Source organism: Platichthys flesus, chromosome 4, assembly GCF_949316205.1.
Source record: "Platichthys flesus chromosome 4, fPlaFle2.1, whole genome shotgun sequence".
NCBI classification, from domain to species: domain Eukaryota; kingdom Metazoa; phylum Chordata; class Actinopteri; order Pleuronectiformes; family Pleuronectidae; genus Platichthys; species Platichthys flesus.
In genome coordinates, this window is record NC_084948.1 from 21,750,752 (window position 1) to 21,874,795 (window position 124,044).

At 41.4% G+C, this 124,044-nt stretch overlaps 9 protein-coding genes across 10 annotated transcripts; 5 read left to right on the plus strand and 4 right to left on the minus strand.

Annotated features, from left to right (window-relative positions):
• Positions 1–12,511: 12,511 nt before the first annotated feature.
• On the minus strand, positions 12,512–46,665 carry traf4a (tnf receptor-associated factor 4a). The gene is made up of 7 exons (XM_062386200.1): positions 46,158–46,665; positions 21,309–21,360; positions 18,941–19,045; positions 18,596–18,757; positions 17,438–17,599; positions 16,363–16,518; positions 12,512–15,650 (listed from the first exon to the last, which is right to left on the minus strand). Exons 1-7 carry the CDS (start codon positions 46,298–46,300, stop codon positions 15,018–15,020), a joined length of 1,413 nt encoding a protein of 470 aa, XP_062242184.1. The 5' UTR covers positions 46,301–46,665; the 3' UTR covers positions 12,512–15,017.
• A 459-nt stretch (positions 46,666–47,124) lies between these two features.
• On the minus strand, positions 47,125–58,769 carry nek8 (NIMA-related kinase 8). The gene is made up of 15 exons (XM_062385194.1): positions 58,688–58,769; positions 57,011–57,216; positions 56,327–56,559; positions 56,102–56,233; positions 55,447–55,655; positions 55,285–55,364; positions 55,006–55,190; positions 54,115–54,262; positions 53,631–53,707; positions 53,295–53,412; positions 53,010–53,160; positions 52,311–52,474; positions 51,905–52,057; positions 50,292–50,450; positions 47,125–49,135 (listed from the first exon to the last, which is right to left on the minus strand). The coding sequence occupies exons 1-15, from the start codon at positions 58,732–58,734 to the stop codon at positions 49,107–49,109; spliced, it is 2,091 nt and encodes a 696-aa protein (XP_062241178.1). The 5' UTR covers positions 58,735–58,769; the 3' UTR covers positions 47,125–49,106.
• A 10,013-nt stretch (positions 58,770–68,782) lies between these two features.
• Positions 68,783–75,946, plus strand: tlcd1 (TLC domain containing 1). Its single transcript, XM_062386438.1, has 4 exons — positions 68,783–69,406; positions 70,391–70,473; positions 71,992–72,074; positions 73,174–75,946. The coding sequence occupies exons 1-4, from the start codon at positions 69,201–69,203 to the stop codon at positions 73,576–73,578; spliced, it is 777 nt and encodes a 258-aa protein (XP_062242422.1). The 5' UTR covers positions 68,783–69,200; the 3' UTR covers positions 73,579–75,946.
• Positions 75,947–76,973: 1,027 nt separating this feature from the next.
• On the plus strand, positions 76,974–82,018 carry rab34a (RAB34, member RAS oncogene family a). Of its 2 annotated transcripts, none has more exons than XM_062386439.1 (11): positions 76,974–77,256; positions 78,606–78,717; positions 78,796–78,887; positions 78,976–79,044; positions 79,636–79,737; positions 79,833–79,897; positions 79,995–80,046; positions 80,145–80,226; positions 80,667–80,757; positions 80,967–81,074; positions 81,160–82,018. In XM_062386439.1, the coding sequence occupies exons 2-11, from the start codon at positions 78,643–78,645 to the stop codon at positions 81,225–81,227; spliced, it is 804 nt and encodes a 267-aa protein (XP_062242423.1). In that variant the 5' UTR covers positions 76,974–77,256; positions 78,606–78,642; the 3' UTR covers positions 81,228–82,018. The 2 variants fall into 2 exon arrangements, with proteins under 2 accessions (XP_062242423.1, XP_062242424.1); XM_062386440.1 differs by having other exon boundaries at positions 76,979–77,256; positions 78,979–79,044.
• Positions 82,019–82,067: 49 nt separating this feature from the next.
• zgc:174895 (uncharacterized protein LOC100126024 homolog) lies at positions 82,068–84,188 on the minus strand. Its single transcript, XM_062386441.1, has 5 exons — positions 83,972–84,188; positions 83,700–83,793; positions 83,311–83,457; positions 82,381–82,476; positions 82,068–82,288 (listed from the first exon to the last, which is right to left on the minus strand). Exons 1-5 carry the CDS (start codon positions 84,092–84,094, stop codon positions 82,122–82,124), a joined length of 627 nt encoding a protein of 208 aa, XP_062242425.1. The 5' UTR covers positions 84,095–84,188; the 3' UTR covers positions 82,068–82,121.
• Positions 84,189–89,077: 4,889 nt separating this feature from the next.
• proca1 (protein interacting with cyclin A1) lies at positions 89,078–92,690 on the plus strand. The gene is made up of 4 exons (XM_062385292.1): positions 89,078–89,674; positions 89,772–89,904; positions 90,411–90,545; positions 90,675–92,690. The coding sequence occupies exons 1-4, from the start codon at positions 89,164–89,166 to the stop codon at positions 92,368–92,370; spliced, it is 2,475 nt and encodes an 824-aa protein (XP_062241276.1). The 5' UTR covers positions 89,078–89,163; the 3' UTR covers positions 92,371–92,690.
• Positions 92,691–97,015: 4,325 nt separating this feature from the next.
• Positions 97,016–100,903, plus strand: ca4b (carbonic anhydrase IV b). The gene is made up of 8 exons (XM_062386551.1): positions 97,016–97,076; positions 97,277–97,321; positions 97,421–97,585; positions 97,927–98,072; positions 98,167–98,259; positions 99,069–99,135; positions 99,377–99,540; positions 100,624–100,903. The coding sequence occupies exons 1-8, from the start codon at positions 97,016–97,018 to the stop codon at positions 100,807–100,809; spliced, it is 927 nt and encodes a 308-aa protein (XP_062242535.1). The 3' UTR covers positions 100,810–100,903.
• Positions 100,904–104,315: 3,412 nt separating this feature from the next.
• si:ch211-105f12.2 (RIMS-binding protein 2-like) lies at positions 104,316–107,436 on the minus strand. The gene is made up of 5 exons (XM_062386277.1): positions 106,690–107,436; positions 106,174–106,330; positions 105,206–105,327; positions 105,041–105,112; positions 104,316–104,948 (listed from the first exon to the last, which is right to left on the minus strand). Exons 1-5 carry the CDS (start codon positions 106,909–106,911, stop codon positions 104,883–104,885), a joined length of 639 nt encoding a protein of 212 aa, XP_062242261.1. The 5' UTR covers positions 106,912–107,436; the 3' UTR covers positions 104,316–104,882.
• Positions 107,437–109,952: 2,516 nt separating this feature from the next.
• On the plus strand, positions 109,953–116,775 carry ywhag2 (3-monooxygenase/tryptophan 5-monooxygenase activation protein, gamma polypeptide 2). Its single transcript, XM_062386276.1, has 2 exons — positions 109,953–110,209; positions 113,413–116,775. Exons 1-2 carry the CDS (start codon positions 110,123–110,125, stop codon positions 114,067–114,069), a joined length of 744 nt encoding a protein of 247 aa, XP_062242260.1. The 5' UTR covers positions 109,953–110,122; the 3' UTR covers positions 114,070–116,775.
• Positions 116,776–124,044: the final 7,269 nt, after the last annotated feature.

The following is a 124,044-nucleotide window of genomic DNA, read 5'->3' on the forward strand; positions in this document are numbered from 1 at the left end:
TTAAGCTTTGACAGATAATAAAATAAAGATGTGGAAAAATGTTTACTGAATGAAAAATTTTGAAGTAAATATACTATGAGCTCTCACATATTTGGTTTATCTCAACAGTGGGAGTGCTAAACGCTTGGCGCTAGCATGATAGTCCAAGTGGGACACACAACGTAGCCAGCATTCCTGCTAACGTGCCATCCAAGCTGTTCACCTGTACTTGAATTCATGTGATTTGATTTCCCCTGAAGCCTCCAATTTGTGAGTGCTCTGTAATAACTTCTTAACATCTTCCATGAAATTCACTGTAAGATTACAAAATTAAATTCAGTATAAATACCATTACTATCAATAACTTTTCATTTACTTTGACATTAGGGCTCAGGTCTCTCACAACAGTAGGATTGAGGCTATTAATCACTTTATGTACATGTTAGCTCTGCACAGCCAAGTAGTTAGCTTCTATCAAAACAGGACTCCAAGTAAACTTCACTTATTCAAAGTTCCTTTATTCGTGTGCAGTTACAGATGGTCAGCTAGCTGCTGCTAAAACTCTGTCCCCAATGAATCACCGTTCTATACAGATGAACTGCAAGAGCAAATACGTTTTGTAGTATTGAATGAATGAAGGGCTACATTTCTTAATGGCGGCAGAATTCACAGCCAGTCTAATAAAAGCACTTTGGTTAAGCTTCGGGAAAGACTGTGGTTTTGGTTAAAACGTAAACATGTTGTGTATGAAGTCACTGTGAACTTTTCTCCGTCGTAAACCAAACCACAATCTTCCCCTTCAACCTAAACCAAATGCAGTGTGTGCCAAATGTTTAATAATGGTGTAGTCACTACAAATGCATATGTACTGGGAAATGTGAAAATTTGACAGAAAAGAAGTGTGTTGTTTGCCAAATTCTTTACATTATAACATAACCTAAACAAAGTACTTTATAAGAAGGCGCTATCGAAATTAAATTATGTTTCCACTGAATTTTTTTTTCTTTTCCATGCATTTTTATTACACAATGAACATTGTGTAGGTTTTTTTCCTGTTTTGTCAAAATAAAATAAACAATTAGTAGAGTTACTTAAAAAAAAATGTACACAACAATGATAAAAAAAATGAGGGCAAAACAATAAATGACACTGGCGGATAAAAAAATCCTGGTTCCATATTTCCAAGTAGAGGTGTGGTTGTTGAGCATTTGGAGGTCAAGACACCTTTTACAGAGCTGAGCGACTATTAAACTATAGTAAATAATGATATTAATTTTGGACAGTCTCAAAATCACGTGTGCAATCCCCAGATCAAGTGGAACAGATCAGTACTGTTTCCTGCTTCGGGCTGTAAGTCAACCCCAGTGAACGAATTCCTTCATCACATTAACTCTCCCCTCATGTTAAGGGGCCAAATATCTCTGATTTACATATGCAATTAGCAGTGCCGAAGGGGCACATTTCAGACTGACAATAGTTGTCATGGTCCAAAAGAGTAATCCAATTAGATCCAATTGTTTAAGCTCGTCCGTCCAATCCAATTACTCATGTGCAGCTGACAATAACTGTCTGGCTGTTTTAGATGCTCGGCTAATGAGTGACATTGGTAATGTTGCTACCTTGCGTTAGAGCATGAATTTCCACATATACAAAGAAATAAATGAAGAAACTGATTTGTTTTAAGCGACAGGGAAAGATATGTTTTAATAATGATGTAGATGAGAAGACCCACATTTTCAAGGTCAGTTGTAATTTGCCATCTTTAAGAGTTTCAGCAAATTAGGATAGAAGCAAAACAGCTTTAATGTTTGCACCCAGAGCACATTTATCACTTTTTGAAATTTTTTCTTCACAGTTTTACTCTGCAAGAACAACATAATACGTTTTGCAGGATAACTTTTCACGCACACGCCCAACTTATAAAGGAGAACATAAAAAAAAAACACACTCGGAAGAAACGGAAACCTCCACAGAGAATACTGAGCTCATTGTTTTTCATCTTTTGCAGAGTTCAGCAAGTTTATGTCCCGCTGATTCAAACCAAACAGACTGAAAGTGGAACATTATTTTATTAAAAACAGACAGGATTTGTTTGTATGAACCGCTTAGGTTTAATAAAGTGTATAAATAATTCCTCATCTTACATATTGCCAACCAGAAATGTAGAGAATGCAGTTTTGTTTGACATATTCAGCTGAATTCAACAGTAATATTTCATTAAAATATTGAAGGTGCGAGGGCAGTATTTTACTCAGCCTGCAAAAATATACACTTTATATTTACACATGGTGCTTATCTCTAGGACTTTGATGCGACACATGATCTGTATGCAAGAAATCCATTAGCCGGTGGTCATGGGTAATAAATAGTCAGGTTAGCTTGGTTCATTAGTATATTACCGGTATATACTGGACACAACATATTATCTACTGCAGTTTACTATACTGGGTTTTTGCAGTTATAGGTTAATATTAATAATTCCTATCATTTCCTTCCTGCAATTGCATAAAGCCTTGAGGATACTGATGCTATAGATCAGGCTGGAGCCTTGATACAGTTTTTATTTATAGACTTTTTTGATTTTAAAAAGCAATAGAAGGTTTTCTGTAAGAGAGGCTGTATGTTTGTTTGTCAAATAAATTGTACCGAGCTTTTCTTTTTTCTTTAAACAACCAGAAACACAAGTCTCAAAACCAATATCAATGTGTTGTGTATATTAGGTTGTAAGAACATTTGGTTCTTTGCTGAAGTTCTTTGAGCCTATTTTTATTCTCCACCAGTCTCTTTGAGGCTGAATTACTGGAATACTTAACTGAAGTGGAATTAATACCACAGTGTGCAAAGCAGAAATCCTGCATTCAAACTCCTAGTAGAGTAAAACATTTGAAAAATGTACTTGAAGCAGGGAAAGTAAAAGTACCCCTTATGCAGGATGATTGCCTATTTTAGTGACAATTTAAACATATTATGTTAGACTATTATTACTGATGCTTAAGCAGCAGTATAATGTAACTGATTGAGGCGGAACTACTTTATATAGTTAAATTGCTTATTCAAATATATATTATACTGTACGTTTCATATTCAAATGAAGGGTAGCATAAAAGGGTGTTTTATATAAGTCAGCTGTGTTATTCATTACATTTGTGCTATTCAGTACATTTGCTGCTCAAACAGCCCAGAACAGGCACAGATGTTACTGGGTCATGTAGCTGTGGGGATAAAACTTTAGCTTTTAGGATTAACAGTCCAGTCATCTTCATAATATGCTAATGCTAGTAATAAAGCAATATCATGTTTAATAATAGAACAACGTTTTCCTGATAATAATCATATTTCTGATCTGATTAAATCCTGACTGAATTTGACATGTACTAGATTATTTGTAGGAGGTGATATTTATATTCTTATATAAAAGATCAGTATAAATTGATATGAAATAGTTATGGACGGATCACTGAGACACTCTACCAGGCACGGCCCATGGGGATTGGGGCCCCCTCATCTTCTTCTGCAAATTATCCAGTGGAGAAATACAAGACGACCGCAAAAAGACATGAAACTACTACAAGGAGAGAAATGACCACGAAGATGTATGAAATAAACAGGAGGAGACAAAACAACCACAAGCTCCATGGTTGTTTTGTGTGTGTTTTATGGTGGGGGGGTTTTGCTCCTATGTAGGAGGCCTTAACTTGACTTTGTCTGAGGGCTGACTGTGTCCTAACGCATCCATGTGGACAGTCTGTTACTTTATTTAAGAAGAAAAGAACGAGCCTGTTTAAACAGCAGCATAAATGATGTGAGACCTATATTGTGTGTCACCTTTTCAAACCTGAGGAGCCACCCTGTTGCCACTAAATGTCAGCTTTGTGTCAGGACAGCTTGGCCCGGCAACAAAACAACAATTGTTTCCAATTGGCAGAATTTCCTTCCCTCAGCCGCGGCCTCGGCCAATCAGGGGCCGGCTCGCTGGAAACTGAGCGCATTCACCGTGGCAACCACTCCGCTCTACCTCCGCTCACTGACATACTGTCCTCTATGTCTCCGTCTGATGGACAAAATAATACCCACTGGTGAAGGGAGACTGGCCTTTCCTGCAGATCAGGGAGAGTTAACCCCACATGGGGCAGAAGAGGAGGTTTCTGTGTCTTATATATGATGTTGTGGAAGAATTTTCCTTGTGCCTTTTTCTTTTCTTTCTCTTTAAACAAAGGCTTGAGTCAAAACACAATTTGACATATGAGGATGTTTGTTTGTACATTTAGATCAACGTTAGATTGTTTATTTGTCACAATAAAGCTGAGAGCCACAATAAATGTATGTGAATAAAAATAATGATGATGATAATAATAATAGTAATAACTATAATAATAATATATTTCACATGACACATATGTGTGTATATATATATTTGATATATATATGTAGCGCTTTCTTGGCCTCAATCACCATGAGATCCTAAGCACTGAATTCTTTTGTTTCTATAGCTTAATATTAACAGTACCTATCATTTCCTTCCTGCTAGTGCATAAAGCCTTAAGGATACTGGACCTCAATTAGAGCCTTGATACAGTTTTTATTTACAGACTATTTTACTTTGCAAAGCAATAGAAGGTTTTTGTGAGAGAGGCTGAATGTTTGTTTGTCAAAGGTTCAAGATGTAAAATGTAAAAAAAATTAAAACGCCTTTCCTTTCTTTTAAACAACCAGAAACAATGGAAAAAGTCTTAAAAACCAATAACCATGTGTTATGTATATTAGGCAGAAGTTGAAAGAACATGTTGTTCTGTGCAGAAGTTCAGAAACATTATCCACAGACATTATTTTACTATTGTGGGCCCACGTAGAAAATAACCCCCCAAAAACGGCAATAAAACGGCAATAAAACCCGGTTACAGGCCTGAGTGTAGCTTGAGAGCCACGTGTGAGGTGAGTGCACTTACAGTATGAATAGAGTCCTCACTCCTGGAGGCCATGACACGGTCACTTCCTCCTCCAACTCCTCAGCTACACTCCCATCGGCCATGAAGACGGCTAAAAACCTCCCCCGGGGGGATAGGAATTACCTAAAATGACAGAAACAATCCATTGAAAACATTTATTTATCAAATATTTAGACTATTGGTCTAAATATTGTTACTACTCGCTATTTAGTTTGGTCCCATCTGCTACCATAGAGGAGGCAATGTTTATGACTCCTACTACAGCCAGCCATCAGGTGGGTGAGCAGATGTTTTGGCTTCACTTGCTGACTTGTCATCTATCTTTATATACAGTCTTTACACTAGATAAACAGCCTATGTATTTGTAGTTGTTTTCTGTCAGAGAAAACTTTTAATGAACACAAAGAAAAACCATTGTGATGCTGACGATGATGATGATCATGATGCTGATGATGATGATGATGATGATGATGATGATCTGAAGATGCTCAATGCTCAGTCATGGTCTAACATCCCAAGCCAAGTCCTGAATGACAAGTAACATCCGTGGGAATTTCATCATCTCTTGAATATTTCCATCAGCTCCTCCTGCCAGAAAACCTGCTGCAGGTCACAGTGGTCTCTCTGTAACCAGTCTGACACAATAAAGTCTCACAGTCAGATAAACAGGACAGGGGTCAAGGGTCAAATAGATAATGGCTAAAAAAATGCTCTGAGGGATTCCCCCTGCACCTCTATTATTCAAAAATGCTTGAGCAGTAAATAAAACTGTTGTACCGCAGAGGGTTAAGTGTAAAGTGGGTGTGACTTGTGATGCATGTTTTGATGTCGGAGGTGATGACTCCACATGAGCAGGCATTGAGGCTATGTGAGAGCAGAGGCTTGTGCAAAGCAGCGTCCTCTGCCAACAGCAGCTGCTTGTGGGGGGGGGGGAGCAGTGATATCTGAGCCGCAGCACAGATGTGGGAATACAGCTCAATACAAGTGTGGGTGGTGCTGAGCGTTTCAATGCAGTTGGGTCAAAAGACAAACCACGCTTATTTGAATAACCCTTCCCTGACCGCGCAACAGCAAACACACATCTGTAGCCAGGAACAAACACACACGCACACACACAGACTGATACTAAACACGCAGACCCCCAGTGGAGACATCTGCTTGACACTGAACTGAATGTGTTTACTCCCCCGCTTCTTTGAGACAACAGTGTTGCCATTAGGGGCTCAGAGAGACTGGGAAGCCATGTTTGGAGGATAATCTTGGGCAGACCATCTGGTCAAGATTTTCTCTCTTTTCTCTGGATTTCTGATTTCCTCTTTTTCACATGAGAGGCATGAAGAAAATAATATTATTTCGCGGCCTTGAAATACATCTGAGGCGTCTCAGGGATTTAATTCACTTCCTCAAATGATTAACTGAACCGCGTTTGTTGCAGACAGGGCAGCGAGTGCAGCAGACCCCAGCCAGCGGTGAACTTTATAATCTATACTTACACTATTACTGATCACTTGCAGTCGCTGACGCCCATCTGGACATTCAGCAATCCCATTCCCCTCCCAGTATAATCGCTGGTGACACAGGAATTTAATCTAGATATCTTGGTGATGATGAAAGTGGTTGTAATAGGATTACTGGGCCTGACATGAGTGTGACATGGCTACGACAACATTGAATCATACCACGGGTAGGATGAAACGCTTTTACCCAGGACTGTGTTTCCAATGGAAGAACATGATATATAAGGTATTTCCCACAAGTAAACATCAGCAGTTTATAATACTGAATGATTGTATGGAGGTTTTAGCTGCTTAACCACAAATCATTTAGATGAAATTTGGGATTTTATTTTACTTATTTTATTAACGTTTCAGGTTACAATTTATTTCCATTCACATCTGAGCTTTTTTTAATAATAAGCCAGCATTCTTTAAGCTTGATTATGTTCTAGGATCCAGATCAGTGATTTCAAGTTTGCAGATTGCATATCTTTTTACATTATTTCATGATAATACATATTTAAGACGAAAGAAAATAAGGAGAGCTTCTTTAAATTCAAAAATATCCCTTTGACGTCAATCTTAGCTCACCCGTACATGCTATTTATTTATCCTACAAAAACAGCAAATGGGAGTTAAAAATAGACCAAAGGGTCTATTTATGTCTGGATTCGAAGATCTTAAAGTCTTCTTCTTCTCATGTATCTGCCATGTGGCCTTTTACCATAGGACCATATTATGGGTTGCATGTTGGAGCCACAGAAAGCCATTACTTAGGAGCTGAAGGTTGGAGTTAAGATTATATGTAGACATTTGTATCCACAGGCTCAACACAACACTGTGTTTAACACTGAGAGGATTCTCGGGGCAACGGTTAAATCCAAGATTAGGCTAATTCTGGTCTGTGAGCATTTTTGTGAATTTCTGGTGAAATCTTACAATGCTCCCATTTCCAATGGTAGATGAGATAAGTGTAATAAGTGCTTGATGAAGAGCACTGGCAAAATAAATCAAAGCTGTAGATGATTAATAACAATAATATATATCTGGAATTAGCTAATTTTATGGCAAACTAGAGGCTGTGGAATCAAGTTATGAACACTGACATATTATCAACTCTTAATTAAATAAGAGTTATGTGTGTGGATACCTGGCAAATTTAGCCTACATTTCACTCTGTTTTGGTCTCCACCATCTAGGGGGGTAAATATATAACAGTATAACCCGGATCACGAATGTTAACCAAGGGTGACAAGGCCCTTACTGTTAGAACCTCGAAATAATGAAATCCATTGATAAATATCTATTGATTTAATTTCATCTTTTCTTTCTTTCAGTTAAGAATTTGTTAAAAAACATGCTACATAAGTAAATTATTGTTTATTTGTATTATACACATTTTATGACACAACAGTGTATTATGCACAAACTGTATTTGTGAGAAAAATAAAGGAAAGCGGTCTGACAGTTGTTCACTGTACTGTCAAAAATTCAGAGCCACCTGTGGCATTGATTTTCTTCCGTACACAATGTGTGAGTTTCGTTTGAAGCCATTCAGGTCTGTGAAATTCTGAGAACAGACCTCGCTCTCAGTGTATGGCATTTTAATGAGCGTCCTTTTCAAGATAAAACAGCAGATGTTTAACTTTCACGGTCAGGGGCAAAGCGTGTGCAGAGATTTTGCGGCTTGAGTCGGTGAACCTGAAAAAAGGCCCCGGCACTGACCGATGCTTACTTGAGTCAGCATTCATCATGACAAATCATCCCGGCAGCATGTGAACCTCTGGAGGTTTTCTGGTCACTCGCAACAAAGTCGCTGTGAAAGTCACTGTGACTGAACTATGTGTCCTTGTCCCTCTATTATTTTTTTTTATTTTCTATTTTTTTCTATACTACTCAGATTTAATTCATATCCATATTTATATCTAAACCTTTTTTAGCAATGTACTAATGATCTTTTTGTTGGTTTATGTATTACTCTAACATTGACAATGTCCATTTTTTGAGTGGACATTGTCCACTCGTAAATAAACCATTTACAAAGGATTATAATGTTGTAATAATTTGATATATACAGGGTTTATTGATTAACTCTTTATGTCAATTTGGAAATGCTTACCCATAAACGCTGTTTCCTGTTTAAAGTTTAAAGTTTGGTTCAGTTGTAAAGTTAATCCATTTAAACTCAAATAGTGGAAATAGGAAGCATTACAGCTTCCCTGCTCATCTACATGTCGCAGACACAGTGTTCAGACAAGCCAACAGGCTCTCACACCTTTCTGGATGTCATATCAGAGTATCAGAGAATCAGAGAATCCTCAGAGAGGTGCCAAACACCGGCTGTTTTTATCTTACGTCTCGTAAAAATACCCTCAGTGCATCAAGGCTGAGTAAAGACGAGTCTGAAGGAAATGAAGGTTTGCGTTTTGAGATAGAGAGAGAATAACCCAGATATACACAATTTATGAAAAATATGTGAGGACATACACTTTCTGAGATTCAACCCATTTATAGATCATATATTAATTACGTAGCATCATAATCCTTCATATGGAGCCATGTTTTTGCCACTTGATGATTTTAGAGCTATTATTCTCTTTTTTTTCTTCTTTCATCAACCAGGTAATCTCAGGATAAAAATCCCTTTTTAAATAGATACCATGGACAAAAAGACGGCTTGAATGTCATCAAACAAGACAACTGTCACACAACAAAAATAAAAACAATATCCAGCAGATAAAAGTATTCAAATATCTATTTAAGATTAAATTAAAGGGAAAAGACAAAACCCAAAGTAAATATTGGCACACAATTTTCCTGAAGTGTGTAATTGGGAAAATGTTAAAATCCCATCGTTTGGACAATATTGATATCAGTGATGTGTTGGACAAACAAAACGTGTTGTTTGAATTCTCTGTTTGCCAGAAATGTCTCAATAATAAAATATCATTGGTTATTACTTGTGTGGTTTAAACTTGAGGTGTAAGATTTACTCTGCTTCTGTTTGGAGAAATCAAACACCTTGTATTTTAAGCGCATTCATAACAATCAATCAGATACTTCATTGTTGTGTGTGTGTGTGTGTTTGGCCTGTGAACACCTCCCGTGCTCCTCCCTCGCAGGCTGCTGTGTGTCATTCCATTAATCCAGGTCAGGAATTGATCCAGGCCCTTGCAACGAGCTACTGCTGGCAAGTGGCCATGGTGGGTCTGACTGACCTTTAACCCCGGCCACTGATTCTGGGCTCACTTGACTGGCTTTAAAAAGTGAAATGAAAACTATCAATCAATGACTGGAGGGATGTAGATCAGAGGGAATGCATAAATCAATACGTAGGGGAGGCTGTCCTCCCTTTTCTTTCCAAATAATAAATCTTCCAGCTGCGCTTGGCTGGTCCTTTGGCGTTCTGTGCTGCAGCTTCTGTTGCAGCAGCTGGGTCCTGGTCCATCAGTGAGTCAGGCAATCTAAGAATAAACTGTCACTGTTTATAATAAAATATGCTTAGTAAGAAAGGTGTTATGGAGCATTTGATTATGTTATGAGTTTATGAAGGGCTAAGAGATGATTAAAGCACTCCCTATCTTGATATGTGGAGTTGTAAAAGCTCTTAATTCAAATTGGACATAAAAGTCTGCATAAAGATATTATTCCATGTAGATGTTGCACAGTGAGTGAATACAGCCAGGCTCTAAATAAATGACATGACTCATTCCATGCGTGGTTAAGGTGTCGGTCTCGGTTTCAGATATTTGTAATGATTTATGTATAGCATATGTGTTAGTTATCAGAATATTCAAGAATGACGTCCAATTACACCTTTGCAGTGATATTAAATCAGTGAGTCACATCTATTACCCTTTAGTTTCGAGGAACGGGAGGGGTGGAGACGTCTGAGAGTGACGGAAGCTTTGTTGTTGAATAATTCATGGAAGAAATATCTTTATAATACTCGAAGATCATGGAAAAAGTATTTGGGTATTATTTTACATTTTTGTCATTCATAAAATAAGTCCTTCTGGGAAGAAATTGTGCTTGCCAATTACATTACCTAGAAAAAAGAGCTACAGCTTTTTCAATCAGGCAAAAGTGATGGTAACCAACAAAAAAGGAGATTCATTTAATTTAATCTGTAATTAAAAATGTCATGAGATAAGATAAAATAAAACTTTATTGACTACACACCAGGGAAATTCATTCAAGACGACGTTACGTTTTTTTTTTTTTTTCGTTCAAAGTCCTGACTAAACCTTTGTGCTCAACCAGTCGGCCAGATGACTGGTCCGACTCGTGAGTAAACCTCTCCTGTGCAGCTCGGGTGTTTTCCACTGCTGTAGGACACCAACACACACTAATGTGCAGAGTGTAGCTCCCACCCTGCTTCAGTTCCCGCACTGTCAGGCAGAATTCTTCATCCTCTGTACGAGGCACGACAGCACGGCACCGCTTCATAAACCACAGCTCCTCTTTGATGTGCAGTGTTTTCTTATGGGCGAGGAAGGCCTGATGGGTTGGGCTCTTCCCCGCTTCCACCACCACCACCACCACCACCTCCTCCTCCTCCTCCTTTTACTCAGCTGGCATCTAACTCTCAGCACACGTTGACCAAAGGTTGGGTGAGCTCACCAAGTAGGAACAGCTTTATTGTGTGCAAAGTGTGCTTGAGATCGTGACTTCACCTGTAAATCATTTACAAAGCATTGGGGGGGGGGGGGTCATTTGAAAGAGAGAAAAAGCCAAAGGGCAGTACTGTACCCTGAGCTGCACATGGCTCTGCTCCGCTTAGGAAACGCTGAGATTTCAAACAAGTAATTATCTGTTTCTATTTTCACCCTGCGTTGCCTCGGAGCAGCACAGGGCTGCTGGTTGTACGCCCTGTGCCAAGAAGTTTGTGGTTGTTAGTATGGCTTTTGGGTCCCATACACTTTAACTCCAGTCATTAACTTTTGGTAGGTGACTGTCCTGACCAGAGGACCCCTCCCTGAAATGAATGCTCCCCCTCACAGCAGGGGAAACTTAAAAACAGCTTGACTATTGGCAATATCCTCTGAACGCAAAACAGAGCAGCAGAGGAAAGTCTTGTATCCATAGAACGGACCTTCTTTTGATATTTGAAAGGACAAAATTGCACTGAGAGATTTGCGATTACAGGTTTTTAAGAAGAACATCTAAAGTGGAAAACAGGACTGTGGAGCGAGGGACCTCTCGCAGCCTTTACGTTAAAAGCTAATTTTCCTCTTCCCCCAAATCCGCCTACACTGAACATCATCCAAACTGCAAGCTAATGCAAACTGCTGGCATGGCTTCAAAGCAGTGCTGGGGTCTACTTCACTTCCTCTGCCCCCTTTTCCTTCTCTCCTTTGCTTCTCTGCATCTCGAGCGGAGACAGTGGAGACTTTCAGAGAAACTGGAAAGGAACTGCTTTCACCTCTGCTCCGGATCTCTGAGTGGGTGGTGAGTTGGAAACAAAGCAGATTAGCTCCTGTGAATTGATCAGAGAGTGTTTTACAGAAAACAAAACCAGTGCCTCTTTGTGGAGATGAGTACGTTACTGGTTTACACGAATGGAGGTGTGAATGTTAAGTTAAGTAATTAGCCCCCTCATCAAGTATTTGGTCAAATTGTTTGTTGCTACAGTTAAAGGGTACCTTGTTAGTAATTTTGTGAATTTAAGGAAAGTTTCCATCTGTCAATATCAATCAGTTTCCAAGAAAGAAAAGGAAAATTTCGATTTGTAAGGACTTTGATACAAACACACACAAAATACTGGTATCACTATCATTTAACTCATATTAGTGCCTTCTGTCAGATTTTTGTCTTTTTTAGAAATATTCATCTAATTTACAGGCAAATCTCAGCTAATTTTAGGAAATGTTAAGAAAATGTACAAGAAATTAGCTGCAAAAGATTGAACCAGTAAAAACACACATTTACATGTCTGACAGGAGGTTACTATAGATATTATATTGATGTAAAACCTTTAGTCTTGATCATCAAAAACACAGATGGGAAGATTGGACAAGTTTTGAATAGTTCATGTGATGAACAATGTTCAGAGTATCTGCTGTACAAAATGCCAACAGGTAAAACAACTATAATATATGGTATTTTATTTCAATGAAGAAATTGACAAGCACTCATCAGTCAACATATTAAAACATTTGTGCCGTCTGTGCAAACCCACATGACGGCTCCTTAAAATAAATACTTTTAAGAGGAAATAATACAGACAGAATATGTGAGGCTCAAAACCACACGGACAAACAAATTATCCAAATGTCCAAGAGACAAAAGGGTCTGAAAATTCCCAAAGTCAACCCGACTCTCCAACGAAAAAGTGTTTGTATAAAACAGCAAGGTACTTTTAAAAATACAGAATCTTACAAAAAGTTTATTTTTTTAATCTTCTCACTTCTTTAAATCACTGTAAAAGATCAGCTGGTAGTATGACAAGAAATCAGGAATTTGTCCATGTATAATAATAATAAAAAGACAGAATGTGCTTCTGCATTTTTACAAAGTATTCACATAACGTCATGAGTGTACTGTATCGTCAACGTCCTCTGCTGCGATGGAGACGGGTGTGATGCAAGGGGCGGCTCCCTCAAACCGACTTCCTCTTCACTGAGCGACAAAAGGTGCAGTCAGTCCCCGGACACCCACACATTTGCAGAAACCATTTCACAAACCGTCTTCTCAGACAGTTTCCGTGCACCATCCATCCCCAGGCAACAAATCACCTCACAGCCAAGTGTTCATTGTCAGTTTTTCGGTTACATTATCAAACGTGTTCACATTTTCTCCATATAAAAACAAAAAAACCTTTAAAAAAACTATTCTCCTCGACAATTTGTCAACTTTCAAACTGTCCAAAAACAAAGAGACAAAGTAGCCATCGATGGGAGAGGGTTTCAAGAATACAGGTTACAGTACAAAAACGTGGTCCAGGTGGTTGCACATGAAGCATGCATGTGTTTATGTTGCCCTGCTCACCCTCATGCGAAGACATACTTTATAAAAAGGCCACATGGCTTTTCCTTCACTATTAAATGCAAACGCGTTCACCGACAACTGGCATCTTTGTCTGCTCTGCTCATCTAAAGATCGACGAAAGGTGCTTTTCTCTCCGACTCCTCGTCAATATGAAGTCTGTGTTTAGTGAGCGTTCTGCCACCAGACTGCAATCAATCGAACTCTTGGCAAGACAGCGAACAAGCGCATTTTAAATCAAATCATTTAAAAATCAAATCATTTTTAAAATGTGAAGCTACGGCCAGCAGGTATTTGGCTAAGGTTAGCTTAGCATAAAGACTGGATACAGAGAGAAACAGCTAGCATGGCTCTGTTCAAAGGTAACAGCATGTCTTAAGTCCCCCAGGTTAACCTGTCATACCCTGTTAGTTAAATCTAGATAAAAAACTATAGGAAGTTGGTTTTAATGTATACGGAACAAACAAACAAACGTGTTATTAAGTTAGCTCCAGTGGTATTATAATGGAGATTTTCCCTCCGTTTCTTGGCTTTATGCTATGCTAAGTTAAGCTACGCTGAATCTACATCCATCAGGCATTTAGCTTAGCTTAGCTTAGCATAAAGACAGGGAACACTCAGCAGCTAGCATGGCTCTGGCCAAAAGTAACAAATCGCTTCCTTCCAGCACCTCTAACGTTCATAAGCTAACATGTTTTGCATTGTAAGTGAGTTTGTATAAAAACCAAAACATCTAGCCTGTCATCAGCGTGGGTGTTGTATTCCAGTCGTTATGCCATGCTATGCTAATCTAAGATATGATCAATTAAATGACTGCTTGCTGTAGCGCCATATTTTAACAGACAAATACGATAGTGGTGTTGATCTTCTCATTTAACACTCATCCCCAAAAAATGATTAATCATCTCTTTAAAAGTACAAAAATCACCGAAACCCCCCGCAACCTCACTCCTACGAAAACATCGATTTATACGTCTGCGTGACCACAAACCTCACAAGTCGTCTTTACCAAGGGCCGTGTGTGTGTTAGGATCAGTGGGAGGATACTGTACGAGCATGTAAACAAAAGGCAGTTGGACTTGAGCATGAGTCTGCTGAGCTCCCTCTTTACATCACTCCAGATAAAACAGGACGTCTCCAGCCAGCCTCGGACTTTCTCACTATTCTAAGTGCTGAGGCTCAGTGAAGCCGATCACCCTTAATTTATATCATAATTTTCCCCCTCCATAATCTTTAACATCTGTACTGCAGAAATAACAACAAAAATATAACTTAAGATAAACTCTCTAGGCACTGTTTGATTTCCAAGGCTTTGTGTTGTAGACTGTGATAAAAGGTCAGCAAACAGATTGAAAAAAAAAAACAATAAAAAAAAGGAAAGCAGAGAGTGATGGTTCTGCAGACCAAACACTTTATCCTCTGTGATACATCGAAGTCCTCTGAGTCAGCTCGCACGGCCAAACAGACTTGCGTCCAGCTCGGTGGTAGAGAGGGTGTAAGGGCAGAAAGTATCTAAAGGGTGAGTGTATAGAAGATTTCAAGGTTAAGCGTCAGTTCCAGTCTCTAACCTGTCGTCCTCCTTCATAAAAAGAAAGAACAAAAACAGATTTTATGCCATTATCTTCTGGGGGATCTCTATCGAAGCCTTGATGAAGATGCAGTTGTCTCGGACGTAGTTCCTCTTCTTGATCTCTTCGTGCGAGATGAACTTGGGGTAGCCGAAGCCCAGGGTGCTCTCGTCCAGCGAGTTGCGGGTGCTGCTGGGTTTCTGGAAGTTCTTCCAGTTGGGGTCGGGGTTGAAGGTCTCGGTGATGTGCTGGGGTTTGGAGAGCGACGGGTCGCTCTGGTCCATGATGGAGAAAGTCACCTTGTAGGAGAAGGGCCACTCCAGCAGGCTGTCGTACTCTCCGGGCAGCACGCGGATGTAGACGGAGAGGTGGGAGCCCTCGCCGCTGCCGTTACCGTTCAGGAACGCAGACACCTGCAGCTTGTAGCCGTAACGGTGAGTGTAGAAGGGCGGGCTGAAGAACTCATGGTTGCTTCGGATTTTGGCCTCCTGGAGCTTGCGTGAGTAGTCGCTGAGTTTCCAGATGAGGACGCCATCGTGACTGACGGAAAGCTCCTCCATCTCCCTTCGCAGCTCCAGGATCTCCTGCCGCTGGCGACCCACCAGGTTACACATCATAGTCAGGTGAGCCTTAGTGGTGTCTTCCAGATGACGACTGATGGCCAGTTTGGGGCACTGCAGGAAAACGACAGAAAGATTATGTAGAAACTGCTAAAACGGAGACCATAAACTATATGGTTACATTCTGTCAAAATTACAAAAGGATAAATCAGGCTAATTTGTGTGTTTTCAATATGATATTTTGATTTGAATGGTATAAATTAATTGTTTTTCTTGATATCTGTAATATACAATAAACAGCTGAATACTGCATCTATTTATGAATCTGCTGTCCTCTGAACATGATGAAGATGTGGACACGTGGATCATCGGATTTCATGATGAGGCTGCTGTTCAGGAATCATGTCTGTACCATCTGTAAATGTTACACGTCAAGCTTTCCAGATGCTCTGTAATTCTGAACAGAGCGCCGAGCTGAACACACAGAGGATGATCTGCCGCTCTTCCTCGAGCATGTCCACATTTTCACAAATTGACGTCAGCTTCAAAAATAGACGGAAATGTGCAGTCAGACTACAGAAGTGTTTCTCTCATTAAAACCGACCCTACAGGCAGAGCGCTGTGTTTTAGGGAGAGAGGAGAACCATAACTCTGCAAACAGTGAGCTGAGGATATGTTTGAAATATAAGTGGGAAAAATGTCCGTAAACACCAAAGACAAACAGGCCTGGCAGTTGATTAGCATTTATCAAAAGTAGCCTTAACATGAAACTTCGTCCAGAGGCAGAAATCATCCTCTGAGGTTAAATAATGTAGATCAGCTTTACCCTGTGTTTGCAGCCGGCGTCTTTGAAGGGGCAGAGGACGAGTGCACTGCCACAGTTGTCCTTCACGTGATTGGCCAGGTCCTCTCGGGCAATGTTGGGTGTCCCGCACTGGTTTGGGCACTGGACAGGAAACCGAGGGCAGTGGTACTGGTGGTTCTGTAGAGGAACCAGGGACATTGTTTAAGTGACGGCGGGACTTTAGAAAGTTCACAAAAGCATGTGGTATAAAAATAAAGAAAAAAATAAAAGAGCATGAAAAATAGAGAACAGCTGATTGTGCAGCGTGAAGCCAGAGAAAATACTTGAACATTTCTGCCAATAACACATTCAAAACCTGATTATGAAATTAAACACTCAAAACAGAATTTGTTTTATTCTTGCTTCTCTAATGAAATGATTGGCTCCTTGCCATTTTTAAAGTAAACCGAGAAGCTGTGGGTGTTTTAAATTACTGGCTGAACAAAGAAAGCAATCTGAAGAGGTCACCTCCTGGGAGATTGCAATGGCCTATTTTCTAATCTATTTTCTGATGTTGTAAGGAATGAAATGATTAATCAGCAGATGAATCAATATCCAACTCATCTTGATTAATAAATGAATCATTTAAGCTGTAAATCAATGGAAAATATCCATCCCGGCTTCTTTACTCCAAAGATTGTGATATTCAATGCTGCAACTTTACTTGTAAAAAGCAGAAAGAAAATCACTGGACTGTGACAAAAAATGCTTCAATAAAACGAATCAGATGACATGCTCTTTAAACACTACGTCCAAGACTGAGTTATTATATCTTGGCATCTTTAAATGTGAGGGATGGGGGAGTGACACTGAGTGCTCAGCCTCTGGCCAGATGTGTGCAGAGGCAGATGTGAGCTCACACACAAACGCACACACAGCGGAGCACCAGCTCCCACTAACATCCAGCTGCCACAGGACCGAGACACCATGAATCATGGGAATTACCATGAATCATGGGAATTACAACCAAGTAATTTCACTTATGAGACTGTGAATAATCTGTGAAATCGTTTTGGGTAAAAAAAAGTTTCTGATTGTAAAACTGTGTGAAACTGACCTGGATTGTGTCAAAGACAAACTCCTTGCCACAGTACTTGCAGGGCTGCGTGCGCTTGGGACACTCGGCCAGGCTGTGTTGGGACAGCAGCCGACGCATCATCCTTGCCCCACACTTGTTCTCACAGTAAACGCTCTCCTGAGGACACACACCCGTGTGGTTCTGGGAAAGGCAAGAGAAGTGATTACGATTTGGAGAAACAAATACTATTGATACAGCAGCTGTTAAGACTAATGTAGTGTTAATTATCCAGTTTTCATGGTGCAAAACTGAATTTTCTAACAAAATATATAGTTCTTGGAAAATCAACAAAACTATAAACAGTCTGTATTCCTTATCAAAAATGAGTCGAGACACTTTTTTTTTTAAATCGACAAACCTGAAACCAGCATGGCAAAGGAAAAGCCTCGTACAAATGTTTTAGAAATGTTCATAATCATATTTATTGTTGTTGAAACAACTAAAACTATTTATTTTGATTTTCTTAAGACAGAGTATTGACAGGAGTGTCACTTCATTATTGGTGTCAAAACTCCTGAAAGAATTACTTCATCAACAGATTTAAATCAGACCCCTTTTCTAGTAAAATTTGTATTCATGTTTTTTTCAAAGCCACCCACTGTTCTTCAATGCGATAATTTGTTTATTTTATCATGTTTTATATTATCTTTGGGTTTTGTGGAAGGAAAACATTAAGCGTCGACCTTTTCCTTATTACCCTATAGACTAAATAAAGATTGACTCATGAGATAATGGATCTGAATGAAAAACATTAACGTGAATTTCCAGTGTGAAAGCCAGTAGGTGTATTAATGCCTTGTAAGTGTGTGTAGAGGGAGACCATGAGGGCCAGAGCAAACAGAGGAGGGCCAGGTTGGTAAAAATGACTGAAGGGTTCGTGAGGCGACTCTGAGGAAAACACATTCAGTATGAAAGAGCCAGTCAAAGCTTTTTTCCTTCTGTCAACATGTTCCATTTCAAAATAGGCCAACACTCTGAAAACACTGACATGCGTGCGTTAGACCTTCCTGCTGTTTTTCAAAAAGGCAGCTTTCATATAGGCACGGAAATGATGAGTCGTCACTCTCAGTTATGTACATCAAGCTCCTGCTGGGGCCAAACGGGAATAGAAGTAAAACAGGTGGAGTAGGTGTTTACCTCGTAGGCTTCACCGGTAAACTCGCTGCCACAGAACTCGCACTTGACCTTGCGCTTGGGGCAGTCGTGCTGCAGGTGGTCGGGCAGGTCGCGGCGCGTCAGCTTGACGGAGCAGCGGTTGGGGCACGGAATCACGTTGAAGGCGCAGGTGGAGAAGTGGCCCTGAGGGAGAGACAAACGACAAAGCCGCGATGTGTCATCAGACTTGCACAAAAACACACGACCACATGTTAGGCGCTGTGCCAGGCTGTTGCCAGAAAACAACAAGGTGAGAGGAGGTGAGGGAGGGGGCAGCACATCAGAGGGTTTGACAAAACAAAGAGAGAGCACATTGAAGCGTCTCACCTGCAGCTGCTTCATCTGGCCGGTCCAGCGGCAGCCTTCCTCACTGTGGATGCAGCGGATGGGCAGAGCCAGGATCTGCTGCTCTAGCTCTGGATCCGGGTAAATCTGCGGAGGAAGAGCAGGATGAGGTCAATGTTGGAGATGATCCCGTCAATTACGCAGAAGGTGTTAGATCAGCTGGAAGACTGTAACATGGCAGCTTCATACAGCACAGACATGTATAATTATATATTCTAATTAAAAACCTGCATTTTCAACGACAATCTTCTCCTCTTTAAGCTAGATAAGTGTCCCTGGATTAACAGAAAATACAAAAAGCTGTTTGTATAGTTTCAAGGATTAGGTCGGAAATATTCTAAATTTTTGTTATTGTTACCAAATCTCATTAGCAGGCCAAAACCGATAATGTAATGATCCTATTAATATGTATTACTAAGAATTTCCTGTGTATCCAAAGCCTGATACATCTGATATTAAACAGACTCTCCTTTCAAACCTGTGCTGTGCTGATTCCTTCATTAAAACAAACATGGTGACTGTAGTTTATTTTGAGTCGACCCCATTTATTAATCCACAGCTGAAAGTAGTTCCCAAAGAAATTCACAATTTACTCTTATTTGGCTCAAGTTCAAAGTTCAGTTCAAAGCAGTTTCAGAAAATTATTAAACATGATAATAAATATTCCTCAATCTTCAGTTGGACAGTAGGAAACTCATAGGGACTGACAAATTGTTGGTTATTATACTTTCAAGGGATTTGTTGAGATCGTATTCATCGGTGTATCTCAAAAAAGAAAGTAAATTAGCATATTCTCCAAATCATTGAGCTACAGCTCGAAAATTGAACATTTTGAGAACAGAATGTCACTGCAGTGATTATGACTTGGGTTATGATTTTATGGGCCCCTTGAGAGTACGAGCAGAGGAAAAAGATTTATTTTTCCTCGGTCACTGAGCGATGGGGATGAGTCAGTTTTCTGCCCAAACGCCCCAAATCCTCCCCTCCAGTCCGCTGTCCTGAGGACTTATAGCTCTGCGTGGCGTCTCCATCCAGAGCTGCTGTCACATGAGCAGAGCGCTATAGTCAAACAAGAAAAGCCACTTCCTCCAAATGCCAAAACAGCCCTCTGAGAAAATAACAGCTCAGAAGCTGCTCACTTGGCTCACGTGTGTCTCTGCGGCGGCACACGGGAGGCGTCTCCAGCAAATTAATGTGCATTTGGAATATCTTCTACAATTAAATACTTCCATAAATCATAGTTTGCAGCTGCTGGTAGGACAGAGCGCAAATAAGTGCAAACAACTACTTAAATATGCTCTACATATGCTCTAATGCTGTTAAGTAAAGCATATATATCTCTCCCATTAAACGCATGCTTGGCTCTGTTGCACGCCACATATACAGTAAGAGCTGATGCTATCTCGCTGCCATAATCACATTCTTTGAGGAGAAACAGAGGGAGAAGGAAAATCCTCTAAAGCAAACTTAAACACTCACTCATTGTTCCAGTCTTGGAGTCTGTAGGGAGACTCCAATAATGACCTTTTAATAACTTAGCCGTAGCCAGAGCAGGGGGGGTTAAGCTCTTTGGAGCTCTAACTTGGGGTGGGGGTTTACTCTGTCTGCTTTAGCCTCTGTTAGTCCCACACTGCCACAACTAATACTACCACAGCAGCACGGTACAATCCTTTAATTACCACAACACACTTCTTCTGTTAGAGCCAGGTTGTGTTTGTGCATGTTTTGGAAGGACAGTGTGCTGGGAGCAGCATAATAACCCTGACAGAAGACCACCAGCGAGGGGTAATTTGCCGGCGACTTGGAGCCGGTGAGGGCCTTGGTAAATAACAACGTCCGACAGGTGTGCCATGAGCACATCCTTTCCTGTGGAGCATCCCCGCTATTAGAGGCGCCTCCATCGCTTGCAGCGCAGCATGCAGACCTGTGCTGATGCCCCGCTGAGCCTGATGAATCCCTGGGTTCATGTGTTCACAGCTCAATGGCTAATGCTGGCTTAAGCTAATGACATTAAATGCTCAGTTTTTATTGTAAAATTGTAAATATAAAGTCACTATCCCATAAATAGGTTTAGCTCATGAAATCCCAACTACGTCTAAATCTAATGTTGCAGGCTAAACTAAGATAGTGAACATTGTACCCCTTCTACACACAAGCATGACGGTATTGTCACTTTAAGTATGTTAGCATGTTGATATCAGCATTTAGCTCAAAGCACAGCTGGGCGTCATAGACCCATTAGCATGGATGTAGACGAGTGTTGTGATTGTATGGATGGATGATGGATGGATGGATGGATGGATGGTGTGAACAGTTACAAAGCATCAGTGTGCTGCGTGTCATATCTTACCTTGGCATAGTCCAGCGGTAGCTGATCCTCTGGACACTTGAACACACCCTCACTGCAACAAAACAGAAACAAACGTTTTGTTATTAATGGAATCACTCAAAATTAAAGCCTGCAGAAGAAAGACACAATAAAAAATCATCTCTACGGCGTGTTCAGCCATTTTTAATTCAGTGCTCAGTGAGATTTATATCCTCGTCCCTGAGTGAACACAACCAGAACTAAAAGCCTCTTCTATCTCAGTCTGTAAAAGCAGTGCTGCTGTGTCCTTAGTTTTATTCTCTCTTCAAACACACTCTTAATCTGAGGAGTACTACGACTCATCATTCTGTATGACGAACAAACACACACTCACAAGCAAACGCTGCACAATAAAGTCAGATCTGTGAGCGACTGGCTGAAACGACATTCGCTCTTTCATCTGCTTCTCTCTTAGAGGACACCTCGAGCTGCACATATTATTATCCCTAAAGCAGAAAGAAAAAACTCTAAACTTCTATAGTTTCTTTCACAGCTTAGAGTGTTTGATTTTTTTTGTCCTTGTTTCAGAGTGGAGATAAGATTGTGCCAGTTTCAACAGGCTTCTGTCTTCCAGAGAATAAAGCAGTGTAAACCTTGCCTTCAAGCTTGAGGCTATTCCTCGGGATAAACAGATGATTTAGCTGATTTGCTATAGTGAGTGTGGGACAAAGTTTCTAGCCCTTTTTCTTGGCTCTTCCCTGCAGCAGTTGAACCTAAATAAAATCTGAACTCTTGTTTTACTAGTGGCCGCTGTGCAGTTTTGCGGTTCAGCAGAGATGTCCTCACTGGCCTGTTTTAGGGCCAAATTAGTGAGTTCCATGGCTCATTAGGGTAGCTCTCTCCCAGAAGGTCCCTACCCTGATGTCATCATTAAATATTCACACTTGTAAATAATAGAGGCAGCAGCCACGATGGGTGAGCTGCTACAAAGAGTCTGAGCTTCTGGCTGCACCGCAAACACATCCAGACCCACAAGTAAGTAAAAAAACTGATAAGTAAAATCGGAGGCTTATCTCCTGAGATATCATTGAGCCATCCTGCGGTTTCTGGACCAGAGGGGAACTCGTACACTCTCATCTGTTCATGTTCTAATACTTTGACCAATATCAACTGGTTCTTGCCTCTTCAGTGAGAAGATATGCTGCTTTTCCCAGTTTTATGAGAATGTAAACAAATCCATATCACGACACTATTTATCTATCTATGGATTATCATCAATAAATCTACAAATATTTCCCGCGATTAAGAAACAGTTTGCACAAGGAAATGTCAACACGGTGCAGTATAATGCATATTAAAGCCTCTGCAAAACAATATAAATAAACAGCACTCTTTGTATCTCACATTAAATCTACTGAAGCCAGAGACAGCAAGGATGCACAGAAACATGCTTTGTTCAGAAGTCACAGGCCCCGAGGCTCGATCTGACCTCACAAGCAGAGAGGGCCTCCATAACCCCGACCATGTCTAAATTATGTTTGGACTCATTAAGGGACGGCATTGTGCAAACACTAAGAATTTGCCTCTTGGTGCTTTAGTTTGGTTCGCTGCAGTGTCACCTGACCGCAGCTCCCAGAGGCACAGGGACATGTGACAGGGCAGCAGTGCATGTGTACCTCGCCCCGTCTACCCAGCTGCTGTGAAACCAAGGAGTATGCCAAAGGGGGTGGGAGGGGAGGGGGTTGAAGCAGAGTTTAGGCCTGAGGGGGAGGGAGCGTTGATGAAAGAGGGGGGTGTGAGGAGGGAGGTTAATGCATGACGAGACGGCAGTAATTCTCCTCCATTAGGGTCACTGTGTCAGCAGGGAGCTGGAGACCAATTAACAAGCCACGACTGGCTGTAAAAGAGGGTCAATCGATGAGACCCCAGTCAGCATCACATGTGTAGTGTGAAATCATCCTGCTTTCAGACATGCTCTGAACTCCGCAGCTCCTCCGTGTTGTCTCCGGAGGAGGTGCATGTGTGAAGGAAAATGTCCGAATGAGATGCTTCACAGTCTCTGCCAACTATCTCCGCCTGGCCTCCTAGTGTCATGTGGGGGATCCCCGCGATGGATTCATAATAATCAACGAGGCATGTGACGTCATTACGCAATCTAGCGACTTTTAGCTACATTTCAGAGAGCCAATAGCTACTTCTGGTTCTCAATCTTTTCGACAACACTGATGAGAACTTCGTAGTGGAGTTATTACGTCACTTCTGGCCTCTGTCTGCTATAACGCAGAGGATTTGTTGATGTTGTGAACGCGTCTGTGCAGAAAACCTCCCGCTGTGTTGTGTGTGTGTGAAAGGTGAATTCTGGTTTAACTCCGCAGCCATTCTCCAGATTGTACCCACAGATCATGTCTTAAAACGGCTTCACGGTACTCAGCACCATCACCGAGGAACCATCTCACTGTTTGAGAAGTAAAGAGGGCGCCGACTGCAGCAGTAAGAGGTGATGGGAAGCGACAGGCTCTCAGTTCCAGATAGGGGACAGCCAGAGGCCCCCGTCCAGCTCGGGCCCCGTATCTGATGCACAGAGAGGCGGACAGGCGAAAAGAGCCGAGTCACAGACTGTCAGGATAATTCCTTCCCTGGTCGCAGAGTAGCTCCCGCAGCCACACATTCATGTGTTCGTCCCCACTGCTGCTAACACCCCACCGCTCCCCCCACCGCGCGTGACTCCAACTCGCTGCCGCTTCGGGACAGCACATTAGCAGTGGAAGGTGAGGCCGATGTGAAACACAGATCCAGTCCAATCCCATCCTTCTTCACCCACTAACAATTTATCTGACTCGTGAGGACTTTTTAGGTGAGAGGACAGAACATGGCTCACAATAACTGAATATCACAAATTTGAATGATTGATTAATCTAATAAATGTATTATTTGTGAGGTCTATAAATGTCAGAAAAAATCAGTAGAGACCTGTAAGACCCAACATAATTAACACACTACGATATGAATGTTAGCATGATAAGGTTAGCATCTAGCTTATCAGCACAGTTGCCTCTTGATAAAATGATTAATTATCAAACTGTAATAGCCCATATAACTTTTGTATAGAAAACAGATTAATCTTCTGTGAAACATTAAATATGTTTACAGCAGCTGAACACAAAATGATAAAAATTAAGTTTTACATGAAAACAAACTGAATATTTTTGAGTTTCGAGACATTTACAGTTCAGTTGAATATTCTGGAGAGGTTCATGAGTAGATAAGGCGCAGCCCTGATACACTTAGTTAAAGATAAACAAAGTTGTTACACAAAGTTCAAAGGAAAAACTCCTTTATGTAAACCCACACATGTGGGAACTTGCAGTTGGCCTCTTTTAGAATAGGAGTTTCTCACAACTGCTTGTCTACCACAGATCTCTGACTGCAGTTCACACCCTGGTCAATGATAATCCAGGGCGAGAGGCTGATAAACTGCTGTTTCTGTGTCTGCCACAGCGGAGCAGCTTAAGACCGGACAGCCTACACAGTATAATGCAATCACCTCATTAAAATTTCATTGCCTCCTTGTGTCTCGCTCATACCGTGAGAGCAGCGGCGGCTCTACAGCTGCTCTGCCAAGGACACGATCATGTGTAAACCACCTCGAACTCACTGTCAGACAAGGGTACAAACACTACCACGTTGTGTTGACTTGAAAGAAACACACGTGGACCTCTGCAGGTGAAACGCACCCATTATTCTGACCCGGCATTGCTCTGGACCCTAAATCGCTCTCCCCTCTAATTGCCTCCTCTCCTCCCTGTCCTCAAATATTCTTTTCAGGAGCAGATTAAACCCGCCGTCCATTCATGCAGCTGATACCACGAGGACAGCCGTCACAACATGCCTCGTCACGCTGCGCACGGCTCCTGACAGGCAGACGGTGAGACGCACAAATCCCTCAGGTTTAATCTCCTGGTGCACAGCGGAGGGGTGGTGTTCAGGCGACAGGGACCGAGCTGCAGGCCACACAGAGAGGACATGTTGTTGACAGGTCGCCTCCTCTCAAGTCACGACCACTGAGCGACCTTGAAGCCTAACAGAGAGACTCCTAAACAAACCTTCCTGTGTTTGCATTTGGCGAGCGGGGCTTTTCGAGACACACTAAACAAACTGGATCAAAAGCATGAGGAGCGGTGGAGAGTTCGAGTGATTGTGGCACACTCTAAACAGACCCACGTCCCACCAGGTGTTTTTCTCATCGACTCAAATAGCAGAGGGTCCTTGAGTGAACTCCCCGCTTATCTCCCCCCGGAGCTCCCTACCAGCTTTTGTGTTGATCCTTGTGCTAAACCCTTTTGTCTTTTCAAGTCATAACCGAAGATTAAGGTTTATACATGCAAACAAACCCTTAAATTCCACCAGTGCCATCCGTTCAGACTCTCGGTCTCACATACAGAAACGTCTCCTCTCAGGAAGTTGGCATAAAAGAGGAATTTTGTCTCATCTCAGATAAGAGTTTCCATAATCCCTCAAATCCATCTGGTCTGGGTTTATGTCTTTAAGACTGCGTGCAGTCATGACTTCCTGCTTCTGAGCCAACTATTCTGAACACTAATGAGAGTGGATAGTAAAAAGAGTGTGTGAGGGATATCTTTCCATAATTATCAGTCTGTGATGTCCTACATACTTAATGCTGCTTCTCGGTCAAAACGAGACATTTGCTTATTTTTTATTAAGATACAGATATAAGCAAGCTGTTTCCCCCCGTTCCTAGTCTTTGTGCTAAGCTAAGCTAACTGCTACATTGCCTTTCCAGCTTCAAGGAATATGTTCCAGTTTCCCACTTGAGGCGTTATGTTAATATTTGAGACAAAAGTGATTAATGAAGCCCAACTGAAACCACGTCAACAGATTTATTTAAACCCAAACGCTTTATAAACTCAAATAAATAGTCATAGTTTACTCAATGTAGAAGAATAATTCTACCCAAACTGTCAATTGGTGTAGAAGTAATTAGTGTATTTCACTGGTCTTTACTGAGATTAAAATTATATAGGATGACGTGGGACACTTTAATTATGGAAACTTCACAGAAGACAAAGCACAATCTTTTTCCAAAGATTTAATAGTTCATTTTTCCGAGCAGTCTCTGGAGCTGTCTGACCACAACCCACAATTTGTCTTAATTTCTACCAAATGTAAATATCTGCTTACAGGCAGCAGAAATGAAGCCAGTTCTGTTGTGCACAGCGATTTGGGACAATAATATGAACAGTACGCAAAAAAATCCCATTATAGGCACAACAGAAAACCCTGTTGCTAATGGCCCCTATAGATTGTGTAACTTCTTCCACCCACCAACTTTAAACTCTCCACCTGCCAACCCTAAAAAACGACTTTCTCCTGCCAGCAGAACAATAAAGCAGCAGAAGGTGTAGTAGCTGCAGAATCTCTCCCTCTCATCCTCATGACTGTCTGGATTAACGCCCACATGTGAGCAGACCAAAGAGCCCCCCCCCCCCCCCCCCCCTCCCGTGAACTAGGTAAAAGAGTTCGAGTGACAAGGCTGGAGCTTCCACCTGTGCCACCCGATATGCCGTGAGCGCCGAGCTCCCTTCGCCCACGGCTGATCTGGCTCTGAGCCGCGCTCCCGCAGCCCTCTCATTTGTCTGGAAAGGGAGGAGCAGGTCTTACTTTCACAGAGAGTGTGATGACACACCAGCTCACAGGTGGATCTGCTGCTCCTCCACAGACTATCTTTGTGGGACGTTCACACTGAGAGATGCTGTGACAGCTGCTTGTGTGGGATTGAATACCTACAAGATAAGCCCTCCATATCTGGGGTTTGCTGGAGATTATATTGCACAAGCTCACTGACGTTTGTGGGCTCAGCTACGTCTCATAAGAGCGTGTGAAGAGACGAGGTTAAATCTCAATAGGTTGAAAACTGTATTATCGGTAAAAACATTGCCCTGTAAACAAAGTTATGAATATCACCGGATATGAGACGTGTTTTTGTTTTAATACTTCTTCCAGCACCCTGCAAAGAATCTTTTGAATTCTTTATTATGGTAGCTTTTCCTTTCTATGGGTTACTTTATAGCCTTAATGGAGGTTATTCTCTGTGTGTTTAATCATGTTCTTAGCTGTTTAATTATATTATTAATTACTGACCACATTTAATTTGCTATTTGTTTCAAGGCAGGCTTCAGAACGTCTATAAATTTGGGTAAAACTGAAATAATTGCTCATATAAATGATCTGAAAAGAACAGACAACAGGAAAACAAATCCAAACTTCAAATATGTATTCTATCACGATAACAATCAAAAACCTGACAATATGTTTTTAACAGAAGCTGGTTTGTTGAAGTCTGCGTTGGACACCTGTCCAGAACATGACACCTGTAAAATCCCAAGTGATTTCCTCTGCTGGTCACTAACAGCCACTGGCAGCTGTTTCTTATGAAGTAACAATGGCTGACAGTTTGCAGGTCATGGTCATCAACGGGACAGAAATAAATTACATCTGACTCAGTGTCAGGACGACCTAAAAAGACAGGCGGAAAATTGTTACTGCTTCCGAGGGCGATTACACTTATCCGTGTAAATCCAGCAGAGCTAAACTCGTACACGCAGTTTGAAATCTATAGTTTACGTTTCTTTTTCCAAGGAAAAAAAAAACACATGTTTTTGTTGTGTTGCTTTGCCAAAGCAGGAAAAAAAAATATGATGCAAGTTGGAGGAAAGGCACTACTACGAGAAAGAGAGTGTCTGTGAGTGGGTGGATGTCTGGCCTCTTTCCCTGGCTTCTTCTCCAGCGACCCATGTACTGGGACCAAATGTGGACTAAGACATAAAAACCCATTAGAGGATGGTTTCACTGACACTACCTACACAGACCTGAACCAAAGAACATTTTACTTCTGCTCTGGGATTTTGCTCTGTTGTAATATTCCCATGTGAAATTCTTCATAACCACACAAACTCTGTTAGATCTCGGCTGTGAGGACACCTGAGGCCGGCCCGACTCAAGCCGTCATCACTTATGTAATGATATTCGTATCTCCTTGCAGTTCACCTCACCGTGCTGACATTTGAGAGCGCGGGCCATCTGTGAGCGAGCACTCATGGCTATAAAGCTTCCAAAGGTTAATAAAACCTCTGTTAGTTTTTCTTAAATGTCAGCTTTGCAGTACAGCAGCCTGTACATTGAGTGATATTACTGCATACTGTATCGTGTGTTGTTTAACGACTGACTTTGTCTAGATCGTAACTTTAATTTCCGTGTTAATTTTCATTTAAGAGTCCAGATTATTATATCTTGTCTGCAATAACATGTGCCGTTAAGATATAGACCCACAAATATGACATAAATCTAACAAATATGTTAATTGTGTAATAAGACTGTTGCCATATATGCTTCGGCGCTAAAATTACCCCTCTACATGAAAGCAGACCCACATTTCCTGGATGGAAATATCGGCTTACTTCAATGTTTAGGAGAAATCAGGCATTTAGTTTGAATTCATGAGCAATTAGACGATGATTCATCAAACTGCCAGAGGTGCAGCACTGACACACTGCAAAGGAAAGAGCCACCTGCCAGAGGACGAGCTGGCAAAGAAAAAAAAGAGAGCGGGAGGAAGGGAAGAGGGAGGAAGGATGGATGAATAGATGAGGGAGGGTCACAGTGAGGATGAGCAGCCATCTGCAGGCTGAACACAAGCCTGCGAGATGCCATAATCCATCCTTAAGTGTGAGAGAAGGGGAAACAGTTCCTACAAGTATTTATAATCCCCCCCCCTCCTCCTCCTGCACTCCTCCTGCAGTCTCCTTCCATCAGTCTAATCGGGCTTTGACATAGAGTCTCTCTTGGGGAGGGGAGGGTTACAACATGAAATCGTAACCCGGCTCCTTTAGTTTGTTTCCATTGATTTTACGAGTTTGGAGCAAACTTCCTCTGGACTTCACCTCAACTGCACCTGGAATAATATGAGTAGAAAATACTCTTACATTTCAGAAAGGGTTATATGTTTTCATTTTAAGTTAAAATACTGATCTGAGGAATAAAACAGCAGATGTAATAGAATTTCTTGGGATCTTTTGTTTTCCCGGTCGATGTTATCCCTCAAATTACACCCTGTATGCAGAAGGTAGAGGAAAATCAATCCACTCTCATTAACTGCTGCTGTCCCATCAATTGCATCGAGAGCCGAGCTCATGCACGCACAAGTGGCGTCACCCTCACCCCCACAGTTAACGGTGGGGGGAAAAAGAGAGAGAGAGAGAGAGAGAGAGAGAGACCACCAAAACAGAGGCGTACGCACCCGCACGAGGGCCCGACGCCGCGGACATGAAAGCAAAGCAGCGCTTGAAAGGAGCAGCCTCACGTTTGATCTGGTTGCAGGGCGGTTTGTGGGGGGGCGGGATGGGTGGAGGACTGGGCCCCGGAGATCAATGAAAGTCCTGAGCTTTAACATGTCGCACATGTGGGAAGAACCTACAGGTCGGTGTGAGGAAAGTGCTAAAAGCTGCTGTCAAGGTTGCAGTAGGTGTGAAACGCCCCAATCTCCATTTTACTACCCGCTGTTACACGTTGGTGAAGACTCAGATGCTGCGAAAGAACAGGAGCGTCTTTGAGTGGTATTCAGCAATTTCAGGGCAAACGGAGGCAGCTACGTGCTATAAATTTCTCCAGACGCGGGTGATTTTTAGCCGTGCTAATCACAGATGGCTGGTCTAATTTTAGCTCAGCTTCCGAGGGCAGATTTCTGCTCTGAAGGGGGGGACGATCCGCAGCGACGTCGGCTGGCTTCGAGGAGCTGCAGCGCTGCCACACTAATCCTCTCGGATGCCTGCACTGGACGGTGGGGACCCGAGTTTGCCAAGGAATTGCCTGGCCTGTTAAAAGAAGGGCCGCCTGCCAACTGTATGCATATGGCAGCCGGAAAGGCAGTGGTAGACAAGGTCACCTCATTTTCCTTCAAACAGCATTAATGAATCAGCGATCGGAGTCACAATCATCAAGAAGCACAGCGTGAAATCGCCCTGCGCTGATCCAGGTTGAGTGCGGAAGCAGCAGCGCACTTCAGGCTATTGTACCAGCCGTCTATCAGAGTGAGGGGAGGGAATATGTGCATTTCAATCGGTGTGTGAATTCTGCCATAATAATTAACGTGTGTCATTTATAGATCAGAAAGCTGCGAAAGCTCAGGTGTTTCATTTTCATTTCTGAAATCCTCTGTTCTGAATTTAGACAATTATTTCTCTTTTCTCACCCATTTACTTTAATCAAATTAAAACTAGGGCTAGAAATCAATATCACGATTATTTCAAAGTTTCAGCCCAATTACTATCAATGAGCGATTGTTCTATGTGATATTGGAGCACGACTAATCTTCTTATATACCAAGAAAGCATATTTCCCAAAGTTTATAGGAATTTCTTTAAATTACAGTATTTCAAATCTTCTTAGAAACTCCTTAACGAGCTCACATATGGTTGGTCGGAGGCCAGAATGAGGTTAGGAGGTTAATTCACTGCAAATCCAAGGAAAAGCATATTCTCTGCCATAAAGCATATCTGTTTGAACACACTTCTCTGGTTATTATAGTTCTTATAGTGCAGGAGCTGAGAAATCAGTTCTTCATACAAACAGCAGAGTCACACAAGATTTAAATTGCTGTTTCTGTTTAAGCATCCGGAGCGAAGGATGCAACCCTGAAATATGAAACCTCCGTCAGTCGTGACTAGATTGAGATTTAATGGAGTGCCTCTATGATCCTCCTTTGCAGTAATAAAGACTAAAGAAGAAGAAAAAACTCCAGACACAAAATCCCACCAGGCGTTTGCGTTTAAAAAGCCATTAAAATTCAAAAAAGGATTTTACATGCAGAGGTTTCATGCTCCGTTAACCAATTAAGACGCTGTGTATGTGGTCATCCCATTGTAGGATCACTCACAAGCCGATACCCAAATTAAGCGGTTCCGATTTCAGCGTGAATTAAGTATCCGGATGCTTTTTTATGTCAGTCTCAGCTCCCGTGAAGGGGAATGTACCAATGGTGTGTCAGCTGCTCCGAACGGCACATTATTCCTGCGCAGCAACCCCCCCTTGCTCTCTGTGGTGCCGGGGTTTGTTTTATGACTTCCAGAACCGACAAGATCTGTGTCAGGCAGTCCAGAAGCCAAGAGGGACAGTTTCTCTTTAAAGAGAATTCACTCGGCACTTGGCCACCAGAGCCGGGACATTAATCAGGGGCCACTTAGAGGTAAAGTTTTACGACTTAGCACCTATAGACACATGAGCTCACGGTACCGGGACAGGAGAGGGGCGAGATGCTGCTTTGCATGCTCTCGTCGTAAATCGGATTTTATGCAAATGGTAAGCAGGATACTTCAGATCGTTCGTTTGTGGAGTCGACGCTCAATAACAAAGCCCACAGCAGACAAAGAGGTCTTTTGTTTCTGACGTGCACAGAACTACTGAGCCTCAGAGAGACAAAGTTCTCGTCGCCCTTCAATTAAAACCGCTCCTTTATTGCAGTGTGATTGTCAATAAGACAGTGGTGATGTAAAAACAAGAATACATTAAAAGATCAGAAACAAACTGTGTGTGAATCTGGGCATCCAAAGTCCCCACATCGTCTTGGATAATGTAATGACAACTTATGAAGTTTTGACCTTGTTTTTACACAAGAATCTGATTGGACGATGACAATCCAATCACAAAGCAGGGCTAAACTGTCCAATCAGAGGGTAGACGCCTGGTCTTCTGTCACGAGGTGCGTTTTGAATACACACACAGCACATTCAAAGGATTTGTCATGGAAGAGCCAATTGTTGTCCATCGTGAAAATCTAATGCTCATTCAGGCATCACATCCACCTGCTTCCTGACTGGAACTATGCTTTGTAATTGGATAGTCGTTGTCCAATCAGACGTAAAGACGGGGTCACAATCTGCACCTGTAACTTGAGAGTCACCGTTTGGGAACTTAAAGCGTTTCATGGTTTTACAGCTTTTACTTGTGCACAGATGTTCACAGAATCACTTCTTTGTGTAACATTACCACTCATATCTTTCTTTCAACTATAAATACCCAATTTGAAGCGTAACTGACATTTTAACAAACATCAACCACAACTCTCAGTTGAGCGAAAACCTTCACCAGGTCTAAAAAGTCCACTTAAAGTCAATCAAGCCGCCAAATAGCAAACATTCACCAATATAAGGATTATTTATCTGGAAAATAGTGCAAATGTCACATTGTTAAAAGTCCTGGATCCGCCCCTTTGTCCAGATCCTCACCAAAATGTAATGGGTTCTTTCTTGGCCCTTGTCCCATCCTCCCACCAAGTTTCATTGAGATCAGTTCAGTGGACTTTGCATAAACCTTCTGACAAACAAACCAACCCAACCAACACATAGGCATATAACCTCCTAACAATAACAGAATTCTTAAATCAGATTATTACATCTAATTCATATATTGCCCCTCCCTTCCTCTATGAGAGGCGGGGGCAGGTGGGCGGAGCAGATTATCCCTCCGACCAGTCGCGTCTTTAACGGACAACAGAGCTTTAAATTAACCTCCACCTGTTCTCCGTGTGACCCCGAAAAGGAAGGGAAACCCAACAACCCGAGATTATTAAAATCTTTAATTTGTCTAAACAAAAGGTTTTCAGAAGTACACAACAAATACAAACTGCTGGTGACACCAGGAGGAAAGAAAAGCTCTGTCGTTGTTGTCTGTCCCCACCCCCTCCCCCCCTGTCCTTCACAGATAAGTTCTCCACTCCATGCACACACCTCTCGAGTTGACCTGATATGTGTGCGCGAGATAGCAGGTGTGGGTAAACCATTATCAGCTTTCCCCCCCGTGAGGGAGTTATTTTGGTCCGATCCCACAAGAACACCTTTGGAAAAAAAATGTGCAATGCCCTCAGTGACATCTCCATTAATTAGGGCGAGGCGGCGGGGTTCAATTCTACCGGATCACAAGGCTTAAAGAGCGGAGAAGTGGTTTCCATGTGTCGACACAATGAGTCAACCTCAGAGATTGATTGTGGTAAACGCTGTGAAACTGATAAGAGAGTCGGAGCGAACTTAAGGCGGTGCAGTGTGGAGATGGGATGATGATTTGGATTTTCCCATTATCGCTGCAGAGCGCGGGAGGCGTGAGTCTGATGTGTCATGAGTCACTTGTTTTCCTCTCAGGCAGAAAAAACCAACAAACTTTTTCCCCTCTCTGCTTTGACCTTACTGCTTTCCTATAGATGCCGTTTACCTCGTTGTCTTTTCCTGCGGATTTAAAATAACATACTTTGGATTTCTGCTTCAGGACCATTTGCATTTTTCCCGTGAAATGCAGACGGTAAATTCGTTTCCTAATATGTCTACGAGCTGATTCGGGTTTGTGAGGTGTGCACATCAGCAGCAGTGACACATTTAGGCCCTGTGCTTTAGTGTCCATGGTAACTGGGAAGGTGAGGGCTTTTTGAGGTGTGTGGGGGGGATGCGGGGGGGAGACAGAGGGAGCCAGACTGAGAACACACACACAGACACACACACACACACACAAACAGACATGCACCGATTCACAAAAATAATAAACAGTCGGTGCCTGCTGCTGTTATCATCAGCCGCTATGATCACACCGCAGACATGCTGGGGCTCCTGTTTGTGTTTATCTGAATCTGTGCAGAGAACATGTAGATACAATCCACAGAAACACAGTCACCGCCGCCCCCCCCCCCCTACGACTGTGGACCAGCCCCGAGCCGCTCCTCCTGCACTCGTCCACTTCTCAGCTTTGCGGATGCAATTTCTTTGTTCGGCGAAGCGAGGTGCTGACGTCAGATCAGCCTCTTTTGTTTCAGAACGCTGCATTGTTCATCTTTTAGCATTAATTCTTCAACCTGCTGCTGTTTGCCGGGAGCAGCAATGAGATAAATGACAAAGATTTTTTCAATCACCGCATAAAAAGAGCAGAGGAGGGAGTAAGGAGGCGATCCGGCGACAGATAGAGATGTCACACGCTCCTCGTAGGAGTGAACCATTTGAGCGAGAAGTAACACGCACACAAAAAAAAAAGCAATTTTCTTTTTTGTCAACTAAATCATAAACTGCATCAGTAAGGGCAGTTTTCATGTTTTCTTTAAAGTGTATGTTTTTAAAAATGTACATGTGATTATTGTAGACGACTTATCTTTACAGGTACAGCTGAAAGGATAAGCATTTTTAATAATAGTTTTATCATAATTTCATCATAAATTGCAGTTTATCCTATGTTCTCAGTTGTTAAAACTCAATCCGTCTTGTTGTCTTCTGTGATTATTTTAGACAAATCAATTTATTTGAAAAACTTTTGGAAATTGTGATTTTATTTCTCTAGCAGATAATCTAGAAAACTGATCGGCAGATAAATCAATAACACAAATATTCACTTCTTGTATAGTCATCCACCACCAGAGTCATTTCAATGGTTCGAGAGGGTTTTGGAAAAAAAGCGCCTCCTTCTCCTGAAAGACTCGACTGAATGATGCATCCGGACGGGCACCGAGCGGAGTGACTTCCTTCACTGGGATCAATAGCTGTTCTGTGCAGAGGGAGGAAGAGGGCGGTTCAGAGTGTTAACGCCGTGTTGACATATCTGAAAATGAGTCGCGAGTGAGAACCTGAGACTTAACACTAGGGAGTTCATGTACTTGACAGAGCCATTGAGCTGTTTGGTTAAAGGACCACCACAGTAAACAGACGAGGAGAGAGAGAGATGGAAGAGTCCTGACAGGAAGGAAGGGCTGAGGGGGCAACCGGGCAGTGACCTTAACGTTAATGGGGCCCCTGTGGATAAATGACGATAATTCAGAGTGTGTTCGCTTCAAGTGAGGAGCTTAACTGCTCTGCCAACACCTGTTCAGCTCCACAGAGGAGCCTTTCACTCAGGACAGGTGCCTCGGCAGCGAGCCGCCCACTTCCCCTCGCTCCCAGCTGCTCGTCTTTCAGGCCTCGGACTCAGATTCCTCACGTGCCTTCCTGTCAGCTCGTGCAACCGCTGCAGCGGCCACTCAGCTGCCGGCTCCCAAAGACAACAACCCAACACAAACAAGGCCTCTCATCGCATCTCACATCGAGTCAACCTGACGTGGATATACCCCTTCATCTGAGGGTTATTGTCTAAATGGTGTATTCTGCATATTTGTGCACTGAAAACATCATTTGGATCAGCAGTTTGACTCATTTTCAAGAAAAACTCATTGCTGAGATCATATGACTTCATTTTCTTACTTGAACATATTCTTCTCCAAAATGTATTCATTTTACGAAAAAGAAAAACTACAGATTTTCATATTTGAGAAGCCTGTTTGTCATTTTCTATTTAAAAAAAGGAAAATTCAAGTGTTAAAGTAGTCACCTCATTAATGATGGTCTAATTGATTTATAGACAAATCTTGTTAGAGGAAATATTGGTATTTAACATGACAAAAATATATATATATTAATGTATAAAATATTAAGGTCCGTTTATCATCAAAAGCATTCCCTGTTAGATTGAGTGACTCTCTTCATAGATTTAATATCTGCACCCTGCTCTGGGGCCGAGTGTGACACAATTCAGAAAAATAAAAATCATCAGGCTGGAATAATTTCTGTGGGAGATTGAACATGTGTGTGTTGCTGCATGTATGCACACACACACACACACACACACACACACACACACACACACACACACACACACACACACACACACACACACACACACACACACACACACACACACACACACACACACACACACACACACACACACACACACACACACACACACACACACACACACACACACACACACAGTCTGAGCTGATTCAGTGACCTGTGCACAAGACCAACTGACTGAAGGGAAGGTGGGGGTGGGGGGGGGGGTATCAATTAGTGCTATAGAAAGCAAAGCGTAGACAAACCCAGACTGAAAAGGTTCTGAACCGTCTTTCGTACTGTACAAATATCTGCAGTTAAACCCTTGACTGTTAATTTACACCTAATTACAAGTCTCCATAACCTCTGGAGGAGCCTCACGTGGTTGGTGGCGTGAACAGGGGGCCGGCATGCGTCAGTTATGATAAACATACCTTTATCTAAGCTGTTTCACATAGCATGCATACCCGGGCATGTGTAAGCACTAGCCATGCTTTGCAGATCTATGCCAGCTGGCCGCGGTCCAGCAGCAGGGCTGGGTTTTGGCGGTTGGGTCCCAGCATGCTTGCTGTGAGCGGGGCAAGGTGCTTCGCTGCATAGCTGGAATGTTTTCCATCTTTGTGTGGCCCGAAAGGCTGGGATCCATTTTAAAATGAGCTCTTATAGAGGAGGGCAAGTCCAGGCATGTCTATAACCAGAGCTTATTGGTTTATATTCACACACACTCTCAGATAATCAGAGCTGGCATTTAGTTCTTGATTTATGGAGTTAAATATAAATCAAACTAATGGCCAGTAGGAGTAGAGTTTAACCCAGACACTTTACTTTCTGGACTTTAATCAATGTTGTCATTAGAGGGATTTCCCGGAGCCCAATCGGACATATTTAATTGTGTTGTTTTGTCAGTAACTTGTCCAGTCAAGTCAAATTTATTTATAAAGCACATTAAAAAACAACTGGAGCTGAGGCCTCTGCTATCATGACGAAGGAGCAGAGCCCGAATAGAATCAAAACCTATGCTTTACATATTGTAAACATTACATAACAATCCATGACATGACTCATCTCTCCAGCTAGAGTGTTCATGGAAGTGCTACGTGGTTCATCAGTTGTTGGTACTCTAAGTCCTGGGGTGAGTTGAGTGTGTAAAATCACATCTAATATTTTAAAGCTAATGATTTTAAATGTAGAATTCCAAATTAAGACATATATAAACATTAAATAAAGTAAAAAACATATCATTTTTATATTCACAACCCGATATAGCAAGCAACATCCAAATCATAGCTAGCTTTAACTATCCAGGGGTCCCTGACATCAAATATTAAAAAAGGGACTAATAAGTGATTTATCTGTCGGCCGGGCGTGTCTTCATATTGTGCTGACTGATGTGGATTCAATTCCTTAACGAACATGCTATTAGTTAAATTACCAAACTGTAAATTGACAGGAGGTGAATGTGGGAGTTTCGGCCCTTGGGGCTGGGTGGGTGGATGAGGAGCCTTTCCCCTTCAGTAATCCAGCTTTGTGAGCTCATCTCTTCAAATGGAACACAAAGTCAAACAGTAATTGCAGTAATTTGAAGTTGTTCTCTGCGAGTGACTCAGGTGTGTTGAAGTTGAGTCACGGCTTTAAAAAACGTTCCCTTAACCACAAATTGCCTTTTTATAAATCGACGGCAGAGCAGTGAAAAGACGCCGTGTGTGGTCGCCGAGGAAGACGCACGACTCTTCTCTGTGAGGAGGCAGAAATAAGCAACGTCAGGGCAGTGAGGAACACGTCGTTGAGCGGATCAAATGAAAATCACTTTCAGGAGTCTTTCAAAAGTAAAGAGTTATATCTGAGCTGGCTGTCACCATTAACTTCCTGGCAGGCGATGGATGACATGACCTGAAAAGTGACAGACTCAGAGCTGCAGCGACACAACGAGAGGACAAACATCTCCATGGAAAAATGAATAGTGGAAGAAATACTTGGATGTTTTACTGAAGATAAAAGTATTTTAACTCTGTGGTACTTGAATTATGAATATTTTTTTATCATGGATCAATCTCCTGACCACTTTCTTGATAAGTTGATTTGTTGTCAGGGCTTACTTTTTTGCCATTTTTCCCTTTTTGTTCGACAACTTTACTTTCATGTAAATCTTTCTAAGATAATGTAAATTTTTATGTTTACATATTGATCTCATTATGCTCATCCTTTTCAATCCCTAGTTCTTTTCTTGTGTGCTGCTTTTCTTTGTAACTATCGTAACCCTCAGGATCAAGAAAGATCAATAAATCCATCATAATATCCGTCACCATTAACAAAACTATTTTTTTTAACCAAATTATCAAAACAAAAAGCAGGTCAATGTGCCTCAAACTAGAGGGTTTGTTACATTCCGTCACAGGAGACAATCCAGATAAGGATTTAAAGCGCCCTCCTTTGCGTTATACAAGCAGCTGTCACAATACGAGCCTCGTATAACATCTCGTCTGCAGCTGTGTGAAATCGCCGGAGCGCCTTCTCCCAGCGATGTCATCATCACAGCTGCATCTCTGAAGCTCCTCAGCTTCCTCTCTCCGGAGAGTCGCCGCAATTACCCTATCCTGAAAGAGGCCCGGCCCAACATCTATCCATCTGTCTCTGGGGGGGACGGAGGATGGACGGACGCAGGGATGGACGGTGCCGTGGAAAACGCTTAGAGAAAATCCACAGAGAACAAAAGTAGTGTTTCCTCAGTTCGCCATTAGAAGCTCTAATTCACTGCTGGTAAAACTTTACATGTACATTAACTCCTATTAATTCCTGAAGTGCTTCCTTGAAAATACTGTGTGGTTTAATACTGATAAGTAGAAAAAGGGAAAAGTTCTGATACTGATACTTTGCTTAATTGAATTACGGCTGAATTTCCACAGAAATCCTTACTCTAGAAGGATCTCAGGATTTCAGGTGGTCCATTTTTAACATATTTATATTTATGATGGAAACCTTATTTAGTTTTTTTAGACACATTTCACGGGTTTAACCTGCTATTCACAGACTGCAAAGACTCAAGGCTGTGCCACAAAGAGCTGGAAGTGCTCCAACTCATCTCACTCTATCTTAATGGAAACTTCAAAACCTGCACTTTTAGTCAATTTTTTTCATGCCTGCTTTTATCCGTTCCAAACATGGGTAAATTACTGGGTATCAGATGTCAACATCCATTTCCTCACTCTCCCGTTGTTCGTTTGGATTCCATTCTTAGACTCTGTTGACAACTGTGCTCTAGTTATTTCACAGTGCTTCAAATATGAAATGTTGCTGTTCCCACAAGAGTGGACAAAGAATTTGGCTAAATTTAAATCACTGATAAAATCATTTCGGGGAAACGTGTCCACACCGCTCACGGGTTGTCGTCTCTCAAATGTGAGAATTTGAAGCCTTTCCTCTGTTTTATATGTTTGTAAACTGAGTGTTTCAGGATTTAAACAGTTTCTTTGATTAAAAAACAAACTTATTGAATGAGCGAACTTTTGCTCAAATTCAGATTTACAGACAAAATTATCAGTTGATTTACAGCAAATCCAAACAGCTGCAACAAAAGTTCACTTTGGTTACTGTTCCTAAAATGTGAATATTTTCCGGTACCAATGAAACTGAACCTAACTCCATGGATTAAAGTTGACATTTGAATAAAAGCGTCCAGCAGGATCAGTGTGGAAGTGTCTGTGCTGCGGGATCTGTTTCTAGTTCAGAGAGTTAAGCAACTGAAGCAGTGAGATAAACATCCGTGTTAAACTTTGAAAATCAGTCACTTCTCATATACATCTGTCAATTAGTTTCAAAGTCCAGGAGTGTGATCAGGTGTAAAGTTCAGGAGCCACTGACTTGTTGTTCCCCTACAGTTAGAACACAGAGTGGGCGGTGCAGCGTCACAGGAGTTTGCTTCTCTAGGGAGGCTCAGCGGCCGGGTTTAGAGCCATGACTCCTCTTCTCTGACACTACTGCTGCCGTATCTCACTGCATTTACTCCCCCCCCCCCCCCCCCCCCCCACGTCTCCTCTGAGTCAGTGGCTCCTTCTTTGCATTGATGTGCTCAAATTTACTGGGCTGTTTCCAGCTCGGTCCCCCCCGACAGCAGCCTTCAGCTCTGAGAGACCCTCACAGAACCCAGAGTGCAGCGTGGAGAGGCCCCCGGGAGCTTTGAGTCCGCTAAACACAGCTCCTCTCTGTGCGCAGCTCACTGACCACCGTTGTGGTCAGAGAAGGATGGCACATTAAAGTCCCCCCCCCCCAAAGCGCTCCAGATCCGGACCCAGGATGCCCGCGCAGCCTTTGGACACCTGCGGGGGGGATGTGAATGTCCCTGTGATGGGGCCGGGGGTCGGGAACACACGGGGTAATGGACACACGGGCATTCATCAGTGATCCGTGGCATCGCTCCCATTCAAGACACAGATACCCACTGAGACACAAAGCCCCAGCTGCCAGGAGTGGCAGACTGACACACAACATTGGGCAGCAATGCAACACAGCTCCATTTAGGCCTTAAAGAAACGCCCCGTCACAGCCGCCGGAGTGCCGCTCTATACATCCCATCTGGAGAGCAGCGCGCACAATGGACAGAAGTGGATTTATCATGTGTTCAGAAGGACAGAACTCCTGCCACAGATAAACATGTCTCTGATCACATCTGTGCTTGTATTCTTTGAGTATCACTTTCAAAATAAATCACTGTTTAACACAGGATTTCATTTACTTTAAAAGGGAAAAACAAATGATTTAATAAGACACTTGTGTTTTCAGCTCTGTAGAGGAACAGTTCAACATTTTGAGAAATAGACCCTTTAAGTTCCTTGCAGGGGTTATATTCGAGAAGCTTGTGTCTATTGAATATGAAGCTACAGCCGGCTGCCAGTTAGCTCAGCTTACAGACCGGTAGATTCTGTTACTGTTGGACAGAGCCAGGCTAACGTTTCCTTCTGTTTCCATTCTTGATGCTAAGCTAAGCTAAAAGATAAAGCCATGTTCCCCATACAAAAATCAGTGACCAAAGTCTCACACAAAAAGGAAGAAGAGTTCTCTTGTAAATTTGTCTTGATCAGCAGATTCATTTTTAACGAAACTAATCATAAGTCGGAGCCCAATCCATCCGCACACTGTATAAACCCAAGAATGTTGACTCTCCAGAAAGAACTATGGATTTTGCTTCCACTAAACCAAACCCCCCCATATTCGAATAAAACAGTTAGTTCCTGGTGGAACAAGAGGAAGTAGGTGTTTGTCTGTTGTACTTATAAAGCTGGCGACTGTGCACCAGGGTATTCAGACTATAAACGCGTGGGAGAGCGCTGCAGGAACAAAAAGCGAGTATCACCTACATCAGAGGAGAGAAAAAAGAAAAAAAAACTACACTACACGCAGCGGATGTGTCAAAGTTAAAATGAATCACAGTCCATTCCCAAAAACACCACCTTCCCCTGGCTTTTTGGACAGTGAATAATGGAGCTGGGAAAACTTCTTGTATTGGGCCACTTTGGGGCTCCTCGTGACTCCGGGTAAGTCAGCTCTCGCTCTATATACGACGACGTGGAGGCCTGTAGGAAGAAGCTCCCGAGCTGAACAAACCAATTACACCCCTGTCAGGGCCGGGGCCCAGCGCTGCATCATGCACAGAGAAGCCACTGTCACATCGCATGGCATTAATGTGGCTCAGCGGACCCAGGACTGACGAGCCAAGAGGCTGGGCATGTGTGGCACGACTGTAAGCTCCACTTAGCCCTCACACACTGGAGGAAACGGTGTTCCATACCATTTAATGTTATTCTCCTCGTTTTAAAGAGGCAGTGCAGTTACAACGAAGGCCTGCACACACTGAACTGTTGAAGCATGTGACTCGTATTTGATTGCGTTGAGTTGTCGGAGCTGCGGGGCGCCGCTGCCTTGGGTCCGCGACTCTCCTGCAGAGCGGGGGCAGCCTCCAGGACTGCTGGGGCTGCTGCTGCAGACGATGTCGACATTCCTCCCCCAGGGCCAAAAGCATCACATTAGCATCACATGCTAACATGCCCGTGGACACAGAGGCCCTGACCAGCACGTGTCAACACTCGGACTCGGAGAAGTGAGAACGATTCATGCGTTTCCTCGAGTTCCTCTCAGGGAAATTCAAGAATTAACCCTTTTCATAAAATGACTTGGAAGTAAACAACATGTATGAGCAGCAAATAAATAATAATAAACTGATTACAACACACTGTAATGTAGTTGTGAGCAGATTTAGACGTTAACTAATGTGCCTATCAACAATTGTAGCTGCTTGTGTGGGCTCCCATGTGCGGGCTTGATTCAAGCTCTTTATTAATAACTAGTTTACGTGTGTAACTGCAGATGTGATGATTAAAACTCCACATTTGTGACTTCATTTTGAAAACAATTGCAGATTTGATTGCAAAGACGTTTTATTAGTGACTTATACCTGCAGACTTGTTAGAACTCGAGAAACCTGTGACAGTTTGTTGACCATTTGTTGTTTATCATTTCCTGGTAACCCAACATTTTTCCTGTTACTGATTTAATGAGATTTTTAGCAATACTAGATGATTTATCAACCACGGATTGACCTATTTGTTATTTTTTTACATTCAACGTTGAACTATGTAGTAACACAAAGGTGTTAAAATATGTTTCAATCGCAGAAATATGACAGATAACCTGTTGTTGTTGTATCTCAGTGCAAAAAAAACATCACGTTGTTTGGGTTTTTGCTTTTACACCAGATTTCCTGCTCCACTTCTCAGGTGGAATAAAGTTGAACTAAACATTTATATCCGCAGCACAGGACATTTCAGCGGCTCCTCCACCTGCAGCCGCACGGAGACGAGGCTGCAGCCGAGCGGACGGGCTGCATCGTCACCTCTTTAATTAACAAAGTGTGGCAGCCCAGCCCAGTCTCAGCTCTCGCGGCCATCGAGCGCCTTCATCTTTTTTTCTGCCCGTGAGGGGAGTTCAGGTTTATCAAGGCTGACAGACAGTCGTTAGCTAATGCTTTGCCCTTTGTGCAACCAGGTTGATCTTTTTGCCGTAATAATTGAAGGCCGTGAAACATCCAGCCCGGGCTCGCCGGCCAAGTCTGGCTACTCTCACACTTGTCACCCGCTCCAGAACTCACTGCTCTGTTGCAACAAGCCATGGAAGAATATTAGTACACTGTCTGACTGTTCATTATCATTTCCTAACAAACGTCATCGCTGAATTTACCTATTACCAAACTGTTAACACTTTACCTCCCGCGTTTAGCATCTATAAGCAGCACATTAATGGATTTCGTACATGAAGCAAGAGGGCAGTAAAGAGGCCAGTAAGGAATAAACACTAGTAAAGTAATAATAGTTATATTGTAAGGTATATATACAGTTTGTTGATCAACTATAAATTAAGACACTACAACTTACTATAAAGCCAAACTTATATCAGAGATACCTTTATAAAAAAAGGTCATGCAGGTCAGACAGGGAGGAATCATCACATCTGCATCCACATCCTGACCAAGGAGAAGAACACAGTCACTCAACTAAAGAAACATGAGTTTGGAAACTTCAGTAAACATCAGTGAGTCTGTGGGAGAGATGAAACAAAGATGCATAAACTGGAGGAGGAACTCGGAGGTGGGCAGGAGGAGGCAGACAAACGTCAAGCCGCTCAACTGGCTGATCGGCAGCGAGCGCCGTTCCTCCCTCGCTCTTTTTGTTCATCTGAGTTTGTGCTTTCCAGCCAGATGCGAGTGGCTGCTGCCTTAACAAGCCAGAGGAGGCTTCCTGATGACTCAACGTACACACACACACGCACACCAGGAACTCACGACAATGTGGTTTATGTATTCACAGCGTTAATCCATATCTCCACCCCCCCCCGCTTGTCTCATTCTCTGACACATTCTCTGAGAGCGTGAAATGTTGACATGAAAATATTGTCTGGTTAGATTAGATATTCTGTTTTCCTGATGGCAAATGTTGTTTTATTTATCTGTGAGTTTCCCTCAGGACGTCTTCTCGTTTCATTGAGTACAACTGAAGCTTCTAAGATCTTTTCTGATGTTTTTTACAGTTAAACAGCAGCAAGAACCACAATTGGTAACTGAGACAAAACTCCAAATAACTGCAGACAGAGCAGCAGCAACACAGCAAAACAAGAAACCGCAGCGTTTTCTATTGATAATAAAACAGGATTTTCAATCAAATTGTTATATTTGACTTATACACAAGAGCTTTAAGGCTTTAAAGATAAAAACCTGTTTTCAGCTTCTCCACTTAAAGGTGAGCAAACAGCAAGTTTCGGTTTCATCTTTATCTTTTCCAAAGAATCACTGAAGCATGTCAACATGTCAACACACGTGCTATCGACAACACAGGAGCTGGAGCTCTACTATAAATCATCTATGATTCAGTAACAATAACAACAGCGGGAAAGCTTGCTGCATGTGTAAATAGAGAAAATCCACTTTTATTCACAACGTATGAACAAATGAAGCTTTTTATCAGTGCGTCACGCCGGTGAAGCTACAACTGTCTTTTTAATGACAAAATAGTCAGCCGATTATGCCTTTAACACAAAGTTACATCATCAATTTGGGTCTTTTGAGTAATTATAAAATATTTGCTTGCTCAAGTTTCTTCAATGTGAAGATTTGCTGTTTGTTTTCCTCTGTTAATCGTGCTGCAGACATTTGGGGATTCCAGAGCTCTGGATCAAACAAGAAACATTTTGGGATAACACAAACAGCCCAGAAAGGGAAAACTCACTCACCATCTTCAAGCTGAAGGTTTTTTGAATCTACTGAATTAAGTGGACGGAGGAACAACAACAGTTCCTCCTGAAGATCAACTTCAGATTTTAGGAACCAAAGATTCTGAGACAAACACTATTCTATTATAACTATAATAAATCTGAGTTTGGCTTGACACACTATTTCAAGGCATTGCTCTTCAACAACAAAAGATTGATGGACACCACGTTAAATATTACATCTCCATGAACAAATGTGTCCGATCACCATATGAAGCGACAACTCAACAGACACATGGAGTTATTTACTCTGGCCATGGCCGCATTAACCTTCTATAGGGGCCTTGGAGCAAAAGTCTGTTGTTGGGCCCCTACTGTCCCCCCCACTGAACACGACATTAGATTTAATGTGTTTTTAGGTTGTTGATGTTTTCTTTGTGTGATTACTTGACCCAGTCATAAGAACAAATTGGATAAATCACAACTTTACAATAAATGAGCTCAGTATAAACCAAAGTAGGAAAGGTCGATTTTGACACCACAAGATGGGCGACCAATCAGATTTCATACTGCGCTTGTGATAAATCAAATTATGTTTGATTAATAAGAAAGAACATAAGTCTTTGAGGCCGCTGGCTGATTTGAAGTTTACTTCATGACAAAAATACACTTATGCTGTAGCCTGGTGATTTGCACATGTCGTCCAAGTTATCATTTGTATCAAAAGTGAGATTCAATAATTGCTTGATAATTAGTGACTCTTCTGTGGCGGTATCTTCATCAAAAACAAAGACTTCCTTTCTACGAGTCTCAACACAGACTTCAATGTCCAGCGGATTAGGTGGTGAGGTGGGGGTCTGACCTCAAAATGAAAGGTCCCTCAACACACACACACAGACACACATTCATCCGCATTGCCCCTAACCCACAACAACCCATGCACATCTCTGCCACCCTGGGGCCAAATCACAGACAGGATGAGGAGGCAGGGGCCCTCTGCAGGACACAAGCACCACAGCATGAAATACTCAAAATAAAATATAATAAAACAAGAATTTGCACCATTTTGACTCATGCAACAACAACAACCACCTCCTCTGCCTGTCCACACGAAGTCCCTGCATGGCTGCTCCAGAGACAGGGGCTGCTCACAGTTGTTTTTGTGCACATGCACCAGAGTAAACACACCTGAAACTACAGGATGGGGGGGATTGACACCAGGCTCTGCTCACCAGTCCAGGCCTCACATCCCATTCTGGTATAATCAGCTGCACTGATATAAAATAACGTAAATCCCCGGAGAGGAAAGGTGAGGAGGACACACCTACACATCCTTTATTTACTGTGCATGCCTCGACCGAAACTAGCCGAGGCTGCAGGCTCCGGTATCGGAGGTGGACCATGCACGCACGCACACACACGCATGCAAACACAAACACACACTGCTGTGTACCTGAGGAATTCTTGCAGGCAGGTGTCACAGAAGCGGTGTCCACAGGTAGACACTTGGACCGGCTCCCGCATCGCCTTGCTGCAGAGCGGACACTGGAACCGTCTCTTTGGCTTCTCCAGAAACTTGTAATCAAACCCGGGCATGGCTGCAGCGTCTCTCGGCGTATGTCTCTGCAGGTGGTGGGTAAATGTCCCTGGACCCTGACTCCCTTCCTCCACGGGGAAAAAAAAAGGATAAAAACAAGGGGGGGTGGGGGGGTATTCAGCTGCGGTGCCGGTTTACACCGACGAGAGGTTCGTGCATATCACGTCCCTTCCTGCCACCGACGGATCGGGCGAGTCCTTCCCCCCGCAGCGTGTCCTCCTGTCGGCCGCAGAGCGCAGGAAGCACCGGTGTCCAGGAGCGCGCTGCTGCCGCTGCCGCAGACGGGTTCGTCCTGTGAGGGTTTGTTGTGGCTGTCACAGCTGCGGTGTGGCCCTGTCCTCCTCTCTCCTCCTGGGTGGATGCAGCACTGACACACTGAACACAATGCCCTCACCCCTCCGTCTGTTTAGGTGCAGCAGAGTCCCGCCTCCTCCTCCTCCTCCTCCTCCTCCAGGCAGGAGGAGTCAAGAAGCTGCTCTCTCCATTTTCTCCCCCTCATGTCCCTGAATGCATCTTTAATTGAGCCTTTTGTCTGGCTGCACGATCCTCTCGTGAGATGCGTGTTAATGTCATGCCCATGCTTCATGTTTATTGTTTGTTTGTCCAGTAAAACTCGTGTTTACCTCTATAAATTCACATAAACCTGTTTTTACTTCAGAGATGTTAAAGCTGCACGCTCTAAATCGACGGGAGGAGAAATCGAGGATTTGTTTGAGAAGATTTAATTGTTAAAACGTCTAATTAACCTCAAACAGTGGCATTCAGTGCAGTGAGAGGTGACAGACGCCCCCTGGTGGTGGAGCAATCACACAAAATGAAGGTATTCTGTATTTTGTCTTTATTTTATTATTAATTCATGATACAAATGTGACCAGTATAAATATACATATTTAAAATAAATGCTTGACTTTAGTTAGAATACTGATGAAAAAAAATCAAGTGCACATCCTTTTCATATCCTCACAACTGGATCCTGTGTTACCACCGGATTACATCATCATTACATCATCACACAAAGCAACCACAGTAAATGGTCCATGTCGTCATAGAAGATGTGAATAATCAATAATTACATAAAAAATTAGATTACATTTTGAAAAATAAAATATATATATTCAGATTCAAATATACATGAATTAATTACAACATATTAACTGATTATATATCACGATAATTACAACAGTCATAGCGGCTGATCATTAGTCTGTTAATCAAAGTATAAAGGAACGTACATAATGAAACAGGTGATTAATGTGAGACTGTGGGGGCAGAGTAAAGCAAAGGTATAATCAGACTGTCGCTGAGAAATCCTGTGGTTCATATTTGGCTTGATGTTGATTTTAATCTCATAATTTTCAACTGATGAGGTTTTATTTTAAGCTCAAACTTCTCAGTTCAGATACAGACGTTTCCTATCCACTTGTACCTAAATATATATAAATATTTCAGCAGCTTTTGGTTTTGATATTAAAAAGATGTAATAACATTTCAGTTTCTGAAAACCTCAACGTCTCTAATTTAAGGCTCATTCACAGTGAAACCGTCCTCTAATGCAACATACACTAATATACACATATATAAAATACACTAGAATTACTAAATGTGATTTTTCCCTTTACCAGAAGTGTTTTTAAAAGCTTTAACACTAGAAAATCTTTTGATAACTGCATTTGCTAATAGTTGAAAAAACATTTTATTTTACTACAAATATTTGACTCCAAGGCACCAGTGGTGTTAAATACTGCAACTACATACGATCCTGAGGTATTTAAACTTAACTTGAGTATTTTCATTTTATGGAATCGAATATTTTACACTTTACTATGTTTCAGATGTAAATATTGTAGTTTATACTCTCTATACACTCTATACTTGGCAGTTTTTGTTACTTTAGAGATTTCTATTAGTAATACTAATATATTACACATTTATATAATATATCATCTCATTTAAAATATCACTACCTAGTTAATGCATATTGCACTATATCTATTGTCCATCGTATTCTGTGAGTGTTCAGATTGTCCAAGTGAGTGCTCCTCAAACATTTATACTGAAAACTGAAAACAGTTCATCCAACTAACGATCCCCCGACATGTAGATTACTCAATAGATGGTGTCTGAAATCTGTGTTTACTTTTCCCCATAGAAAAGGAAGAGGTGAGTGAGTGGGTTCGAACACAGTCATTCCCTTTAACACCATGAAAGCTTGTTTCTGTGTTACCCTGAACAACAGGTCGTTATCTGGTCCGAACACTGGGTTACAAATGTAAGTGAGGGTTAATCCAATAAAGCACAATGTGACCACTGAGGACGTGCTGCAGATGAATGCATTTGGTTCATTTGACTGATGAACTCCCAAGTGGCTCCTTTCTTTTCTTTTCTGCTCTGTGCTTTGTATCATCACATTCACCAGTGACTTAACAGAGCTCCAACCAGTCCCATGGTTTATCATGCTCACGCTGCACGTGGAAGAGGACAATAGTTCACCACATGAAAGCGGCCTAATGACTTCCTGCAGTCCGGCTTCAGTCACAGTGTTACAACCTCTCTTTATCCAACCTGGTTGGGAGATACTCAGGTTGTGACCTTTGCTCCATGAGAGACACAGAATGAGGCACAAACATTCATCCCTGAAAAAAAAGCATAGATACAGAGGAGAAAGACCAAGTGAAAACCTGAAGCTGCAGCTGCAGTATGAAAAGAAATCTTTCAACAGAACCGCAGCTGGAGGAGGAAGCCGTCACCTCACAGGACCGCCGGGCTGCGGGACGGCCGCTGAGCCGGTTCTTCTTCAGGACAAACTCATCTCTGGACAGAATCCTCGAGCAAAGCTGTAACAAGAGGCAGCAATTCATCTATTGGTTGATTGACACAAACTCATGAATTCGCACCTATTGTGATAATTATTACAGTTGTCAGCATAATCTACTGCTTCCATCTTCTCAAAAGTGAGGATATGTTGGTTTTCATCATCACGCATAGGTTTTGTGATTGAATGAACATACAGATGATTATTCAATTCACAGCAGATTCAGCAATGTAGAAGATAAACTCATCTGCAACCCTGAACATGGAGGGAAATACTTGTATTAATAAAAGTGCTCCACAGAAATAACTATTTATTTTATGTATTCCTTTGTCTTCTGTTGACACATATTGATAGATATTATAGATATAGATATAGATATTGACAGATATTGATAAGACCCAACTTTTAAGGCTTTAGATACATTTCTTCACATTATTTATCTTTGATTACTAAAGTTGTTTATTTTTTGTTTATTTTCATCAATGTCTCCCGATGGATTTGACATTCTTCTCTCTCATTGATGTAACTGATTGAAATTGAGGGAAATGAACTGTTCCATTATTGATAACAGCAAGTTTATCAATTAGACTATTTAAATTTCTATTAGTGCATCTTCAGTGTTAGTTGATCTCAGTCTCCATTGTCACGGGAAACGTTCAAACAGCCGCCCTGCAGCCTGCAGCCTGCAGCAAGGATTACCAACATCTCTGTTACTTATTAAATTGTGCTGCAGTTTAATCTTCCCAAAATCTGCAGCTATTTTCAATATGAACTGTAGAGTCCTGATTTAATCCCACCTTCACTGCCTTTCAGTTCACGTCGGGATCTCTGGCTTTTGCACCAATGCCGTCGCCCGTCATAAAAGGTAGGAGGCCACGTGATTCAGCTCAGACTAAAATCAATATCATCAATGCAAAACTGGACCAAACAAGTTCCAGTATGGCTGAAAGGAACCAGTGTCAACACGTCACTGGAAATGCTTTCAGATGTAAAGGCTGCCTGAAAAAGAGCTGTCGTCATGTTTTAAAGCCAGTGGACTGTCAGACTTACACATGAATCCATTCACAGTTCTCCACCGAAAAACCTTTCCGAGAGGATTCATATTCTCCCTGACAGATTTCACCCCATCCCGACACATCCCAGTGTTTGTTAACAAAGAGTAATAAGCAAAATATTACGTTTCACTGCCAGCAGAGTGTTGCCATGACAACAAGCCACTGATGTCACCATGAACGGGTGACTTTCATCAAGCTGCACTGCCTTCGGTATCCCAGAATCCTCCTCTTTCCTGCCGAGGCGACCGCGGGCCCCCTTTCCCCAGGTGTACACCTCCCCTTCTGTGGAATAACGAAAAAGAAAAAAAAATCAGGGGAACAAGGAGCTGTTTGCTGTTTCTTCACATTAATCCGCCCAAATCTTTAACTGATGACTCTGTCTCTCCTGCAGTGGCGGCATAATGGCTCAATCTGGAGGAAGCGGAACAAAGCTTTTCAATAACAAAGAGAACCGACAGCCATGGCTGGCACCGCCGGATTTCTCCCCAGGGAACCGAGAACTGGCACAATACGTCATTTTTACCATGTCGCCCCCAGCTTTAAGGACAGAAGACACATTGAGAGACGCACGAGTGCACGCACACACACAAAAACACACACGTTAACCCACATGTTTAGGAAACCGTACCAGCGGTTTTGTTTTTTTAGTCCATTAGCTGAAACCACTGTATAGATTGCATGACTGTCAACCATTTTCCAACAAAACATCTTCCACCTAACCATTCGTTTTTTAATCTTTTAATTTGCAGAGGATTAACAACAATCCATCTGAGTGGCCCTGTTTTTAAGTCAGATTCCTGTCGTGTGTTCACAGAGTTTAAAATGCTGTAAAAGCTGTTTTCATTGGTGCATCTAAAACCACAGATATCTGAGAAATGCTGCCTCCACTCAGAGCAGAGATGAACCCTGTTGTGTTTACTCCTGCATCTCACACAAGCCTCTACACATCTGGAATATCCTGAGATCTCCTCTAATTCTCTTGTTCATGTCATTTGTAGTGTCAGACTTTTAAATAGTGCTTGTCTCAAACTTCCAAATCATAGTTATAAATGGGAAAGCTCTGATAAATGATGAAACAACCTGGCTCTTAATATAAGGTAAATGTCTGACCCCCGAACAAACAGTTGCTTAATGTTAATACATCTAAATCTAATGGACATGGTGCTGTAATGTCAATCTTACAACCATCTGGATGACATTAATGTGCAAGTTGTTGATGCTGGAATCTTAAATCTATCACATATGAACGAACCAAAATCAAAGCTTCGGTTGCGCATTTAAAAAGTTGTAGGCACGAGCGTCGCCCGAGAATGAGCTGAAGAAGAAAGTGGCAGAGAAGTGGAACCAGTTTGGCAGCAGTGACAGTGACACAGATTTTGATAAAACCCTACTTGGTTTACAACTCTGTGGACTGCAGCCAATCCTAACCGAGCTATTTCCTCTCCTCTTTGTTCTCGGCCTCACCATGAAAGTCTATTTTATCCTGTGGATTTTGGTCTGACTGCAGCGTTAAGTCTGTGTGTGGGCGTGTAAAGTCTGAGCTTGACGGATATCTTAGACTCTTTTGTTAGCACCTGACACATCACACCTTTATCATTCTTATAATGCCAACTGATCTGGTGACCTCACGTCGCATCCCCTCGTCAAACCCTGATCAAAGGTCACCTGTGGACGTGCGTACGACCTTAAAGAAAAGAGAGAAGGTCATAATATCCCACATGGTCCCTTCTACTCACCAGATCCAATAGCTAAGGTGAAAGCGTCTCCGCAGGCAGCCATGGCGATGCCCTGCATGCCGGGTACCGGGTAGGGCACACGGCTGCTGCGGCGGGAGCTGCAGCCCATCTGGCCGTGCTGGTTACTGCCAAAGGTGAAGCACTGACCCCTGTCTGGAGGACAAATGTGAGTCTTGTGAAAGTCGTGATGCAAACAAAACCATCTGGGAGCTGAAACAAACAAATTTGTTGCTGCAACAACCGAAAAAACTAGTCTGGCTGGTGCTGAGTGAAACTGTGACCTTCTCCTATTTCGCACCATCACGGAGGAAGTCACACAGAAATGGGTTACCGCCAAAGGGTCTTCTTCAAAAATGTCTTTTAAATAATATAATGATTTCTCTAATGATATTAATAATTTCTTTACCTGTAACAGCAACAGAGTGGGACGTTCCAATGTCAATGTAAGTGATCCTCTCAGAGTCGAGCGGCGCTGATTGGATGGGGCTGTACGAATTAACTTCTTCCACTTGGTTTGAGGGATTTGGTTCCTCTTCGGCTGTTATCTTATCCAACCCGAGCTTATTGAACCTGACCGCAACAAAACGACAAAATCTATTTCTTTCAACAGAGGCAGTTGAATGTTGATGTAAAGTTTTTAATGTACATAAGTATAACTTTGTGAAAAGACCCGTTCATATTAAATCTGTTTTCTTGTTTGCTGCCGGAAGATGCTGAGCTGCAGTTTTTGAATTTGTGCTTCTTACAAACACATCGACGTCCGGTCCTGAGTCTCTGTGACAGTGAGGGATTAACGATGCGAGAAAACAAAGTGTTTGTCACTTTGGGAGAATGCTGTCTCACAGGTTGTGAACCAGGAAACTCACTCTCTGCACCTTTAATCTACCACCGCCCACAGGCACAAGAAAGAGTTCATACAGGGGGCAGAGGAGAAGCATTGGTTTATTAAATGTTAACAAGAGTAGATCATTTTCACAGAATGCAGCAGTGCTGTTCTCTCATTAAATGTGAAACGAGGGATGTTTCACTGCCGATCACGAGCTCCTCAGTCGGTGTTCACTGAGACTAATGATAAGTGTTTTAGGATGACGAATACAGTAATTACCTGTTGCTTCCACACGCCATAATTCTGTGTTGGGTACTGACAATCATGGAACAGTCGACTCCACACATGACCCTCTGGGCCTCAAATTCCACAGGTAAACACACCTGCTGCGGAGAGTTGTGGGTTTCTTGGTCCCCGAGCCCCAGGCGACCTTCCAGACAGAGTGAGACTCAACAATCATGTTGTGTGCTGATGAGCTGTTGTCATAAATCAGTCATATAGGCAAACAAATGCTGAAAAGGTAGACAGAGCGGATTCTAAAACAACCAGTTAATTTTACGATACCATTGTCTCCTCTTCCCCAGGCAAATACTTCTCTTTCATTGGTCACGGCGAGAACGTGGGAAGCGCCGCACGACACCTGAACCAGCTCGTAGCCGAGGAGGGCCTCGACTATCTTAGGCTGAGAACAGAATCAGAGAAAGAAAACAAATGTTATCCAATATTGATGCAGCTTCCTGTGGCACCTTTGCTGCACGTCATACCGCCTCTCTTCTGCCAACTGTCCAACAAAGGTCAAATGGCCAACAACGTAAAGTTTATCATTTTTTTTTAGGCTTAAGTTTAAGGGTACCTAATAAAATGCTAACTGAGTGTGCATTAATCAGAGTGAACATGTACCTGTGTTACATCGTTGAAGTTACCGTGTCCTAGACAGCCATTGCTCCCACTTCCAAACGTCATAATGATGCCCCTGTCTGCAAATTGAAAAAAAAAAAAAGAGTAAGGGATTAGAGGCATTATTTGTTGATGAGTGTAGGTGTATTCATGAGTGGACCAACAGAATACCTCTAATCCCTATTTTAGGAAATGCTAATCTGCATCACTACAGTGAAAAGTGATGAGAGGCAACTGAGCTGGGAGGAAAGGTCTTTAATCCTGTGTTTTCTGCTTTGTGATGATGGATATACTGAAAGCAGCTTTCACAACACACAATCACACAAAACAACAACAGAGCACCACAGTTTCAGCTCAACACAATTGTATGATGGAAAAAAAAGACTGGTGCGTTAAGTGCAGACAATAAAGGGCCAAGCTTCCTTTCTACATGGAGCAAGGCTGGGATCTCCTTGATTTTATCTCTAAACAGGAAAAGCCCACCAACCTGTCATGCAGGTGGTGAAGAGATCGCCACAGGACACAGACTTGATGGTGACTCCAGACTGACCCTCGAGGAAGCGAGAGATGAACTGAGGCTGCATCTGCTCCACCACACCGGGCAGACTGGCCTCACCGGATCCCACAGATGGCGCCTGCAACAATCTTTGGTTATTAGTTGTTTGTGTGCAGACAGATAATTAGACTTTTCTGTACTAAACTTGTTCAAGGGGAAAATCCACCCGCTGACAGATGATTAAACACTTTCAGTCTGTGATGTTCACTGCTTCCCAGCACTTATTTTAATATTAAGCACAAATATTCTCCAACCTGCTTATTGAGATCAGTATCTGTCACTGATTTCCTTCATTTTCCTACAGTTCACTATAATCCAGTAAATGGAAAATGGCACAATGCTTGCTTTGGTTTGAGACGGTTTGCAGTTTGAGCTACTGAAGCAACTGAATAATCTATTTCTGCTTCTTCAACACAGCGATTCTTCTCTGTGATGTGATCTTGAGTCTACACAGAAGCTCTCTGAGGGGCTGACACCAAAAGCAGATCTTTATCGGTGATATTTTTACATCTGAAAAAAATGACGTACTGCATTTTAGCAGCTGTAGAAATACAATCGGATGCTACTACACCTGCAAAATCTAATCTAGGATCTAGGTCTGCAATATAGGACAATGATTTAATCATAAATTGTACCTTTATAGAGAGAAAAATGTTTTTGCTTTTATTGGCCCTGTCACGGTTGTGATGTTGAACAGGGCTGCATCATATCAAGGATTACTTTATATTAGACTCGTTATAAATGTATTATTTCTGCATAAATAAATTGACTAAATTGAAGCAGGCCTATGTGTTTAAAAACATTAGTATTTTGTAGACAGACCTCCCAGGTGATCAGACGGCCGGACTTGGTGACCCCCATCCTCTGGGTGCGGCCCAGGGACACCTGCAGCACCTCGGTGTTGAGCATTGGCAGACGCAGCGGCGTCGAGATGCCACTTCCCCACGTGTACACCGAGGACAGGGGCAGGGAGTGCACCTTCCCCGATCCTAAACCGAATGATCCATCTGTTTCAGCCCAAGAAATAACAATCAGCGTGGTTTAAGCACTGCAATCAGTTTGGTACAGGTGGTTCCGGCCGTCAGATATCGTGTGCATTACCTCTGGACCTGTTGCCGGGAACTCTGCCTCCTGCTCTGCCCTGGTGACAAGGGTGCATTGTTGACAGTGGTTTCTCGATCCTGAAAAAGTCCAGAGGAGGTGATTTTAAATAAAAGATATAAAAACCTCCATCTACTCATCACCTCTGCATTCGGATCCCACCTGCGCATTTTGACGTTGCCTATATCCGTGTAGAGGTTAAGCAGGGGCCTGATGCATATGGGGAGGGCCATTATCTCATTGAGCTGAGGACGTTTGGATGGATCCAGATTGAGCATGTGGAGAATGAGCTGCCGCAGTTCTGGGCTGTACCGATCGGAAATTGGAGCGAATGTGCCGCTCATGATCTTCAGAACGAGGGCGGGTAGATTCTGAAAAGGCAAAATGAACGAGCACAAGTTTTAAGAATTCATTAGAAATGTGTGAAGAATCCCCCAAACTCTCTGCTGAAGGAATAAGACTTCCACATTAGTAAATCACTGTGGAATTTGGTTCTGAAGACTGACAGGAGTTAAAGCAAAAAGAGTTGATTGAATTATTGATTTGTGTTTAAATCAAGAGCCTGAGGAATCTGCTTCACACTTAAACATTGAGCGACAAGGGGTCTAATATTGAATATTCTGAGAAGTTATAAGTGTCGCTCTCTCGTGGCGAAGGCAGCGGCGCTCTGATGTTTGCTGGGATGGTTTCACTGCCTTTGCCAAAGCACCATTTTATGCATCAGACACAGATTAAGAATAAAAATATTGCAGAAACTAACACACTTAGAAACATCAACATGAGTTAGAGATTTTTGTAAAGAAAAGCTTTTCATTACAGCGGCCTCAAAGGCTCTCTTCAGGCTCGCTAGCTCATACAGCACGCAGCCCAGAGCCCAGATGTCACTCTTCTGGTTGTAAGGTTTCCCTTCACACAGCTCTGGGGAGATGTAGCATGGGGTCCCAACAACCTGCAGAGCAAAAAAAAGAAAGGACACCTTCATTCATGCACGTGTAAGAATTCAACACATAAAGATATGTCCAAAGCAAAGAACTCAGCTCACAGTGTAGGCTTTGCTTTTGCTGACGAGGATTTTGGAGATGCCAAAGTCCCCGATTTTGACGATCATCTGGTGCTTGTCGAGAAGAATGTTTTGCGTCTTGAGGTCCCTGTGCAGGATGAGTTTGTTGTGGACGTGGTACAAGGCGAGGAGGATCTGCACAAAGAAGTGAAGGATCGTGTCCTCGTCCAGCAGAGAGTTACAGCGCTTCTGTATGTAATCAGCCAAAGTCCCTCCTGCAATAAGTGATTGTTTTAACAGGCAGCGGGTAACAAGCAACATAAGAGGGAAAGAGACTCCACAGAATAATAATCTCACCTAATGAATTTTGTCATATTTGTCTTATATATCAAATATAATGTGGAAAGACGTCCAGAACTTAAGGTTTAGCCTTAAACCTGAACAAAAAAACCTATATGTGTAAATTGAGGCCGAATATTGGGTCTTGATGTCTTGCCTAAGAAGTTTCTCTTGCAGTTACCTTCATATGAAACCTAAAACTTGATGATTATCCCTCGAAACACCTCCACTCTCACTGATATTAGGTGTTATCATGTACTCTTCCCAGGCCTGACATGGGAAGATGAAAAATGGTATGGCGCCCTACAGCACTAAACCATGGGAAACATGATTTGCTGCACAATGAACAAAAGGGGGTGGTGTAATAAGATATTACAGTAATCGTACCTGGTGCATACTCCATGGCTATCATGAGGGCCTTGTCTTCCAGGAAGTTCTCATAGTACTCGATGATGTTCGGGTGGTGGAGCAGTTTCAGCACCTGACACTCGTTCTGAGCCGACAGACGCTCGTCTCGTGACATCTGCTCCACTGGGATTTCCTTCAGGATGAGAAAGGCCCCGTCGCTGCGCCTGCGGCACAGGTGAACGATCCTGACAGGAGGACGAGGGAGAACAATTAGATGTAGATTTGGGGTTTATATCTTTTGTGCAAGAGTGTTGATACTAGTTATATGACTGACACACAAGTTTAATACATGATTTGAGGAGAATAATAATGTAAAGAAAAGTATGGCAGCATAAACGTGCATTCGTTTTTAGGAAAAGGATAAGTTATAGTACTCTTCTCATTTTGTAATGTATACGATGTATTGACAGAACACACTTATTTTATAATTTATCTGTCATATATCCAGTTGTTTCTCCCTTGTTTCCCACAGTCTTGTTTTCATCCAACAGACCTACATATAAGTACCAGTGGAACTGCTCAGTACTTTATTAATACCTTACTCATACAAATATAGTTATAATATTAATGCTGTCTTATGCTAACTTTACTGCATATTATAACTCGCCTAACTAACTTGTAAATCTTTCTGACATTGCACAATTAATTATTTAATACTGGTGTAACTATTAGTTATGAGCCTCTAATGGGAACAACTTATAAAGTAGCTAGGTACTGAAAGACTCTCCTCCAGTATGAACCACGTGTCTCTGTATCACTGCAAATAATTTGGAAATACACTGTTCGACCACTTCTGTAAAAATGACCTCTTGACCAGAACCCATTAGAAAAACTGATATCAACATTTACAATGTAGATGCATGGTTATCGTGGTATGAATATTAGCATTTTACAACTTATAAATATGGTTTGACTTGCTCTTGACTTACAATAGATCAAATGTAGATGTACAGTGTTGACAAATGTTAAAAAGTTTTTATTGCATTTTAAAAAGTGAAAGTTCAGCTACAATCTCTTTTGTTTTTTCTCTTCTTTAATAATGCAACTAGAAATTTAAGAGGTTAGTAAGAACTCAATGTTTCTAATGAGTCACCAGCTTTGGGGAGTTTACAGGTTTTTTTTCAGATATAAGTAAAAACCCAGTCAGTCAACTGTACTTGTAAATGCTAAATATGCAGTTTTTCTAATGGAGTTAGCTCCAGATGTTCTGCAACATTTTACCAGAAGTGGTGAAACGGTCTCTATACAGATGTTTTACTGATGGATTAAGACGCTACAAACTCCAAACTGTAAAGGAAGAGAAGGATTTCCCTGGAGACCAAGAATCTGCTATTAATGACGACTCACACTAAAGTATTAGTTCATGATGTACACGAAGCAGTTGTCATTTCGATTGGTCACACAAACACAAACACGCGTTTCAAGTAGAGACACACAGTTTTACAAACTCAGAACAAAAGCTAGTTCGTGTTTCTGGTGTTTTCAGAGGACGCTGCACATCTGTCGAGTCCCGTTGCTTTTCTTTGGGTAGAAACACCGAGGCCTTGTTGTGTTGTTAGCTCTGTTAGCTCACTGCTAGCACCACCGTGTTTTAAACAGGGGGTCTTTACTGGTGACGCTCCACAGCTGAGATGTGTAAATAAACTGTGAGTTTACCCGAAAGCTCCTCGTCCCACAACTTTGATCTTCTCGTACTTCTCCATCGCTGCCGCCGCCGCTGCCACACGTATCCACCGTCTCCAGGCAACCTCACAACTACAGCGAGCGGCGAGGGACAAAGACGAAGAGAAAACTCCTGCCCCCCCTCTTCCACACTATTTATTTTCAATTGATTTTAAATCTACACAATCGGAAACCTCTGTAGGTTTATCATTGCTTTGGAACATGTGACATTATTTAACATCAGTGTTTTATTGTATCGTGATCCTATTAACACATTATATTATATTAACACATTATATTATATTATATTATACGGCACTACATTGCATATTGCAATCTGACACTGTTCACTGACTTGCATTTAACTTTTTACTTCACTTTTTATATCTTTTATCTATTATATATATTTTATTTAGATATGTTTATGTCTAAATAAATGTTACTTTGTATAAATATTAGAAAAAGGGAGTAAATACGAAGTAAATAGTGAGTAAATACATATTGTTTCTTTTTATTGCTTTTCTTATGTGTGTTGTATTTATGTGTTTGTATGTTTTTATGTTCTATGTTCATTGTATGCAACAATAACCAGAGCAAATTCCTCGTTGGTGTAAACCTACTTGGCAATAAATACATTCTGATTCTGATTCTGATTCTGATATAATATTTCAAAGTTACTATTATAGAAAACTGGAAAGTACTTATTATGTCAATGAATTGCTCGAATTTGTATTCTTTAATATCACTTTAAGGATAAATTAATTGTTAAGATATGTCATTTTAATTTTTTTCAAAATCCTAGTGGAATAATAAACCAATAATTTCAGCTCTACGGTAAAATAAGATAATCCTTTATTAGTCCCACAGTGGGGAAATTTCAGTCATCAGGGATCAGTAAGTAATAATACGTAACGTGTAAGAATAATGATACTTAAGTGTAAGGTAAAATGACAAACAATGAAAAATATAGGTTGAATAAAACTAAACTGTACAGTGAAAAAAAAGACACACATATGTACAGTGTGGAAATATGTAAAGTGAATGGGTTTTGTATAAAATACATTTTCATAGAGGATTATGAATGGATTTAGTGTCATTTAGAGAAAAGTCAAGTTTGCAATTTACTTTATTCACCCCCAAGGTGCAATTTTAGGCATGAGAATTTATAAACTAAAGTACACAAGTACACAAATAACTAACTCATATAATCCATCTTAAAATACACATATTACAAAGTGTCAATAACATTAACAAGGCCAGAGCATACACATTTATTTAGCAGACTATAAGAAATATAAACTGACCATTCATTGTGGCTATTGATATTTGATGGATCCATGAAAATCCAAATTCCCTCTTTTGATTTGATATGCATGTAATATAATAGTTATGCAAGTCACTAATGATCAGTGTTGTGCATGAACGAACGAAAAAGAACGCGCTCATTGAACACGCTCACTTTTATGAGAACGATGAACTGAACGCAACTCCAATGCCAAATAATGAATTTGAACGGTGAACACGTTCATATTGTAGTGTCCTCGTTGTCTAACAGGAAACCTATCTTTATGTGTAACTTTATTAAAGTCCAGCGAACACGACATACTAATTGTTCGTAACTCCGACACTACTATCTGCCACCACTGTATTCTTCACTCCCCTTCCTCATTCACCCTTGATACGCCAACTCATCAGCCAATGAGAGCCTGCCATCCCACAAAACCCTACAGCCATTGGCCTAGAACTGTCACGTGCCCCACCCCTACCTGTTCACTGACACTCGGGACATTTCAATACTTTCTCCTCAGGAGAGACGCTGTCTCAATCGAATGCTTTCACCATGTCGTGCCCGTAAAATGTCCGCGATTTAGCCTAACCGAAACCAACTAACTCGACTTCGCACTACGTTACCCATCACTCATGGCACACATATGCAGAGCAAACAAGCAACGTATTCCAAGTGTTTTCTTCTCTGACGAGTGTCTCGGCTCCGAACCACACAACGTGGTAGAAGGAAGCTTCATGGATCAGAGATCTGTTGAGCCGTATAGTGAATGAATCTGGAATCTTCTCTCAAAAAATATTCCCCCCCTCCCCCCCACTGGGTTATTCTCTAACAATAGGTTTCATCAAGTATCTAAAAGCCAAAATATAAAAGTAACTTTTAAGAAAGGCTGTCAAATATATGTAGTAAAGTAGAAAATATTTTCTCTGAAGTGTTTATCAAAAGCAGCAGAAAATGACACCACAACACTCACACGATAATTTCTCCATCCTTATTCTGCTTAGTTCCGACAAGAAACCATCAGCCGAAATGGCCTAGTCGGTAAAGCTGTCGGTCTCCAGAAAAAGTGACCCGGGTTCGAATCCCGCTCCTTCCCATTTTCAAGCTGGCAACATGTTACGCTCTTAATATTGGCAGGACTTCTATTAATTGCAAAATATCTTACACAATGTTAATTTAAATTAATTAAATATAAAAACTTAATTAAAAAATTTAATTAAAAAAAAAAAAAAAAAAGCTGCGCGCGCAATTCCTGCGCAATGGGCTTCTGCGCAGGATGTGCGCAGTAGGCTTCTGCGCAGAAGGTGCGCAATGGGCTTCTGCGCAGAATGTGCGCAGTGGGCTTCTGCGCAGAATCTGCGCAATGGGCTTCTGCGCAGAATGTGCGCAATGGGCTTCTGCGCAGAATGTGCGCAGTAGGCTTCTGCGCAGAATCTGCGCAGTGGCCTTCTGCGCAGAATCTGCGCAGTAGGCTTCTGCGCAGAAGGTGCGCAATGGGCTTCTGCGCAGAATGTGCGCAATGGGCTTCTGCGCAGAATGTGCGCAGTAGGCTTCTGCGCAGAATGTGCGCAATGGGCTTCTGCGCAGAATCTGCGCAGTAGGCTTCTGCGCAGAATCTGCGCAGTAGGCTTCTGCGCAGAATCTGCGCAGTAGGCTTCTGCGCAGGATCTGCGCAGTAGGCTTCTGCGCAGGATCTGCGTGCGCAGTTTTTTTTTTTTTTTTTTTTTTTTCCCCCATTTCATTTAATTTGAAAAAATATATATTTCATTTAATTAAATTTTTTTATATTTAATTTTATATTTACATTTTTGATATTAAATTTCATCATCATTATTTCTCCGCGCTGGTTAAGGGGTAAATGATTCTGGTCTTCACAGGTGACTGACCTACGCAAGCCTGTAGCCGCCGTCCCTCCCCCCCACAGGAGATAATGTGCCTGTGTGGTACGATGTGGTCAGGGCGCTTCCTGGTTCTTCCCGGCACTACGCTGCCGGTGCGACCAGCCCAAGTATTTAACATTTGCGAGGAAAGGAGGCGGATCGCTTTTCGCAGCGCTTCTACCTCCGGTGCGTCCCCGGGGTTAGAGGATGATGGTGTGACATTAATGTATTGTTTTACATTGCATGTGTCACGTCATAATAAATCAGTCTCCTGTGTCGCCTGTACCAGGAGCCGCCCCTGTCACTGGTTATCTTGGCTCGCTGTCTGGCCGGTAACCAGCCGTCCGGACCGCTCCGTGAATAAGGAGGAGGAGATGTTTCTTTACTTGAAATGCGGCCACTTCATTTATCGGATATACAGCAGGAGCAACACTCGCATCCCCTCTAGGTGGTCCGTCACTTCTCGTTATAAACACACTTTCAGCGTATTTTCCCACAATCCCCAGGTGCACTACGTCACACACTACAAACTTTCCTTAAAGGGGCAGGCCTTACCTGCAACACAACAGCTCTCGGTCTCATATACAGAGGGCAAGAGAAAGCAGAGACGCAGACTCAGCAACTACATCCGAGATCCGATGCACCTTATTATTATCTGAGGGATTTTTACACACTGTGATAAAGATTCCGACAGTAAAGGCAAGGGGTAATGATGAATAAGGTTTTCTTTAACAAGTTAAGTCTTTCAAAACTATGAAATGAACTGAACTATGAACTAGTTCAGAATTTAAATGGTGAACTATGAACGTGAACTATTCACGTTTACTTGTATGAACTGAACTTTGAACACTACTTTGAACACTGCTAATGGTATACATTGAGGATGTGTAGGGATGGTGACATTCTTAGACACCTTTCTGTGGACTTGTGTACTACTGTCTCTGCTTAAGTGCTTTTTGATATGCCAATAGTTTTACAGATGAGGTAAAGAAGGAAAACGATAGTTTGTTAAAAAATATATAATAGCAATCGAATTAAGCATGTGATAAGTTAACATAATACTGCATACAAGTTTGATATATTTCATAGTTTTATTGAGCTATGTGTGATTTAACTTTTCTGCCAGAAAAGAAAAAACGGAATCTTGTGAAGTGAAAGCTGTAATGGAGACATTGAGAGACGGTGAGACAGATGTGATCAGTCCAGCGTCTGTAGCTGGGACTTCAGAGAGTGCAGTCTTCCATCCTGACGCCTGGTGATTATGAAGCTCCTTCCCCTTGTCTGAGATAAGCAGGAAGGAGCCTTCGTGAGCACCGTTTCCCCTCTCTGCCTCAAAGAGGATAATAAACGCCTTGTGCAGGGACAAAGCCTGCTCTGTGTGGTGCTGAAGCAAATACCTCCACTATTATCATCAATCTGGAATAATGATACATCACCACAAACAGTGATCTGCATGTAATTGAACCTTTTCTCTGCAAATGAAGATTGTCTGAGGGAGACAGGTGAGTATAGGTGGCTCAACAAACAGTGGTTTGCTCTCTCTCTGGGGTATTAGAACTCAGGAGCACCTGAAGGAGTCTTGCGATTTCCTCTGCCACTCCTCAGACCAGCTCAGTGACATATTTGGCCTTGTCTTCCATCAGCAGCAGATCTGTCTCGAGATGAGAGAGTCAGAGTCCAGGAATGTACCGTGCGGGACAGTGAAACTGATGCTAAGGCCAGTGTAAACAGCAGCGCCTGAGGATGTGCCTCTCTGCCAATTATCCTTTAAGATTTCTCAACACACACGACAGGAAGTCGTGGGCGAGGTAGTTTCATCACACCGAGGATTTCTCCCCCTGCTCTCACCTTAAGCAGATATAGATGATATATAGACAAGGATACTTTTCATGAATATTATGAAATGACAGCAGGAAAAATAGACGTTAATTATTCATCAATCAGGACCGAGTGGACATAAAAACATAATGTGTCTGATATTGAAATGTATCTTCAAATATTTATAACACTATCAAAACTTTATCTTTTTTAAGATGATAAATAGCTTCTCTGAAGACTGAAGCTTTATCCAGCTGCTTTGTGTAATTTTAATTTACTAAGATGTGTGCATGTAGATTAATATTTGTGTGTGTACATATTTGCACATACTATATGTATGTATTATAATTGAAATGTTATTTTTTAACTAATTCATGCGAGTAATTGACTGTTATTGCTTTCATTTGCTTATACTTATAATTATTACTAATAGATGGATAGATACTGGGAGACTGAGCAGCTCAACAGTAGTGTCTTCACTCCGCTGTGGCTCGGTGCTGCAGCTTCAGCCTGTGCAGTGTGAAACCTTTTGTTCTGTCTTTTTGTGTTTGCCGACAGAAATCCTGAGGTGTGTTTCTTTGGAACCCGAAGCTGTGAGGAATTGCAACCCTCTGTGACAACGCAATGAGAGAGACCTTTCGTTCTCTCACACCACAGCACATATAACAACTGTGAGTCAACCAGGAAACATAATTGATGGTATTAAGTTACATTTCTCCTTCTCTGGAACCGCAGGGTTTTGTGTTACAGAGCACAGTGTTCTCAGTGGATAAAGATAGATTAATTATACGGTTAATCTTTCATGCTCCAAGTTTTATACTTTGATCGACCCCGATGAACCTGAGTCACTTATATCACACATTCAGCTGTTCTCTCTCTCTTTTTGTTCCCACAAATACTGGACAGATGTGAACTTGAGTGCTTCATATTCATCCTCATCTCATCAATCCTATTATCACATTTAACTTTCTAGCATTTTAACAATCTCAACTGGCGGGAGATGATGCCCCTGATCAGATGAGGCAAAACAAATCTATTAGTACTTGTTTTTACCCATCAGGTTTTGCTGCCATCTACTGGTGTTGTGTTATACATGTGTGCTCCTGCAGATAGAGGGCAGACTTATTTTCTGAGCAGTTTCTGTCAAGCTGTTACAAGAATATAAATATCTGGTTCGGCCCACAGCTGCAGGAGCAGGCTACGAGCACTGGTACTGCTGTACATATGATTCACATGTTCATATGTCTGCCAGCATGTTGAGGCAGGTTCAATATTCCAAACAGAGATCACGATTTGACCATGAACTTAACTTCAATGTTTTTGGTTAACTCATATTTTTTATTTATTTATTCAGTAAGGTCACAACAATAGGCTTCATCATGACCCCTGCAGATTTATCAGGGCCCGAGCATCGAACAGCAGGAGACAGTTGGAGGCCCTATTGAAATTGTAAGGATTTATTTTTTTCAGGCAAATGAACTGGCTTTTTGAGGGCTTTAAAATGCTCAAATTCTTACACAAAATTTCAGAAAATTAGACAGTAGTGAAAATGTACGTACTCTGGAGTAATTTTTTAATGGGTGTGGCAAAATGGGACAATTGATTGAAAAATGTTGTGGCCATTTTGGCCATATTTCACATTTTTACTTTGAGGTACTTGTACCAGGGCTTACATCGGATCAACAAGTGTCATGTCAACAAGCTGGAGATACAAACTAACTCAAAGATCGATTTTTCGTCACATGGTGTGACCGTTGAGTCAACATGTGATTTCACGCCATTAAAACATGAGGTTTTGTATCTCGGACATACATGGACCATGAATCCTTTGATGCTGAGCTCTCAAAAAACAACTCCACTCCTGCAGTGACAGTGTCAGTGATCATAGATCAAAGGAATCGTTGATGTCTTCTAAAGGTGACAACATTGTCCAATTGACACAAAATTGCTCACGCTAAATCATAGCCCTTACTTGAACAGATATATTAGTCTGTATGTATTAATACTGATGGTGCCACCTTTTGGCAACAGGAAATAAGCTTTGTTTTACAACTATCATTCAATTTACACAGTAAGTAAAAACAACAATATAAGAACTCACACTTCTTTCTCAGGTGTAGTGTTTAGGGGTTTAAAGGAATACGACTGATAAACAAGGTTTATATAAAAGAACGTGTGTTAAAGCATATTTAGATGAATTAAAAACATTTAAAGAAGTTTTAATTCCCATGCAGATGTGTAACCCCAAACCCTAACCCAGGACAGGGTATTTCACTTCATGGAATGTGTTTACCTGTAAAAACCCAAAAAACTAATCCATACACTTATTTCTATTTACTATAAAAGTTGGAATGTAAGATTCATAGAAAATGGACTGACAGCTTAAAAAAAAGCAGATACTAGTTCTGTAGTGGATTCTTGGTGTGTAGTTTTGTTCAGGATCCACAAGAGAGCAGGATTTTAGAAACTGTCCTCAGGTCTGAGGGACCTGGAGGTGGAACAGTGGATCAAATGCTCCAAGATGAACATGAACCACATCTCCTCATCCACTCACAATAAAACCCACGTATACACTGTGATGATTTGACACATGTCAATAACGGTGAAAGCAGGTTGGTCTTGTTTGAGTCAACCGAAGGCGAGTGACATCACATCCATCACATGTTTATTTTCTTATGTATCATTTCTTTACTTGCTGGTACAATAAACCAACACTGCACTTTACCTTTAACATTTCATACAAACACCTACAGTGAAATGGTGTATTTCTTGTATTCTATTGTGTACTTCATTCTGACCTGCCTGCTGCTTTAACAACTGAATTTACCCAATTCAGGTTGATCTTATCTTATCCTATACATACACATATTCATTTTTCTATAATTTAACATTACTTTAGTAACATCGCATCACTTCCAGTCCTGGGTTTCCTTGTATTAGCAATATGTTGCATTAGACATCAAAGAGTAGAAAAAGTAAACACACATTGTTTATATAGTTTAGTTATCTTTTTATTCTTCTTGCAGGCTAAAAAACTGAATGACTATTTACACTCGGAAATAAGGCGGGAAGATTAGTTTGCAGGATGTATAATGTATCTGGTTACCTGCTCTTGATTGTTCAGGCTGAAGGTGGGAATTGCAAACCTAGTTTAAAGGTTGAGTGTGTAGAATTCAGTGACATCTAGTGGTGAAGTTCAATGTTGCAGCTGAACACCCCTCACCTCACCCTCCCCTTCCAAACATGACAGAGAACCTGTGGTAGCCTTCAGTTGTCATAAAAACTCTAAAGGTGTTTAGTTTGTCCAGTCTCCTTCCTCCCCTGGTTGAGGTTGTTTCTAAGCCAAAGGTCAGGATCTTCTGATGACATCAAGGCGTTGCCTAACTTAGGGAATCAGGCCGAGATTCATTTAGTTGTACAGGATACAGAATGATCGAGGTTACATTTTATACGATTCAATCATGATCAATCAAAGGGGAAATTAACATGATTACACTGTGCACGATCAAAATGTTACCTTTTCCTCACAGGTCCCAGGTTTTTAACTTGTAGGGTGGTTTGTTGTTGTTGAGCTTACCTGAGAGCCTGGACCCACCATGCGGTTGGTTTCGTCGGGAGTCGTTTCCGGGTCATTGAGGGTAGTTGCCCCCCCCACTCATGTGTCCTAAGATGTGAATTGTAACCTCCTGGGGATGGACACCCTTTCGTGAGGTAACCTGTGTTCAGGGAATCCAGGGATCAAACCGTCAACCAGAGGTTCAGAGCCCGACGTATCTCCCTCCTCAGCCAATTAAGTCTCCTCGTGTACAAAAGGAACTCCTGCATTATAAATAAGAGAACTAGAAAGTGAACAAAGAATTCAGAACATTTTACAGATAGCTTTTAAGAAATACAATAGTTGTAAAAAAAATTTGAAGTAGTTTTCTGGCTTGAACAAAAGTAAAGAGTTCATGTACTTGGGTTTCACACAGACATGTGTCGTCCAGGTGGTAATGTAGGGTCCTAGCAGTGGGGGCTCATTTCCTTTTTACCCAACAGGCTGCAGGGAAGCCAGCAGTGGGGACTGAGGGCTGTGTTCATGGAAAGAGTTACGGCCGGGGAAGGAGGGCGTCACTGTCAGGCAGCCTCTTTAACACAGATCAAGATTTAGGTCCTTACTCTCCAAACATATCATCTTGTTACTTCTATTTATAGCAACAGCTTTAACTACAAGTGATGCAAAATTATGAAATACACTCAAGTTATTCTCTTTATGCTCTTTTTATGAAGTTTACACAAGTATTACACCGCTTCAGGAGAGATTCATTATCCCCAAGGATTAGGATACGTGTGCAAAAAAGTAAGATAACTTAATAAAGTTGATATGATTACCTAAAGAGAAGAACCTTGAAACAAATTTAAGATTAAACTAGATGATAACCACGTCTCTGTGCACTACATGAGTAAACTATATAAATTCTAAATGCATTTAAAAGGAATTTATTTAACAAAATAAGGAACTGAACCGACGTGAACAGCTTCTGCCCCTGACCCTCTGAAACACGACCCCTGGCTAGGGGGAGCTGAGGGGGCATCACTTGTGTGTGACATGTGTGGAACTTCAATAAATCGTCGACTAAAATGACTGAAGTACAACAAAATGTAAATACATACATATATATATATATGTGTGTGTGTGTGTATATCCAAACAGTAGAATGGCATCATTAAACAGGGCTTAAATCCAACAAGATTAATATTGAAAGATAATCTTAGAATCAAGTTTTGGTGACGAAGTAATTCATCTTTTTATCTTCTTGAAATAATGATCAAATTCATAAATTAAATTACTGTTGTTCTTAGCCAATGTATACATTTAATCCAGAAACTGGCCTTTTACGCACAGTGCGTAACAGGCTCTCATACGCACGGTACTGATGTACAACACATTGAAGAAACTCCTCCACGAAGTGGTTTCACCTTGTCTACAGGTGGTTGTCGACATGTTTACCCATAAATCCAGTTTCTGCACTCGTGCTCTGTGATTTTCTTTTTTTGGTCCTTGCGTAATCGCAATCTCTGCCCCTCCTTGTTTTGTTGTGGCTCCAAGGAGCAGCGGCAGCGGCGCCACCCACACCACTCCCTCTCCACAACTCCTGCCTTCATTTGGCTCCGACAGGCGGGAAGAGCGCGGGGCCTCATCACGTTCCTGCGAGAAAAACAGCGTCGCATTTGAATGAGCTGTCTCTGGAATCCCCTCCGAGCCGCCCCCTTCAGACCGAACACGTGAGGAGAAGAAAGGGCAGGACTAAAGCATCAGCTCTGCGGATAGAACCTCAGAGAAACCTCCCAGAGAAGAACCCAGGCTCATCCTCCCGCAGCTGCTGTAGCCTCTCCTCTCTCTGCAGACCCCTGTCCTTGAAAACATCTCCTCTTAGATCGAGCATATCCGAGGCGACGGTGACAGGAGTGTGAAAAAGCCAAGAGAGGGAGAGGACGAAGGGAAGCTACAAGCACCCGGAGACAGAGGGTGTGACGGGGGAGGATGGAGGCCCTGCTTCCTGTGCTGAGGAGTCGCCCAGGCCTCTCAGTGCTGGTGATCTCACTGATTTTCAGGGTGGTACACAAACTTCTGCAAAGACTGCCTGTGCCCAAGGTGGTGAGGCACGATGACTTCCGCTTCTGGAAGTGGAAGAACCTCTCTGTCTCTATGGTGCACTCCCTGCTGACTGGAACATGGGCCCTGACATGGTAAGTCCCCATCCATCCACACTGGGAAGCCATTGTCCATTCACAGTCCAAATGGTGTGTGTGTGTTAGTGTGTGTGTGCAGCTGTATCAGGCTGTGGCAGCCAGGGGAAGAAGGCATGTTCAGACAGGGTCGGGGACGGGGGAAGACGAAGGCATTTTATAGGCTGGGAGAGAAATGTCACTAAAATGTAGGAAATACTCAGGGAATGTTATTGCCATTTGCTTGCATGTTGGAATCACTCAGAGGAGGCCCATAGCTAAACTTCACACCGTGTGAGCCGTTGTGTTACTCAAGTGTCGGCCTGCAGACTCTGCAAACTGGAAAAACCTGTTGGCCTGATCGAATCTTGTTAAAAAAAAATTGAGAAACTATTTTTCTGGGTGGGGACCATGCATCTGACTCATCTTTAACATAAAAAAAAAGTGGGATTAAGGCCATTTTTACAGCTTTTTGCTCCCTCCATAATACACTCTGCTTTTAAAATGTGACAACAGCAGTTTTTATATTCTAAAGGAGGTTATGTGTGCTTGATATTGTACCAAGGATACAGGAAACAGTTCACTGCTTCACATGTATCACGAGGGAAATATAGGTAATCTATTAACAGTACATTGTTATGGTGTGTTTATACAAGGAGGAGACGCAGAGAAATATCTGCTTTTTGACGAGTGACGCCTTTTTGTCAAACAATGAAAACTGACACTGAAAAATGCAAAAAAGAGTGAGATAGTAAAATAGTAGAAACAATGGTGCTAAGATAAATAAACCAGCACAGATAGAAAGTACAAAATATGAAGCATTTATATGGAATAATATAACATAACCAAATGCAATTTATACAACTAATAAAAGAGGTTATTTAGTGCTCAGGGGGATAAAAAAGCCGTAACACCTGATATTAATGTCTCTGCTTAGTCAGGCTTTTATCTCCAGGAGTGAGGCCACTACAGACCCAACTGTCCATAACATGTGTCCCTCTCCAGTGTCCTCGTGTGGCCCGAGACGCTGACGGACCTCCACTCCTACCACACGCCACTGTCTTACCTGCTTGTCTGCGTCTCAACAGGTCAGTAAATGCACCGTGGAAAAGAAGTGAACAAACTATCCACTCTGTAAAAGTACAATAAGTTCTTAACCAAGCACACACTGTGAAGATATATTCTTCTGTCCCTCTACATCGAGCCTAGCTACTCGTAACGCAGTATCAGTACTGATTGTGCTGCTGTATGCTCATTATAAAGGTTTCTCCCACGTTGCCAAAAAACTTTATGATTTTCCAAACGGGGGGGGGGGGGGGGGTCCTCGCATGATGTTTTGCCTGACCAATCTTTAAAAACTCATAGATATGTCATGTAAGATAAGTTAAAGAATCACATCCAAACTTTTGAGAAGCTAAAGCCAACACATCTTTAGTTTATTGGCATTTTTCGATCTTAGTTGACTAATTGTTGCAGCTCTTGTGTAAATCGCTAGAGAAAGTATTTGGTATTCTTTCCTTTAATTTAACCTCTTCTTCTTGGCTGGTTGGCTGGTAGGAAGGTAGTTTAGTTAGATATTGATCACCAGAGGGAAAATAAATTGGCACAGCCGCAGCAACGTGAATCAAAATGCAATAGAAACAAGGTCAACTACACGAAGAGGAAAGAAAATACAGAAGTGCTGTGGAGGTCCAGCACACTTACAATACAATAAGCAGAATGAGAGGGTTAGTAAATTAAGTTATACATACACACCCACCTGTATATGATCTACAATATAAATTTGGTGTCTAGATCACATTTGTCAGATTTTCTAGATATAATCAGAGTGGAGTGTTTAGTGCAGAGGAAACAGCCGACGACCAGAATGTCGAGTGCAGGTTCTTCTGTTTAGTCCAGTTCAGTAACCACAGTATTCCCGAGGCAGATGAATTGTATATTCTGAAAGCACCGGGCAGGAAAGACTTCCTGTATCGTTCCTGTGGACAGAGCGGTTGGACGGGCTTGTTGCTAAAGTTGCTCTTAAGTTTGTCCTGGAGGGGGGGGTAAAACTGGCATCTTTCCAGTTGTTCAGAGCAACAACGGAAACAAATCTGTCGGTTCCACGTGATTGTCCAAACAGTTACCAACGCTAATCCCCTCTGTGATCTGATGGAGGTGTTCTGTCTCCTGTGCATCATTGGGTTGCTGTGAAGAAGCAAACCTGGGGAGATCTGGCCTAGCGACCGCAAACATGTCTGAGCCCCACCGAGGCCGAACTCAGCCGACGCTCGTGGTGCTGGTCTCTAACACAGCGGCTGGTCGCGTGTCTCGCCAGCAGCAGTGTGACAGTGACACAGCGACACAAATGAGCTGTAAATGAGCCCGTCACAGTTAACTCACCATGGATATTTCATGAATTCTTTAGCTGCCATTCTATTAAGCTATCCAACCAAGACAGTAACACACACACTTGATGTTTGTTGTCTCTCCACCAGTCGTTCACCTTAATCTCTACGTTCACAGCATCAGCTACTTGACATTAGTTTGACCTGAGATCCACAAACACAACTGTGAACCAAGCGTCATTTGTCTGGTGAATGAGTTTCATTTCATTTCCCCTTCAGGGTACTTTGTGCAAGACGCGGGTGATATCATCTTGACGGGACATGGAAGAGGATCATGGGAATTCCTACTCCATCATGCGCTGGTATGTACAAGGCTCCCTTTTCTGGTTCAGTTTCACAGTCAGTGTTTAAGACAACAAAAAATAAAGGCGATAACATCTAAACAGGTTTAACACAGAGAGAGAAAGAAAAAGTAAAAATGGCGACTAATTATGCTGCGTTGTACATGACTGTTTATTGACTTGTTGTACATGTTGGTTTTAATTGAATAATGTTAGATTATTAATGGAGTAGCCTCCATACAAACAAGTCCAGCGAAGGAGTATTTACAAGGAAACCACACAGGCTGTCTGTGAGTTGAGCTGCATGAGGTGATTGTAGAAGATGGTGCCACCAAGCACAGGCTCACTGCAGCACGAGGCAAACAGGCAGACTTGTGTTTTCCTATTTCAGGATTGTCTTAAAAAAAACCTTCATACCAATCCCTACTGACATGTGTCTTAAATTGCATTCATAATGGTCTTAAAGATGTCTTTAAAATCTTAAGATGAACTTGTTGAAACCTGCAGAAACCCCACCTTTCCACCACGCCGTCTGTGTCTGAGAGTTGTGTGCCTAAATAATCCTAAGTATTTGAAATGGTGTTTTTCCACTGGGCGTGACAGCATGTTGTGTAAGTTGATTCCATATGATATTTCAATTACGTGAATTATTTTAAACAAGAACTTGCTTTCGTATCTTTGGAAACCGAAGCAACTGTGTGTTCGAATTTCTTTGTGAGGTGGAAGAGGTCATGTGAGACGCACAGCTGAGAATTTCCCTTGCTGTCAAGGAGGTCATGTTTTCCCCCCGGTCCTTGTGTGTTTTTGTTTGTTTGTCAGCAGGATTACTCAAAAATCACTGAATCAATGTTATGTTATTTTATTTATACCTGGTGGTGCAAACATTTATATATTCTTTTACAAGTGCTCAAATCTTATTCACATGCATTGTACACATTTGTGCAAGTTTACAAATTCGACTTGCAAACCCGACTACCAATCTGCAGCTTCTCTTAGACGATGGCAAATCTCAGTGCTCACACATATTGTGTAGTATGAGCTAAACAACAAGAAGACCTCCTGTCTTCACTCATAAGATGTTTAAAAACACCTCCACCTCTCTCTGTGTGCGTCTCCTCAGGTGATCTCGTGCTTCCTGTACGCCCTCTTCACTCAGCTGTACGTAGCCGGCGCCGTCATCGCCCTCTTCGTGGAGGTCAACAGTGTCACGCTGCACCTGAGGCTGATGCTGAAACTGTGCGGTGCTCAGTCGTCCTCCATGTTCCACATCAACAAATACGTCAACCTCTTCACCTACGTGGTCTTTCGTCTGGGCACACAGTTGTACCTCTCCCGGTATATCTTTCACAATTACTCCTGGATGGACCGTGGTGGATTCTTCCTCTTCAGCATGATGATGATGAATATCATGATCCTGATTTATTTCTACCGCCTGATCCGTGCTGACTTCTTCCCTCGGAGTAAGAGCCACGTGGGACAGAACGGGACTCATAGCAGCAACTCCCAAAAGTTCCTCACTGATTGATCGGAGGAAGGTTTACGGGACTTCATTGCGATTTTTATTCAGGGCGGGAGTTTACAAATGTTCCCTTTTTTTAAACTATAACTGACACCGTTCCTCTCTGCCAAAGCACAACCCCCCAAGAATAATACTTACTGGTGGAATAAGAAGCAGCCTTGTTCAGGGTTTGATTTCTACAGATGTTGGAGAGTCAGCGAATTGGATTTTTAGAAGGAGAACTCTGAAAATCAAGCAACATTTCACTGACCATTAAGATGTTACCGCTTTTAACAGATTAAAAGATCTTCGAGAAAGACAACAACTTGTTTTTGTACACATTAAATGAAAGACCCAAACGTTAGCTATTCTTCTTCAAAGAATGTAGCACTGGCCAGGAAGCAGTTAGCTGATAATAAATTATCTTGGTTTTACTTATTTTACTTGAGAATAAAAGGTTTGAATGACGAATATTCAGCTTTACTATTTTCAACTTGAATATGGATATGTGGTGAACGCAGCATTTGTGTACAAATACAAGAGTTGCATCGATATTCTCTTTCAGCTCTCAGATAGAAGTTTTGTTTAACACGTACGTTTTGAATTGTGTCATTGCATTTAAGATTTGCTGACGACCAAGCCATACATCTTTAACATTTTAAATTGTCTAGAATAGTAGTATTTTGATGGAGGGAAATAGAGCCTGTAAAAAGTGGGTAATGTTATCAAACCCTTTAAAGAAATTTAAATGAGGTTTGATATTTTACAGTTTAACCAAAAACTTATAACTGAAAAGGAAAAGAAAACACAAATAAAACCAAAGATATAGAAGTTGAATTAGGATATTACGTAAGATAAAGATATAAATACATATCTTTGCTGCATTGTTTTATTCAATTCAAATAAAAGTTTGCATTTCATGTTGGTGCATGTCAGGAAATTCAAAACAGTGATATCCCATATGTCTGTGAAAGGCTCATCTGGCTCTAGTAGGAATATCAGAGGGACATGGGAGAACCCTTCATAAAGAGCAGGCAGCAGCACAATCAGGGCTGATACCACGTTACAGGCTCGATGTGGAGGGACAGAAGAACATCTGCACAGTTTGTGCTTGATTCAGAAGTAATAGTACTTTTACAGATTCTATCGTTTTTTTCAAGATATCAAAAGACGATATTCTGATGAGTCATTTTACTTTACTCAAAAGCAGATCTATAGCATTTTTTTAAATGAATGTGGATTCCTTTTAATATTTTAAAGGATGACACAAGTGCCAAGCATCGAACCATTAGTGGCCTCAAAATGCAGGTTTTTCGAATCATGACAAAAAAACGTAAATGTGTTGACAGTGACTTTTCAAATAATGATCAGTACATTTCATTTTCCATTTCATCCGTCGGCAACAAAATCAGACAGCGATGTTTGGACACGTCTGAGCTGTGCTACAGTGCCTTCACCGCAGTGCCTTTTAAAAACATAGAGACATAAAGACACAGTGGGTTACAGATGATGTAACCCACATGATATGTGTGTCGGTGTTTGTACAAGCTGAGAGATTATTGTGCTTAACTAACATTAAATATATTAAACAATAACTAGGGCCCGAGCACAGACAGTATGAAGGCGCGAATGCTTTTATTTCATTATTCAGGAAAATGAGTCAAAGTTTTGACAGCTGGAATGTACTCGAAAACTCACCAAACCTCAAGGGAACATCAGGCCTGATGAAAATGTACGTATTGTGGAGTATTTCAAAATGGGCGTGGCAAAATGGCTCAACAGCTTCCCCCGAAAAAGCATAAATTCCGTCTGGTTTTACCGATTATCACGAAATTCGGGAAAAAAAGGTCTGTGGCACCAATTTGAGTAATGTCACAGGAAGTCTGACATTTTGGATTTGTGGCTATTTTAACGAACCCGTCCTACGGCTTTCATCAGATCAACTTCAAATTCTTCATCTTAACAAGTTGGAGATTAAAACTAACTCAAGTTGAGAGTTTTCATCAAACAGTTTGACTGCGGCTTGGCGACATATTTTTATGAATTTTTATGAACAAGAAGTGGTAGTGATAGCACCACCTTCTGCCAAAAGGAGGTTTACAACTTTAATTTGATTTACACAAAATATTCACTGCGCTTGATGTTGGGGACCTTAATACGTGATTAGTGGGTGTGGTCCAGCGCTGCCTTCTGGACGCAGGAAGTGACGTGTTTACCCTTCCCGTGATACACAAAACGCACACAACACAGCCATTTTCACATCAGGTCCTGAGATCGCAAGTATGCGGGCCCACACAGCGTATCATGTATCTTGTATTAAAGTGACAACTGTTTTAGGAGCCTTGTATTTTGGATTGCTGAGTGAAACCATGAATTAAAAAAGTATTTAAAATCACGGGGGGGTATTTCTATTATTTTTCTAATATTTTCTAATACTAAGAATTTGATTATGTAATTATTCAATTAGATGTTAAACATTTTAATGGAGAAGACAACATTCACATTATATTACATTATTATTGGAGGCCTCATCAACAGCAAGGCTTACACATTGGTACTACAAGTACTGTAACTTTGATTTGTGGACATTTTCGGTCAGTCTGTTGATTATTTAATATTCATATATTATTATAATATTATAAAACTGTCACATAAGACAGGGGAGGTCAGTTCAATATGTAACCAAAAGTACAAATGTTTACCCTTATTCAACCTATGAGGTGAATCTGATCATGGATACACATTGAATGTATTATAATGTTATGTTGTATAAATGCATCATATTTACATTTGTGTTTATACATCATGCACTCATTCATCAGACTTTATTGTGTTTACAAACAGACTGAACACATCAGTCAGAGCTGAGTTGTGGCTCCCCCTGTTGGAGACATTTTGATTACACGTGTTTCGCCCTTGCAAAAGCAGAAACAAAAGATGTAGAATAAATACAGGTACAACGTATTTGTGCAGATTATTTCACCGATATGTTCCTCATCTAAGCTTTTATCTGTTTTCTCAAATTTACTCTTGCTTCACAAGCAAAGCAAAATTAGGGAGGGAATTTGAAACATAATAAATAAAATCTGTTTAAATCAGCCCTCATTAATCTATATAATCATATCAAATAATGACAACAAGAATTTAAATATAAACTATGCAAAAGCAATTAAATTACATAAATATGGATGGGTGGATAGATAGATACACAGATAGACAGACAGACAGACAGACAGACAGACAGATAGATAGACAGAAAGACAGACAGATAGACAGATAGATAGATAGTTAGATAGATAGAAAGATAGATAGATAGATAGATAGATAGATAGATAGATAGATAGATAGATAGATAGATAGATAAATAGACAGACAGACAGACAGACGGATGGACGGATGGAACGTTTTTTTCCCCTTCTTTCCTGGCTTCCGATCACTTCTCATTTCCTCCAGCAGGGGGATCGAGCAGAAGAAAATCCGGGGAGGGAAGAGAAGAAAGAATCCCGGGATGTGACTCAGCTCAGCGGCTTCTTCTCTCTGCTGCTCCCCTCGTCTCAACTTCCGTGGATCCGCTTCACACTCAGCTCACTTCAACACGGAGCAGGAAACATGGACGTGTTCACATCCCGATAGCGAAACATCCACGGAGGAGGAAGAAGAGGGAGACACAGAGGAGAAGAGGAAAAGAGGAGAAGAGGATCTGAGGTAACAGCAACACGCTGCTTTTTCTAATTTCTACTGGAACGTGTGTGTGTCTGCGTGCGTGCTTGCGTGTGTCTGGGTTTTTGTGTGTGTGTTTGGGTTGGGGGGGGGGGGGGGGGGGGGGGGGTTGTTAGGGGTCACAGTTAAAATGATACAAAAATAGGTTTTGGATTTTCTTGGCGGCTCTGCCCACATCTACTAACTTCTTCTACAGGAGAAGCTCAGATGAACAATAGGATTAAACAGTTCCTCACACTAATCTGATCACAGATCTGTCTGTGTCCCGGCTCATTCCCTCATTTACAGTAAGTTTGACTTGTGTCTCTGCTTCTCTCTGGACCAGACGGTCTTCACACAGTGAATGTTTCCCCGTGGGCAAGGAAACCAACATGGATGTTTGATTATTGCCTCAGGCGTCCAGAAACCTTCCATATGAAACGATTTACCGTAAATCAATTGGCTAAGATACCAAAAGTCCAACTTGCCAGGTGTGTGTCCCTCCCATATAGTGTTTTCAACCATTTTGATTCCTGTAAAGGTTCATAGTGTTAGATCTGAGTGTCGGATAATATAAAATCATCCTTGTGAAGTTTTCACTTGTGTGTTTCATCTAAATAGTACAACCTGTTGGTTTCTTTAACATAGAATGGGCCCTTTATATTTGAATACGTTATATTTACATGGGAAGTGGGTCCTCTGTTCGGAGGCTGCCATGTTTATCAAAGTGGAACAAAGTGGAAAAACTAACACCTTTTGAGTTTCTATGACGACTGAAGGCTACAACAGATGTGTGTTTGGAAGCGAAGCCGCAACAATCAAATTCACCTCTAGATGTCACTAAATTCTACACACTGAACCTTTAATATTAGAACAATTACTTCAGAGGCACAAAAATTAAAGAAGTGTGGAAACATTAACACTTGAACGTACATCAGTGTGATAACAACCTCCTAAAATGACACAAAAATAACAGATTTTCTTACTTTTTAGTCCCATCTACTTACATGGAGGAGGCAAGTTTTATGACCTATACTGCTCCTGACCACCAGGGGGAAATCCTGATTTGTTGGATAACTTGATGCACAGACAAAAATGGAAGCATTTTGATAAAAAGATAAATCTAAAACAAACAGGGTCCCTCCTGACGAGTAAGGTATCAAGATGGCGGATGGAGATTTAGTTTTTATTTCTATCTCTTCAGTTTAGACCTAGATTTTAGATATTTTAGATGAGCTTTATTCATCACCAGGCACCAGGCCTGATGATTAGGCATAACAAATTCTTGTCAATCTAATTAGGAACAGTTTTTATGAGTTGACTGTTGATGTAGCTCTCCTTCTCTATCCATCCAGCTCACCAGGACCCTGCGTTGAATCAACCCGAGGCTTCATGTCGGTCCGAGTTTCCGCCCTGAGCGTTCTTCCTCCTGTTCGCAGGGACCGGATCATCACTCAGCTTCCTAAGGTAAAACCAGTCGCTCCTTTAAGCCTCACATCAGTGGGACAGTCAACGGCCTCACAAAGCCTTCTCCCTCTCCTGCAGTATTTCAGGAGAGAAGCTGCCGTCCACACTAAAGATGAATTCAACAATAAAGTGAAGACGGCCTGCCAGGAGCAGCGCACCGGCACCGTGGGGTGAGTCCTCAAACCACACACCACAGGCTGATCTGGGATCTGCTGTATTCTGCTGCTCACTTGTTGCCTCTTGTTTTATTCGTGTCAGCAGATTTAAAATCTCTAAGGTCATTGTCGTGGGCGACCTGGCTGTGGGGAAAACCTGTCTGATTAATAGGTAAGCTCAAACACGGCAGAAGGAAAGCAGGTTCAAGGGCACTTCTGGAAAATGAATAACTTCATTAAGGAAGAATGGAGGGAAACATTCACCTTCCTCATTAAAGCACGGACCTCTGAATTTGTTATTTTATTATTTAAAGGTGTTGAAGTGTTTTGCATTGAAGTACACACACGCGTCAAACACTTTCAATAAAATAGATGCAGCAGTTCACCAGGAAATTATGGGAGGTAAAATGAAAGGCCTAGTTTGCACACATTTTTAAAATCATAGTGTGTTTTGAGGCTAAAAGTATTAAATATGTAAAAATGAAAAACTTCAAACCATTATTTTTTACCCTCACTGCTTCTATAGGAATCACACTCTGGTTGTTTAGGTCAGAAAATGGTGTATTGTAATTTTTCAGTAATTTGCGTGAACCAACCATTAAAACAAATTCCCAGGTCCACTTGCTAATTCATATCCACACATGAATCACCTCATTTTTATATTTGAATGAATTTGCATGTTCAGCTACTTTCTGTCGACCTGAGCTCCTCTACCCGTCCATCACCTGGATCCTCTGAGCACATCCACCTTCATTTGTTTCAGATTTTGCAAAGATGCGTTTGATAAGAACTACAAGGCCACGATCGGTGTAGACTTTGAGATGGAGCGGTTCGAGGTGCTGGGCGTTCCTTTCAGCCTGCAGCTGTGAGTCCAACTTGCACGTTTCTTACAAAGAGAGCAAAAGCTGTTACCACCGTCTCTGACAAGCTGTCGCTCACCGGTCACACTTTCCATTACAGGTGGGACACTGCAGGCCAAGAGAGGTTCAAGTGCATTGCTTCCACATACTACAGAGGAGCCCAGGGTGAGAGATCTGTCTGAACAAATAAGAAATATACTTAAGACTTATATGTGAACATTAAATAACATTTCCCTTCACGTGATATTTTCTCCTCCTCCAGTTGTGATCATCGCGTTCGATGTGAACGACGTCGCCTCTTTGGGTCACGTCAGGTAAACATATTCATCACCAGCGGATTGTTTGCTCTCTCCCAGTTGTTTTCTGTCCCAGCTGGAGGTTTAATACACATGGTGTTTTCTTTTTTCTGCAGGCAGTGGCTGGAAGACGCCTTGAGAGAGAACGACCCCACCGCCGTCCAGCTGTTCCTGGTCGGCACAAAGAAAGACCTGAGCGTACGTCATTTACTGCTCTAAAACGCCCGTGAACCTTTTACTTGTGTCTTCACTGGAGTCTAATTTGAATAGTTTGGATTTTCTCCAGCTGTGCCGGGCGTTTGTGTCCAGGCTCAAACCTCAGGAATGTGGTTTCTCATCCTGCAGCAGAGCCCAAATAGCCCCAGACCCTATTCTCTGTGTGTTACAGTGTTGGGAAGCAAAAATCTTCATTGGACCATTTTCTAAATTGTATTTCTTCTTGAATTATTTACATTTTCTGTTTGATTTCGACACTGAGATGGACATTTCTTCTTCTTTTTCGTCTACTTGTATAGACCACAGGTCCTCAGATTGGTCACAAATGAACATATCAATTATTTGCAGCCTTTAGCACAAGAATCATTTGGTTTTCTTGGTTACTCCATGTCTAACCTGGTCACCTCTGGTTTCTCCGACAGTCTCCTGCTCAGTATTCTCAGATCGAACGAGACGCTCTCGAACTGGCACAAGAGATCAGTGCAGAGTACTGGGCTGTTTCATCTCTCACAGGTAAAAACACTCGGACACCAACTTTTAATGAATGACTGTTTGAAAACTGTTAGTAGGGGAAGTAATGTCAGACAAAAAGATTCTGTTACTTGTTGTACGTGCAAGTGCAGTGCAATTGAAATGAAAGGAAGATATATAGTCAACCCCTATCTGCGCTGCAGTAATTTTCCAACAGTCCCTTACTGAACTTTTTCTCTTTAACACTGAAGGGGAAAACGTGAATGAGTTTTTCTTCCGAGTTGCATCGATGGCATTCGAGACCAACGTTCTGGCCGAGTTGGAGAAAAGTGGAACAAGACAAATTGGAGAAGTCGTCAGTGAGTATCTGCTCGATCTCTCTGTAACTGTGAGAACCAGCACATCCGTCACGTGGTTTAACACCCGGCTCTGCGTCTGTTTCAGGAATCAGCAGCACGTCAAACAGCCTGAACGCCACATCGAAGAAGAAAGGGCCCAACTGCTGTCAGTGAGGAAGGGAGCAGGAGTTTCAAAGTCAGCCTGAAAAAGACTGTGGCTGCTCTCCAGCTCATGGGAGGGGCTTCTGTGGTGAAAGGAGGAGGTGGGACTCTGGAGTTTCACTTCCTGACGCGGTGGAGTTCAGTTTTTCCTGGACTGCCACGACTTTTCCTCGGCGGGATGTGGATTCTTGTGGAGTCACAGAGCGACACATAAATGACTGGTTCTGCTGAGATGCCAAAGAACGACTGTGGTTGATTTTAACATGTGGATGGTTACGTTACATAGTGTTTGAATTAAATATATCCCTTTGCTGCTGTACTTACATAATAATACTGCTGTTTACATTAGAAATGTTTTTCAATGAAATTGGTACTTTGCCTCTTTTATTATATTTTAAATTAGAGCTTCAATTCAAGACAACAATCAAGAATTGGGAAAAGTGGAATAACAAAACTTTTACTAACAGTTTTTTTTTTCAGCTTATCATCTCTCGACCCTGCAGATTTATCTGTAGACTTAGCTTGAGAACCATCGTTGTAATGCAGATGCAGCCTTGAAGGTTTTATTTTGCAGCTTATGCTTCATAGGTATTTTTTGCTTTTTGTTGTCAATGAATTCAATGACTGAATATAGATGATCACCTTTGTATCATAAACTGAGAAACTGTTCATGTTTTTTTTTTAAATCCTCATCAATTGTCATAAAGGTATTAAAAAGGGAAAATATATCAGATCATCATCATCAAAGAGAATAACATGTATTATGATTAAAACTGTTATTTACTAAACATCACAGTGCAGCTTGTTATTATATATAAACGGGACTCTTTCTACTTTTTTAAAAATAAATACAACATCTAAATGCAAAACTATTTCCTCTTTCATATATATATAAATGTATCTGTCTTATGTGAAGTTATATTTCCTATTTGAGCTGTTGAAGCTTCGGAAAGATTCAAGATGTTTCCGATCCACTTGGCTCTGCAGCACTTCGGGGACGCAGTGAGAGAAGTTGTAATTCTCTTTAATCCACTTCCCCCCTTCCGTGTTTTCTATCGCCACAGCTGCTACACCTGCAGGAAACAGAGCGAGACGGTCACAGCTCAGTGTTGATTCATTAAAGATTCATTATACATGATCAAATAACAACGACTTGTTGACTGACCTACGACAGTGGCTCCCAGCCTCTCCACCAGCTGAATGGCAGCCTTCATTGTACCGCCGGTCTCGATCCATTGGTCCACTAACAACACCCTCATTCCTGCAAGACAGACAGAACAACTACTAGTTCTAGTTATATATATTGGAGGAGTACAGTTATCAACTCACATTTTATTAACAATAGCTTAACAATCTTTACAAGGTGTGACCTCCTCTGTCCTTCACCCTCCACTAGGGTGAGGAAAAAATACCCAAAAAGCTATAGTGTAGAATACAAAGCAAGTTGATATAGTAAGTATTAACATTGAGAACCAATACAACAGTCTAGCATTTGAAATTTCGCTTGAGTTATTCAAGGTACATGGTTTAAAATGTAAAATTGATTGTTCTGCAGTAGAGTGCCTTCTGATATATTGTTTTTCTATTGCATTACTAAATTATTAATACTAATAACTTAATATGTTCTGAGAATTAAGGTGGTAGGTTTAATTACTCTCCATGCAGTTATGTGTTCCGTTATGCACTGATGTGTAATTTTCTTCCACCACCACCAGGAGGTGCTATGTGAGAGGGAATCAGTGGATTAAACCTGTCAGTTATAAAGTGTTCAGGGTTGAATTTAAAACCTGTTTGAAATCATCGTTTTGGCTGCAGGAAGTTGTCACAGACATTTTTCTGTATTTTTCTGACATTTCATAGAAAAAAATCAACCAACTAAAAGAGAAATAACCGAGAGAATAATTGATGAAAGGATAAAGAACAACTAGTAGACTTTGGGTTTTTAAAACAGAAAAAATAAAAATGTCCAAATCATCTTCATTATTTGTATTTTGCCACGTGAACAAAGCCACGTAAAAGCCAAGACTGCCATAGTCCAGTTTGTTGAAGGCAAATTGAGACATGGTTACAGAATAAAAAATAAATGGAGATTCACCAGGTTTTATGACGTCCAGTCTTATTTCCATATTCTTTTCTTTGCCTGTGTAGTCGGAGTAGGTTTGGTTCTGGGTTGCTACACACAGGTGTCCTGCTTTACGAATGGTCAGGAAACCTTTCCCAAGAGTGGTGGCGACGGACGCTCCTGAAAAACACATCAGTGTTCCTGAGGACAGTTAAGGTTTGTGACTGGCCCTGTCTGTCTCTTTAAACACCCACCACCCCAGACACACTGTCCCCCAACCCCCACCGGCTGAAGTCCAGGACTGAGGGTTAGGTTTCCTGAGCTGCCTCCTAAAATAAAGTTAGTGTGACCGATGTGACATGCTCGTAAACTACCATTTACACATATCTTCTTAAAATGATTTGCTGTCGTTGTTTTCTCACCGAGAATGAATCCCATTGCATCTATCCCAGCAACCAGGTCAATGGTGTCCCTGTGGAATGGGCTGAGAAGGTCTGAGACACAGTCTGCAAGAGCCTGCATCGATAGCGAACACAGCAAATGCACAAAATGCAAAGTATGCATGAGAGACACAGCCACTGCATGTGTATTTATGAGCTTTACACAAACTGGGTCCATGTGGGAGTGAAGACTGAAGCAACAGTATCAACAGCCTGAGCCGAGACACTAGAAATCTTCAAGTTTCCCATCTTACCAGGGAGTTGCAGTAGATTCTGGACGGATCCAACCAGGCAAACATTGGTCCTTTTGTGTTGGGTGCCATCAGAGAAAGGTACCATCCTTTACGCCTGTCTGCAGGAGCGGCCAACACGTCCATTTTGTCAACACCACACTTGTCTGTGCTGTTTCAGGCTGAAAGAACCGGACCGGGAGTCGGAGAGAGTGACACTGACATCAGGTTCCAGTGTGGGTGAATGGTGGGTGGGAAGAGGGCTGTTAATAACACTGAGCCGAGTTACCCACTCTCTGTGTGGTCAGTGCTGGGGCATTGATCTGCTGAACCGTGTCAACAAAGGTCTCTGTCCATGATAGATTTCATGCAAAGAAAAGTTTTATGATTTTATTGATAAACTGTGGGTGGTAGCTCAGGGAAAGATTGTTATATTTATTGGTTATTTATTTGTGCAGTAAAGATACATTTACAATGAAATAGATGTATGTATATATGACAAAAATACCTTTCAATGTAAACAACACTTCTCAGACATACATTAATCTAAAGAAAAGAGCTCCTGCAGATTTGAAACTGGAATCTCACACAAACACCTCTACCCGAAAAACCTGTGACACAACTGAATTACACAGAATAAACAAAAGACGTCAGCGTAAGGGTTTTAGCTCATTCACTTAAATTCCTTCCGCACTTTCCATCACTGTTGACCTTTGTCCAAAGCACCCAGAGTGGCTAAGTTCCTTTAATCCCAACAGTAGGAAAATAATCAACTTGCAGAGACTTAAAACTTCCTGGAGTTTCAGTGTTTACATGTCAGATGGACCTCATTGTTGTATAATACAGGTCAGAGTGCAGCTGTAACCATATGATGGAGTGTTGAAATGATGCGTTTTATATTGAAATGAAACCAGTGACTTTAGAGAAGGTGATTCTTGGCATGCAGATAAAAGAGGAACAGTTTTCAACTATAGATTCTTTCACAAATGTTACTTCTGTAAATCAAATGAGATCAATGCCATTGTGATTTCACCAGATGTTTAACATTACTTGTGCTTAAAACTTGTGCTCTTTCACACAGTTTCTGCTCATATATGGATCTTTTCAGTGACTTGTTTAAACATGGCATGTTTCTGACCTTTACTACAGAGACGTGTGTATTTCTCCTCTGAGGCCTCAGCTGCAAGACGTTGTGACATCCATTTGACTTTTATATCTGTTGTTGATGCCTGGTTTCTATGAGTTGCATCTGTGAGGACTGGGCACTAAAAACAAACCCAACACTGTAGTCCATTGAGAGCAATTGAGAATCGACACTAGACTAAATGAAGTGAGACATATTCATCTCAATACGTTTTGATCTCATCAGTTAACTGAACATAATAAACTGCTTGATTCTTGACTGATGCTTTTCTTCCTGTTTTTCACTTGCTTTCATTTACTATTTTATTTAATCCTATTATTTTTACGTACATATTTGTGATTTTCCCTTCAATGAGATACGTACATACAGAAAATTCCTCCTCTGATCATGTGAACATGTTCATATTTTCTCTCATCCACGCCTGCAGTCCTGAGGTGTTTGCCTTCAGAGGACCAGCGTGTAAACAGGCTCAGGTTGCGACAGGGCTCACCGCAGGAGACACGGAATCCATGATGAGAGCGTTCAAGCCCCGGTGCTGAGATTGAACAGATTATCACTGTTAGAAAATAAACTCATGTCTGAAATTTCAGACCCTTTTTTGTGTAACAGAGTTCAAACTGAGCTCAAGAATGCGTGTCCACATTTCTGCCAACAGTAACTTTCTCACACTTCTGATTTATGCGTAACCTGAACCCAGTGAACTTACTGTACAGTTATTTAACAAGTTTGCATCTGCTCAGGAATTTACAGGATAATAAACCTAACAAGATGTATACATGATATTTGACGGATTCTGCTGTTTGGGTTAATAGTGATGAATTAAGAGGTTTTGAAGTATCTGATAAAGAAATGCTTAGACCTGCTACAATACATGTGTTTAGCCACCTGGTGGCAGTGTAAACGGGCTGTAAACTAAACATAGAAATAAGAGTGTTATCACCTTATAGCAAACAAACAGATGGATATTTACACAACCGCAGACCTGGAACAACATCAGGAGAATAGTCTTCTGAAACTTTTACAAAAGAAACCGTTTCTCTTAAATTCTTTCAGAAAAAGTTTCAGAAAACCGAAGAATATTATACTTCTATAAACGTTTTAGCTATACTATATTCATAAATAGCTTGACCAATATGCATGTGTTTTGACTTTAAGTTTATTTGTAAAATTTTTGACGATGCCTTTTATGTTTCACGTAAATTACTTTGGTTTGCCATGTTGTCAAAAACTTGGAGAATACTTTACTTTAACTACTGCATTTAGCATCTATATACCCAGTATATGTAAAACTTCACTTTTACTTCACACTAAAATGTATTAGGGAAGTATTACTGTAGAGTAAAACTGAAAAAGAAAGTAGTTTCATTGTCAATACTGATATCTGGCTTAACAACAATTGATTCGTAATTCTTAAAATTACTTACATTATCATTTACTTAACTAAATGTTTGCAGATACATTTTCTGTAAGATGACTGATTGATTGAACTACAAATCATCACTGCTGTGTTACCGGGTTCCTGGTGGAAATTAACATAGTCTCATGTACAGTGGAGGTCAAAAGGGCCCGATGACACATCTCTGTTGGAGGCAGATGGGAAATGAAGACACATTTTGTATTACGACTGTGTACTTTACTGTTTCATCATTTATTAAGTGTTCATAAATTCACACAGGAGACCTTTAAAGTGTTAATTAGAACTTTATATGTAATAAACCATTGTTGTTTGCTGCTTATATATATATATTTTTACATTGTTACCGATACTTGTAGCACATTTCATACAGATCAACAGCTCTTGTTTTTTATGAAGTCACTGCATTCACTACCTTACAAGAGTCATTTTGTTGGACACTTTGCAAACACATCTGGTCTCACAAAGGGGCCCTGACACCTCAGCTCATCCAGGGGGCGCTGTTCTGAAGCTGCCGGCCTGTCTGTGGATGAGAAAAATGTAACCCAGCAGGAATCCTAAAGTACACAGATACAAGTGTCCGCTTTCTGCTTCACTGGGTGATGTCAGTTGACTCCAGATATCTCCTGATGAACAGCAGGATTACTCACGTCTTCTCGCACTCAATCCCTCCTCCACTTTAATTTATGAGAAACTAGTCCCCCCCATCCTCCTCCCCCTCTTTCAAGATCTGGTCGGATGTTGCCTCTGGTGATTTTACATCATTTCTCTCCGCCTTCCTACAATCCGATTTCAGGGGCTTGAGTAGGCTGGATCTCCGCCTCTAGAGCTCTGACTAAGACCAGCCATGTGACATAACACTGGGCTGATTAGAAAGATTTTCTTTTCTCTGGGGAACAGTCCCTTGTTCACAGAGTTCTTCGTCCTTTTCTACACTCAACTGTGAGAATTTGACATTTGTAAACCCACAAAGTTTTTGATCGGTTACAGATGGACAATAATGCAATCCACAAAACCCGTTTCTTGACTGAGTGGATGAAAGAAATCACTGAATAACTGTTTTTTCTTTTTCTTGAATTGTTGTGTCTAAGCCCGCTGTGCAGGCAGCTTGCTAGACACCACAATGTGTACCACATCCTGATCCACATATCCAAACACCAATTAGCACATGAAAGATACATCAGGTTTTCAGATCTTCAAGGTCTTCCAATGTTGACGTCAAAAGTGAAACCTAATTCAGCAAAGAATCCCACTTGGTGCTCTCAAAACCTTTCCAGTTTTTATTGTCCTTCAGAATAAAGGTACAGTTGCAGATTGATGACCCTGGAATTGTCTTTTTAACTAAACTCCATCTACATTTCTTACTCACTGAGCAGCCGAACACACATTTGTTCGGTGAAAATGAAATTTGGTTCAAACGAATGTGTTACACTTGCAGGGTTCTTAACGTTCAACCTTCCATCCAGATCAATAATGTCATTGGGGTACAAGTCTGGAGATGGTGTAGGTCTTTCACTATTTGATGCCACTCTCTGGTCCTTCAGATGTTTTGGGTCAATGAACCTCTGACCAATCAGTCGGTGTTCATTTGTTAGAGGAAAACTGTGTGTAAAATGTATTTTTCATGGCAGTTTAAACAGTTTAGTTAGTTAAAATACAATTTAGTTTTTACTACCTCGACCCTGACACATGTTCAATCAAAACAGAAACAATTAAACTGCTCTGAAACCTTTGTTCACATGCAACATTCAGTACTATTTTCATGATAGAGGAGAAAAAAAAAATTGGAGCATTTTGACAGGGAACTGTTTGATGATATGAGGGAAGAGTTACAAAATCCATCCAAATATACATAATTGGCCTGACACACATTTAAAACTGATTTAGGGGTTTGCATAATATATCAACATGCACCTATAGAAGCAACTTGGGCTAATGTTGGACTACTTTGAGTAATAAGGGCACAGTCATAATTATAATGCTGAGTTTCTTAATCACCATCACTTCAGTATCAGCCTCAGGCTCGTGGGCTGTTGAGGTCTCTGTCAGTCCGGGGGGTTTGCGTGCAGCACCAAACCTTTCTCCACATTCCACAATGAAAGAGTTCAGTCCCTGGCGCGCATTGTGATTTAGGTCATCGCCAATTCAGCGCCTGTTTTGTGGCATCTGAAAGATGTCCAATCTCCTGGGTTGGCACAATCACCCCATGCCTGTTACCATGGGGAGCAGGGCAAGCTGGAACCTCCTCCGTGCGCGTTCCCAAAGTAAATCTCCCCTTTCCAGGGGGTTGAGGCTGGGGGGTTGGGAGGTAACTAGCGGTCATATGTGCAGTGGAAGTTGCAGGAGGTTCACGAGCCACACACCCACTAATTAACCCTCTCCATACTCCTGCAAAGGTTCACTCAGTGGGGTGATCTGATGGATAATGCGCGCGCTCAGTGCGCATTGGCCCTCAGTGTAACAGATGAAGATTCTCAACCACGGTGGAAATCTAAAGAGGTTAATTCAGCTGACTCCTCCCAGTGATGTCATTTACCGTATTAATAATCGCACCACTCGAGTTTCGCCTTAAAAGTGGGAGGGCTGCACGGGATCGCCTGGAAACCGCTAGGAGCTGTCTCCGTTACGCGTGGTGCTGAAAGTGCCACACGCCGCATCATGTGGTCGGTCTTCTTTGTCTTTCTGTCTTATCTGGACAGAAACTTCGTCAAGGGAGAATTCCTGGACGCGGAGAAGGAGAGCAAAGAAATGTTCTCCATGCTCAATGGCACCTTTTGCGCAAAGATGTCCAGCGTTGGGGAGAATCTCCTCTACCAGGTGTCAGACGGCGCCGAGGTGGTGCGCTCCGTCGTAAGTCCCGCCGGCAAGCTCGTGAACTGCACCGTCATAGTGAACCAGATGCAGGTGAAATCCTTCATGCACGAGTGCAGGCTGGGGCTGAAGGAACAGAGAGCCGGGCGCCAGCTGGAGACGCGTTTCACGCGCATGGATGAAGCCAAACTAGTTTGCCACGAGTTCAGAGAGAGGCCCGGGCGCAGCGTCAAGAGGGAGGACAGCGATGACTCTTCGCTACAGAACAAGGTATTAAAAAGATCCAAGAGGGGCTTCACCTATCCCGGGACCCTGTGGTGCGGAGCCGGTAACATGGCTGATAACTATGAGCAGCTGGGTAGGTTATACAACTTCTACATGTTTAAGCAAATTACATTCTGTGTGCATTAAGAATGTTTCTGCACGGTTTACTATCAGTGACCTCCTCTTTGCAGGAGACTTTGCAGAGACCGACAGCTGCTGCAGAACTCACGACCACTGTCCTCAAGTCATCCACGCCTTCTCCTCAAAATATGGCCACACCAATTTCAAGTTGCACTCTATCTCCGATTGTGACTGTGATAATGCGTGAGTAAAAAAATATTTTATTCTTCTGTCAGACCCAGATTGTTTAAGATTTGTTAACCAAACTCACAGATAAAAGGATTATATATAAAAAAAAACAGAGGCTGGAATGTGTTGAGTCACCTGCGTTTAGTCATATTGACAAACCTGTTCTGTCCAAATATCGACACGTTGTGCGCAGTGGGAGTTTAAAAGCAGATTTGCACAAAATGAAATCAGAATTAATAGATTATTGATGATGTTAAAATAAAGTGAATTCAGTGAACTCAGTGAATTAAATTTGTTGCTATGACAACCAACTGGTATTTCTGCCCCTTTTGGTTGTAGCAATATTGTCGATATCGTATATGGACGGCGAAAAATAAGGTTTTAGTAAAATCTAAATTTCAGAATTAATGAGCTTAACTTGCAGATGCATGACAATTCAGGATACGTGTCTATATCTTAACACCTCGTTTAAATGTTTGTATCTTTGCTATTGACTTTTTGTTGTATCCATTTCTCCGAAGGTTGAAAAGTTGTCTGAGGAAAGTCAACGACACATCTTCCAGGGTTGTTGGTCAGGCGTTCTTCAACGTTCTCAACGCGCCTTGCTTTGAGTTAACCTATGAGGAGCAATGTGCAGAGCGGCACTGGTATGGCCTGTAAGTATGGAGTTAAACTCTTAAGTAGCTTTGCAGCATACTGAGCAGTATTACCCCCTGATATCTGCACTCTAACGCCCCCCCCCCCCCACACACACACACACCTTTGATCCCTCTTTTTTTTCATAGCTGTAAACGATATGAGAAGCTCCCCATTGCTCTGCTGAAAGAGGCGATCCCATACGACTTTGGTGGTATTGATGTCATCGATGAGCTGACAGTGGCTCCTCCAAAGAATAAAGAATCCGGGAAAACTGAGGAGGAGGAGAAACCGGAGAGTCCATCTCAGTCAACCATGCCAGGCCCTGAACATCCCTCACTCACAAACGTCGTCACCGCCGCCGAGGATTTCATCAAGGTCCTCGCCACTGTATCCACCTCGCAAAGCTCCACCAGCGACTCTGACAAAGAGACTCAGAGTTCAGAGAAGAAGAAGAAGAAGAGGAAGAACAAAGGGAAGAAGAAGAAAACCCCTAAAAAGCTTAAAGGAAAGGGGAATAAAAGAAAGCAGAAAGCAGAGGCAGGTGTCCAAACAGATGACAGAGCTGTGGTTTCGCCTTCTGGCAGCACACCAGGGGAAGTCATCGCCCTGAGTAACTTCATCAGTGAGTCACACAAACATGACCAGTCAAGTACAAACAGAGCCGGTGACAATGAATATGAGCTCAAAGGAAAAGAGAAGCCCTCCAACGAAGTCATGAAAGATGAACCAGCTATGGATAAGGAGACGGCTTCCACCATGCCATCGATCATAGTCCAGAAGAAGCCAGCAGAGGAAGGGACTCTTTCAACAAACACAACCATTCTTCCACGTAAAGCAAGAACCAGAGGGATAAGAAAGGGGGGGAGAAAGAAGAGCAAGAAAGTTCCTCCTCCTTCTCCTGAGGAGGTTGTAAGGAGCACAACAGACAAGTCAAGTGACATTTCTGTCCCCACCTTCATTACCATAAGCCCGATGGCACAACCCCAGCAACAAAGCCTTCAGAGCGACCCTGAAAAGCGACCTGTCTTCAGCAGTGCTGGTACCCCCACTGGAATCGCCAAAGTCAAAAGGAACAGGTCAAAGGAGAGGGGAGACAGAGAGGGGAGGAAAAAAAGGAGGAAAGTCAGCACAGCTTCCCCCATTGTGGCTGTTGCCCATGAAAATTCCTCCGTGGACAATCTGAATGTGATCCCTCTCAACAGGGTTCCCACCGTAAGACCGGTGTCCACTGCAGATCCGCAGGTTTCTCACCGGCTGGACATTTATGGGGCGAGAACATCCGACCACATTACAGCTCCGAACTCGTCCTTTAGTGTTTTGAAGAGGCAAAGGTCAAAGAAGAGAGGACTGAGAAGGAGGAAGACGGCTTTGCCCTTTCCAAGTGAAAAACCATTTTATCACAACATCTCTGACAATTTTCCCCCTATTCCCACGACTCCAGCCCTGGGTAGCAACACTCTTGCGATTCGATCCACAGAAAGTCTTCCAACTCAGAGTGTATGGAGGCTTTTCACAACAGCGCCCCCTGCGGTCAGTGCAAAACGACACAGGCAAACAATCAGGCGGCACAGGAAGTCGAGACAAAAAGCCATGCCCACTACTCTCAGCAATGGACTTTCTGTCCTGGAACAAACTGAACACATGCCAATGACATTTACAACCACGCCGTCCAAAATCCCCACTGCTGACGAGCCCGGGCCACAGACGTCCGATAGGCCCCGCGTGACCACCTCACCTCCTCCCGCCATGAGCCCGATTCAGATAACGATTGAGAAAGTACGAGCACAATTCACCAGGAAGAAGAGGAGGAAAGCAGCAGCGCTATCTACCAGACAACAATGAGAACAGCGGGATTCGCTGCAAAAAGGCCACACTGGCTCTGCTAGCTTCTGTCAATCAGATAAATCTGCTTCATAATGAGATTAATGATACATATTCAAAATATATAATCTTCTTTGTTCGGCATTAAAATCACAGTTATGGAAGAAAATCATTTTGATTGTATAATATGGATCATCTTCTGTTATATACTTCATATGGATGTGTGTAGAAAATTTTTCTGAATGACCATGAATGTATTTCACAGTGCTTCCATGTAGCTATGTCGAGTGAAAAAATGAATAAAGTAAAAAAAAAAAGTTCATCAGTAGTTTTACATTTGAGGATGATGCCTCTTTTTTTCCCTTGTCAAGAGTTTGAGGGTCAATGCTACTTTCATTCCTGTCAGCTAGCTGCCACACAAACCACATGCTCAAACATATTGTTGATTTACATATTTGGTTTTGTATGAATTAACAAACTAGATATATGCTAACTGATCAGTTAGTGTAGTTTAGTTTACTGCTAACAATTGGTAAGCTTATTTGGTTATCTTACTTCTATCAGTTGGTTAGCTTACTGCTAGCACTTGATTTAGAACACAGACATGAATGACAGTGGCCTACCAATCCAACCTATAGACTGTAGATGAAGAGACCCAACCCCAGACAAGAAAGCAAAACATTTCAAAAACATTTGATTATTTCCTTCAAATTATCTGTAACTAACTGATGTCTGCAAAGCAGTAGAGATGTGTGACACTTTACTCGGGCTAAAATCTTTTTATGTCCACATCCCCTGTTATCTCAGCTGGAATATTTAATCAATATTGGAAGAAAACCTCGAGGCTCAACCCATAATCTGCTTAACCAGAATTTTTTTTGTGAACCTTTCTTTTCGTACTGTGAAACCAGAAACCATGCCAAGAAAACGTTTGTGTGTTTACTGTGCTCTTTAGCTCCGGGGCACTGAGGATCTTATAGCTGCCACCTGCCTGTGTGGTTTGAGACAGGGCCACATTCTCCACACAGATTAGGAGCTCACTTATACACTTTCACCTCCAACCAATGAGGGTTGTAACACCCAGTGCGCTGGCTGAAATCCTCCAGGTCAGCTGATTCTCACCCTCTTACTAGAAGAATTTATCTGGACGTGTTTCAAAGGCCAACATTTTCCAAATTAGACTCACAGAAAATACATGTTGGCATTTTTGAGGAAAGAAGAATCATTTCTGGGAATATTCCCGTTCCTTAATGTTGCAAACAGTGGGCGCGATGAAACAATGCAGACTTTAATGCTGCAGCTCAACTTTGCAGATTTTTTTGGAGGACATCCAAGCATTCAAAGGGGCTTAGCATTCAGACACAATCGTAAGCTGAAATGGCAAAGTGACTAACACAATTAGATGTGTGGTAAAGCCGATTCTCACAAAGAGACGGGAAAAGTGGCAGAACATTTAAATGCTTGTGTAAGCGTATGACCTCTGAGAAGGTTTTGGCCTTGTGGTAAGTTTACATGAAACATCATCCAATGGACTGAAAGTGTATGTTTCAAAACTCCAATGACTCTGAATCGAAGTCAAAATATAAAGAACATTATTACCCACAGGATGAAGAGAGATCTTCTGCACAGATGAACAGAAACAGTCTAGTTCACCTTAAGTCATGTCATGATGCCCATTATCCTCATGAGATTAGAGTCTCAAGGTTCACCTGATCACGACACCAGAGTCAAGATGGCATTCCAGCAGAGGCCGTCAGTCCTCAGGTCAACTTTCTGTGGAACACGACTTTGGTCAGGCATAATGTTAGTAGCACAATAGTAAACACGTATAAAAAAGAAAGTTCTGACACCAACACAGGTATCTATCTATCTGTCTATCTATCTATCTATCTATCTATCTATCTATCTATCTATCTATCTATCTATCTATCTATCTATCTATCTATCTATCTATCTATCTATCTATCTATCTATCTATCTATCTATCTATCTATCTATCTATCTATCTATCTATCTATCTATCTTAATGTACTTAGTTACATCCTACTATGGATTATTACTACCGCTGATAGGCGCAGCTGATACAACCTTCACACTGTATTGTCTCGTTATTGCAGCGATGGCTCTCAACATATGAGGGTGGGCTCACACACAAAGGACAACGCAATCTGTGGTATAGAGAAGGACACAGTAATGAGAGAACATACACTCAGCGGCAGAGAATCCAATAACCTATTATAGTCACCAACAAAGTGGAGAATTTATTGATTGAGAGAAACAGACCTACAGAGGTTAAATTGGCTTGTGTGTCATTGACGGATGAGGAAGTTCACGTTCTTCTGTTGTTTCTGAAATGAGGAGAAAGGCAGCTCATCAAATTCAGACAATCCTTCAGCAGCAACAGTAACTCAAATATGATGCACAAACAGGCCAACACAGTGCTTCACAGACAATTAACTCAACAACGGAATGAATATTTAAATCAACCCTTTGCCAGATTTTCAATGGCGTGACTGGTTCAGGTTTTGGTTGTTTTACCTGAGCCTGTTTAGTCATCCACCCTCCTTTCATCTTCTTAACCTGGGGAACATCATGCCACTAATGGCCACTGCTCTGTCCACGCCCCTTACAACAATTTTTAGCAGCCAATCCTAGAAAAGACAACCCACATTTTTCGGACACACATTTTCTGTTTGGGTGCGAGGAACAACGTCCTGGCCCCAGGGCTGACTCTTAACAAGTGGAGTACGTAAGTAGTAAGTGCACTGTGCAACATTTGTGTATTTCTACAAATGTGCAGTCTCTACACAGACAGATGGTCATTAACATCAGAAAGATGGTGGGGGTGGTTGGCAGGCACCGGTGTCCGTTGGCTTCCGTTGGACGGGAAGCTAAACAGGCAGCTCTCTGCAGCAGGAGCACAGAAACAGATGAAAGTTGGTCTCTGTCTTCAGAACCTTCTTTTTCTTATTCACTAAAACAGAAGCTTGTGAGTTTGAGTTGGGTTGAACATATGACCATTACAGTAACATATACAGAATCAATGTCTTTGTGCTGCTTCAAACTGTCAACACATTTGTCCCTTTCTGTCACAACCATTGCATTTCTGAATAAATATGCGAGATCGTGATCAAATATGAAGACAAATTAAAGTTTACGAATCAACAATGTTTTTAACTCGTTATCATGCAGTGGTGGAAACAAATACTTGGGTCCTTTTAATTTGAAAGTACAAAAAAGGCGTTTTTTTCTGTGACCGACATTTTCACCGAGGATATGTTTTCACTCGTGTCCGTTTGTGTCTGTCCCACTGAGGATTAACCACTAGACCAAGTGAGTTGGTTCAAACCCTCTTGACAAGTCACAACTGAAAATGTTACCTTGTTAGTGCTGATGATCTTATAATTTCAAAGTAAAACTTCAGCTGGATCACTCTACTGCAGAATATACATCTCTTTTGAATACTCAAAGTACATTTAGCTAAATATTATTGAAGGAAGTAGACAAATAAACCGGAGGTGTTCAAAATTGTGCTTGTTGGGACCTCTAGTGGAGAAAGTCTTAATGAAACTCACACAGTGGAGATTATACTTCAATCAATCAAATAGATTGATATGTAGTAGTAATTAAACTATTAGTGCAGCTCCAATTGAACCAATTAGTAAAATGTTAATCACACATTCAGACATGAATAATAATGATCCAGTGATATATAAGCATAGTAAACAGAATTTTCAATTTGACTAACTTTCTCTTAATTTCATTACTTTCCATGATAAAATAAATTGGCGTTTGTTCAATCATACGTAAGGTTAATTGTATCACAGTTAAAATACAATTTGATTCGACAACTTATTCAACGTCTTATACAATCTGAAGCTGAAGTGCAACAAATATGTTACTCTGAACCATGAACCCATGTCCTTTCACTTAAAAACCATCTATTCCACAATCAGATCATCAGTTTCACAAAAGTCATAAAAAGGTCAGATGAAGAATGTGTGAGTACAATCAGCAATCAGCCATCACATGACCGACATGTACAGGGCGCACCCGAATGTCTCCAGTCTGAGAGGGGAGATGCAAGAAGGGTGTCGCATAATAGGTTACCCATGCTATTTCAACAGTGACAGGGTAAAAGGTGAGTCACCAGAGAAAGCACTGGAACATGTACAGAAGATTAAAAAGCATACCCGTGAATAGGGAGGGAAACATGTAACAGCATACACAACAACCAATGCTTCCAAATTCTACATGAAGTGAAAATATAAATAATGTGGACTGTTCCAGATGCTATTAATAGAGTTCTTGGATCAACGATATGCAAGTGTATAATAATAATAATAATAATAATAATAATAATAATAATAATCATCATCATCATCATCATCATCATCATCATCATCATCATCATCATCATCATCATCATCATCATCATCATCATCATAATGACAACAGCTTTACATTAAATTTAAAGTACATACTTAAATATCCCTAACCCTAACCCATATCTGGAGGATATCAGTCTTCTTATCCCAGCGTTTGCTACGTGTGAGTGGTCACAGAACTCACAGGTAGTAAAAGAGGTGGATCTACCTGTCTTATAACCGGCTGGTTTCTGCCATCGTCCCTTGAAACGATCATGGACACATGCAGGACATTTGCAATGCTGCTCGTAGCTGTTTTATTTTTTCTTGCATCTTTCCTGAGGATTGTCTCAGGCGCAGGTATGTTTGTGGCTTAAAAAAAAATAATTACAAATTCTATGAAAAAGTGTAGTAAATGCATTGTTGTGTATTTGTGATAGTTTGTTGGTAAATGAGCAGTGTGTAATCAAATATTATTCAACCAAAAGTTTTTGTGCTTTTAATAAATATTAAGAAAAGAAATGCAAATTATTTTTTTTCATAATCTGTTTTTGTTCTAGATTGGTGCTACCAGTCACAAGTCACATGCAATACCACCTGTGCAGGTAAAGTTTAAGACTAAACACCAACAATGTGCAGTTAAAAAAAAAAGCAGAAAGCAGTGTGTGCAGCATCTGAGTTCTTCCATCCTCCTGCCTTCACAGGTCCAGACACATGGGGACTCGTGTCTGAGCATTGCAGCAGGAGATCTCAGTCTCCTGTTAACATCGTTACGAGGAGAGCTCTTCAAGATGAACGCCTCACTCCTCTTCAACTCACCGGCTATCAAGAGACTTTTCATAGCCGAATCATGAACACTGGTCACAGTGGTAGGTCTTTGTGATCAATGAAGGTTTAATTGAAAAAAAAAGATTGGTGTTTAAAAAACATTTAGTCACTTCTGGATGATTTAAATCAGTTTGGAAAGCGATGCTAACTCTACTAAGAAATTGAGAGCAAAAAAAAACACCATTAAGCAAAAAATTACACAAAATACCACAAACAGGTGCTAGATTACGAAAAATAGATTCTAAAATAGAACCACCAAGGGAATCAATGGTCACAATGAGTCAAAAATATACCAGAATGATGTGCCAGTCAACTCAAATGACGCACAGACTGGATGGGTTCTCCATGAACCATTTTGATCTTTTTGACTGATGTTTTCTAGTTAAACTGGATTTGTCCAGTAAAATGAGGATCCAGGGAGGAAATCTGCCTGCCACGTACAAGACCATTCAACTTCACCTGCATTGGGGCAAAGATGGAGGGCCGGGTTCTGAACACTTAATCGATGGAGAACAATTCCCAATAGAGGTATGAGATGTGTTATAACAATCACTGCATGTGATAAATGTAGGAAGAATTATACCTATACAAATGTTACATTAACTTAATATGTCACCCAAAGATGCATATTGTTCACATCAAAGACAAATATGACTCCTTATCCGAGGCCGTCACAGACCGCACAGGTGTGGCTGTACTTGGATTCTTCTTTCAGGTAATTTTTTTGTTTGTTCTATTATCTTGCAACAAAAGAAGTCTATGTTAAATATACTGTTTGGCAAAATACTGCATAAAAATGTTGCTCTGGATTTCTTCGGGCTCAGTAATTGTTCAAAGTGTCAATGAAAGCATGTTTCAGGTTTCATGTTTCAAGAACTTAACCGGGTTATTTTCAATTAGATAGAGGAGCAGGACTTTACGCTCATGACATTAAGGATCAATATAACTGCTGGCACTGGTGGTACTGGTGGCACATGGTGGTTCAAATTCAAAGATATATTAAATACTAATAAGGAGATTTTCTGAATTGAAGTCAACATCAATGACAAACATTTTTTCAATATTTTATTAACTAAAGGGTCCAAGAATCGAGCCTTGAGGAACACCAAAAACATTTACACTAAAGAATGACTGTAAAACATAAAATTAACTGGAATTTGCACTAATGAGTTAACCAGTAACTTTATAATGGGCTTAAACTTTTATCGAAGTTTAACAGGCAATAAACTTCGATAAAACTTTGAAAAAGTGATTGTTTAATACCTGACCCAGATAGGATGAGATAGGACGTAAGTCCTAAATATACGTCATTGTTTCCTTGTCATCAGCGCACACAAAGCATCAATTTACCCGCAAAAAATATATTTCAAGGGACTTAGCACTGCTTCAGTTTGCAGTTCACTAATAAAAGGTCATTAATGACATATCAAGCTTTTCAAACCAAATAATTAACAGTATTTATTTGTTTATTTGTTACATTTTCTATTTATTTCAGCGAGGTAACATTCTATCCTTTCATTGCAGGAGTCTGAATTTGCAAATAAGAAATTTGACCCCATTATAAAGGCCCTGAAATACATCCAACAATCCCGTAAGTCTTGTTTGCTGGCATGGAAAAATAACGTAATTGTGCTTCATTATCTTGGGGACGCCGATCTAATTGTTCTCCTGATTGTTACAGCATCAGGCTAAAGTGCAATTTTAGAGATAACAAAGTTTCATAAACACATTTCCTGATGAATCTATCACTAAATCCGACACCTTGTACTAATTTTTTTGATACTAGATATCTTGCTTACTTGTTTGTCTTGTCAATGTTTAATAAAAACCAGAAAACAGCACCACACTGAGGGAGGTGTCGCTGGACATGTTCACTCCGCCGCAGAAAAACATGACCAAGTACTTCCGCTATGAGGGTTCCCTCACTACACCGGACTGTGCTGAAGCTGTCGTCTGGACTGTGTTTGAAGACACTATTCCTCTGAGCAGGAAACAGGTAATTATATTCAAAATACTGCCTCTGGTACCCCAAGGAGGAAACCGAAGTTCTGTGCTTAAGTTGATACAACATTAAAGGTTCAGTGTGTAGAATTTAGTTACATCTAGTGGTAAAATTGCATGTTGCAGCGGAATACTCCTCAACTCACCCTCCCCTTCCAAATGTGAAAGAGAACCTCTGGCAGATGAAAATATAAAGTATTTAATATAATGGACCCATTCTAGGGGAAAGAAAACAACAATTCATTAGATGAAACACACAAGTAAAAACATCACTAGGATTAGTTTATATTCAATTTCTGACAATAGATCCCTTTCACCTAATTCTTACACACTGGACCCTGAAATCAGTTTGGGCAATCCTCATAAAGTCATTTACATCGCTTTCTCCTCGTTATCTCTTTATTCTTTTGGTTCATTGTCACAACTCACATAACGTAATTTAGTCAATCATTAATATGCTAATTACAACATTTACTTTTGTCACCACATATAACATACGAGTCCATACCTCACCAGTACCTCACCATCTAGTGCATACTTGTGACACTAGATGGTGAAGTACTGTACAAAAAGGAGTCGTATTCTCTTACATGGTTTGCAGTTTTCGCTTCTATGGAATTTACATATCAGTGTTTTATATCATGACAAAGGTAATATTGCATAACCACTAAATTTATTTTTGATATCTGTAATATTATATGATCACTATTTTTATGTATATTAACTTTTGATATCTATAATGTAACATATATTTATTATGTAACGTATGTTTTAAATGTTTGGTATTGGTATTTAATGATTGTTTTAAATTGTTTGATATCTGTATGTATGTCTTAAATGTGGACCCCACTAAAAGTAGCTCTGTCTTAGGGTAGAGCTAATGGGAATCCTTCTAAATAAACAAAAAAACTTACAGACATGGATGTTAACTCATACTTTGCAGAGGCATGAAACACCGAAGTGGTTATTCCAATTTTTATATTTATGTCATTATTTAATTAGCTTAAAACGTCTGTTTCGTGCACATGCAGTACGTTGCACATTTGACCCGTGTGCTGTGATTCCCTCCTTGTTACAGCTCAGTGCCTTCTCCCAACTCCAGTTCTCTAACGGAAAGCCAATGGTCAGAACCTACAGACCAGTGCAGCCCATGAATGAGAGGCAGGTGTATTACTCCAGAGGCCACTTGGCATCAGTGAGCACTGTGTTACTCATCCTGGCAGCGCTGGTGCCCAGTGCACTCTCCCTGCACACCACAGCATGAACCTTAGTGAATGAACCTTGATGAATGAATACTGATCATACAAGAACTGCAAATACAAGAAATGTATTTAAAAGTAATTTAAGTATGTGTGAGTCTACGGTATGCACTGTGTGCGGTGTTATGTTCCGATAAAAATAAATGTCATAAGCATTTTCTTTAATTGTTCTATACTTGAGTTGTGTATTTTTAAGTTTAGGGCTCGTAGTTTAAGTCTTTATTTGCACCACTTTTGACTTTTGATTGCACCAGGAAGGATGATCCAGTACAATCACAGATTAATAGCTGGTATTTCTTTTGTTCTTATCTGATATGTTATCTTTCCTGTGAAGATTCCTTCCTGTTCTACGGAAATTTGCACTCTGACCTGAGTTGCGGCTTTGTTCAAGCTGTTGGGTTACAATAGGTTAAACCTTTGGTGCGTGACCTACTGTTAAGCATCAAAGTTTGATTCCTGCTTGTTAAAAAAAAAAAAAAGACATATACTTTTTTGTGTTCTTCTTCTCCAAAAATTATCTCATTATCTGTTAATAGATATTCGGAATATATTTGATTATATTATTTGCATTAGATTTGAAGTAATTAGTGTAACATCCATTGCATGAATAAATAATGTTACTATTAATCATGTGCGGTTTGTTATTTGCCAAATTTGTGTGTGTGTGTGTGTCTGTGTGTGTGTAATACAAAAAGCCTAAAATATTCACCTTTAACAATCTGTGAAATTGTTGGTTTTATTCTGAAAGATTTCTCAACTACAGACTACAGCTAGCCTGGATGTGCTTCAGTTTCACCACCACTATCATCCATTAAGTGGCAGCACTAAGCACTGGTTTCAGGCAGCAGTTGCATTGTGTCATGAATGGCCTCAGACTTTTTATTTCTATCCTCAGGAGTCCAGAGGAAGTTTCATCTTGTGTGGCAACAATCATGATGTAATGAGAAAGAAAAACAAAATAATCGTCGTTGATAGAATGTGCAGAACCACAGGTGGTAGAGTCAAAGTTTCCAGCAGATGCTCACAACTATATCAAATGGTTGAATAATACAAATGATAATTTATTGCAATGCGACTGTTAACATAGGACATAACTATTGATTATCCTGTCCGGCATCAATCATCATAGGTGGAGCATAATTCAATCAGTCCTACACTGTTACCTGCAGGATTATACCCACTGGTGTCATTAGATGCTGCGCTTGTTTTTGGCGCCCGGACACTATCCCTATCACCTTAAGTGCTCAAGCAGATCGGATATAATCCCATGTTGCACAGGAATAGATGTCTGATGCAAGCACAGCATCAGTGCTGAGATAATCTGCAGGATGCACAGTCATGCTCGCCTGCAGCAGAGCTCCATCCCCTGCTTTCTTGGACAGGACAGAAAAGCATGTGTGTGCATGTGTTCATCTTCATCATGAAAAAGGCTTGAGGCCCCGGTTTCCCTGCAGAAAACCAAACTCTGTTATCAACACCTGCATCTGCGAGCTTGACTGTGTGCGTGACATTTCTATTCTTTTTTCTCTCACAAGGACAGCTTTTCTCGGTTTGTGCTAACAGCCCATCCCCCACTTCCTCTTATTTCTCTTGGTGTGACTCTGAGGTTTGTGTTGTCGTGACAACAGAAGACACGGCCCATCTCTCGTCTGTTTGCGAAGTTTCTGTTGTTGCAAGCATATTGCACATTTGCCGCCAGGATAGGGAAGAGCCTTGCAGCACCATCCCCCACCCACACCTCATCAGATGCAAGCAAGGCGTGAATGAGTTCTCAGAAATGTAAAGGAGATTTGAAGCTTCCTGTTATCAGCACAGGACATTTTAGACTTAGAGTAACTTTGATGACATGACGTGATACTTGCTCATAAACATTTAGCAGCCCCAGAATCTTTACATTAGGTCCTTCAATCAAATTTTAGTCAGTTTAAGATCTTTGATTTATCATTATCTTTGTATCTTCAGTCAATGTATATCTAAATGCTGCATCTTATACTTTGGAACACATCCACATCAAGTATTATCTGGATCACTATTCATCTGCTTTAGTGTCTAACTTCTTTTTTAGAAGCAGGTGTACTGTTTGTCCTTATAAGGGATAAGCTCACGCTGCAGTGGTGCAGTACGGCCACGCGTAATGGGCGTAGGCTTTGAATGTAGTCTCAGAATAAATGTGTGTGTATGTGTGACTGTGTGTGTGTTTGTGTGTGTGTGTGTGTGTGTGTGTGTGTGTGTGTGTGTGTATCACTGTGTGAAGAGAGAGTAAATATGTGCACTTCCCAAAATAAAGTAAATTCTGAGACATTGGTACTATAAGTATTTATAGTTTGCATAGCGCTATTTGATGTCGATGGCTGTATATAAAAATATTTTCTATAAATACTTTAATATAATTCAATTTTATTTATATAGCACCAGTGGAGAAAAATGGAGAAGAGAAGAGAGATTGGTGGAAAGAGGGGAGAGAAGAGAGAGAGAGATAGGGGAGAGGGCAAGGAGAGGGGGAGAGGAGCCAGGGACCAGAAACAGTTAATACGATGAAACGTGTGACGATCTATATACAATAATATGAAATAAGATATATAAAGAATTCTATGAAACATGTGTTGACGCGCCTCCAGAAAAGTTTGTAAAGTAGTTGGACCTATAAACACCTAGAGCAACTACAAGTTCATACATACTGTTTAAAACTGCTGTGTGAATATAGAAACATGCATGTGTGCATTCACTTCCCTGCATGGAGCCTGTGGTGTGTGTGTGTGTGAGTGTGTGTGTGTGTGTGTGTGTGTGTGTGTGTGTGTGTGTGTGTCTGTGTGTCAGAGCCTTTCCTGTGTAAACCACGTGGCTCAGACAGGGTTAATAAAAGATCTCGTTCACTTCTGGGTTTTCTTTCTTCTGCAGAGTCCAGACACTGGTAAGACCCTGACCCCGAGTGACTTTTTTAACAGTGACAACTAATGATCGCTCCTTTTGTTTTATTTGTTGTATTCCTTCCGTAAAAATATAGCGCAAACCTGTTTCGTCAATGTCCTGTCTCAGCATTTTATTTGGCAACAATGTTGAATTAGCAGTTGATGGGAAAAGTTCATGTTTTTCACGTTTCTGTTTTACTATGTTCCCTTGTGTCATATTTAACGTGTGAAAACTTGACATTGTTCAACCCATCGTGCCGTCGGCGTTCGAGGTGAAGCGACCGGGATCTACCGATGTACAGTGTTGTCACCCATAAAGTAGAAAGCACTACTAAACTTCTCTACACAGTGTAGTGTTTCCTACTTTATGGATGAGTATACTGTTGGCTGCAGAGAATACAAGAAGAGACCAGCGAGCTGCGTCAAAGACTTTTTGCCACCATCATGAAATCCTGTTGAATTTCTCTGTCGTTTCTTTGTTTTTTTCATTTAAGATTTACAGGGTGGTGGTTAATCACAAAGTCATATGACAATGATGAGACTAAACCTTCATTGATATGCAGTAAAGTAGCTGAGACGTATTGTAAAAGAACACAGGTAAATGTTGCAGATATTCAAAGTTTATTTTACACTGGACACATAATCAGAACATTAACATTTTTGTTGTACTTTACATTAAAGTTGCGGTAAAAACTCAAAAATTAAAAAATATTCTTTCTTTCTAAGAACTCCTTTATGAGCTGATAATAGAAAATGTACTGTATAGAGCGAGTATAAGGCAAATTTACATCTTTAATACACTCTGGTCTGCGAAAGCTGAGACTGTTAATGTATTATTAAGGCTAAAATAACCTATAGTTCGTGAACAGGCTTTATTATAATTAAATACTAAATGTATATTTTTGCAAAGTCAGTCAGTCGCTCAAGTTGGTATTTTAATCCAAAGTGACCTTTAACCATCATTGTTGTAATTTTCTGTTTTTGGTTTCTTTAATAAATGACTTGCAATTTTCAATAAAATATATTTTCGGAGATTTGTATGTACAGTATTTGCAGCGTCCGCAACATCACTGGTATTAATGATAATAATGGTTTATTCAGCAGCTGATTTCTTTCTGTGTCTGAGACTTGGCATCTGTAACAAACATCGCTTGTCCTGGCATTTTCTATTAATCCCATGGAAACTGCTGCAGGAAGTTTGATGGAACCAAACCTCGTTGTCCGTGCAGGTCTCCCTGAAAATTAAAAATGAAAGTAAAAGCTTGTGTGAAAAAGCATAAGAACAAAGCAGCTGTGACTTAATTCAAACTGTAAAGATGATGCTCACAAAATAAAACCCATCTTGATCCATGTCCCCTAACACATAGATAATGTCTCCTGAACGAAAGCCGAGTTCATCCTGTAAGAGAGAAAACGTTAGGGTCAGATTTCTTCAATTTGTTTTGAGTATTACACTTAAATCATTTGCTTCATGAGGGATTTCCGTGCTTACTTCACTGTCCACGTTGGGCGAACTCTCCCATGGATCATAATCAAATAAGGCCACCATTCGTTGAACAACCAATTCGTCACTGATACTGGAAACATCGCTCATCTCTGGTGTTGGAGAGAAACCTGTCGGGCAAAGTGTAAAAAAACCATCTCTCCTTGATTTGAAATCACACAACAGTAACACTGAAGAAGACAATCTGATTCCCCGCACGTCAGCGAACGCATAAGATAAAGCCATCCTAACGTTTCAAATAAAGATTTGTTAATCGCTTTACTTCTTATTTGTTGTTGGATCTGTTTTTAGTTTTAGAAACTTGTGAAAGTTGAACACTGTCACAACAGGAAGCAGCGCGGTGCAAACATCCTCTATGATCTCGGTCTTCTGCAGAACCGTTGAAGGTGGAGACCATTGATGGGGGTGCTAAAACATAACTTAGTACCTTTACTCAAGTACGATTTTGATATATCTGTACTCTACTTGAGTTTCATAACACTTCATTCATAGTGAAATACTTGTATGTGATGGATACTGTTGCTACTTATAAGATGATATCCCGATTTGAAGTGTACAAAAGCATATGAGGCACTTTCAAAATATAATGATAGAGGCTTTATCAATATGTTTTTTATATCCATCAATACATACAAAACATCAAGAAAACTAACTAATCTATAACCATGATGATTAGATGCATGTGCTATATGTTATTATACTATGTATTACATACTGTCTATCTTAGGGGCCTTTCTCTGCTTTTGGTATTGTGACTGCATTTGAATTCTTTATTGGACATTTTCAATGCAGGACTTCACACAATAATTTGGATGTACTTGTACTTTATTATACATCTGCTACATAAATAAATACAGTTTGCAAGTCACTTTATGTATATAATGACAAGTTACTTTGATTCCTATGAAAAATATGATTAACTTATAAGATATGAATGCTTTCAGAGGGGCTCATACCTGTGTGGTCCACAGGGAGGAAGCCCTGCTGCATGAGTAGATGCTTCAGGTACTCATCATCCACCGGGATCTCAGACACCATGTTACTTGGCACAACACCGGAGAGCCCACCAGACTCCCCGTCATAGAAACCATCACGGTCTTTGTCTCCAAACACCTAACAGAAGCAGAAACATGCGGTTTGGTTGCTTTACTTATCTTAAGGCACTGGAGGGGAAGACAAGTGAATGTGTGTGGATGTGGATGTTGCAGCAGTTATCAGGTTCAGCTACAAGGAAGCAACATTAAAAAACAGTGACAGGAAACAGTAAATGAAAAAAAAAGCTAATGTCTTCACACACTTTCATGTGGCCTGAATCCACAGCACAAACAGGAAACATCATCACGCCCCTTCCAAAGAAGCTGATGCAGTGAGAAAACACAACTCAAATCAGAAGAGATATCACTGTGCACCAAACTGTCCACTGCTTTAACATGAAATTACAAAAGTGAGCGACGTAAAATGTATTTTTTTACCTTGATTATCTGTCCTGGTACAAAAGGCAGCTCCTCTGCAGCGGTCTCGTAGTTGGGAGACATGGCTGCAGGGTTGTATGGGTAAAGTGCCACAAAGAGTCGCACGGTGGGAATGGACACCTGGCTCGCACTCTCCAGCTCCCATTCCCAGAGCTCCTCCGGGGAGGCGATCCTCACTTCGTTGGGGTAAATCAAAACGTCCAGCTCCAGCCTTGTCTCCATTGACAGCAGCGGGAGCGCTCGGCTGTCCTCTTGGCAGACAGATGGCCGCTGTAGACAGACGACTGCTCCTTACTCTTAGCCTAATTTCAGGTAACTCAGCTAAGCAGAGGGACCAGTAATCCTCTTTGAAGGAAGTGGACATTGATTAGTTCAGCACTGCCTGTTACAATGCAGGACTCGTCATGCAAAGTAATGGGAGCCAGATGTTTTCTGTATTATCAGTGTTATGTTGATAGTTTTATTGTGCTGCTTCTGACCGACGTGTGGCTGCTGAGAGATTTCCTCATGGCCACGTTCTCATTTATCTTTGAACAGATGCTTCAGCTAGATTTCGCTATAGGCCTCCAAACAGTTATTGTCTCTAAATGTCCAACTAGAGGCCTTGGATTGTATGATTATATGCCGACTAGTTGAAAGACTTTTATATTTCTTTCTCTGTTCGGTGTCTTCTTCACTCATTCGGACTGTTGGTTGTAAAGTAAACGATTGAAAGTGTTGAGGAACAGCAACCTTTTTCATTTTTGGTACATTGCTTTTGCACATGATGACAAGTTGCTTGTATGCAGACCAAAAGGCATGCTCAGATGAAAAGGAGCACAGGAATATAAAAGTAAGAGAGCAAGTTGAAGCATAAGGATACGTTAAGATTTTTTGCATAGATTCATGTCTCATAGGCTTGTCCTTATCTACTCTACAAAAAACAGAGGAATCATTTTTTTTTCTTCTATAGATCAAACACTTTAAGTACAATATTTATATTTGTTTAAGTGTGAGGCAGCAGCAACTGAAAAAATAACTACACTGTCAGTGACTTGACCCAGTTTACGAGTCGCTGAAAGTCAACCCTTCTTGACCTCAGGGCAGGTCAGCAGGTGATAATCTCCTGCTGCAGAGAGGGAGAGAGGTTTAACGAATCAATGTGTGTGTGTGTGTGTGTGTGTGTGTGTGTGTGTGTGTGTTTGTGTGTGCATTTGTTTATACCTTTATCTGTGAGTGAGATAACTGCTGGTAAGAACACAGACAGGTTGAATGAAGGATGAAAACGTGTTTACTTTAAAAAAATAAAGCCTACCACTGTTCAAGTTGGTTTATTCATTTATATATTTTACTGTAATTCTAATTTGGGTTGATTCACATTTGATGTTTACATTTATTTCAAAGGGGAAATAAACAACATTAGTAATTATGTCCCTTGTTCATTTAAAGTCCCACCTTTGAAAAATTGGATGACAACTTTGTTAGCCTGTTGTCAGTTTCTAATTTCCTCCGCATTCATTTGTTTTTGTTGCATCAATACTTTGTGTATCTTCTTTGGATATTTTTAGTCAATTATATATTTCATAGACCTTTTAAGTTGATTAAATTTGTTTTGTCAATCGAAATGATTCTTATGCTGTGTTTGTTTATGTGGATTTTGAGCTGATGCCGACAATCGTCCAAAAATAAATATATAAAGTTGAACTGTATTTAACTGTCCTCTGCCACTGGGTGGTTATTCTAGGTCAGAGCTTGTGACCTGAGAATGGTCTCATGGTGAATAGGTTTACCATTTTGAATGGTTTATTCTCACAGTCTTTCACTTCCATTTTTGTCCACAAGAGAGAGCTGTAAGCTGCTAAAGTAGCTCCTACAGCTTATTAGCCCAAGGACTCTACAGAAGACTTGAATTACTCATTGAGCTGAACAGCTTCCTTCAGGGTGGAAGGTCGAAGTATTCAGATCCGTGTGTAAAAGTCAAAGTATCAGAAAAACTACTCACAGAAATGTCAATCTGGTTTGTATGTGTCTTTTCATGGATTTATTGACAACGTCTACCTCCTGCACGATGACAGAGCACATGTCATAAAGAAAAGAAATGACAATGAGTTGCACAAACTGTGAATAACAATATTACCTGGAAAATAATTTCCAATTCAGTGCAATGAACTGCAGCTGTACAGAGAAGCTATGACATTGCACTTTACTAACCCAGCCCTCACAGTGAGTTATCAAAGATCCTCAAAATCCATTTTTACTACAAATGAATGAACCAACAAATATACATAACCCTTGCACATGAAAATAATATAAAACTGCCGGGCGGTTCCTGCACCTTCAACGAATCCTTAATGTTGCACAAATGGTGCTGTCATTCATATCATTTGTATTAAACAAATCACAGATTCTTGATATGCTCTATGTGTTACTGTAACTAGCATGTATCCGTGCTTCTTTACCCTCAACTTCTTGTTCTTCACTGACCTTTGAGCTTGTTTTAAACAACGTGCTGACATTGACACATTAGGTTCACATCAGCTTGAGCCTTTTACAGCTTCCCTTCCTTTTACTATTCTCCATCGGGTGTTTTCATTCTCCTCTGCCTCACTTGCATCCCAGTGGTGTCATCTAAATGCTGGTTGACGTTCTGCATCGTCATGCTTGAGCGTTGGGGGGGTTCAAGTGGATTTGGTCGTGATTAAGTTACATCTGGAAGCTGTCCTCTATGTCTAAAGAGATTGTGTCGCTGGCGCTTTTTTGCCAAACAACCAGAACAACCCACCAACGAGCTTCCTTTTCCTCCTGACTGTCCACTCTGAGTCTGCATGGGTGTGTATCTGACAAATCTGCAGAGATGATGTGACGTCATGATGCCAACATGAGCCTGGACCTCAGAGGAATGTTTCTAAGTGGCTGTGAAATCCTTGCCACTAAGACCCTAGGCCCCACCCATGAGGAGAATAGTTCTTTAAGTGCTCAGTGATTGCAGATTCTATCGGCCTCCCCCTGATCACACTTATCAGGATCCTGACTGCTCCTGGCTGCAGTGTGGCCCCAACGCAGGACTCCATTTCCCACAGGGCATTTCGCCCAGAGTTGCTCCATTGCATCCATGCGTCCCTGTACGCCTTGCGCCTCTGGTTCCCCTGTACGGGCTGTTACATCACTGGCACAGACACCCACCTTTCTGAGAGATGACGCAGCCGAGGGAGAGTGAGCGAGGAGGAAGGGGGGAGGGAGGGAGGTGGAAGGGAGGGAGAGGGAGAGCGAGAGCGAGAGAGCGAGAGAGAGAGGGTGTCCCGTCTGCGCGAAGCAAAGACAGACAGCAGGGAACAGCTGCAGCGTGAGGCTCGCGTAGGATTTCACTGCATTGCGATTGACAATATCAATCATTTCATCCCCAAAAAGCCGAGTAGAAGCGGCGCTGCACAGCAACCCAACCTCATCCACAAACATGGTCGACCGCGAGCAGCTGGTGCAGAAAGCCAGGCTGGCTGAGCAGGCTGAGAGATACGATGACATGGCTGCAGCTATGAAATCGGTAAGTTCATTCAGAAATAGTCGTGAATGTGACACGGACGCGTGTGAAGTGTGTGTTTTTTAACCGCTGCTCAGCGTGCGTAAAAGGCGCGTCTGGCTGGCTGTCTCCACCGCGGAGAGAGTCGCTGGGGTCTGGGTCTCACTCGATGTTACCGCACTAGACAAGCAGGGAAATGTCATAATCAACGGGTTAGTTATCTTCTCTCAGAATTCACCCACAGCCCAGTGCGTTTTATTGTACTAGTTTACTGAGGAGGAAAGTCCAACTCGTCCGCTCCTTGGGCGGTGCCTCTCAGTCAAGGCACGTTACAATGAAAACGCGCAGGGGCCCGAGCTCGATGCCTCAGTTAATAAGGGGGCTCTTATCAGATAATGGCCCCTGCTCCATTGTATGTGCACCCTCTTCCCCTTCTCCCACTTTTGCCCCCCCCCTCCATTATACCGAATTCATAAGCGCCAGTGCTGCTGGGAGCCATGTGAGGTAGGTTGCTCGGGAAAAAGCCCATCAACTGCTGCTACCCCCTCCTCCTCTTCTTCCACCTCCTCCTCATCCTCCACCTCCTTCTCCTCCTTTCTCTGTCACATTAATTAAAATGATATACATTATCAGCATCTGCCTCCGTGTCCCAGCAGAGTACAAGACTTTTTTCTTTTTTTGAAGCAGGAGTGCCTCACGCAAAGCAAAAGAAAATCCCCCACAAAAGGAGCCCTGAAGCTGCTCTTTCCTCCCAACAAACGTAGGAGGCAGTAGAATCTCTCTAGAATATTCTTTGTCATATTGCAGTGAGTCAGTAGGATCAGATTTGATTGTAGCCTTTGTTTCCTCCTCGCTCGTCCACTTTACTCCTCATATTTCTCCACGTCTCGATCTGCGGATGTGCAGATTCCTCCTGATATCCAGCAGCAATTCGAAACCATTGTGGGTTAATGAGTCTGAGGAAGTTGTGTTATATTGGAGGGATAGAGTGTTGAGGACATTGCCCCGTCTGGGTTTTTTTCTTCTTCTTCCTCCTTGTATGTTCCCTTAAGAAATCCTGGGACCTGGATTCACCAGTAGGTAAAAAAAAAACTGCTGTGTCACACCAGCTCCTACTGGAACCAATTGAACCCTGGGAGTGTTCGCCGGGCCCAGTTTGAGGTCACGTGTAGATCAGAAACCATATGTTCTTAAACAGGAGGAACACTATGTCTTAAGCTCCTCAGGAAAGAGGGAGCGAGCGAGCCCCCATGGATCATTTGTCATCGAGGGTTTCTGGTGCCAGGAGGTGGGATGATGTGTGTGCAGGGAGGGATTCCTTTCCCTTTCAACAATCTGCCATGTCAGTGCGGTCCAAACTGGGCCCTTTCGCAGGGGTGTGTTCTCTTATTCTCTAATCACAGGGAATCCCTTGCCATTGCGGCCAGAAATGACAAAACGAAAGGCCGTCACCTTTTTATGAAGCTTTTTAAGGACAAGCTAAACTGCCAACTAACGGTTACTTGCCGTGTTCATTCTTTATATCTTGATTTTGTCATCCAAAATAGTTAGATAGATAACTCAGGTTTAGAAACACATAACAAATCACATTTATTAAGCTAAAAATGTAAAAGTTTGGCTATTTCCTTTTAAAAAAACCATTGAGAATGATTGATAATTAATTTTGTCGCCTATTAACTTTCTGTCAAACTGTCAATCAGCCAACATTTAAGCTCTAGATTTACAGGTTAGTGTTTAGCTATTGCTCTTTTATTTATTGTCAGCTGCTCGTCAGAATAATATATATCTGAGTCAGTCTCATCAATAAATCATCATAAATCGAACATACAATAAGCTTCCTAATAATCACTTCATTATATGTAATGATGTAATGCTCATTAATGTGGTAAAAATCTGCTTCCTTCTGCGGAAAAATATCACACATATTGATGTGTGCTTCAGTTTTTGAAAGACAGATGAAGGCCACTCCATCTCTCCAGGTTCAACCCTCCTCTTCATCCACTCAGCTTTGTGACGTCGGCGATCCTGCACCATCTTTGTGCTCCTCTGTCTCAGCAGAGAATGTCAAAACTGAGATATGTGAAAACGTTTTGCACATCAGGCTGATTTCCAGATTAAAAAAAAAGCCCCTCAAAGATTAAAAATATTATTATTTTATGTCAGTATATTTCAGTGCAGTCATTGATCTGACAGGAGCCAAGTTCCAATCAAATAACCCCGAGTGATGTGTCCTTTTTATAGCAACGCAGTCAAAATCTAAATTTAACAATCGCGCTAAGTGTGATGTCACGGCGTGGGGTGTTTGAGACAGGTAAAAAGGTCAGTTACAGCCAGAGAGAAGGTCACTGGGACACGATAACCGCCTGTGCAGTGATGGTTTTCATTTACAGTGCAGCTGCCCGCCAAGTGCTTGTGGGAACATTTAAGCCTCCTCAAGCCCTCCTCTCACCACCCCACCCCACCCCACCCCACCCCCCATCCTTCCTGTCCTGGCCTCTCCCCCCCCCACCTCCCGCGCTGCTGCCGACTCTCTTGAATATCATTTCCCACTAACTAGCATTAGCTGTCGTCCACGTAACAGCCGGAGCTACTGGTGCACTCAATGAATGGATTGCCATGGAAACTGGGAATTGTACATGACAAGTGAAATATTGCCCGTCTTCTATCTGCTGCGGACTCGAGCGTTACTCCAGATCCTCTCATGCTCTGTGTTCCGTTATAATTGGGGCTGAATGATGATTATTGTTATTTTCATTGTTTTATTACTTGATTAGTTTTATTACTTGATTAGTTCATGTAAGTTTGTGATACAAGTATCTGTTACTGTATTTCAGTACAGGACTTCCTTTGCTTTTGCTTACAAATACATTTTCTTTGGATTTTTTACGCCTTTATCACAGACAGTTGTTGGAAGGTGAAAGGAAACAAGGAATCTGTTCGAGGGCGTTGCAGTTCATGGTTGCCATATTAACCCCCGAGTCGCAGGGACTGAGATTTCCCTTAAGCTACTGCCGTTTTTTTGGTTCCAATATTGAAAACAAAGAAAACGCGAAAACACTTGATTTAAAGAAGCTGGTGTATGCAGCTTTTTTTAACCTGAAAGAATGCTTTTTCGCGCAATATATGTTCTCATACTGATTTTTCTATAATGAATATCCAGCGTAGTGTTGTTACTCAGGGTTCAGCTCTTAATTTTTTGGCTAAATGTCCCATTCTCTGTCTTCCAGGTAACAGAGCTGAACGAGGCCCTGTCCAACGAGGAGAGGAACCTCTTGTCTGTGGCTTACAAGAATGTAGTCGGTGCCCGCCGCTCCTCCTGGAGGGTGATCTCCAGCATTGAGCAGAAGACCTCGGCCGACGGCAATGAGAAGAAGATTGAGATGGTCAGGGCCTACCGGGAGAAGATTGAGAAGGAGCTGGAGGCTGTGTGCCAGGACGTGCTCAACCTCCTGGACAACTTCCTGATCAAGAACTGCAACGAAACGCAGCACGAGAGCAAAGTGTTCTACCTGAAGATGAAGGGCGACTACTACCGGTACCTGGCCGAGGTGGCCACAGGCGAGAAGAGAGCCACAGTGGTGGAGTCGTCGGAGAAGGCCTACAACGAGGCCCACGAGATCAGCAAGGAGCACATGCAGCCCACCCACCCCATCCGCCTGGGCTTAGCTCTCAACTACTCTGTGTTTTACTACGAGATCCAGAACGCCCCGGAGCAGGCCTGTCATCTGGCCAAGACCGCCTTCGACGACGCCATCGCCGAGCTCGACACCCTCAACGAGGACTCCTACAAAGACTCCACTCTCATCATGCAGCTGCTCCGAGACAACTTGACACTGTGGACAAGTGACCAGCAGGATGACGAGGGAGGGGAGGGCAACAATTAAAGAGAAACCACACTTTGAAAAAAAATTATGAAGGGCCGGTGGACTTTGGCAGCCGCTTTTGCCGATGATGCTACCGCAGCAGCAGTTCTTTATTTTTCCATGTGTTAAAAGAAAAGAATCAAAAGAGAGGTGAGAGTGGAGGTTAAATCTTAGTTTAAATATATATAGAAATATATATACAGTTGAAAGGGGCCTCCGTCTTCTTGATTTTCTCTTTGACATTTGCCAAAACCACTGATATGTCAGTCAATCAGCCTGAAGTGGTTGTTGTTGGATTGAAATGGCAGCCTCACACTGGCATAGGAACTGATCTTGTTCTGTCAAGATAAGCTGCTTAGTTAGGTTTTTTCGCGTGATAGAGATGCATTTGAGTCACTTGAGAGAGAAAATGCTTGAATGGGAATGCCTCACAAAATCTAGTTTGCATTGGTTCCAGCAGTAGTCTACATACAGCAATGAGAACGGGCCCTGAAAGTCATGGATGTTAAACTCGCACCAAACACTGAGAAAAGAGAAAAGTTTCAAACTGATTATAGTTATACAAATATTAATAAAAAGTATCCCCCTAAATTTTAAAAGGATTAATTACATGGGAGCGTTAATTATGAACAGTTATAACAAAACAGATGCCCCTCTTTCTGTCTAAAGTGTATTTGGCATTTCACAGATTATTCTGTTTTGTCAATGGAACCATAGATTCTTTTGAAGGTGAAGATTACTAAAGGCAGACACTTAACGATATAAAAAACGATACAAAAATTTAAAAAAATGAGACAAAAAATGAAAATAAAAGCAGCTTCAGAGTTTGTGGTTTACTTCTGTGTTTGTTTTATTAAATGCACTTGCCTACTATACTGTTTCTTCAGTGTACGATGATGACAACAATAATATCGATTATTCAATATTGTGCATGCTGGTGATGTATTTATATACAGTAGCTTGACTTTATTAACTTATACTGTGGGTGTTAAGTATTCATATGATTGAGAAAAACAGGCTTTGTCTGATGTTAATTTCTAATTTATTTCATTTTGTTATGGTTTTTTGATTTGCTATACCAAAATGGTGATCGTAAAAATTGACACTGTAATGGGCGTTGCTATAGTGACATGAAATAGGTGTATTTAATTTGCTAATAAAAGCGAGAAAAAAAAAGGAAAATAAAAACCCACCATTGATCACTTAATCTTACCAGCTGGTGTTTGTCACGATGACGTATGATATGATTATGATATATTTTGTTCTTTGAACAGTATTTAAGTACTTTTCTCTGTCATGCTATCCAGTTTTAATAATGCTGAAGTTTTCAGGCTCAATGTTTCTGTTTATGATTCACAGAAATGGACCATATTTTTTTTCCGACAGTAAACATTTTCTGTTTGGTTGTTTTTATACCTTTTAGCTGTTCCTGAGTGACAAAATATCCTGAATGTGAGTCATTATGTAGCAGTTGCACAAGAAAAACGAAATAATAGCTATGATAATAAAAAAGAATATGATTAAATTATACATGCACCATTTCCGTGGTGGTCTAGTGTATTGTTTTACTGTCACCCATAAGTAAATTTGTTTTAAGGGAAACCCATTTCATTGAGAACATGTTTTCAACGCTTTGTTTTGTGGCCTGAGTACAGTATGTGCTTTTTTCTTCTTGTGCCTGTATTATGATTTAATTTGCCTCATTTGCAAGTTAACCCGAAAAAAAGAGGAATATATCTGCCAGTATTTTAAGTTCATGCAAGCATGTGTGCAAGATGTAACGCAATATTTTCCCGTTTGTGGTTCAATGTGTCTGCTCTCTGTACAGCACACACTGTAGATATGAATATTCAACACCGATGAACACACACACACTCACAAGGTGACTCACTTTAGAACTGGTTATTGATTAGTCAAATGTGAGAATTCACGTCTTCAGAACAAACATTTAGACACTATATAGAAAAGCTGCGCAAGAGCACGGAAAGCTGCTGAGCCGATTTATCTTCATATTGCTGCTAGTTCTATAGATGATTATATTAATATATTCAGACAGAGGCGCAGGTTATTTTTCCTTATCGATGGCAGTTTTACTTTTTTCTTCAGACGCGATGGTTTAAGAGAGAAACCAAAAGCCTTAAGGTCAGTCACACACCCATGTTCACGTTTGCCAATTACGTCAGCATCATGAGTCAGCCCTCCATGAGCTCACATCTATGTCACAGCTGCTTAGATTTATTTTTAAACGTCGTATAAGGTTGACGGTCTCAAAGGTTCGTCTGACGATTCACATGAACTACCGATGACAAACTGCTCACGTGGCTTAAGGATATTGGAACGGAGTTGAATCCTATACTCTCTCATTTTTTAGGTCACACGTTTTTAAAACAAATGCAAACTGAATACTTCTTTGTTTTAATATTTTTTTGCAAAACCATGTAAGGAGATTTTCATTCATTGCCAAGAATACATGCACTGTGTTCCTTTTAAATTTTTTTTCTCAGTGGTTTTGTTTAGTTTTTTCATTATTTCAGTTGTTGTTTCTTGTTTCAGTGACAGGAAAACACAAAAACAGCTCTGATAAGGAAAGAATTAGAATAGATAGAACTGACCTACTGGAAATTTGCAAGTGGGGGGGCAATAGCTGAACATGGGATATAAACTGTATGCTCTGAGGAAGTTTTTGGTTGCCATCTGCTGTCCATTAAAGTTATTTGTTTATCTGTATTTTTCTATATTTCATTTATTCCCCATATTTGAGCCATTTACAGTCACGAGCGGAAACACAGCTGCTCATTCGTCCTCATTCCCTGCGTTAACGACTGAGGAGGTTTTCCACATTTCTGTCGAGGTGTGCGGCCTTCGCATTGATCAAGGAAGTCAATATGACCTTATGTAACCCTGTATAGGTCACATATCTGCTGTGTGTGGTAAGTTTGAGTGCCTGGATGGTGTGTGTGTGTGTGTGCTGTATATGTGCCTGCACCACTGCATGTGCTGAGTGTCTGTGGGGGAACATATGAGATGGAGTCTGTATTAGCTGCAGTGCAGAGACACTGGCGGCTCACAGCACAACCACACTATGTCTTAGATGAGACTCTTGCTAATCGTTAACTGAATTAGTGCACAGATGAGAGAAAGTCGCTTCAAAAGACGACAGATTTTATGATCGCGCGGAGAAACGCTGCAATAAAATAATAATAATAAAAAATCCTGCATCTCATGATGAGCAATGGACGGAGGGAGCTGCACCTTTTAAATGTTTCACTTAGCATCCACGTTGTTTCACACCCGAGGGTCGGGTTTATCTTGGTAATAAGCATGAATGTGTGTTTCAAATTGGATTGATTAAAGCTGAAGTAGCGAGGTGCTGGATCATCCATCCTCAGACTGCAGCCTCCTGCTGCAGCTTGCTGCACTGAACCTTTCATGAGATGAAATTCTGTGCTTTGAACGGTCCTCCTTGCCAGCCAATAGCTGACAGGCACACTCTCCGCAGCCACCAATCCCGTTCCTGTTGCTAGGGCTATGATAGGTATCCCACTATTAGCTTGGCTCCTTGCTGCACTGCTCAGACACCTATAGCATCCTGTAAAAAAATGAAAGCTCAAAGCACACAGGAGGTATTAGGATTCAGCGCCAACCTATCTTCCAGCCTGTGTTTTAATGCACTGCTACACTTTCAGGGACATTGGTGTCGTCTTTATTGGTAAATGTTGGTGACATTGCACCCCCCAAAACACTCCTGGGCATCCTGATGGACATGTAATTCAATCAACCAGCAGCTACAAATTCAATTAAATATTTTCATGTTGAATTCAAGTAAAATCTATATTTTACATGAAATAACATGTAATTCAATCTGGTCACATTAAACATATGTATCCAGTTAAACCAGTTTATGTAATGGATGTAATCAACATCCCTTGAGATGATGAAAGGTCTCATCTTCAGGATATGCACCAAACAGGAAGATAATGCTGCCACGTTCCACTTACGCAATAAACTGCTCTGTCTGATCACTTTCATCGCATGAAGCATTTTCTTCCCCCGGGGGGGAGGCCAGGATGTGAAGTCACAAGTGATCATCGAGCCATCATTAAGTCACCCGAAGGCGAACGCCCTCTGAATCACTGCATCGATTTCCTCATTTGCAACACTGGACGACCACTGTGAGGTAACTTTCAAACTGTCTTTTTAAAAAGGATAGAATAATATAAAAGAAATAATAAAAGACAAATCCTGAGGAATTCCATGAGCTCTTTACAGTTTGTGGAAGGAGAGTTCAAGAACCCCCCTCTCTTTTTAGGTCAGGATGACGATCCACAATAGGGAAATGTAGGTTATGCGCTGCATTTAAAGGAATAGTCAACATTATGTGGAATATGCTTTCTTGCTGAGACCTGGAAAAAATCTCTACCACTTTCAAATATGTTCCCCACTGGTTCCAGCCTCGAAACAAAGTTAAAGAGGTAAAAGTATTTAACCAACTCTTGGATGGGTTGCCATTTAATTAGACATTTGTGCGCCCCAGAGGATGAAACCTGACCTTTCATGTTCCCTCTAGCACCACTTGCTGGTTGACGTTTTTGCTTGTAGTCTTTTTTTCATCTTTCTTGGTTATTCATGTGTTTTTAGTTTACCTGATTTGATTTGGTCCAAGGTTCCCATCCATCCATCCATTCTCTCCGGGATCGGATCGAGGAGGCAGTCCTCTAAGCGGGCGGTTCCAGACATTCCTCTTCCTAGCCGTAGTTTCCAGCTCCTCCCTGGGGATTCAGATGCGTTCCCAGGCCAGATGGGACATGTAGTCCCTCCAGCAAGTTCTGGGTCTATAAGTCCAAGGTTTTCTGTACTTAATTCAAACAACACAATTTCAGTGACTTCTGTCAAAACGACGTCACATGGTCTGATCCTTATTGTAGTTTATTGATTTGCATTAACACACTAAATGCAGACATCTGAACAACTACCCAAGGGCATTCTATTCTACGACGTTTGTTAAGAGGGTTTAATGTCATAAAATTGTCCCTGAAGCTCAAGTGAACATGTTCGAAAACAGCTGTTAGCAGAATTTCTTGGCAATTGTGATTAAAAATTCTACAAAAATCAAAGGATGAAAGTCGTTTTCTGTCAATCAGCTCATTTAAGCTGTCGGATCCTAGCTGTCAGTAGTGGCCCAAAGTAAGTCTTTCCCCTGGGGACAAGAATGACGTGGCTAGTTTTTGGGACTGTGGGTCCAGAGGAATTGACTGTACACTGATCTGCAGCAACAAGACAACTTCACACATTCCCTGAAATATCATTTTGGCCAATTTTGAAACAGGACTAATAAGGATTGACCGCTCTGTGACTCTGGTAGTCAGCTGAAACACGGCAGCTTATGACAGATCAGGTAGAGATATAAAACCCTGGATTAATTCCTTAGCGCTGAGACCGTGCAGACACGATGACACCATGTTTCTGCAGCGCACTCCAAACCCAGACAGACACGTCGGATTTTTGAAAAGTTTGAGATCCGACGCAACGTGATCTGCACCTCAAAGATGCTCAGAAGATAATAGCTGCACAGCTCCAGAAATATCACCCCATTAGATGGAGGGGAGGAGTGAGAAAAAACTGAGGGAGAGAAAGAGGGGACCGATGTAGAAGCAGAGAACAGAGACAGATCTATAAATAGGCCTCCCTGCAGCCCGTGAGTAGACAGTTAGTAGACCAGAGACATCAATGTGACAGCCTCTCCACTATAGACACTATCTGCCTCTGTATGGACCACCGGAGTTCATATCTTCAGTTACAGCCCGATTCACCAGCTTTACCTCCAACTGAGCAAACACATGACACCAAATGACACTTTGATATCGGTCGTTTTAAGACCTGTTTTTCTTTTCTTGCAGCATTACGTTACATGAAGATTTAGAGCACTTCTGACTCTTTCAGGCACAAAGACAGCTGTTATGCATGACTGCTGCAAAAATAAATTATTCACGCTAACATTTAGACTTTTGTATTATTTATCGAGAAGTGCCACAGCGTTCGGCTGAAGGTTTTAAGGGACTATTTTAGGGAGCACTTGTCCCGATTCATTGCAGGATACATTGCATGTGATCTGATGGAAAACCTCTGCATCGGGCTGCAACATGTAACACTGACGTCTGTTTATTTCATTGTGTGGTCACGTTCAATTTAGACACTATAGGTGAGGATTCATCATCACAGAGGCTTGTGTGATGAACAGAAGTTTCATGGCTCCCCCACCATCTCTAGTCTCACAGCTACATCACACTTCATCCTCCTCCAAGGCCTCCCCCACGTTCCCTGACAAAACAACACAAGTATGTGCAAAATCAATTATTTAAACTGTTTATTACATAAGATATGAGGAATTTTTCCTTTATTGAGAAAAATACTCATTAATATATCTAATTCCTCTAAAACACACTTGCAGAGGATTTTTTCTCTCTCACCACTTCTCTACTGAGGTAACCTGACATGAAAATATATTTAAGGTACTTTTACTTGAGTGTTTTCTTTTCATGCAACTTTATATTTCTACGTCTTGACATTCACTCGAGTTGTAGTTTTAACTTTCTAAACATTTCAAAATAGGATCAAAGTAAATAAGCCATTGTGTGCAAAATTTAGCACCATCTGTATTATAAAATTATAATTTTCTACTAATCAGCTTATGTTTTTTTCTCAGGCTTTTGCTCATAATCATGGAGGAAATGATTTATTTTGGATGTAATATGTACGTTTTCTAATTTGTTTAGGGATCAGTTAATGCTGGATTTGATAAATCATTAAAGAAGCAGTTCTGAATGACATTTCTTCCTGTTTGACCTGCGTTCTGTGCGTCGCAGTTCCTCATTGTGTTGTGTCTGTGTCTCTTTTAACCTTAAACAAGGTCTAACCAGTCACGCTTTGTTATAAAATAAGCCCTGCAGGTGCCAACTCGTTGACAAATGATATCTTCTGGTGTTTGTGGGTCTGCCTGACATCTGAGGAGGGGACTCATCATGAATGTGGGCACAGGGGGTTTCTTTACAGAGTGAGGAAGAAGCAGGGAGTAGAAAGCCTCTCTCCACTCTGAAACCTTTGGGAGAAATGTACAGTTCAGTTAACAACGAGTCAGTCAGGTCAACTGCGGTGAAAAGCAGAACGGGAAGTGACGTGGAGCCGGTTGAGGCTACGGCTGTAAGACGTGGTGTGTTGAAAGGAATAGAGGGTTAACAGAGAGATGTGAGGGTCAGTGTTTATCTAAATATCTGAGGCCAAACTGCAGCTGGCTCTGTGTTTGGAAATTTGGGGCGAGTCTGGGTGTGGAACCAGACGCTGAGGCAAAGTTTCCTCTGCCCATCGATGAAACAATGACACCACAGTTACAGCCCGGAAATAAAGGCCCTATTAAGCATTACGACACACATTAAAAAGAACAGAATAGAGTAAAATAGAATAGTATAGAATGGAATAGAATAGAATATTGCATTACGTGAGCCGAGGAAAAAGAGCAGTCGTACAGTGAAGTTACAACTCGGTATGAGCTCAGTATTGTGCTGTTGCATGGCAACAGTTTCCACAGAAATCTTTGCTCAGGAACACTCCTTGTTCAAATAACTGCAACGAGCAGAGAAATGGGCTGACTGCAGGAATACGAATGGTCTCATGAACCATTTTAGATTGCCTGGTCCAACTTTATTTAGTCTATTTGAATTCAGCTAACACGGACACTGTAACGTGAGAGTTCATGTAATTCAATGTTTTTCTAATCTTGCCGTTTTGTTCTGGGGTTGCGCTGTATCAAAACAGGATAAAGGCTTGGAGGATTTGAGGCTCTCAGATACATTATACGTATAACATGCAAAACCGCCCGTGTGACCAGATTTACGATAATTATTGTATTTGATCATTCTGCCCTCTGTATGATATATGATCAATAATGCATGATGTACAAGGATTTGACACTAAGTGTTATCAGTTGGAATGTGTTTACACATATTTTCTTGCATAAAGTCCTTCCAGCTAATTTTTCAAAGAAGAACGTGAATATGGACCCCTACGTCTGTATTTACCTTAATGGATTTAAAATATAAAAGTATGAGCTACTTTAATAACCTTTCATTATATAGATGTAAATATGTAATTTAAAGTTAGCTTATACCACACCAAAGTGTATGAATCCAGGGTCTACAGGAATACTGTTACTTTGCTAGCTTGGCTAGTTAGCATTTAGCAGTAATTTATCTGGTTTTCTATTTTCACATTAAACAAAGACATAAGCAATTAGAAATTTGGGGTAATTTAGCCTCATGCCCACAGTGTTAGGAAACAATTCCACATGATATTATTGTATGGACAGTTATTATGAAGATGAGGCCTATTAGCTTAGCTTAGTGACTGTTGAAAACTGGGGAATAAGCCTAGCTGTGGAATGTAGGCTAACCTACTAGCACCTAGCTGTCTCTAGTGTTGCTAGTTGTACCAAAACATTAGCTTAAAACTACAACTTTTTCTTTATTAGGTTTTATTTATTAATTTAGTTAAAAAAAAGGAACAAACTAGATGCAGTTTGTTAAATTTGGAGCGAAGCTGCTGGGGACATTTTAACCTTCAGACGCAACCCAGCTGTTTTGCCCTCCTTTGATTAATCATGCTAAATAAGCTAACAGCACGGTCAATGTTTTGGAAGGGGCTAATGCTTCATTAGTAAATTAACATTGGCTAGGATTAACTGAATCATGCGTAATCCTGTACAGCTCAATTATTTCACCACGAGTCCGTTAAAATTAGATTTTTGTGGTTTTCTCTTGAGCAACAGATGTGTTCTATATAATTTATGCTGTGCTTGTGAAAAAACCCATCATTGTCTTGTCAGCGCCATCATTTCTTTTCCATCCTGTTGATCATCTGATGTTCCACCTACCACACACTCCTCCACCTTCAGGCCGGCTCACTGAAGCCTCCCTCGCTCCACAGCTGATGGGTTTTTGTGCAGACGCTTGGTGAATAGCTGTGATGGCGACTGCCAGTGGCCCTCGTGCGCGGGCATTTCACATTTTGCCGCATCATGCCTCCTCCTCCTCCTCCTCTCAACTGAAACATCTATTTTTGCAGCACAATCAAAGGAGAGAAAAGGGGCAGCGGTGGGATTTGCATTTGGCCAAATCCTCTAAAAGTACTTTGAGTGTTACATATTTCTGTTACTTCATACTTTTACGTCGCCACATTTCCGAGGTCAATATTGTAGCGTTAACTCAATTTCACCTTTCAGCTTCTGTGACTGGTTGATTTCCACATTCAAAATGTGAATATATACAAAATATTATTTTTTTGCTATGTAATGAATGTATTATTAGAGCTTGAGCAAGTTATCAGCATATAAAGTAGTTGAAATTAGCCCCAGCTAATGCAGTAATACAAATAATTGCATATCATTAGTGTGTATTACTCAAAAATACAATAGTTCTGCAGTATGCACATTCTTGATACCACATTCTGATGTTTACACTGTACTTTCACTTTAATGAGAATTCTAAATAGGGAAAGTTAACTTTTTCTACACTGTGGTATTGCTACTTTTACTGTCAGTATTTCTTCATGTCAGCCGACTTAAATAAAAATGTGAAACAGACATAAAATTTAAAAAACTTCAAATGGAATTTTGAAAGTTTTGGTGGCTTGTGTTGCAGAATTACCTCCCGATTGGACAGTGCTAATTTCAAAAACGTTAATGATTTATCTAACTATTCTAGACATTTAGTACATTTAATATAACTATTAGTTGAAGGTAGATTTATCTCTGTAGAAATTAGTTACAAACATTAACTCTGCAGTTACGAGGAGACAATATAATGCATGAAAACATGGAAATACATGGTTGTAATAGTATTAATTGTGTCTTCATAGCTCGAGTTGATACAGTTATCAGAGTTATTGCTGTCATCAAGGGCTCAAACTCAGGGCCTCTTTACTTACAACACAATGCTGCTCTCTTCT

Coding starts and splice junctions, on each gene's coding strand:
- proca1 (XM_062385292.1), top strand. CDS start 89,164: ATGTGGTCGGTCTTCTTTGTCTTTCTGTCTTATCTGGACAGAAACTTC. Junction 89,675..89,771: donor TGATAACTATGAGCAGCTGG/GTAGGTTATACA, acceptor TCCTCTTTGCAG/GAGACTTTGCAGAGACCGAC. Junction 89,905..90,410: donor GATTGTGACTGTGATAATGC/GTGAGTAAAAAA, acceptor ATTTCTCCGAAG/GTTGAAAAGTTGTCTGAGGA.
- nek8 (XM_062385194.1), bottom strand. CDS start 58,734: ATGGAGAAGTACGAGAAGATCAAAGTTGTGGGACGAGGAGCTTTCGG. Junction 56,234..56,326: donor GCAAAAGCAAAGCCTACACT/GTGAGCTGAGTT, acceptor TTTGCTCTGCAG/GTTGTTGGGACCCCATGCTA. Junction 49,136..50,291: donor CACTCTGCTGGCAGTGAAAC/GTAATATTTTGC, acceptor CTCTTGTTACAG/CTTTGCTCGAGGATTCTGTC.
- tlcd1 (XM_062386438.1), top strand. CDS start 69,201: ATGGAGGCCCTGCTTCCTGTGCTGAGGAGTCGCCCAGGCCTCTCAGTG. Junction 69,407..70,390: donor GGAACATGGGCCCTGACATG/GTAAGTCCCCAT, acceptor GTCCCTCTCCAG/TGTCCTCGTGTGGCCCGAGA. Junction 70,474..71,991: donor GCTTGTCTGCGTCTCAACAG/GTCAGTAAATGC, acceptor TTTCCCCTTCAG/GGTACTTTGTGCAAGACGCG.
- rab34a (XM_062386439.1), top strand. CDS start 78,643: ATGTCGGTCCGAGTTTCCGCCCTGAGCGTTCTTCCTCCTGTTCGCAGG. Junction 78,718..78,795: donor TCATCACTCAGCTTCCTAAG/GTAAAACCAGTC, acceptor CCTCTCCTGCAG/TATTTCAGGAGAGAAGCTGC. Junction 79,045..79,635: donor AAAACCTGTCTGATTAATAG/GTAAGCTCAAAC, acceptor CATTTGTTTCAG/ATTTTGCAAAGATGCGTTTG.
- traf4a (XM_062386200.1), bottom strand. CDS start 46,300: ATGCCCGGGTTTGATTACAAGTTTCTGGAGAAGCCAAAGAGACGGTTC. Junction 19,046..21,308: donor TACCGCTGGACTATGCCAAG/GTAAGATATGAC, acceptor CTTCCTCCGCAG/ATTTACCCGGATCCAGAGCT. Junction 18,758..18,940: donor GCCAGATGAAGCAGCTGCAG/GTGAGACGCTTC, acceptor TCTCTCCCTCAG/GGCCACTTCTCCACCTGCGC.
- ywhag2 (XM_062386276.1), top strand. CDS start 110,123: ATGGTCGACCGCGAGCAGCTGGTGCAGAAAGCCAGGCTGGCTGAGCAG. Junction 110,210..113,412: donor TGGCTGCAGCTATGAAATCG/GTAAGTTCATTC, acceptor TCTGTCTTCCAG/GTAACAGAGCTGAACGAGGC.
- zgc:174895 (XM_062386441.1), bottom strand. CDS start 84,094: ATGGACGTGTTGGCCGCTCCTGCAGACAGGCGTAAAGGATGGTACCTT. Junction 83,458..83,699: donor TGCAATGGGATTCATTCTCG/GTGAGAAAACAA, acceptor TGTGTTTTTCAG/GAGCGTCCGTCGCCACCACT. Junction 82,289..82,380: donor GCTGGGAGCCACTGTCGTAG/GTCAGTCAACAA, acceptor TGTTTCCTGCAG/GTGTAGCAGCTGTGGCGATA.
- ca4b (XM_062386551.1), top strand. CDS start 97,016: ATGCTGCTCGTAGCTGTTTTATTTTTTCTTGCATCTTTCCTGAGGATT. Junction 97,322..97,420: donor ATGCAATACCACCTGTGCAG/GTAAAGTTTAAG, acceptor CTGCCTTCACAG/GTCCAGACACATGGGGACTC. Junction 98,260..99,068: donor TACTTGGATTCTTCTTTCAG/GTAATTTTTTTG, acceptor CTTTCATTGCAG/GAGTCTGAATTTGCAAATAA.
- si:ch211-105f12.2 (XM_062386277.1), bottom strand. CDS start 106,911: ATGGAGACAAGGCTGGAGCTGGACGTTTTGATTTACCCCAACGAAGTG. Junction 106,331..106,689: donor TACCAGGACAGATAATCAAG/GTAAAAAAATAC, acceptor TGCTTCTGTTAG/GTGTTTGGAGACAAAGACCG. Junction 105,113..105,205: donor CGCCCAACGTGGACAGTGAA/GTAAGCACGGAA, acceptor TCTCTCTTACAG/GATGAACTCGGCTTTCGTTC.